The sequence below is a fragment of the Lactuca saligna genome, chromosome 6 (assembly GCF_052625555.1).
Source record: "Lactuca saligna cultivar CGN05327 chromosome 6, ASM5262555v1, whole genome shotgun sequence".
NCBI classification, from domain to species: domain Eukaryota; kingdom Viridiplantae; phylum Streptophyta; class Magnoliopsida; order Asterales; family Asteraceae; genus Lactuca; species Lactuca saligna.
Genome location: NC_136422.1, coordinates 104,111,107 through 104,255,285, shown reverse-complemented (window position 1 = coordinate 104,255,285; position 144,179 = coordinate 104,111,107).

The window sequence follows — 144,179 nt, the reverse complement described above, 5'->3', positions numbered from 1 at the left end:
ACCATGCTCAATCGGGTCAAGTACTTACCAAATATAGTTGCAACCTTAGACACTATTCCAACATCTTTAACATCGGATGTGGCTCATTTTCACATAGAAGTAGAATCATCCATAGCAGCAGTACATTTTTTGATGGATTCTGTATATTGGTGCAGGGATGTATCCATGAATGCTTTGAGAACAAAATCATTATACTTCTTTGTTGAATTGATCAGTGTATCAAGCTTTTCATGAACACTATCGATTTGCTGCTTGATTGCAGGAGCAAATTCATCTTCGTCACTGGGGATTCGGTAGGGACTGTAGTAAGTAGAATCAAACTCAAATTCAGCTCCTCCAAGAACTGGATTAAAATCACCAGAAGGAGTTGGGGAAATTGGCTCGGTTGTGACTTTAGGAGGTTCTTCAGTCTTCGCCCCCACATCAGATGTGTTGATGTTGACAGAATAATCTGTGGTAGAGGTGATGATAGGTGTAGTGGTGAAGGTTGCTTTGGAGAAAATAGGAGGTGGTAATTGAGTAGTGGTGACGTGAGTAGAACTGACAGGCTGTGGTGGAACAATTGTAAAAGTAGGGGGTGATGAGGATGGGGGTGGAGGAGCAACGGTAACCTAAACTGTTGTCTTAGGTGGAGATGAAGAGGGTGTAGGAACAGAATCATCGACAATATCCACTGGAGTTGGAGGCCGAAGAGGTGTATTACCCCTAGGTGAACCTTCATGTTGCTCATCCTTGTCCTCACCTGCAGACTGCTCATGTTTCTGTTCTGAATAGGAAGGTGAAGGAGTTTGTTTTCTGCGAGCCATTTTCTTGACTTTCTTTGGTGCATATGAATCACCTTTGTCAGCTTTTCGTTTCTTTGACTTAGTGGGTTTGGAAGAGGGCTCTTTGGTTGCTTCTTTCTTAACAACAACTTTCTTCCCTCGTTTAGCAGGTTTCTCCACCTCGTCTAATGCAACTTGCATCTCTGGGGATAATTTTTGTGGACTCTTGGGAGTAAGCAGTTTGTAATTCGAGATAATCCTACTCTCTTGTGAAATAAACTGGTACATTTTCTTCGGAATGGAACCATTGTGGGAAACCTTGTTGGATCAACTACAATGATCTTTTTTGGTATGGAAGGAGGAGGAGACAGAGGAGAGCAGAGAGTCCTTCATGACCAGAACCTTGAGGGAGGTTATTGCTGTTTGAGCAATGATGGTCCAAAAATGACCACAGGAAATTTCAGAATGATTGGTCAAGGAGGACAGACTATGTACCAGTTGGGGACCAGATCAATGACTCGTAGTCCAGGTTGATTCCATTGTAGATACCGTAGAGGATCATCATGAAGCATTTGTTTAATCCATCAGATACACCAACACGCTCAGCCAACCCCTAGTGAAGAAGGGTGAGCAACCCATTCCATTGAGGAGGTAAGCAAGATTTCTTGAACTTGGTGAAGGTAGTAAGGACGTCAGTGTATCCCATCTCATAGAACATCAAGAACAATTGAGTTGTGGTGATGAAGTCTGGTGCGATGACAGAGGCGTCTACTGTAAGCCCTACAAGAGAGCAAAATCGTCCTTTTGAAATAGAAGCTTGGTGAGAATGAATCTGAAAGTAGATGTGCTCTTTGAGTTTATCGTAAGTTGATGTGGAGTATACTTGAGACAGTAGTGACATTGGAACGGATTCCACTTAAGTTAGAGCGATTACGAGAGAGGAATACTTGAGACATTCTACTACATGAAGCATGTAAGGATCATACAAGAATGGAGTCATTTGAATGATCATATTCAGATTGGTCTTGATCAAAAGTAGGGATGACGATGCAATTTGATCCTAAAGAGATAAAGAATCCGCCATTGTTGAGCTTTGTGAAGAAGATGAATAGTTGTTAAAAAACATCGGGTGTTTGAGAGAAGTGGAGTGTGGTAAAAGGTACATTAGAGCGAGAACTCCTTTATATATGATTTCCATGAGAGAGAAAGAATCTGCCATAATGATGAAACGATCTATGAAAAGGCGCCTATAAAAGCGGGATTTGACCGCTTGGTTTTCCACAGATACACGTCATACAATGAAGGTTTAGGATCCGTTTCAAGTTCACGCGCCCATTTTTGAACTTATCCAAAGACACGTTGTAACATCGCATCCATTCAACTTCTTCAATCCAGTACTCATTCAGGATACAAAGTACCTTATTACTTCCAAGAGTCTGTTTAATTTTTAGATCCGAAAGTAAAAACCACTCACAAGTGTCACAAACCAGAGTTTTGGAAAAACAGAAAGATTTTTGTGCATTAGTGTGCCAACAGATAAGAAATAAAGAAAACAAGTGTATGGGATGTGAGTGATGTCAAATATGACATAAAGCTGAGGATCCCTGGCACGAATCTCTTTCTTCAAAGTCAAGAGAGACTTGAAGTGCTTGTGTGGTTTCCCGTGAGAATGCGATCAAATGTTTGTTAAGAAACATTGAAAGGCTACTTTTTAATCATAGGCTTTAGTGTGTGGCTAAGCTTCAACCGAACCTCGATGCTTAACATAAGACCGAACGTTGGAAGAAGTACTTGTGAGACCAATGTGGTCTGTTGAACAAGTAGGTTGGATAGATTGGAAGTAACAGAATTTAGAATAGAAATCTCAAAACAAAAACTAAACTGAATCTTTTGGGAAGAAATGTCTTGGTGTTAGACAATTTCATAAAGATCACGCAAGAAAAATAAAAGAGACTTCCTTTGGGTAACAAGTCAGTTCTTGAATATAAATATTCATCGTCAATTCAGTATTGGTGTTGGATTTTGGGTCTCAATTAGTACGTGGTGTACGCATCTAAGATCATAAACACAGAGTTTGTGTAACCATAAACCTCAGTGGTAATTCTTGAGAGTCTCAAGGGTTACATTGATGAACCGAAAGTAGATGGAGAATATAGATGATGTGGTTAAAGAGCTGAATGTACCCCTACTTTTAAAAGAGTGGCATAGCAGAAAACTCTTGACTCATTTGAGAAGAGTAGGGTAGCTCAGGACTTCAGTGAATGGTACAGCCTAGTTGGGAAGAAACGATAGGTACAAATCGAATCATTAAGGCCTCACTCAAAGTTTTAAGAGGCTTTAGTCTACATGCGGCAACATGCTTGTAGGGACACCTAGCTAGTTTATAGTTAAAATTAACATACCTGCCCCTCCACGAGTTCATAAGATGTCTTGGTACTTGATACCTAGTAAGGAAGAAGAGAGAAACAAACCACACACAAAAAATAATAAAACAAAATCTTTTTGAAATTTTGTATTTTTTGACAAATGATGAATATAATAAAAATAGAAAAAAAAAACTTTAAAACATCTTAGAAATAAAGAAAAAATAATAACGGACAAAAAAATAGAGTATAAACAGAGACAGCCGAACCTACACCTTAAATAATTGAAGCTAAATAAACCGAGCGATCAATTCATTTCAGTTCCCAAAAATTAAGGAGCCGAAATAAGCAGAGCGTTCGGTTCATTTCGGTTCCCTAAAATTCCGGAGCCGAAATAGACCGAACGATCGGCTTATTTTGGTTCCCAATAATTAAGGAGCTGGAATAAGCAGAGCGTTTGCTTCATTTCAATTCCCTAAAATTAAGGAGCCAAAATAGACCGAGCGATCAGTTAATTTCGCTTGCCTAATTTTTCAGAAAGAGGTTTAAGGATTCGGTACCGACTCTGCTTCCATCATTCCCAAGCCTTGCAAATCTATTGAAGCTTTCTTCTGGTAATGCTTTAGTAAAAATATCTACAAGTTTATCTGAGGACCTTACGAAGTGGACTTCCACGTTACCATCTTCAACATGGTCCTTGATGAAGTGGTACCTGAGTGCAATATGCTTGGTCTTTGAGTGCTGCACCGGATTGTGACACATTATTATCGCACTTTCAGAGTCACAATAAAGAGGAATCATCTTCATAATCAGTACATAGTCTCTAAGTTGACTTTGTATCCAGACTACTTGTGAAGTACACGAAGCAGCAACTATGTATTCTGCTTCGGATGTTGAGAGAGACACACATGTTTGTTTCTTGGACTGCCAGCTAACTAGTTTTCCATCAAGGAACTAGCATCCTCTAGTTGTGCTCTTTCTATCTAGACCACATTCACCCATATCAGCATCAGAAAAGGCTTGAACAAAAAATCTGGATTTTGCTAGATACCAGAGACCGAGCGACGAGGTTCTCTTCAAATACCGAAAAATATTCTTCACTGCCACCATGTGAGGTTCTCTAGGATTAGCTTGAAACCTGGCACACTAACAGACAGAAAATATAATGTCCGGTCTACTAGCAGTTAGATAAATGAGAGATCCTATCATTTGACGATAGAGAGTCATATCTACAATAGGCTTTTCCAGAGATGGTGTTAACTTAGTGCCAAATGCCATAGGAACCTTCACCTTCGAGTCTCCGTCATACCAAATTTTGCAAAAAAATTCTTCGTGTAAGCCTCCTGATTAATAAAAATACCTTCTGGTCCGTGTCTTATATTCAACCTAAGAAAAAAGTTAATCGGACCCATTGCGCCCATATCAAATTTTGTCTCCATCAGCTTCCTGAATTCAACTGTTAAGCTGGGATTCGTGGAGCCGAAGATGATATCATCGACATAAATTTGAACTATCATTAGATGTTCGCCTTCTTTCTTGCAAAAGAAGGTTGGATCAACTGAACCTTGCTTGAATTTAGACATTTTTAGAAAGCGAGTTAGTGTTTCATACCAGGCCCTTGGTGCTTGTTTCAGTCCATACATAACCTTATCTAGCACATAGCAATGATCAAGGTATTTCTCATTCACGAACCCAGGTGGTTGCTCAACATACACCGTTTCTTCTAGTTCTCCATTTAGGAAGGCTCATTTCACACCAATTTGAAAAACTTCGAAGTTTTTAAGAGCATCATATGCTAGAAAGATTCGAACCGATTCCAATCTGGCTATAGGAGCAAAGGTCTCCTCATAGTCTACTCCTTCTTCTTGGCAATATCCCTTTACCACTAGCCGAGCCTTATTCCTAATGAAATTGCCTTCTTTATCCATCTTGTTCCTGAAGACCCACTTCAATCCGACCACATAAGCATCCTTTGGTGTGGGTATTAGTCTCCAAACTCAATTGCATTCAAACTTATGAAGTTCATCTTGCATTGCCTGTACCCAATCAACATGATCAAGTGCAGTGTTGACTGTCTTTGGTTCGATTTTAGAGACAAACGGATTAAACTTGCAAAATTCTACTTGAGAGAATAATGCAGTTTGTTTCGCTTTCTGTGAACTCGCTTAGATGATTCTCCTATTATTTGTGTTTTGGGATGATCTTTAGTCCACTTTGTTAGAGGAGGGTAGTTCGGGTCATAGATAGGAACTAACTATGCATTTACCTCTTCTTCAAATTCTGATCGATCATCTTCGTCATTTGAATTCTCATTCTCCCACTCAAATGGCGGAGTGTGTTCCTTGTCAGGTTCAGGATCCTCCCCCTCGGTTGGAGTTGGTTTCTCTTGCTCGGTTGGAGTTGGATTCTCTTGTTCGGTTGGAGTTGGATTCTCTTGTTCGGATGGAGTTGGATTCTTTCCTTCGGTTGTATGAGACACGGATGAGCTCTCCACCTCTAATACTGCGCTTTTATTTGGAGGTTCATTTTAGGGTTGATCATCAATTTGTTTTGAAGGATCCTTTGCCATGTCTTTCGCAGCATCTTCAATGATCTTTTTCAGATGGCCAATTTTTTTGTCTGCTGCATTTGCCTCTGAGTGTATAGTTTTTTCTGGTTCATCAAATAACCTCATATATTCTTCAAACAAATTTGAAATAGGAACTAATACTTGTCCTGATTCAGGAAATATTTCGCCCATGGGACTGATGGGTTTTGGTTATAAGAACATCCTATGTGCTCATACAAACCCTAATGCTTGGATCTAGGTTTCTCTATTGTACATGCAATTTATCCAAGACTATAAATCCTAATTCTAGCATTCAAGTAATCATATTAACATGAGAATAGGTTTAAGATCATACCTTGATTGTTATGTATCAATAAGAATCTCAATTCCTACTTGTATTGACTTTAGAAAGCTTAGAGTCACAAATGTCACTCCTCTAAAGGTTCACAAACACCAAGAGCAAGAGGATGAAGAGGAGAGAGGATGGAGGCTGCCCAAAAACCTGTGAAACCCTAGAAGGATGCTTAGCCACGTTTTTGGGTCATAAGGGATGTATATATAGTTAGGCTACTAGGGTTATCTAACAAGGAAACCCTAATTTGGATGCTTAAGCCCTAAGCAACCCATAGATTCCATTTCTTAAGGCCTTGGATGATTTCCTCATGGGCTTTCCCATAGAATTCGTCCACTCCTTAATATAAGGCAATCCATCGCCCAAATTTCAATTATCTTATAATTACAATTTCAGTCCCTTAATTTTAATTAATCTTTTTTAGTCACAAAACTAATAACCAATTAATTCTTGACTAATATTAATTTAAAAAATATGATTTCTCCTTTAATATATTATTCTCATAATATATTAATAAATCATATTTAATCCTTTCTCTCCATAATTTATCCTATCAAGTTGCTTTGGTGAAGGAAACCCAAAAGGACCATGCACCATCGGGTCAAGTACATACCAAAATAGTTATGGACTTAGACACTAATCCAACAGTCTCCCATTTGGATAAGTCTAATAACTATTCTGCGTATGACTTCAGATCCTGATCTGCAATCCTAGCTTTCCAAAGCCGCTGTCAACTCTGATCCGATCAGATACGTGTGTCCTTTAGATAAGGGATCATATATTCCTCCATTCTAGATATCGTATTAGACATGATTTCAAATCATTCTCTTTGTACTATTTCTCGATTCCCGATTTATGACGACTGACTAATTGAACAAATCAAATTAGCCCTAGCCCGACCGAGCATTTACGTTTGTCATCACAAAAATCATTGAGGGGCCCAAAGATATTACTTTTATCATACTTTGGATAAAAGGAACGAATAAACATTGATACAATGCTCGCTTGCACTCACTCACCGAGTCACACACAACAATATGTTTTATGACACCAAGTTACTGGTGCGTTTACATATTATCAATGTGCAAACGATTTGCAAGATACAACTCACACATCTCGGTTTCAAGAATATAAGATGTTATCGTCTCACCAATCACTCGTGATACAATTCATGGAGTGATCCAAGTGAACGTGGGTTTAATCCAATGCTCAAATCTTATTAATAAGCACTCATGAACGTTGCAACAAACATTTGCTTATGTCTAATACCCTTTTAGACAATCCACACACCAATTCACGACAATCTTTATTCATACCTACCTCCAACATATGAACGACTGTGGCTCGTTCGAATAATATGACTATTCTTAACCAATTAAATTATTCGGGAAATCAAAACATGCAAAGTGAAACACAAGAATAATACTAATCCCATATGGCCCCAAACCCTTGAGTATAAATAAAACACCTTTTATTTATCACCATATCGATTACTCATTATTTGTCATTTTGGGTAATCAACTTCTTACTTGAATTACAACACTTGTCCCATGCTCTTAGCATGCACACAATGTTTACCTATGGTTCTTACTTTGTGAAATAGATCAAACGAACATATTTCCAATCATACTCATTTCACAACTCCAAATCCTTTTCCATAAGTGAAAGAATATCAAATTCTTGCTACTTATAGAATATGCTAGATTCTAACATTTTATGCAATGATCGTTTCGTAATGTCACTGCACCAAAGTCACAAAGACTATTGCCAATGATATTACAAAGTCCTCTATTGGAGACTGTTACAAGACAATTAGATATGATGTCTCTCACTCAAAGTACATTTCTTTGAACATCCTTTTGCATAAATGTTTCTAATCTAGACATAGATTTTCAATATTCAATTCCCAATATGGACACGTTTCCATATTTTCCATATGACAACTTATTCTTAATAGAATCTTATCTATTCATAACAATGTCGATATGGTCCATCCAATATGGAAACATTTCCATATTTTCCATATGACAACTCATTCTTAATAGAATCTTTTCTATTTATAATAATGTCGATATGGTCCATCCAAGACCATGCTTCCAACTACTCACAAGCAACCAATCCTCGTCGAACTTTGGATTGTCCTTTGATAGTTGTTTAATTATTTTAGTCAAAACCGATTCAAGTCCCGTTTCCCTCTAAATGCGCTAGACATTTGGAAAATTTTAGAATGGTCAAATATTAAAGCATTTGCAATCGACACTATACCCGAAGTGTATGGGACACGATGCATAATGTTTTATTTGCTATGTTCTCAAAATTCGAATTGTGAAGAGGAATGCCGTAATCATAATCGAAATTTTAAGAACACACTATGTACCTTTGACTAAATTTATTAACATTTCTCAACCTAAGCCTTTAGATTTGAAATGAAGCATAATATTCTCTCCCTTAATTATAGCAAAACAACTTTACAACCCCTTACGACTTTGCAAGGTATAACTCTTGTTTTCTATAATTAATATTCCCAACTTGCAATACGTGCCTTAATAATCATACAATCATAACATTTATGCTCCCACTATCATGATGATTATTATAAAACATAACACTTATGCTCCCACTAGCTTTGATAATCTTTTATCAATGCTTCTTGAACTTATACACCTTTGTTTTAGATAGTTCATATGTGTGTCTAAACAATTAAGACTAATTTCCAAACCTCACAATTCAAATCATGGAAAGGGATACCGTAACCATAATCGAATTCGAGAATGCCAACTCCAAAAGTATGGAGTGTTGGAGTCATTTGACCTAAAGTCAGATGATAGTGCGAATCATGCTTACTTGGAAAAATGACAAAGTCACCCTTCACAGGTTTGTGTGAGAGGGGTGAAGGTTTGTTGTATCTTGTACACACGGATGTGTGTGGACCCTTCAAACATGCCACAAGGGATGCTAATCATTATTATTTTACTTTGACTGATGATTACAGTAGATATGGATATGTCTACTTAATCAAGCATAAATCAGAGACTTTCGAAAGGTTTAAAGAGTTTAAACTGGAAGTCGAGAATCAATTGGGCAGGAACATTAAGATGATTCGATCCGATCGAGGTGGTGAGTATCTTAGTTCAAAGTTCCTCGACTATCTCAGAGAATGTGGGATTTTCTCACAATTGGCACCTCCCAGGACACGACAGTTGAATGGTGTGGCTGAGAGGCGTAATCGAACCTTGTTGGACATGGTTCGTTCCATGATGAGTCGAGCTTCACTACCAATCTCATTTTTGGGGTATGTGTTAGAGTCTGCTGCCCATATCCTTAATCTGGTCCCTACAAAGAAAGTTGCCAAAACTCCTCATGAGATGTGGACTGGTAAAGTACCCAAACTAGACCACATGAAGAGTCTAATTAGTGGTTTGGTCTAGGCTTTCTATGTAATAGGTCCTTTTGGTTATTTGATAGCATTGTTAACATTATTTTTGAAGTTTATGGTTGTAAAGGAGTTTACGGTCGTGAACCCAAGGTCGGCCCAATCTTGTATAAATACAGTTTGCTAGGTCTTTTGTGGTTGTTGATGCCTCGGTATTCTCAGCTCTTGTAATTTTAAGTTGTACTAGACGTGATTCTAATAGAAAAGCATATACAAGCTTGTTTGCCCTTTATTCTACTCATTCTTGATTGTTTTACTGATTGTGTTTGCTATTTGATCATTGGTAAGATCCGTTTTTGGACCTTACAATTGGTATCAAAGCAAAACCAGCGTCAAAGGCACTCTATAATCGATTTTGGACCGGTTTCTCATGTGTTTGCGACTGGGGTTGGAATTTGCTGGAAGAAGGTATTAGATTTCGTCAAATCTGCAAGTTTTCGAAGCTTACGGCCTTAGCCTATGGCTGCAAGCTCCTCAAAGTTCGTATACCGTAAAGTGTGTTCCTGAGCTGTAAATAAGGAATATTCATTAACCGGAAACACTTGTTCTTGGACTGTAAACCTCAAAACTGTAAACTATTTATGATCGTAAACTCAGAGTTTACGGCCGCAAACTCACACTTGACTGTAAACCATATTAGCGGCCGCAAACTGTGATTTGACTGTGTTTGACCAGAAACTTAATTTAATTTTAATTAATTTAATTTCTATTTCACATTAATTTAATAATAATAATGGATTCTCAAAGTTAAACACACCACCACGAGTTGGATTCTGTAATGGGCACAACCACCCGAATTCCTCGACTTCTGTCTGCTGAAGGCCTCCCAGAATGGAAGTATAGAATTGAAAAGTACATCAAGATGAAAGACTTTAAAATCTGGAGAAGCATAATAAAAGATCCTGTTAGAATAACCACTGCTATCAGAGGTTAATTGGTTAACAAGAAAACTGAAAATTATATAGATGAAGACTTCAAGAAGTTTAAAGAGCAAGAAAAGGCTTTGGCCACCTTGACCATGGCCCTATCTACAGACGTTGCTCAAGGTTTTAGGGAATACACTGCAGCTAAGGCTTTGTGGGAAGCCCTAATTGAAGTCTATGAAGGGAATGAAGATATCAAGGAGAGTCGCCAACATATGCTGCAACAAAATTTTAACATGTTCAATTACATTCTTGGAGAGACTCTTGAAGCTCAGCTGCAACGGTTCACTTCTCTCATCACCGAAATAACTGTAGCCAGAATTTTCTACACAAAGTCTAGAATAAAGAAGAAGCTGCTAAATGCTCTCCCAAAGTCTTGGGACATGAATGTAGCTGTCATAAAGAAGACTAAGGATCTTAGCCGGCTTTCTCTTACTGAAGTAATGGCTGTCAACAAGGCTTGTGATTTTAATGACAAGCAGCAAGAGATAAATCATGTGAACTCATACTCAGCTGCGAACCTTGGGATCTCCTCTAACAATTCTCTTTCATCTCTCACTTTTTCTTCTGCATGTCAGACATTTACTCCTCAACAAGCTCAGGTTCAGTCCTTCTCCACTCCATTAGCATCTTCTCTTTTTGCTACATCATCCGTGCCTCTCTCTCAGAATCAATCGTTCATGGGTGCTCAAGCTGCTTCTGCCTCCTTCAATATAGCTTCTTCTTCAAGAGGAAAGGAGGGTGATGAAAATCTTGCTCTTGATATAGGGCTTGTCAACTGCTACAATGCACTTGTGGCTAAAGATCTTCCACCCCAACTATCATTTTTCGATCTCAATCAGATTCACCCTGAAGACGTAGAAGAGATGGAGATCACATGGAAAATCGTCATGGCAGTCTTTAGGGCAAAACAATTTGCCAAGAAGACCAGAAAGTAGGGAATGAGTGCTGATAAGAAGGTTGGGTTTAACAAGGGGAAGCTGCGATGTTTCAACTGCCACGAGCCGAGGCTTTTTGCTCGTGACTGTCCACAGCCAGATAGAAGATTAAGTAATGACAGAACTATGGTTGTGGTTGGAAGCAATAGAAGTGGTGCTCAGGTCAACAACGAGAAGGCTATGGTTGCACAATATTTTGACTAGGAGGATCAGATGCAGGCATTGAATATATCTAGACCCGAAAATACCCACTTGGAACAGGTTAGTGATGATGCTCTAGAAAAGGTTGTGGTAGCAGAAGATCAAATGATGAAGCTGCAGTTTGCACTGATGGTATCTTCTTCTCATGAACCTAATAAAAACAAGGTAAGTATACCCTCATGCTCTCAAGCTTGTATTGATTATGTTAAAATGTTGCAAGAGAAAATTAAGACATTAGGTAGAGATGTAAAAAACCTTGAAACCCTTCGTGAACATAATGACTTACTAAAAAGGGAAGTAGAGGATCTTAGATATGAAGGTTACAAACTCAGAAAAGGTCAAAAACCTCTTAAAGCCCAATTGGAATCTAAAATAAAGGACTTTAGGAGACTTCAAGAGGACTACAGTAATAAATGCGAGAATTATGATTATATAATGAAACAGAACACTAAACTAGTGGCTGAAATTGAATCTTTCAAGTGCAAATTTGAAACTGCTGATTTTAATTTTAGAAAATTTGATGTATCAAGTGAGGTAGTTGAAAATATGATAGACCACTACATGCAATTTAAAGGAAATCAGTCTAAGGGTCTACGGTATAATCAAGTGCCTCCTCCATTCAATAATACATATAAGTTTCAACCTTTGTCCAAAGAAGAGATTTCCAATGAATCATTCATGGTTTATGGCAAGCCATCTAGTTTTGTTTCGGGAGGATTTATTAATGTTGAAAATACTAACATTTATACTTCTCCTGTAGACCAATCCTTGAATCAGTCAAAGCATGAAGTTGAAGGATCTGTTTCTGAAAATAAAACTGAGTCCGAACCTGAAGTTTTAGTTTTTAATAAAGATAATATTTTTTCTGATGTTTTAAGTGACAATGGTTTTTGTGGTGTTTCTGTCTCTTCTTATAATATTTTGAATGGTTTTCAAGTGTCTGATACTGTTTTAAATGACGTGGTTGAAAATTTTGATGTTTGTGATGAAAATATTGAAACACCACCAGTCTCACAAGTTTCTCCATCTAATGTACCCTCATTTATCTCACAGCCTAATAATAATTCTTGTTCTTCTGAGAGAAGCAAGGGTGTTGGTATGGAAAACAAATCTGATCAATGTAGTACAAGTTATAACAATAATAAACCGATTTGTTTCAATTGTGGTACTAGTGGTCATATAGCTAGAAATTGTCAAAATCATATGTTTATACACTTTGAGTCCTCAAGAGGAAAGAACGAATTCAGAGGAAGGTATTTAACTAGAAATTCCTCTAGAAATCGTTCCTAGAATGATGATTGGAAAGATGATCGGAGTAGAAAACGGGCCATTTTTCAAAAGCATAAAAAGGTTTTTCATCACAAAGTCCCAAGCAGTTTGCCAAGACCGAGCATAGCCAAGCCAGGTTCGGTTTCGTCAAGAAGCAGCAGTGGATCTTCAACCAACTCTGGTAGAAACCCCACATGCTTCAAGCAAACTGATAATAATTCAATTTCAAATTCACCCGGGACTATTAGAAAACCTAATTATCAATGGTTGTCCAAACTAGCTTCCAAATTATCATCCGTGTCCTCTAAAAAATCTTTAAATGATAATAAATCTGAGAAGGCATCGGGACCACGCAGGAAAATTATGACTTGGGTTCTCAAATCTAATTAAACCCGCACATTTTGCAGGGACAGTTGCGGGGGAATGTCGTCATACCTTGGTTCGTCGACAGCGGTTGCTCCCGACATATGACAAGAGATATCACCCAACTGCACAACATTCAATCATTTAATGGGGAATATATCTCCTTTGCGGGTGGAGACGAAGGCAAGATCATGCAAAAAGGAACGGTTACAAATGGGGTGTTGAGTTTTGAAAATGTCAACTTTGCTCCCGAGTTGAAGCATAATTTATTGAGTGTATCTCAGATATGTGATCGAGGCTATTCTACGCATTTCACTGATAAGGAATGCATGATTCTCAAGCCAGGATTTTTCATTCCAGAAGAGGGGATTCTTGTAAAATATGAAAGGGATGGGAATGCCTATATCATTGATATGAATAGCAATCTTCCAGAGCAAGTTACGTGCCTTTTCTCCAAGATCTCCGAACAAACTGCAATGCTGTGGCACAGAAGACTTGGTCATGCTAACACCAAGAACTTGAATCATCTCGCGAAAAATGAGATGGTCCGTGGATTGCCTGTCAAAGACTTCATCACGTTCAAAAAGAGTGTGTCATGTGCCCAGGGAAAGCATCATAGAAAACCACACTTGCCAAAACAGGTCAACTCAATTAGCAAGGTGCTTCAGTTGCTACATATGGATTTGTTTAGTCCAGTAAACATTCTCATCATCAATGGAAATTCTTATTGTCTGGTTGTGATTGATGATTTCTCTCGGTTTACGTGGGTTTTCTTTCTATCCAACAAAGCTGGAGTTGCTGATTTGATTAAGAAATTCATTGTATTAATTGAGAACCAAACTAACAATCGGGTGAAGGTGCTTCGTACCGACAACAGAATAGAGTTCAAGAATTCTGTACTTGATCATTTTTGTGCAGAAAAGGGTATCATGCGTCAATACATCTCTGCTCACACACCCTAACAAAACGGTGTTGTTGAAAGGAGAAACAAAATGTTAAAAGACGCCGCAATGACGATGCTGTGTGATTCAAAACTGCCAGTTTTCTTTTGGGCCGAGGTGATAAACATTGCCTGCTACGTTCATAATCATGTGTTGATCAACAAAGCTCAGATGAAGACACCGTATGAGATTTTATATGGTCAAAAGCTACCAGTCAGTCATTTTCGTGTATTTGGATGCCCTTGCACCCTTCTTCACTTAGACACCAACCCGAAGTTTAATGCCAAAGCCGATGACTGTTACTTCGTAGGGTATGCTGCTCGCACCGCCTATAGGGTCTACAATAAGAAGACAAAACAAATTGTGGAATCTTATGACGTGTTTTGGTTGGAAGAAAACGAGACGGATGCTAGAGTGGGTCCGGATTGGTTGTATAATTACACATCGCTGTTCAAATCAATAAATGTGTCTTCAAGTGGCTCATCTGCATCTGTTTCTAGTTTGAAGAATATTTCTGAAGATGAAGATGAAGAAGTTTTCTACTGACCTCCATCTACATCCTCTTCATCATCTAAGGGGGAGTCCTCTGCTATGCCTGAGGGGGAGTCATCTGTGCAACATGATAGTCCTAAATCTCCAGTCCAAAATGATATTCCTGATGCTGATTCTATGCCACTTACATGTATAGAAAAAGAGTTCATGCCTAAAGATGCTTCCACTATCTATTCCACTTTTATGGAACTACTCTTTCCTGAACTTATCTCAAATGAGTTTGTAGCAGAGCCATCTGGAGCGGCTCAATCAACAAATGAAGGAGGTATCAACATTCACACTCTTCCTGTCTCTCTCAATGATATCAGCCATGAGATACCTTCAAGGATTCAACAGGATCATCCGATTGATAACATCATTGGTCATCTGGGCGACAGTGTTAAAACCAGAAGTCAGAGTGGAGATGTTAATGCTTGTCTTTATTCTTGCTTTATCTCTCAAATAGAGCCCAAGAATGTTGAAATGGCTCTGAATGAGCCCAGCTGGGTAGATGCAATGCATGAGGAACTGCATCAATTTGAAAAACTTGGTGTTTGGAAGTTAGTTGAGTTACTAAAGGGCAAGAAGTCTCTTGACAAACAATGGGTTTATCACAATAAGCAGGACGATTCAGGGGTTATTGTGCGAAATAAAGCTCGATTGGTGGTTCTTGGGTTTCGACAAGTCGAGGGTCTTGATTACGCCGAAGTTTATGCTCTAGTAGCTCGCCTGGAGGCTATTCATATCTTCCTAGCATTTGCTTCTTACATGAGCTTTACCATTTTTCAAATGGACGTCAAGACCGCCTTCTTGTATGGCAAGGTGAAGAAAGAAATCTACGTTGATCAACCTCCTGGTTTCGTTGATTCAAAATTTCTTAATCATGTCTACATGTTGGACAAGGCATTGTATGCGTTACATCAAGATCCTCGATCGTGGTATGCAACTCTAACAAAGCATTTTCTCGAGCATGGTTACTCTCGTGGCACTATTGATCAGACTTTGTTTATCAAGCATGTCGGCAATGATCAGATACTTGTGCAAATCAATGTTGACGATATTATCTTTGGGTCGACCAGTCCGCAACTCTGCAAAGAATTTGAAGGTGTAATGAAGAAGCGGTTCGAAATGAGTTCGTTGGGAGAAATGACCATGTTTTGGGGGCTTCAGGTTAAAAAGAATTCAACCGGAATCCTACTTCATCAAGCCAAGTATGTGGAGGATATTCTTGAGAAGTTCGGGTTTCACGATGCTAAATCTGCTTCAACACCAATGGCTGAAAGATCTCTTCTGACTCTAGATCCTGATGGCGAATTCGTAGATCAGACTCATTATCGATTGATGATCGGTTCACTGATGTATCTTACTATAAGCCGACCTGACATCATGTTTGCAGTTTGTCAATGCGCACACTATCAGGCTAATCCTAAACTTTCTCATTTTATTGGTGTCAAAAGAATTTTTCGGTATATCAAAGGCAGCCCAAAATCCAATCTTTGGTATCCGTAGAATTCTGAATTTGATCTATATGCTTTTGCTGATAGTAATTATGGAGGTTGTGAGCTTGACATGAAATCAACCTCAGGAGGGTGTCAATACCTAGGTGACAGACTAGTCTCATGGCAATGCAAGAAGCAACACACAGTCTGAACTTCCACAGTGGAGGCGAAATACGTTACTGAATCGGCCTGCTATTCTCAAGTTATCTGGATCCAACATCAGTTGTTGGATTACGGTTTGAATTATTTAGAAACCCCCATTTACTGTGATAATGAGGCTGCCATTCAAATTGCCAAAAATCTGGTCCAACATTCCAAAACCAAGCACATCGACATTAAAAGTCACTTTATCAGAGACTGTTATGAGTGTTCACTAATCCGGCTGGAACAGGTCCCTACTGCTAATAATGTGGCAGATTTGTTCACAAAGCCATTTAACAAAGCTCGTTTTGATGTGCTTGTGGGTTTTCTAAAATTTATTCGTTTTGAGGATGAAGTTTTTTATTTTATTTTTTGTTTCTTTTCTCAATTCTTCAAATTCTTAAGTTTTTTTAGGTAGGATAGATTAAATTTGCGTATTTTATTTTCTTTTATTTTTATTTATTTTATTCCCACCCATGTACAAATTTAGGGGAAGAAATAATCAAAAATTCCAAAAACAATAAAATTTTAAAAAAAATCCAAAAACATTAAAAAATCAGAAAATTATATATATATATATATATATATATATATATATATATATATATATATATATATATTGCTGATAGTTATGTTTGCATGTGTTGTGATGGGAAATGAAATTAAATCTGAATCTACGTAACGTACCTAAGTTGAATCGTCTACGCTCTGTGCTCGATGTGCTGGTAGGCACGAAAGATGTTAAATGGACTTGACTAGGAAAGTTGAACCTAATGAATTTAAGGACTTGACAAACTTTGACCTAGTTAGATCCGTTTAGCCTGACATCACGATGCTCAGATAGGTTGAGCAGGGAGATATACATGGGAATCTATCGGTCACACTAAATAACCCGGATCTAGAACTATGGATTCACTTTTCTTCGATGTGCGGATTTTGTCCTTAATTCCGGTTGGATGGGGTGACTGGAGAATTCCGATAAACTAGGTCTGTAGAAGGTTATTTTCTTTCTTTCTGTCTGTTATTCATATGTTACCTCCTTTGCGTGATTGGAAGAAATCTGACCTGGACTGTAGCATATGCAAATCTATCTCTCTGCATCTTCTATCTATGCAATTCTTTCCATCTGTTAGCCATATACTGTCTCCTCCGCGTGACTCAAATCCGACCTGGTACTTATTATATGCAACGTTCTCTTCTCAATCCCTCTGAAACTTCAGTTAGTCATATGTTTCATCCTTTGCGTGATTGGAAGAGATCCGACCTGGATGTACAACATATGCATTCTAAATATATCTTCTCTCTTAATAATTGTATGCTCACCCGGTTTAAGGAGTATTCTGGAAGTCCTTGATTGCCGGGGCATGCCAGGAAGCGGGAAACACGTTCTAGTACACTTAAAACAGGTTGTCTGTACATCTCGCTGCTCAATTTAGATGCACAACAATATCCCTGGTCGTAGTCGGTTAAATGGTCATAAGAGAATTTTATTTAAAAAGTAGGGCCAATCATGATGATAAAATTATAATAATCTATACGAGTGTGTATCATGTCATTGGTAAATTGTCCAAATATTGTCACAAATTTTCGTGTTTAAGTGGACCACAATACTGACGATCGATCAGACGAAGATGTGAAGATAAGGGTACCGACAAGTGCAATAAGGCTGTCCAACAACTTTGATCCCATCATCACAAATTCATTCTCAGTAATTAAACTTTAAGTTGTATATTTTAGTTGGAGTTAATTTAACTTTATTTTTATTTTATTTTTAATTTTAATTTTAATTTTAATTTTATTTTATTAACTGTTAAAAATTTAACAATTTTTTAATTTTAAATTTTGCAAAATTAATTTAATTTAATTTTATTTTTAATTTTAGTTTTAATATTAATCTTCAAAAAGAATTGTTTTTAAAATTTTTGAAAAATATTGGACTGTGTTGGACCTTGCCTTATACTGTGCGGTTATCATGTAAATGAAAAAGGTGGTATATAAAGGGGTTTACAGCCGGAATCTCCATCACTTTCTTGATTCTGGCCGCAAACTCTCCCATACTCTCTCTCTCTTCTCGAAAAAAATTCATCAAATTTCGCAAGATTAATCCGATAGCCTTGAAGGTACTGTGTTTTCGACCAGGGAAATGCATTTCGTTATGTGTTTAACCGAGTTTTAAAGCTAAAATCGGCAAAAAATGGGTTTCAAAGTTTACGGTCGAAGCATACGGTCGTAAGGTGTTTGCGGCCGTAAACTCCCCAAATGACCATTAGCATGCGGCCGAGGGTTTACGACCCGTAAACCCTCTTTGACCGCAAACTTGGACTTTGACTAGAGTTTTCTTTTTTAAATAAAAAAATCTATTAATTAATTATTGGGTTTAAAATTAATTTATTTAAAATACTATTTGCCTTATTTGGTATGTTTCAGTGCAGATAAGATGACAACTTTAAAATTTGCAGATATGCACAATCTAGCTATAGTTCTCGCTGATCCTCCGCCATCTCATGGGGACTTCAAGTCGATGATTCACGGGCTACGGGTGTGCTGTCTAGCTTCTGCTATCACAATGAACATAGTTGTGTATCAGAAGATTATTCGAGAATTCTGGGATACTGACAAGATGATTAGGGACGATAATGGAGCTGTAACTGTAGATGCGATCGTTCAAGGATGCAAGATTGTTATTGACGAGACCTTTGTGAGAGAGACTTTACTGATAAATGACCTTCCGAACTTTACCACTTAAATTGGGATTAGTGATGCTCAGATAATTCTACGAAAGATGGGATACGAGGGCGATTCTCCACCAACTATGAAGAAACTTCTGCCGCCTTATTGGAGATTTCTAGCTCACGTGTTCGTGAGCTGTATCTCTGGTAGAAGATCAGGTGCCGACGAGATTTCCCTGAGAAACATTGGCGCGATTGTTTCTCTTGCTGCAAGGATAGTTTTTAACTTTTCTAGATTTATTCTGGATGAGTTTACGGTGAATATCAATGCTACTACTCGGGATACTTTTCTAATGTATCCGCGATTTATTAAGCTGTTCTCAATAGGCAGTTTCCTAATATGGTAAAAGAGGAAGAAACATTGGATATGAAGTCTTTGGGTCCTCACACCATTAGACTCATGAAGCAAAATAGAAAGGGGAAGGTGGTATTTCATGGGTTACATCCTTTGGTCAAGTTTGGATAATTTGCATAACCAAACGAAGCAGCCGAATCTCATGAATCGTCAGATACTATTTCGTCAGATCATACTTCATCAGAAAAGGTTATCTTATAGGGTGATGTAGTAACGATATCGGATGATGAAGAAGAAGAAACTGTTGCTCATGATGTATCAGTTGCAGAAGAGCATAATCTACAAAATATTCAAGTTGAGGGAGATTATAACGAAGGGTCATCTAAGAATATTACCATGCCCAATCAATTTGAAGATCTTGATCTCACCGGCTTTGATTAAGATGATATTCCAGAGACCTTTGGAAGACATGATGGTTTTTTTATCAAGTGTAGATCTCAATACCTTGCTAGACAGTGTTAGTGATGTTGCTATCCCGGAAACGGAGACAAGGGAACAGGAAGACGCTTTTGATTCAGCCCCCGTTTCTCAAGCTCAAGTGGTTAGTTCCTCAATTCCAACAGCGACGGTGTCAGGGTTTCCTCTCCTTGACAGTGCATTGCCTACATTTGAACTACTTGAAGATGATCAACAAACAGACCTGACAGTGCAACCCCCAACAAAAAGAAGAAGAAGAGATCCAAGGGTTGGTTTTTTGGACTCTGGCCTTTCTTAAGGGATGTCTACTCCCCCAATTTGACACCCCGAAACCCAGGGTGGAAACGTTTCGCGGCGGAGGTGACTTCATGTGAATATCATAACCAATGTACATAGTAAGCAAAGTAAACACAAAACATTACATTACATAGATTTCATTACATCTGTATAAAAGTAAAGTAATATAAGTTTCATAGATACATAAATTTAAACAAAAGAAAGACGTGACTTCCATTCGCTCCGTCTTCTGCAAAAGAACGCGGGGTACCTGTCTAAGGATAACCTGAGAATACAAGCATTTAAAAATCAACATAAAGCTGGTGAGTTCATAAGTAGTTTGTTTTTATGAAAATGTATAAGATTCCTTTTGGTTTCTAAAAATGTTACGACCCAAGAAAATCCCATATTTTCTTAAAATTAAAGTTTAGTTGTTCTGTTATGTTACACTATTCTGGTTACGAATTGTGATTACCCTAAGAAAATCCTATATTTTCCTAATGTGAAAGATGTGTACTGAAAACCTGATTAACCTTGTTAAGTGTGTGTTAGTTTACCAACCCAAAAATGTAATGTAAAATATGTATATTGAAAACCTGATTATTATAGTAAACTAATTCTTATGGTTATTAATTTACTATATCCATTACTACTAAAAAATAAATCTCTGTTATCCAAATTGTGAGTCCTATAACCATACTACAGACTAGATATGACTCGAGACGAGGCCAATATCTTTTATGACTTTTGTCACCCTTAAACCTTTCGGTTCGGCTGTAGCTAGCAGCCAGGTGCAGGATAGTTAGTCCCATATAGATCTATGCACTCAAGTCACGCTCCCTATCTAAGAGATTCTGGTTACAGAGGCGGTCCTCCACTCGCGTATCTCTGTGGAGTGTTCTCCGAGGATGCGTCTCCAATTTATAGGAATAACAAATCTACAAGTAATAATGCGGAAAGTCCTGTTTAAGTTTTACCTACAAAGTCGATCCTCCACTCGCGTATCTCTGTGGAGTGTTACCGAGGACAAAACGTTATACTAAGTTTCTTCTTCAAAGTTCAAAGATTATGTTTTTAACTATTATAATGTGGAAAACCATTTGTGAAAATATAAAATACAACGGTTTATAACATTTTTCACAAATACTATGATAATGTGATCTGCAAGTTCAAACGGCTATCTGTTATGATTATCAGTGTTAAAAACATATGTAATATGAAACACAACACATATAAAATAAGTTTTGAGTACAAGTATTACTTGTACTTTGCTTGTATTCCCCCTGAAAACAGTGAAAAACATTGAAAAAGGGTAGGGGTATGAACTCACCGGACGAGGAATGTGTCGACTGGGATGCTAAACGTCGGATCAAGGCTTGAAAACGTGAGAGGTTCCTATGTAATGTTAAATGATACGCAAATCTATCTAATTAGACTTTAAAAAACTAATCAGATATGATTATACACTCCAAGATGCGAAAACACTTCAAAATAAGTGTTTGGAGTGACCCGGGTGACATTTATGGACATGAATGGCTAGGATATGGAGTTTACTCTTCAAGAGTAAACTCTTAGAAGAGTTCACGGCCATAATGACTCACTCCCCATGAGTTTACGGCCGTAAACTCATGGTGGGGTGTTCTAGAGAGCTTAATGTCCTTATATCATTTTAGGGGTGATGCTAGGTTTGGTTCTAGGGCATTATAAAGGAATTAAATCAACCATGTGGACTAATTGATGATTTTACGGAAGTAAACTAAGTGTTTACAGCCATAAACTCTCACCCACATCATTCTTAAGTGCTTTGAAGGTCATAGATTAATCGTAAGTGATTCTACTCATTTTTACAAGCCTAGGGGTGAGTTTAGGGCATCATACAACCCATTTATAGGAGTTTACGGCCCAGTAACCCATTCTTGGGGGTTTTACGGCCATGAACTCCTTATGGAGTTGTTTTCATCAAGTTTATGGTCCCTAACTTGTTTGTGGTTGGTTCTAGACTTTGTTCCAGGGCTTATGAGGTGTGTAAGTGGCATTTTAACACCCAAAAACGAGTTTACTACCCATGAAAGGGTGTTTACGGCCCAAGCATGTTCTTGGGCAGTAAACTCATGTTTACTTCCCAAATGTTGAGTTTAAGGTGTTCTAAGTCCAATCCAATAAGTCCTTATGCCATATCTAAGCTCCAATGGTGATTTGGAAGGGTTTTGATGCTCAAAAACACCATTTATATGTGTTCACGGCCCAATAGTGTTCTAGGGCCGTAAACACATATTTGAGGTCCTAAATCATGAATTGAACTCGAAATTGAAAGCTAAGGATGTTGTACAAGAAGCTAGGATGGTTACCTTGGTGTTTTGAAGCTTGAAATGAGTGATTTTTGGATCAAATTCTTGGATTGAGGAGAAAGGTTAGAGAGAGTGAAAATGATTCAAATGAGTCTTAATTCACTTTAAATATGGTTTGGATTTGATACACGGTGGAATTCTACCCAATACTGATGTTAACCGTGGCTTTGGTCGCACCTGATTAAGTTGTCGTCACCCGATATGGTCGAAACTAAATTTTTTCTAATTACTAGTTTGGGATGTTTTCACATGTTTCTAACATGTTTGGATACTTACAAGGTCAAAATAAAAGTATTAACTTAATTGACCTAATCCAAAAATGAAATTGGAATAATTCGATTAAAACGAGTTTTACGGACGAAACGGGTTGCGGCAATGGAACAACTTCAGGTTGTCACATTATCCCCCTGTTAGAGGGAATTTCGTCCCAAAATTCAAAAATTAAGATACAAGTTAAGGAAAAGGATGCGAATGTTTCTGCTGTATTGGGTCTTCGCGCTCCCAAGTGAATTCAGGTTCTTGCTTGGAATTCCAGCGAACCTTCACTATCGGGAAGTGGCTTTGTTTCGTACATTTGATCTCTCGGTCTACGGTCTCGATTTGTTCAAGAGGGATTACTAAGGTTTCATCGGACAAGTACTTCTAAAGATTTGGGATGTGGGAGACAGGATGGATGTTTCTAAGTTCTGAAGTTACTCGGAGTTCGAAGGCTACGAGGTTGATCCTATTGAGGATCTCAAAGGGTCTAATGTACCACGAGTTAAGTTTTCCGTGCTTTCCATAGTGTATCCTGTCTTTCCAGGGCGAGACCATTAATAGGACACGATCTCTAGCTTGGAATTCCAGAGGTTTCCATTGTGTATTGGCTTAATTCTTATGTTGATCTAGTGAAGTTCTCAATTGTTCTCGGGTCTGGATGATCTTCTTGACGGTTCCGCGGATGATTTTTAGAACCAGTGTGGGTACTACCGGGGAATCGACTCTAGGCTAGCTGCGTGTCTCTTATCTTGACCTAACATAAGGGAATCTGTACTTTTTACTGTAAAGGGTTCCAATCGGTATTGTACTCACTCGGGAAAACTGGGTAACTTGATGGTTAAATCCATGTTGGCTATTTACCATTCCCATTCGGGTATCTAGGCTGCTGGAACAGTCTCGAGGGTTTCTGACTAGGCTTCTCAGGTTTGAGCGAGTAAATGGGGACATATTGTCAATGTCTTAGCCTTGCTGTCTAAGCTTTCCTTTCGGCTAAGGGCACCTCATGTTCGTGTCTTTCTGATCGAAGCTATGTTGTAGTCTCTTAAGATCAGTGAAATTCACGTACTTAGTTCCATTGAGATCATGTCTCTCATTCTTCAGTGCAGGGACTGCTGCTCCAAGTTTCAAGTCATAAGTTGTGTAGTCAACTTCGTGTGCCTCTATTTTGTCTTTAAGCATGAACGAAAACTTTTCCTTCCTGCCTAAGCACATGATCTAAACTCTGATTGGACGTACTACAAATGACAATGAAATCCTCTGTTTTTTCTGGCAGGGACATGTTAGGTGTGCTGCATAAGTCTTACTTCAATGCTTGGAATGATGTATCTCAGTTTATACTCCAACAAAAAGGGTACACCTTTCTGTGTCGAAGTGGTTAACGATTTGATGATTTTTGGAAGAAATTTCTTAATGGGTCTGCGATAACAGCCGACGAAACCCAAGAATTGACAGGTTTTCTATGGGTGTCTTCGGTGCCAACCAATTCTCTATTGCTTCGACCTTATGAGGATCCACGCGTATGTCTTCATTGCTCACTATATGATCAAGGGAAACTGGTTTGACCAAAGGGTATCAATATGAACTCCTAGTGATCATATCGAATCCTGAATACTGTCTTGGAAACGTTATCCTCGTGAACTCGTAGCTGATGGTTTCTTGCCCTAAGGTCTGTCTTCGAAGAGTAGCTAGCTCCCTGAATTTTATCGAAGAAGTCATCTAATTAAGGAAAGAGGATATCGGTTTTGATGGTCAACTCATTAAGCCGACTGGAGAACTCCTGCATTTCTGCTGGAGCAAAGCGATATAGAACTTTGGCTACGGGGGTAGTTCCAGGGATTAAGTCAATACGAGACTTGACTTGACATTCAGAAGGAATTCTCGGGAGCTCTTCGGGAAGATATCAGGAATACTACAGTTTTCAGGGACGCTCTAGAGGTCTTTAACTTCTTGTTTCTCACTGATTGCATGGACTAGGAATACCTGACACTCCTTTTTCAGAAGTTTTCGAGCTTTGATATAGGAAATGATGCGAAGATTTGGGCTAAGCTTGACACCAAATTTCATTAGGGTTCGGTCAGAGGGGAGATTGAGACGAATAGCTATTTCATAACAAAGTATATCAGTATTATCAGGACTCAACTGATACATGCCAAAGATAACATCAAAGCTCTTTATTGAAACTGACATCAGGTCAATGAGGAAAGAATGATTACTCGAGGTAAGGATATAGTTTAGAGATAAGTCGTTAGTGCACTCATTCTCACTGGTAAACATATTGACGGCAAATGTTTCGGTTATTAGACGAGGGCTATGTTTACGAAGATATTTGAATGAATGACTAATAAAACTTTCTTGACACTAGATTCGAAAAGGATGCGAGCATAAGAATTGTCGAGAAGAAATATACCCGCGACAATGGTGGGATCAACGACTGCCTCCTTTTGTTTCATAACTAAAACCATCTCGGCGTTGTTGACGTTTTTGGTGGTTGCTGCCTTTGGGCAGTTTTGCTTGAAATGCCCGATTTCTCCACAACTAAACCAGGCTCGATCAATACTCGATCCGGAAGCTTGATTGATTAGTGGAGCTGGTTTTCTGCAGTCTCGAGTAAGGTGGCCCTTCTTGCCACAGTTGTTACAGAGTTTTTCACGACATGGTCCTGAAGTATAATGATGGTAGCTGCACTTGTCACACCAAGGGAGATTACCCGCATACCTAGTGGTAGGAGCTTGAACTGTAGACACAACAACAGGATTAGTGGCAGCTTGAACTGCCATAGTTTCATGCCTCTTGGAGGGTCCTTGTGAACTATGACCCTTTCGCTTTTTCCATAAAACTTTCTTACTCTTATTACGCTCGTTCTGATGCTCTTAAACATTTTCATGGTTTTGGGGGTTGGTGTTACTTCTTGGTACACCGAACCTGTCAGGGTACAAATATACCACTGCGGCAGTCACTGCGGCAGAAACAGCCAACTGGGTCGAATCGAGAAGGAGGTGGCGATGGAGGGCTGTTGTTACTTGAACTGGATCCTTTCTTCGAAGACATTTCTATCTAAAGTGATTAGGAAAAAGAGGATGGTAAGTCCTCTGCATCGAATCAAGAGATTTAAACAAGGGATATCTCTTTATGATAGACATATAACTCTATTAAGCGATAAAGCAGGAATGAATTATCAAGGCAGACAAACTATCACTAAAGGAATGATCGAGGGGCAACGCTTGAATAAGAATTTTGTACAACAAGGTTGGATCTAGAAATACTCCCATAGTATTTCATAATTTGCTGCGACGATGGCTCGTTGTTTGGGATATTTGGGTAAGCTTTGGGCATGCTGAACACCACTGTCACTCCCAGGCACATGTTGGCCATGTCTCGAATGAATATAGTTGATCAGGCTATATTGACCCTAGACATGACTACATAACTGCCCAGGTTTAACCGCAACATACAACACCCATTTACTTATGTTTTGTTCTACTTGTAGTTACGGATCTCAACGGTTAGATATACCTGTATGCATTTGAAAATACTTATATTTTGAAGTATACTTTTAGTTCAGAGCACTTAGGCCCCTTGATGTTTATAGTCTTATACCATGTAAGGTTTGGTATACTCAGTTCACTATAAACAAGGGCTCTGATACCAATCTATCACACCCCAAAACCTAGGGCGGAAACGTTCCGGGGCGGAGGTGACTTCATGTGAATATCATAACCAATGTACAAAGTAAGCGAAGTAAACACAAAACATTAGATTACATAGATTTCATTACATCTGTTTAAAACTAAAGTAATACAAGTATCATAGATACATAAGTTTAAAGAAAAGAAAGATGTGACTTCCATTCGCTCCGTGTTTTGTAAAAGAACGTGGGGTACCTATCTAAGGAGAACCTAAGAATACAAGCATTTAAAAATCAGCATAAAGTTGGTGAGTTCATAAGCGGTTTTTTTTATGAAAATGTATAAGATTCCTTTTGGTTTCTTAAAATGTTACGACCCAAGAAAATCCCATATTTTCTTAAAAGTAAAGTTTAGTTGTTCTGTTATGTTACACTGTTCTGGTTACGAATTGTGATTACCCCAGGAAAATCCTATGTTTTCCTAATGTGAAAGATGTGTACTGAAAACCTGATTAACCTTGTGAAGTGTGTGTTAGTTTACCAACCCAAAAATGTAATGTAAAAGATGTATACTGAAAACCTGATTATCATAGTAAACTAATTCTCATGGTTATTAATTTACTATATCCATTATTACTAAAAAGTAAATCTCTGTTATCCAAATTGCGAGTCCTATAACCATACTATAGACTAGATATGACTCGAGACGAGGCCAATATCTTTTATTACTTTTGTGACCCTTGAACCTTTCGGTTCGGCTGTAGCTAGTAGCCAGGTGCGGGATAGTCAGTCCCGTATAGATCTATACCATCAAGTCACGCTCCCTATCTAAGAGATTCTGGTTACAGAGGCGGTCCTCCACTCGCGTATCTTTGTGGAGTGTTCTCCGAAGATGCATCTCCAATTTATAGGAATAACAAATCTGCAAGTAATAATGCGGAAAGTTCTGTTTAAGTTTTACCTACAAAGACGATCCTCCACTCGCGTATCTCTGTTGAGTGTTACCGAGGACAAAACGTTATACTAAGTTTCTTGTTCAAAGTTCAAAGATGTTGTTTCTAACTATTATAATGTGGAAAACCATTTGTGAAAATATAAAATACAACGGTTTATAACATTTTTCACAAATACTATGATAATGTGATCTGCAAGTTCAAACGGTTATTTCTTATGATTATCAGTGTTAAAAACATATGTAATATGAAACAAAACACATATAAAATAAGTTTTGAGTACAAGTATTACTTGTACTTTGCTTGTATTCCCCCTGAAAACAATGAAAAACATTGAAAAAGGGTAGGGGTATGAACTCACCGGACGAGGAATGTGTCGACTGGGATGCTAAACGTCGGATCAAGGCTTGAAAATGTGCGAGGTTCCTATGTAATGTTAAATGATATGCTAATGTATCTAATTAGACTTTAAAACACTAATGAGATATGATTATACACTCCAAGACGCGAAAACACTTCAAAATAAATGTTTGGAGTGACCCGCGTGACATTTATGGACATGAATGGCTAGGACATGGAGTTTACTCTTCAAGAGTAAACTCTTAGAAGAGTTCATGGCCATAATGACTCACTTCCCATGAGTTTACGGCCGTAAACTCATGGTGGGGTGTTCTAGAGAGCTTAATGGCCTTATATCATTTTAGGGGTGATGCTAGGTTTGGTTCTAGGGCATTATAAAGGAATTAAATCAACCATGCGGACTAATTGATGAGTTTACGGAAGTAAACTAAGTGTTTACGGCCATAAACTCTCACCCACATCATTCTTAAGTGCTTTGAAGGTCATAGATTAATCATAAGTGATTCTACTCATTTTTACAAGCGTAGGGGTGAGTTTAGGGCATCATATAACCCATTTATAGGAGTTTACAACCCAGGAACCCATTCTTGGGGGCTTTTACGGCCATGAAATCCTTATGGAGTTGTTTTCATCAAGTTTATGGTCCCTAACTTGTTTGTGGTTGGTTCTAGACTTTATTCCAGGGCTTATGAGGTGTGTAAGTGGCATTTTAACACCCAAAAACGAGTTTACTACCCATGAAAGGGTGTTTACGGCCCAAGCATGTTCTTGGGTAGTAAAATCATGTTTAATCCCCAAATGTTGAGTTTAAGGTGTTCTAAGTCCAATCCAATAATTTCTTATGCCATATCTAAGCTCCAATGGTGATTTGGAAGGGTTTTGAGGCTCAAAAACACCATTTATATGTGTTCACGGCCCAATAGTGTTCTAGGGCCGTAAACACATATTTGAGGTCCTAAATCATGAATTGAACTCGAAATTGAAAGCTAAGGATGTTGTACAAGAAGCTAGGATGGTTACCTTGGTGTTTTGAAGCTTGAAATAAGTGATTTTTGGATCAAATTCTTGGATTGAGGAGAAAGGTTAGAGAGAGAGTGAAAAGGCTTCAAATGAGTCTTAATTCACTTTAAATATGGTTTGGATTTGATACACAGTGGAATTCTACCCGATACTGATGTTAACCAAAGCTTTTGGTCGCAGCCGATTAAGTTGTCATCACCCGATATGGTCGAAACTAAAATTTTTCTAATTACTAGTTTGGGACGTTTTCACATGTTTCTAACATGTTTGGTTACTTAAAAGGTCAAAATAAAATTCTTAACTTAATTGACCTAATCCAAAAACGAAATCGGAATAATTCGATTAAAACGAGTTTTACGGACGAAACGAGTTGAAGCGATGGAACAACTTTGGGTTGTCACATCCAACTATCATAACCATAGAACCATTCAGTGAAGGTCCCAATATCGTATTTGAAACTGGTGGCTCCTATGTACCACTAGGGTTCTCTCCCCCAGGGGCAAATCTTAAAGAAGCTTCAATTCGTTTGGCTTAGTTTTTGGCTTAGGAGCAAACCACTGCTACTACCTCTAAAGAAAAAGGGATAGTTTTTAATGACGGTTAGTCTAGAGATGAAGATTATGTAATCAACGAACTTCAGAAAAAGGGTCAGTGTGCTTGATCAAAATAACATTGAACTTAGCATCCAGGTTGAAGATCTTCTGAGTGAAAATACAAATATAAAGATTCAAGTCTCTGATCTTAAAGAAGATGGAGTTATCAAGACCAAATAGATTTCTGAGCTGCAAGCTCACTTCAATCTTTTGACTTCCAGCTACTTTTATCTGAAGAAGAAACTAGAAGAAGATTTTGCTTTTAAGTACAAGACTACTGTTGATGAACATAAAATTAATCTTCACTCTGAAGCTCACCCCATTGTTGTGCCGATTGTTGATACTTCAAGGGTTGTGAATCACTTTGAAGATGAACCTGCTCATGCTCCCCACAATGCAAAGATAATCAAAGACAGACAAGCTGAAGTAGCCGAGAAGGGGAAACTCTTATTCAAGAGGAGTTCCGATACAAATGCACCTGGGAACAAATCCACAATCACCATAACTGATCTCAAGACCGCAAGGTTTAGAGTCACATACGATGATAGGTCAGGAAGTATTTCTTGTGGTAATCATGATCCCTTGAAAATGTGGATCGTAAGGAGGAAGAGTGGGAATATAGAACTCTACAAGGACATTCATGATTTCAATTCTTGCACCAGAGTAGATCTTTCAGAGCTATCTCAATCTCCCTTTTCAAATCCAGCAAACAATTAACAAGCAACCAACTTCAAACACTTCCTTGAAGACTAAGTGAAGAAAGGATTCCCATTGATGAAAACTGTGAATCTGTGATAAAATATTATCCAGATGTCATTGACCCTAAAACTGGTCATCCCCTTCAAGCGGTGATGTGGCCTGCTACAAAGCAGGTCAAACAAATTCCAGTACTTCAGAGCTATCCGAATGGATCCTTGAGATTCAATGATTTACTAGGTATTTGTTGAGACAACAGCAAATGTTGTCATCAAACTTAAAGAAGGATGTATTCGTCTATACGATAGAATGGATTTGTTCCAGTTCAGAAAATGGGACACTCATCACTTGAGCAATTTTCAAATTCAGGTTGCGAAGGAGTACACTGAGATGGTTGCCGAGATCATTAATAAGAGAATGTGGAATGGTTCCATGGGACTAGATGATGTAATGCTAGTGGACAAAGATTGTCCTAAAGCTAGCACCAAACCAAGGGGGAGATTGAAGAGTCTAATTAGTGGTTTGGTCTAGGCTTTCTATGTAATAGGTCCTTTTAGTTATTTGATAGCATTGTTAACATTGTTTTTGGAGTTTACGGTTGTAAAGGAGTTTACGGTTGTAAGCTGTTTACAGCCATAAACCCAAGGCCAGTCCAGTCTTGTATAAATAGGGGTTTCCTAGGTCTTTTGTGGTTGTTGATGCCTTGGTATTCTCAGCGCTTCGAATCGCAAGTTGTACCAGATGTGATTCTAATAGAAAAGCGTGTCCAAGCTTGTTTGCTCTTTATTATACTCATTCTTGATCACTGGTAAGATCCATTTTAGGACCTTACACCACATCAAGATTTGGGGTTGCGAGGCTTTCGTGAGACGCGAGACTCATGATAAGCTCGAACCCCAAAGCGAGAGGCATATTTTCATCGGCTACCCACAGCACTCCTTTGGTCACCTCTTCTACAGACCTAGTGAAAATGTGGTATTTGTAGCAAGGAGGGCTATCTTTTGAAAAGAGGGTTCATAAGCCAAGGAAATAGTGGGAGGCAAGTTGACCTTGAAGAAATTCAAGAGTCAAGTGGTGAAGGAACTTCAAACCCTAGCACTCAACTTGAGGAGGAAACTCCTGTTGAGCCAATTGACATGTCTGTACCTCTGAGGCGTTCCACAAGGGTTAGGAATGCACCTGAGCATTACTATGGATTCCATATTACTGCGGAAGGTGATACACTTATCAGTGATGAGACACTGATAGGTCTGGATGGACCTAACAGTTATGTTGAAGCCATGGCAGGCCTTGAGTCAGCCAAATGGAAAGAGGCAATGGACAACGAGATACAGTCCATGTATGACAATAGAGTTTGGAACTTGGTTGAGAATGTGCCAGGTCATAAGACTGTAGGGTGCAAATGGATCTTCAAGAAGAAGACTAACATGGATGGTATTGTACACACTTATAAGGCACGACTAGTTGCAAAGGGTTTCTCACAAATTCCGGGAGTTGATTATGATGAGACCTTTTCTCCAGTGGCCAAGATTAAGTCTATTAGGGTTCTGTTAGCCATAGCCACATTTCATGACTATGAAATATGGCAAATGGATGCCAAAACCGCTTTCGTTAATGGAAAGTTGGCTAAGGATGTTTACATGAGTCAGCCAGAGGGTTTTTTCAACATAGAGTACCCTAATAGAGTGTGTAAGCTTGAGAAATCCATTTATGGATTAAAATAAGCACCTCGCAGATGGAATCTTTTCTTTGATGAGAAAGTCAAAGAATTTGGCTTTTCTAGGAGTGAAGATGAATCATGTGTATATGTCAAGGCTAGTGGGAGTATAGTTAGCTTTTGGTATTGTATGTGGATGACATACTACTCATTGGAAATGACATCCCAACTCTGCAGGAAGTTAAGTCCTGGCTTTGGGAAGTGTTTCTCTATGAAGGACCTAGGAGAAGCTGCCTATATTCTAGGGATAAGGATCTTGAGAGATCGGAGTAAAAGACTAATTGGACCGTGTCAGATTACCTACTTGGATAAGGTGCTGAAGAGATTCGACATGTAGGACTCCAAGAAAGGAGAGTTACCCATCCAGAGTAATGCCAGATTGAGTAAGACACAAAGCCCTAGTACTGAGGCTGAGATAGCAGAAATGAGTCGACTACCTTATGCTTCGGCTGTAGGATCGATCACATATGCTATGACGTGTACTCGACTTGATGTAGCCTTTTCCTTGAGCATGGTTAGCAGGTATCAAGGGATCCCTGGCAAGGCACACTGGATTGCGGTAAAGAACATCCTCAAGTACCTACGTAGGACTAAGGACTAGGTTCTTACCCTCGGTGGGAGTGATGACTTGAGAGTTATAGGGTATAGTGATGATAGCTTCCAGACTGATAGGGATAATTTCTGTTCTCACTCAGACTGGGTCTTTACCTTAAACGGAGGAGAAATTTCTTGGAAGAATTCCATGCAAGAGACAGTGGCTGATTCAACTTGCGAATCAGAGTATATAGCAGCTAGCGAGGCATCAAAGGAGGCGATATGGCTGAGGAACTTCATTGGAGACCTTGGAGTTGTACCAGCTATTAAAGAGCCAATGGAAATTTTCTGTGATAGTGAAAGTGTTGTTGCCTTAGCCAAGGAACCAAGGGATCACGGGAGATCCAGACACATCGACAGAAAATTCCATTTCATCAGACATCGGATCGAAGAAGGACTCCTCGTGGCAAAGAGGGTATCATCAGATGAGAATCCGGCAGATCCCCTCACGAAGGGACTGACTCGGGTTAAGCATCTCCAGCATGCTCGGAGCATAGGGCTGAAGGATGATATTAGATTTAGTAGTTAGATAACCTCGAAATTTGTAAAGTGTAATTGACATCTGATGATGAATAAAAGTGTTTTATTTATGAGTAAAGTGTTGCTATCTCTTGTCGATCATTTACTATATTTCTTTTGCATGTTTTGACTTCCAGAATAATTTTTGTTTGGTATAACATATTATTCAAACCTCCACAGTCGGTCATATGTCGGAAGTAGGTATGAATCAAGACTGTCATGTTTGGTTGCAGAGGTCTAAGGTGTTGGACATGGCTACAATAATCATGAGTGCTCATAAGTTATGAGCATTGGACTCAACCCACGCTCACTGGAATCACTTCATGGAATTTATCTCGAGTGATCATGAGACGGTAATATCATATAGGTCATCAAACCTAGAGATATGATTCGTTACTTATGAGTTGGTTATGCATTGATTGTACGAAAACGCATTGGTAACTCGATGTTATAAAACGTGATCTTGTGTATAATTCAATGAGTGGTAGAACAAACATATGAGTCGAAGTTTATATGTTCCTTCTTGAATTAGAAGCTGATATCTGGGCCCCTCGATGATTTTGTTTTGACCCATGTACCGGTCACGGTCAGAACTAAGTTGATGTGTTCAATTAAGTTCTTTGTCAAACAAATCGGAAATCGGGAAACAAACTGCTGGACAATAAGTAAGACATTGTTCCATGTAGTTGTCCGACTGATATCTAGAGCAGAGGATTATATGATCACTTATCTTAAATGGAGTATCATCATCTTCTCAGTTTCGAAAAAACTTGAAAGAGCTACGATTGCTGATCGGTTCCTGAAGTCATACTTGCAGTTATAGTTATTAGACTTGTCCAAGTGGGAGACTGTTGGATAAGGTTTCTAAGTCCATAACTATTTCTGGTATGTACTTGACCCGACCCGGCATGGTCCATTTGGATTGCATGACACCATGCAATTGGATAGACTAAATGAGAGAAATAACACTTGTGGTTTATTAATATATTATAAGTTCTAATATATTAAAAGTATTATTTAATTAGTTTGATCAAGAATTAATTTAGAATTAATTAAGTGATCAAAGATAACTAATTAAATATACGAATTGATTGTGTAAATCATCCATAACTTGTATAGTGGGCTAAGAGGCTCCATGGATTATCAAGTTGGGTTAAACCCATAGGATGCTCCATGGATGCTCCATGGGAGTTACAAACCCATGGGTCATGGAAATGAAGAGTCATGACACATTAGGGTTTACATGTTGTAACCCTAGATGTGTCACACTATATAAGGAACATACTATCCACCAAAAGCGGCTACACAAAAGAGAAGTGAGGGCTAGGCCGATTTTTAGAGTGTGTGTATTCTCTCAAAAGTCGTTCCAAAAGCATTTGGTGTGGTGTGAAACATTTGAGGCATCACACTTGGGGTGCTAGGCTCTCAAGGTTTCAAGGAATCAAAATCAACTACAAGGTATGTAATTCTAGCCATCCTTTTAAGATAAAAGTTCCCCATGTATGCTAGATAGGATTATGAACCTTGGAAACCAAATTTTGCATGTATTTAGAGAAACATAGATCCAAGGTTTATTAGGCTTCAATGTACACTTAGGAAGTGTTAGAATGCTCAAAACCTATCAACTTCTTCATCCTCAGAGTCTGTTGACCAGACTTCAACGCCTCCAAACTCATCATCGACCATATTCTCCTGCACAATCAAGAAATTCATAGAATTGTTAGTTGCCTTCCTTTTCTTTAGCTCTTCCAGCTTTCGCTCATGATAAGCATCATCATCTTCACCATCCATTTTCTCTGCCATCTTTCGTAACATGCAATCTTTGGCAAAGTGATTCTTGTCGTTACAATAATTGCAGTCGTATCCAAAATCTCCTACTAGCTTGCTTTCCTTCTTATCATCATCCTTTTGTGAGACGTTCTTCGATTCTTCTCTCACCTTCTCAGAGCTGTAACTTCCTTGCCAGTTTCGGTTTTTATTGGCAGGAAATTTCCTTCTTGCAAACTTCTTAGGATTGGAGACCATCATTGCATATTCTTCACCTGTCAGGTCACACTCAGACAGACCCGAGTCATCTTCTTCTTCCATCACATTCTTCCCTTTTGAGATAAGGGATAAAGAGCCCATGCCAGACACCACCTTTGCTTCTTTTGTTACTATGCTTTCATGGGATTTTAAAATTCCCATTACTTTTGCCAGCGAGTAAGATTTGAATTGTTCATGAGCCTTTACAGTTGAGACCACTGCCATCCACTTAGGTCTCAGGCCATTTATAAACGTGACTTTCTGCTTAATCTCCTTTCTTTCAATACCATGCTTCATCATCTTGCTGAGCAGATGATTGTAGCGATCAAATGTCTGAAGAAGTGTCTCATCAGGTTTTTGGGAAAACACACTGAACTTAGAGAGTAGCAAGGTTTGCATCAAGTGCTCCAGATCTTCATTAGTCAAATACAATTCTTCCATCCTATCCCATATTTCTTTTGCGGTAGTGCATGAACTCACCAGACGGAAGGTATTGGCTTGTAGGGCAAATCTGATCATCCTCAAGGCTTTAAGATTGCACTGCTGCTTTTCTTTTTCATCTTGTGGAATCTTCTCTACGTCCACTAAAAGCTGATTGTACTCCTTTTGAGTCTTCACTGTCCTACTTGTTCCAGCATGAACAAACGGACTGATTGTAATAGCTTCTCGGATGAGATACCTATTTTCTTCAGATCCGACCACGTAATCTTCAAAGTGATGCGCCCACACTTCATAGTCTTGAGTGTAAAGAATGGGAACTCTTGTGGATGATCCAATGCTATTCAAGATGTTGATGGGATTGCTTTGAGAGTCTTCGTGCGACATGATGATCTTGTGCTCTGGATCTGCTAGAATCAAACTTTTAAACTTGAGATTAGGGTTTTATCAAATACTAAAGTTACCATCAACAGGAAGAAGACGGTCTTTATATAATTAATAAAAGCAGAAACCCTAATGAATTCTTCACACATAAAGAATGTGTATGAGTAACACAGTATCCTGCTCTGATACCAATTGTTGGAATAATATTCCTTAATGATCGATAGCAAGCAGAAAATCAATAATTGAAACAATAAAGAACACAAGAAAAGTTTAAGCAATGTCGAATGATTAAACTTTAACACCCCAGAAGAGCTCGATGAAGAACTTCGACTGTAGAGTTACTTAGGGTTACAATTAAAAAAAATAATCAAATAACTAGTGTATTTTTAAGGCATACATGCATGCACTATATATAATACTACATAACCCTAATCACGGTTGGACAGGCCCAAACCGGATATACAAAAGACTGGCCCATGATGCAACACATAATACCTAACACTAGTGATTTCTGTAATTGAATAAATGACTGAATGTATACATTTGCTACCCAAAGGTACTAAACTTATTGATAGTACTTTTATATCTACATATGTATACATAATATATATCTAATATTTAGATGACCTTCGGACAAATAACGGATACCCTAAGTCCACATCCAAAAAAGGAAAAGAAAATAAAGCGAGTTAGCAGTCCTAAGTCCTTTAAACATTATTTATACAACTATACATATATATACATGTTTTTGTCAATATATAAGTTTAAAAGAGGCTTTGTAATACATTTAAAGAGTTTTGAACAATAAATAATAATGACTTGATGTCAGTTTATAAAACGATTTAAAAGTAGTTTGTTTGATAACACAGTTTAAAGTAAATGAAATCCTTTGGTTGAAACACAGTTATAAACACATGTGATTGATTATAGAAATAACATAACATGTTTTCTACTTGTATTCCCCCCCCCCCCCCCCCCCCAATAAAAGCATTTAAAATCATTTAAAAATGAGTTAAGGAGTATGAACTCAGCTGTAGTGAGTGGTTTGGATGAACAAGTGGTATAGAGTGCTAAGTGTCAAGTGAAGAATTGAGCACACACACGGATCCTATTCATCATATAATGATACATATATTTATTCAATTAGTGTTTAAACAACTAATCATACAAGTAAAGACAACCTAGGTCATAGAAAACACTTAGATTCAAGTGCTAGAAGTACAAAGGGTTGCATCTAATGGGTGTATGGCCACACATAGGAGTGTAAGGCCAGAATATTGTGTCTCATGGGTGTGTACGGCCAGAGTGTATGGCACAAGTGAGTGTACGGCCATACACTTATGGTGATACATGCCTTTTTATGTTTTAAAGTCCTCTTAAGCATCTAAGGGGTGTGTCTTGACCAATGCTTAACCTTATTGAAAGTTAAATGCCATTTTGGACCCTAAAAAGGGTGTGTACAGCCACACAAGGAGTGTATGGCCGTACACCCTTATTGATTATGTAAAAATGGTCAAAAGTGTATTCCAAAGTTCTATCTTTCATTCCGTAAGTGTTCTTGATCAAGTGCTATCCTAGACCATGAGTTTTAAGGCCTTTAAGCACCAACTGGAGGGGTGTACGACCACATGGGGTGTGTACAGCTGTACACTCCTCATTGATCATCTTTTGGATATTTTCTAAGGAGTAATTCAGTAAGTAACAAGTATGAGGAGGGGTAATTACGATATAGAAGCCTTTAGGGGTGTTTGTGGCCCAAAAACTTAGTAGGTGTTCTTGATGAAAACTTGAAGATCTAAACAAAATGAGTAGTTTCATGGATAAAATGGGAGATCTTTACTAGATAGAGTAATGAATCATCAAATAAGTGGAATAAAACACTTACAACTTGAAGATTTGAAGGCAAAATCGGATGATACTTGAGAGAGAAGAGATTTCCGGCCTTAAGAGTATGAAAAGAGATGAAAGCAGGCTAACACTCTCATTTATACATGAGAGGGTACGGAAAAAGGGGGTGTACGGCCATACACTCCATGTGTACGGCTGTACACTCCTTAAGGTGCTGTGTTTGGCCAATTTTTGAAGTGTTGCACTTGTGGGACTTCTTTCTAAACTCTAACTTTGAAAATACAAGGCTTAGAACACTCTAATGGACTCTAAAAGATGCTAGACTATTGAAAAACGAGTCTGAAATTGATTGATTTGAATGGTTGTACAAGCTAGAAATTTAAGGTTGTCACAGTTTACCAAGCGGGGAACGATGTCGGGCGGAGCCCGTAGCCGGGTGGGGCCTAATAACGGACGAGGTATGATGTCGGGTGGGGCCCGATGACGAGCGGGTCCAATTATGTGTATTATTTATGGTATATGGTATTTTGGGGAACTCACTAAGCTTTGTTCTTACGGTTTTCAGTTTATGTTTCAGGTACTTCCGGTTCCAAGGGGAAAAGCTCGAGTTAACTGCATCGCACACACCACATAGATTCCGCTTTTGAGATATCACTCTGATTGTAATGATGTTGAGATACTTATTCACTTTTGAGTTGTATGAATAATATTTTTGGAATACTGTTTGAGGGATTTGGGCACACTCTCATATGTGTCTGAACTCAAACTGAGGATTTGGTAAAGTTGCTCAAAAAGAAATATACTTTAAGAAAAGGGTTTTTCTAAAATAATAAAGGGTGTGGTGCATCCAATCAGCCGAGCTCAAGTATGTTTTCCCAAAATACTCATACATGTTATTTGATATCCTTTTATTTGCGAATATGTGAATCCAATGCTGGTTAGGGCTAAGGATCTACTCAGTTGTTTCAAGATAGAATGTGAGGAGAGATGCCTTTGTATGCATGTTGTATGAGCTTGTAGACTTGCATGTCAGTACTGATCAGTCAGTAATAGGAAGGTATGATTAGATTAGGCTTGGTTATGGTTACTTGATGCTCGAATGCTCCTTGATTTGTGCTTTTAGGAGTTCTAACTAGCTTTAGCTAACTAGTAAATGAATATGATAAGTTACATATCATGGGAACTAAATAATTTTAGAAGGTTAGGTTTTAACTTTGTTACTCGGCTCTTGTTTAAGTATAAGCGTTGTAGTGTGAGAATTCTCATTCGAAGATTTATATGGTTTTAGTAATATGTAATTGTATTCGTGAGCTAGTTATAGGAAGTTAGCGGGAGTTCTTTCTGCAAATGATGGGGGAGAGTGGTCTTGAGTTTTCCCTAGGAAAACCTAGGATGAGATCTAGTGTTGGGAGCCTTAGTTGAGAAGGATAATATTATGGATATAGAGTGACTTGGTGGAGTCAAGTCAATCCTTGAGGAAAATATGAATAGATGTGGAAGGTAGTATGGGCCTGTACTACTGAAAGTAAAGGATTCGTACTCGATTCAAGGAGGGCTGCGATGAAACCAGGAAACTTGTGGAGTTTGTGATTCCCTCGATATATATATATATATATATATATATATATATATATATATATATATATATATATATATATATTGTTGAATATTTTAGTGTTGCGTCTTGGGATATTTGTTTTGTAATTGGATTGGGCTTATCCATCCGTAGTTATCTAGAATAGTTTCCTTTATCTAGATAAGTTGTTAGGGTTTTGTTATAAATATATGCATGCATGTATGCGTATATAACAGAATAGTCGTTCACGTTGATTCTTGTACCCTAATATTTACCTCTACAGATTGATGTTCTTAATCGAGCTCTTCTGGGGTATTTTGCATTAATCATTCGAAATTTTCATTGCAATACTTGTGTTCTTATTTACGCTCTTATTAATATTCTGCTTAGAATCATACGATCCTGATAGAACTTTGTTCTAACAATTGGTATCAGAGCAGAAGATTGTGTTCGTCGATACACTTCTCTTCTGTATTCACAAATAGTTAGGGTTTCCGCTTTTATCGAAGCCATCGTCTTCTTGACGACGACTACTCAGCTTTTGATAAAACCTTAATCTTAAGTCTACAGGTAAGATTCTAGCAGCTCACCATGTCTCATGAAGATACACATACAAACCCTATTAACATCTCAAACAACATCGGTTCTACAACCAGAGTACCCATACTCTACACTCAAGACTATGAAGTATGGGCTCATCACTTTGAAGATTACGTGATTGGATCCGAAGATAATGGCTATCTCATCTGGGAAGCTATTTTTCTTGGACCGTTCGTGCACTCAGAAACAAACACCATCGTCAAGACATAGAAAGATTACAACAAGTTGGTCACAAATGTTCAAAAGATGTCGCAAGATGAGAAGGACAAGATTTTGTGTAATATCAAAGCCATGCGAATGTTAAGATTCGCCTTACAATCTGACACCTTTCGGCTTGTAGGCTCATGCAAAACTGCTAAGGAAATCTGGGATAGGTTGAAGGAACTCTACTCAACTGATGAGGATCTGGAACACTCCATTCAAACTCTGTTTCTGTCAGAATTTGGAGCATTTGAACAGAAACCTGAAGAGAAACTCATTTAGACCTTTGATTGGTTAAATCATCTTTTAAGTAAGATGATCAAGCATGGAATTGAAAGGAAGGTGATCGAACAGAAAGTTACATTCATGAACGGGCTCAGACCAGAATGGATGGCTGTGGTTTCCACTGCGAAGGCGCATAAACAGTTCAAATCCTACTCTCTGGCGAAACTAGTTGGGATAATGAAGTCACATGAAAGTGTTGTAACTAAGGAGGCGAAAGTGTTCTCTGGAATGGGATCGCTGGCTCTTGTCTCTAAAGGAAAAAGTGCTGTTGAGGAAGAAGAAGAGTCAGACATGTCAAATGTGATCTTACAAGTGAGGAGTATGCTCTAATGATAACAAATCCAAAGAAATTTTCAAGAAGAAGATTTCCTACCAATAAGAACCGAAATTGGCAAGGAAGTTACAGTTCCCAAAAAGTAAAAGAGGAACCGAAAGGCTCTTCTCAAAAGGTGGAAGAGAAAAAGGAAAACAAGCTTGCAGGAGACTCTGGATACGACTGCAATTACTGTCACGGCAAGAACCACTTTGCCAAAGATTGCATGTTAAGAAAGATGGCTAAGAAGAAAGAGGGTGAAGACGATGAAGCGTATTATATGCGAAAACTTGAAGAAGTCAAAAAGAAAATGGCTTCCAACAGCTCGATGAATGCTCTACTTGTACAAGAAAATGCAGGGGAAGACGAGTTTGGCGGCGTAGAAGTCTGGTCAACAGATTCTAAAGACGAAGAGGTTAGAAGACCCACGCACGGAAGGGCGTTTCTGGCAAAGAATGGAGGTTCTGGTGGAAAATGCTTGATCGTCACGGCTAGACCATCAACCAAAAGTGCAGACACATAACCAAACATGACTGAGAACAAGTGTTTTGCAGCCAAGCTAGTGAGTGAGAAGATCAACGATTGCGATCGATTGATCAAGAAGGTACATTCTCTCCTTGAATCTCTTAAAATTTCCAAAACTGAATATATAGAAGAATTAAATGAACTCAACTTTAAATTTAACAACCTAAGTAGCAGCCTCATGCAAACCTGCTTAGCAAACTCTAACCTAACTGACCAACTCGGCAGGGTGTCTTCAAAAAGTGAAGAGAGAAGGATCTGGATTGAGCAGAAGGAAGTTGAGTTAGTTAGGGCTAAGGATGAGAGTAATTATTTGCAAAGAGACAATTTGAAATTATTAAAACAAATAAATGTTTTCTGTTTAATTGCTAAGCGTCTTTATACTAATATTGCTCAATTACATCTTAATTGTGAAATTGGAAAGAAAATACATAAAATGATTTTGCCCTTTCTTGAATTTAAGGAAGATGATGTTATAGCAGAGTGTGAATTAGAAGTTTTCTCTAAAGAAACATCCATGTCATATAGGATAGGTTTAGATAAGATAGAAACTTTCATCGATTCTAAGGAACATAAAAGTATGTTAAGAGATATCTTAGATGAAAATGATAGGATGAATATTAAAACTGAAACTATACAAACATTCGATGAATCCAATGCCAAAATCGTCAAGGATAATAAAATTATCATAGATAATTCTTCTGAATTTTAAACAGAGAGTGAGATGAGTTAAATCTCAGTAGAGGATGTTGTTGATTGTTCTGAGTTTGTGAAAAATGAAGCTAAGAGTGAAAAACCTCTTATTTTAGAAAACTCAGTTGAGTTTGCTCGTCTGTCAAAGGAACAGAAACCGAAACTCAAAGAAAAGGCTATGGTTTACCAGAAGGTACAGACCGTACCAAACCAAGTTTATGCTGTGACTGCAGTCACTCACAGACAAACAAATGAATTAAGGACTATAGTTGAAGAGGATAATGCTGATGGATGTGAAGACTATTTCTGGTCTGCTCCCATTGACAATGCAAATGAGACTGTAGGTCTGTCTGAGAGAACCACATGGAGAGTCAAAGGACGACACATACCAGAACCCATCAATAAACCTTCCAGTTTCGATATTCCTAGCACAAGCGGAATGAAAGATGTTCCTGAAGAACCATCAATGCAACCTGATGCTCCAATCGAAAGAAAAGAACTGAAAGGTCCACTCAAGAGACAGGAAGCATCAGCAGTTCAAACTAAGGAACGCACCGAAACCAGATTGGAAGACAAGAGAATGAAGGAGAAATCAAAGTCAAGTTTCAATGTTCACAAATCTCAGAAGGAGCTAGCTGAATAGAAAAGACTCAGAAATCAGCGATATGCCTCGAATCTAAATGAACGGAAAAGGCATTGGAATTCTCAAAATTCTAACTATGAGCCTCCTAGGAAAGAATCCATGGATAAAGGAAAGCAAAAGTTAGAGGAAGATTTTGCTCCTAATTCCTATTATTCCAAATCCCAAAACCGAAAGTCAAGTCTTGGTTCTAAACCAAGTTTCGGTTCTCAACAGAGTTTCGGTTCTAAACCAAGTTTCGGTTCTCAACCGAGTTTCAGTTCTAAACCAAGTTACGGTTCTCAACCGAGTTTCGGTTCTAAACCAAGTTTTAGTCCTAGACCAGGTTTCCGTTATCAACCCAAGTTCAGTCCTTACACCAGATTCAGTTCTAACACTGGGTTCGGTCCCAATACTAGATATGGATCCTCCAGGTTCCAATATAAACATAAGCGATCCTCCCCTAAACCTAAGAATCAAACGAAAAACACTAAACCAACTAATGAAGATACATTAAAATTTAAAGAAGATAAAACAAAAATCAAGTTGTTTACTATCAAAAGAAAAGATCAAACAACTCTCGTCAAAATAACTTATTTTGTTGATGCTTCTATTGTAATTCCTTTCTCTGTGAAAAACTCACCAGGACCAAAGAAACTTTGGGTTCCTAAATCTGCTTGAAATTGCAGGTAATCAGTGACGAGCAGTTCGACGACGAATGGTATATAGACAGTGGCTGCTCGCGTCACATGACAGGAAGAAAGGAGGAATTAAGGGAGTTTCGGTCTCTAAAGGATGGCGGTTCTGTAAAATTTGGAAACAACTCCTATGGAACAATCAAAGGATACGGGATGATAACTAATGGAGACTTTTCCATCAGAATGGTGGCTTATGTGGAGGGATTGCAGCACAACCTCATAAGTGTCTCACAATTAGTTGTGGGTACAGGCTTGAAGGTATCACTCAATGATACAGGATCTGAGATTATCGAAAAACAAACCAAGAATGTTCTGCTAAAATCGGCATGAAAAGGAGAAATGTATCCTCTGAATCTTAATCCTATTCGAGGGACACCAGCTATCTGTCTTCTATCAAAGGCAAACACTGATGAAAGTTGGCTTTGGCATCGACGTCTATCTCACCTGAACTTCAAAGATATCAACAAATTGGTAATTGGTGATCACGTTCGAGGTCTTCCTTTTCTAAAGTTAGAAAATGAGCATTTGTGTGCAGCATGTGAAATGGGAAAGCAAAGCAGAAAAAGCTACCCAACACGCATTAATACCAAGATCGTGGAAGCACTTGAACTGTTACATATCGATTTGTGTGGAGCATCTGCTATAGAGAGTATCGGAGGAAGTAAGTATATTCTAGTAATTGTAGATGATTTTTCACGTTTCACGTGGGTTTTCTTTCTTAGATAGAAATCAGATGCAACTCCCAAGCTGAAGATGTTCATCAAGCAAGTGGAGTTCAATTAAAGAAGACGGTGAGAAACATCAGAAGTGACAATGGGCTGGAAGTCAAAAATAAGGATTTCGAAGACTTTCTGGCCGATAAGGGGATCACACACAACTTTTCGGCTCCTTATACTCCATAGCAAAACAGAATCGTTGAAAGACGAAACCGATCGTTGTGTGAAGCAGCTAGGACCATGCTCAGTTATGCCTCTCTACCTCTACAATTCTGGGCTGATGCCATTGCTGCGGCCTGTTATACTTAGAATCGGTCCCTCCTCAACAAGCGATTCTCATTAACTCCTTATGAGATTTTAAACAATCAGAAACCAAACGTCAAGTTTTTCCACATATTCGATTCCAGGTGCTTTATCCTTAACTCTAAAGAAAACCGAAATAAGTTTGACGTTAAAGTCGATGAGGGGATCTTTATGGGTTATTCTCTGTCATCAAAAGCATACCGAGTATTGAACAAGCGTTCCAAAATAATAGAAGAGACTTACTATGTCACCTTTGACGACAATTACATGAAGAAGGTTCAACAGACAGAAGATGCCTCTGGAGACATCTTTCCAGCATCTGGACAAGTCTCGGTTCCAATATCAAATCTGTTTGATGAATACATTCGGTTGTTCGATGAACCGGAAAAGGCAATCCATTCGGAGGTAACAGCAGCAGACAACAAGGTAGATAATCTAAAGAAAGTTATAGACGAAGCTGCCAAATCATTGGAAACCGAAACACCTACTCCTAAACCATCACCTAGTACTTCAAACTCCGATTCAACGTTCCAGGGGGAGAACGATAACACTTTCAAACCATCTGGAGTTTTTGTCGAGGGGGAGAATTACCATTCCGCCACATCTGATACTCAAACAACTGAACAAAAATTAACAAGCTAAACTCCAATCGAGGGGGAGACCCCTACTGCTGACTCTGTTGAAGACATAGGCTACACTTCGCCAGTCGAGGGTGAGAAGGTGAGACCAAGTGATTGTTCAACTAACGAAGGTAAAGGGGATAAGTCAGATGTTGAAATTGAAGTTGAAGCAGAATTAAATCCACAATATGATCCAAGCTATCATCCGCTAGTAAAATGGACAAAAGACCATCCCAAAGAGCAAATTATTGGTGAATCGTTTGAAAGTGTTCTTACTAGATCTCAACTGAAGGCAAAACAAACAACATTATTCTCCAAAGTGGAATTTTGTATGTTTAACTCTTTTATCTCCAAAATATAGCCGAAAACAGTAAATGCTACACTCGATCATTCTGATTGGGTTCAAGCAATGTAGGATGAGCTCAATGAGTTTGAAAGAAACAGAGTTTGGAGATTGATTCCTACACCGAAAGATGCCTCTGTTGGTGGCTTGAAATGGGTATTTAGAAATAAGCTGGATAAAGAAGGAAATGTCATTCGTAACAAGGCTCAGTTGGTTGTAAAAGCCTACTGTCAAGAACAAGGGATTGATTATGAAGAAACGTTTGCTCCTGTGGCACGCTTAGAGTCTGTTCGAATTTTCCTAGCATATGTCGCTCACAAGAACTTCGAAGTTTTCCAAATGGATGTCAAATGTGCATTCTTGAATGGAGAATTAGAAGAAACTGTCTATGTTGAGCAACCACCCGGTTTTGTGAATGAAAGGTACCCGGATCATTGCTACGTACTGGATAAAGCTGTCTATGGGCTAAAGCAAGCACCAAGAGCCTGGTATGAAACTCTTACTCGCTTTCTAAAAGTGTCAAAGTTTAAACAAGGTTCGGTTGACCCAACCTTCTTTCAAAAGAAGGAAGGCGAACATCTAATGATTGTTCAGATTTATGTCGATGATATCATCTTCGGCTCTACGAATCCTAGCTTAACCGCTGAATTCAGAAAGTTGATGGAGACTAAATTTGAAATGAGCACAATGGGTCTGATTAACTTTTTCCTTGGTTTGAATATTAGACAGGGACCAGAGGGCATCGTTATAAACTAGGAAGCATACACCAAAAATCTGCTGACTAAGTTTGGAATGAAGGGTGATTCAAAAGTAATAGTTCCAATGGCATTCGTTACCAAGATGACCCCATCTCTGGAGAAACCGGCTGTAGACATAACTCTTTATCGACAAATGATAGGATCCCTTATGTATCTAAGAGATAGTAGACCAGATATCATGTTCTCTATCTGTTATTGTGCCAGGTTTCAAGCTAATCCAAGAGAACCCCACATGACTGCTGTAAAGAATATTTTTCGATATCTGAAGAAGACATCAACTCTCGGTCTCTAGTATCCTGCAAGATCCGGATTCTTCATACAAGCTTTTTTAGATGCTGAACTTGGAGGATGTGGATTGGACAGGAAAAGCACTACCAGAGGATGTCAATTCCTTGACGGAAAACTTGTCAGTTGGCAATCAAAGAAGCAAACATGTGTTTCCTTGTCCACAACAGAAGCAGAATACATCGCTGCCGCATCCTGTACCTCTCAGGTTGTTTGGATTCAAAGTCAGTTGAGAGATTATGGGCTGAGTATGAAAAAGATCCCTCTCTACTGTGACTCTGAAAGTGCAATCAGGATTTGTCATAATCCGGTGCAACATTCGAAAACCAAGCACATAGCACTAAGGTATCATTTCATCAAGGATCACGTAGAAGACACGAACGTAGAAGTACATTTTGTTCGTTCTGCTGATCAACTGGCCGACATCTTTACTAAAGCCTTACCAGAAACAACCTTCAATAAAATTTTACAAGGCTTGGGTATGATGGAAGGAGAGTCGGTACCGAATCTTCAATTTTCTCCTTAAAATAAAGACGACAGAGATAGACAAAGCGCTCGGTCTATCTCTGCTTTAGATTTTTCGAAATAAACAGACCGCTCTGTATATCTCGGCTTCGCTCTGTCTACTCTCATTAATAAGACAAGGTTTCGGTTATATATATTTATTATCTTTCTGTTTTTATTTTTTTTCAGAACATATCCAAAAATCCAAAAATATTTTATCTTTCTGTTTTTAATTTTTTTAGAAAATATCCAAAAATCCAAAAATATTTTGTCTTTCTGTTTTTAATTTTTTTTAGAAAATATCCAAAAATCCAAAAATATTTTTTTTTTGTTTTGTTTGTTGCTTGTGTGTTTTGTTATTAATAGGTAAAACACAAGAATAACCGTTGAAAATTCTCAAAGCAGGTATGATTTAACTTTTATACAATCTAGTTAAGTGTACCTAGAAGCATGATGTTGTATGTTGTCATAAAGCCTCTATGATCTCGAGTAAGCCTTAATGATTCGATCGATACCCATCGTTTCTTCCAAATCAGGATATTTTAACTAACTCGGTCTGGAGCTACCTTACTCTTCTCATTTATGTAAAGAGTTTCTCTGATCTACCACGCTTATCTAGCAGAAGGTACATTCGGTTCCTTAACCACCTACTTATATTCTCCATCTACCTTCGGTTCACTAATGTAACCCTTGAGACTCTCGATCTTTACGACTGAGGTTTATGGTTACACAAATCTGTGTTAATGATCTTAGATACGATTACCACATTCTAAGTGAAACACAAAATTCAACACCAAAAATGAATTGACGGTGAGTGAAATACTCAAGCTTTAACTGGTTACCTAAGGAAATCTCGTTTTATTTTGCGTGATATTTTACGAAATCGTCTACAGCTAAGACATTTCTTCCCAAAGAGGTCCAGTTTTTTTTTTTTTTTTTTTTTTTTTTTTTTTTTTTTTTTTTTTTTTTTGAGATTTCTGCTTCCTATAAGTCATAAACATAATATATCCCACCTACCTGTTCAATAGATCACATCGGTCTCACAGGTACCTCTACCAACGATCGGTTTTATGTTAAAACTTGCTGTTCGGTTGGAGGAAAGCCACCCAATGCATATGACCAAAAGAAGCCTTTCATTGTTTATTGACAAATAGTTGATCGTATTTTTGGGAAACCGCACAAGCACTTCAAGTCTCTCTTGACTTTGAAGGAAGTGATTCTTGCCTGGAATCATCTGCTTTCTGTCCTCTAAAAGGACATCACTCACATCCAATACATACTTGTTTTATTTCTTTATCTTTCACACTCTTATGCACGAAAATTAATATTTTCCAACATTCTAATTACTGATTGGTATAAGTTTTGGTTATCCGTTGTAACCAAACACGGGGTAACAGGGAATTTCAAACGGTTTGAAGATAAGATTTGGGCGCGTGAATTTGATCCGTTTCAAACCCACGCGTGCTTACGTTTTCCTGGGATTAACCACCCTGTCAAATCACGCTTTTTCAGGCAATGTTTTAGCAACCTCATCATCATGATTTCTCTCTCCAGGCAACCGTATAAATAGGGGTGATCGTTTTATTTTTCATTTACCGAGTCTCAGATTATCTCTCTCATACAAAGATTAAACTGTTCATCTTCTTCTTCGTTCATCAATGGCGACCTCATCCTCCGCGCATGATCAAACCGCTACATCCTCCTTGCTTACAATCCGACCCAACCAAAATCTGATAATCGAAATGAGTCCATTCACATATGACTCATATATGTTGCATGTGGTGGAGTGTCTGAAGTATTCACCTCTGGTAATGGCCCTAACCCTAGTCGAAGCAGCTCCAATGTCGCTACTATCTCAAGTGTACTTATCAGCGACGTATGACAAGAATAAGGATCGCATCTACTTCAGTATTCACGATAAGAAATCCTCGATTTCAAAGACGAAGTTTTGTTCCCTTTTAGGGCTTGCAGTTGATTCCTCCATCATCTCTCCAGACTTCATCACAATAACCCAAATATTCACAATGTTATACGAGATGGGGTATACCGACGTACTTACATCGATGGCGAAGGTCAAGAAGTCCTACTTACCATCGCAGTGGAATGGGTTGCTAACCCTGCTCATCAAGGGTTTGGCGGAAAGAAGTGGTGGTTCTGATACCACAAGCAAAGGCTTTCTCACCAATCTCTATGGTATATATAACGGGATCAATCTAGATTATGGCACGATAATCTGGTCCCAAGTGGTGCAGAGCTTGAATACCACACCCCGTCACTCAGAGATTTCATGTGGCCGATTCTGGACTGTGATTACAAGGAAAGCTATGGAATCTTTGGAGATTCTGGTTATGAAAGACGCTCTTCTTGCCTCTATCGCTACATATCACACCACGAAGATTATTCTATCTGATCCACATAAGTTTCCTCATTATGGATCAATTCCTGAATCGATGTACAGGTGTGTCACAGCACAGAGCATGGTGATGGACGATTACCGAAAATTGTCTCCAGTTGGTCCGAGGATCTTGTCTGCAGAACAACAAGCTGCACTAGATGCTTTGGAACAACATGCTCCCAGAGGCAAACGGGTGGTGAAAACAGAAAAAGAAGAAGCAAAGGAGAAAAATCCAAAAATTTCTAAGCAAAAGGTTGGTGAGGAAGCTTCTTCTCAAAGAAAGCCGAAGAAGATTAAAAAGATGGCTAAAAGGCCCAAGAGAAATTTGTCTCCTGAACCTGACACCCTTGAAGACCAAGAAGCAGGAACTGAGAATCCTCCAGTGTTCACTAGAGAGCCTACACCACCGAGATCTCCAACCCCACCTACATCTCCTAAAGATACTCACATTCCTACTCCACCAGTCTCTCCTAAAACTACTAGATTTCCATCTCCTCAACCCACAAAAATTTCCACTCCAACCCAATCACCAAAACAGAAAGCTCCACTTTCCGTTCCCACAGATATACCAACCCTTCTTATTGAAACTTCTTCTCTACCAACTTTAACTACCTATACCTCTGTTCCTATCTCCACTACACCTATCTCAACTCCTCTTGCAACAGAATCCATAACCACCACCATTCCCCAGATCCCAGTAGAAGTCAATGTATCTGATACAGGGGCTACTACTGTGATTGATCCACCTGTTTCTAAACCACCATCTCCCACTCCATCTTCTTATTTTGGTGCCACTTTGGGAGGAGATGACGAAGAGTATGATTCATTATACTTTAGTCCTTATCGGCTTCCAACTGATACAGATGCTGATGCTCCTGCCAATAATCAACAGCTTCAATACATTAATGAAAAGCTTGACTGACTGCTTGCAGATAGCAAAGCTTATAGCGGGGTTGTCATGAAAGCTTTTGTGGAAATTGATGTTCAGCAATATACTGAAGCCATTGACCAATCTACTGCTGCAGTTAACAAGTTCACAGCTTCATGTTCCTAGGCCACAAAGAAGGTTACTGAGGTTGTTCATACAACTCAGATTTTCCTTGATTCACTCAAAGCTCATGTTGATACTAATGCAGCAAAACACCAAGCTTCTGTGGACTCCTTTTCCCACACTCTTCAAGAAGAAACTACTAAGTTTGATGCCCTTCGTGCTGATCTCAAAACAGAATCCACATCTTTTCTTCAATCCTTGGATTCTCGTTTTGCTACTTTAACTGCAGAAAGCACATTGAAGGAAGACTTGATCAAACACCAGGCAAATATTGAACTACAGAAAGTACAACTGGCCCATAATGAAAAGGAGATCTCTCAACTCAAGACTCAAAGGGCTGTCTTTCAAAGTTGTGTTGGTGATGTGAAGAATATGTTGACTGCTCTTCTCGAAGCCCATGATCCGATTCTGACTTTAACTATTCGGAAGCATCTCCAAACTAAACTTCTTCCTGCCATTTCTCTTCTTAGTGAAATGAAAGGTGTCTCGGAGAAAATCTTTCTTCCGACACAAGGGGGAGAGGAGAATAAAGTTAAAACAGAACCGAATGTTAATGTAGCTTCGGTTTCTGGAAAGAAAATTCTAGACGACAGTGACTCTGATCCTGAAGAGACTATTATCGAAGCTCTCAAGAGAAAGAAACGAGACAGAGAGCTTGATGAGACTATGAAGGTGGCAAAAGAGGCTAAAGAGAAGGAGAAAAAGAATAAAGAAGCAGAGGAGATCTTACAGTGCAAAAAGACTCTGTTTCCCGAGTGGGATAGAGATACTCTTATCACCCAAGCGATTGAGTTTCCTTCCATGTATTGGTTGGAACCAATTGCTTCTTTTGAATGTGAAAACTCAAAGGACTTGCAGTTTGACATGCCAATCACTAAAAGAGCATTTACTTATCATTGCTTTGAGGTCACTACTGAGGTTCCTTTTCCCAATTTGAAGGTTGACAAGGAGGTAGTCGATTTTTATTTGAAGAACGGTCAAACGCAGTACTTGACTTGGAGTGCACAGAAGATTACAAGAGTCAAGGTACTGAAATCATCACTTGCTGGGAGATTTATGAATGTACACTTCAAGATTAACCGTGGTACTGCAAACACAAAATATGTCATCTCTCTGGCAGATCTTCCCAATCTTAATCCTCATGATTGGATCTTGCTATACAACATTTTGCTCTCAAATCAACGAGAGTATGAGCCGATTTTGAAACATCTTAAAAGGATGTTGGCCTCCTATATCCATGAGCTTGCCACAATGGATCAGGAGATAGCAAGAGTGATGAATAAGAAGCCGACAGTCAAGCCAACATCTAAACCCAGTGATGTAAATAAAATGAAGTTGGGGCAGATTGATTCAACCAACTTGACTGTCATGTTCACTAAGGGTGACAGACTTAAGTTTCTGTTTGCATTGGTTGACAATCATCTGTTTTCAACAGATTGTTTGGAGCATATTATCAACATCATTCATCAATGCAAGCATAACTCACCATCAGACACGAAGAATTTTACAGATATGCTTCGGTGGTATATAACATTTAGACAACATGTTCTGGCCATTATACCGAGGATATTTGAAACAGTGAAGAAGCCCACTAGTGTGAAAAGAGAATAGAGTTTCTGCTCCAAGGACGCAAAGGGGGAGATTGTTGAATATTTTAGTGGTGCGTCTTGGGATATTTGTTTTGTAATCGGATTGGACTTATCCATCCGTAGTTATCTAGAATAGTTTCCTTTATCTAGATAAGTTGTTAGGGTTTTGTTATAAATATATGCATGCATGTATGCGTATATAACAGAATAGTCGTTCACGTTGATTCTTGTAACCCTAATATTTACCTCTACAGATTGAAGTTCTTAATCGAGCTCTTCTGGGGTATTTTGCATTAATCATTTGACATCTTCATTGCAATACTTGTGTTCTTATTTACGCTCTTATTAATATTTTGCTTAGAATCATACGATCCTGATAGAACTTTGTTCTAACATATATATATATATATATATGTGTGTGTGTGTGTATTGATGCATATTTTGATAGTTTATATGGTCTATTTTTAGTATGGTGACATTGAGAGGCAGACCTGTTGGCAGCTCTGGTGCTAGTGAGGGTTCGGGCTCAGGTTCTGGAGCTGGGCAAATTGATGACGAGTAGAGAGAGTTCATCTCGTCTGAGATTACGAGCAATATCCTTAAGCAGACTCATTTGATCTTTGGCACAATCAAGGAGGGTATACTGGAGATTATGGATGAGTGGTTGAGCGCATTTCATGCGGAGATTGTGGCTTGGGTTGGGAAGCGTTCATTGACCTTCAAGGAGTTCCAAGTATGTGGGGCTCTGGATTATCACAAGGGGAGGGACCCAAAAGTGAGTAGGAGGTGGTTAGCAGATGTTGCTAATGCCTACATCACCAGTCAGGGACAAGGTCAGAGTTTCTTCCTTCCTTTTGAAGGACAGGGCATGAGACTGGTAGGAGGAGGTAGGGCATGCAGTGAGTGATGATGCAATCTATGTGATGACATTGGATGATTTCTTGACCAGGTTCCAAGCTGATTTTGCACCAATGATAGAGCTGCATTAGTTGGCGTGAGAGTTTCAGGATCTCCACCAGACTACTGAGACAGTGGCTGAGATCACCGACTGCTATGTTTAGAGAGAGGGCGCTTATGGCTCTGCAATATGTGGCAGAAAAGGAGATGAAGAATGCCCGATATGATGAGATGTTGAGGAGTGACATTCAACAGTTTGTAAGTCGATCCGGCAGTAAGACGTTGGAGGATATGATAGCTCGAGCTAGGGAGAGGGATATTGACCTAAAAATGGAGAAGAAGAGGAAGCCTGAGTATGTGCCGAGTGCTGAGGGTTCGAGAAAGAGGCCCAGGGTATCTGATTTTAGACCGAGAGGCCATCTGGTCCATAGCCGTTGTGGCAAGTGCGACAAGGTGCACAAGGGGGCGTGCCAGGGGGATTGGTCATATTAGTAGGTATTGTACTGCTACCACCATCACCACCCTAGTATTTGATCTGATTTGCTTTCATTGCAATCAGAGGGACCAAAAGAAGGCCCATTGTCTGAGTTTATCTACAGTAGGACTGGTATCAGCACCCACTCCTGCAACTCTTCGGATTACTGACGGCCGCCAGGGTCGGGCAGACATGCCTGTGGCGAAGAGAAGAGCTTTCCAAATGACAACAGAGGAGGTGCGTGCAACTCCCGATGTGGTGATGGGTATGTATCTTCTCGCTATCTTTTTATTTATATTGAATTGTTACTTATATTTATGTGTTTTATTTTTGCATCGTTCCTTGTGAACGGTATTTCTGCTTCTGTATTGTTCGATTCGGGGGCTACCCGATCGTTTGCATCGCTTGTCCTGAGCAAGAGATTTGTTGGAGCTCCAGGGAGTTGGATTTTCCTCTAGATGTCGAGATTGATGATGATACATCACTTCGGGTTGCGAGGGTTCATAGGGGTTGTACTCTCCATATATTCAGCGAGCAGTATTTGGTGGATTTGGTACCCATTCCGTTACGTCGGAACAAGGTTATCATGGGCATGGATTGGTTGAGCCCTAATAGGGTGTGATTGATTGTGAGCAGCAGTTGGTTCAGGTTCGGACCCCAAGTGGGGGAGAGTTGGTGATTCATGGGGAGAGACCGTAGAGTGGGCTGGTTTTTTGTTTTGCAGCCAGGGCCAGACGCTATCTTCAGCAGGGTTGCTTCGGTTATGTTGTCTATGTCATGGACACCCGGGATTAGGGTAAGGTGACTGTGGATGATGTGTCAATTGAGTGGGATTAGCCAGATGTATTCCCGGAGGACTTGACTAGCCTCCGGAGAGGCAGGTTTAGCTCAAGATTGATTTGGATTCAAGTGCGACTCCGATAGCCAAAGCACCGTATCAGTTGGCTCCTCCTGAGATGCAGAAGTTGTCTACACAGCTGTAGGAGCTGTTAGAAAATGGATTTATTCGACCAAGCAGTTCTCCTTAGAACGCACCGATTTTGTTTGTGAAGAAGAAGGGTGCGTCTCATCGTATGTGTATCGACAACCGGGAGTTGAATAAGGTAACGGGGTAGAATCGTTGTCCCCTCCCGAGTATTGATGATCTTTTTGACAAGATTTAGGGTGCATCTTGGTTTTCCAAGATTTATTTGCGACCGAGTTATCATAGAATAAGGGTTAGGCATTAGGATTTGTAGAGGACAACTTTTTGAACTCGTTATGGTCATTACAAGTTCGTGGTGATGCCTTTTGGCTCACCAATGCTCCAGTCGCTTTCATGGATCTCATGAACCGCGTGTGTAGGTGGATGCTCGATCAGTCTGTGATAGTATTTATTGATGATAACTTGGTTTATTCTAAGACTTAGGAACAACACGAGGAGCACTTGAGGGAAGTGTTGGAGACATTGAGGAGAGACAGACTTTTGTAGAGTTCTCCTAGTTTGAGTTCTGGTTTCATGAGGTGCAGTTTCTGGGGAACCTTGTCAACCAGGATGGTATTCTGGTCGATTCGGCCAAGGTTGAGGTTGTGATGCAGTGGGAGGTTCTAAGGTCTCCATCCGAGATTCAAAGTTTTCTTGGTTTGGTGGGTTACTATCGGAGATTCATCCAGGATCTCTCTAATATAGTTGTTTCTTTGACCTGATTGACAAAAAAGACGGTTACATTTCGATGGGGGCGTGAGCAGAGGATAACTTTTGAGACTCTTAGACAGCGGTTGTGTGAGATGCCGATTTTGAAGCTGGCGGAGGGTGTAATAATTTTGTGTGTGATTGGTATGTTTCCTTTATCCCCTTAATGAAAAAAAAATCATTAAATTCTAGTCCTAGCCAGTACGCGAGGCATACTCTGAGTACGCTTAGCGTACTAGCTCATTCCAGATTGTGGGTTTCATCCACGTATGCGGTGCGTACGTGAAGTATGCATGTGATGAAGGGAAAACCATAATTTTTAGGGTTTTCACCCCCATTTAAATAACTTATCTCACTCTTGGACACTCTATTGATTAGCCTGATTCACCATATGCCTTAATATCAAAACCATAAGTGTATTTTGTGAGATTTGAGCTTTAAATTGAGATTGTTGGTGTTTGTGGTGAAGAAGAAGAAGAACACTTGGAGGTTTCTTGGGAGAAGCTTGAGCTTGTAGATCTAGAATTAACTTCACCTTAGCAAGCCATTTGAGGTAAAAAGATCTCATCTTGATAATTCTATATGCTAGATCCAACTTAGGGTGTTGTTATGTATTTTTGGGTCCTTTTAGTTATTTGAGCTTTTGACCTACTCCAGAAGCCAAAGATGTTAGATCTTAGTTCCATTGAGGTCTCTTTTCCATAAAAATGCAATATTTATGTAAGATTTTGGTCCATGCAAGTGTTAAGGTTCTTATTAAGATTCCTTTTGAGTATTGGGCCCCATTAAGCCATGTATGGGTGTAAAGTTGCCAAATTTACGTATTAAGTCACCACTTAGAACCAGATTTGGGAGTTTAGCATGATTTCTTAACCAATTAAGTGCTTAATGGGTTGCATTGGTAATCAGGGGAGTACGTTGGCATGCCCAACTTGTATATTGTGTGTACTAACCCTGAAAGATGTACACTAAGTGTATGAGCTGAGTATACCCCGCTTACTCAGTAGAATGACTTTTGGATTGACTTTCTCAGTTTGGGTCCATGATGATTTTGGGGCCCCATGAAAGTTGGGTCTACTTAGGCTTCGGGATGTCATTTAGGAACTTGGGCCTTTTGAGAAATGGGTTGGGCCTTGGTTTTGGGACAAGTAAGAAAATGGGTAAAATGGTCTTTTACCCTAGATATTGGACAATAACTTAGATTCTTGTTTATGGGTCGTGATCCAATTTTTAATTGGATAATTATCTAATGATGTTAGCGTAGGGATTTTCCGGACCAGCAGACTGATATTTTATCCAAGTGATTTCTGCAGCTTGAGGTGAGTTTACTTATTATGTTTAGCAGGTTGAAGGCACCAATGCGGCCCATGGTTTGTTATGTTTAGGATGCTAGTTGTTTGCACGACTCTTGCATGTGATATGTGTTTATATGTTTACCGGTCTGGGCCCGATGACTATCCTTTATGCTATTTATCTTTGTGATTGTTGCATGTGCTTGTATGGTTATATGTTTATTTGTTTATATGTATACCGGGCGGGGCCTGACGACTGACATATCTGTTTACCAAGCAGGGATCGATGTCGGGTGGGGCCCATTATATGTTCGATATGTATGGTATGTGGTATTTTGGGGAACTCACAAATCTTTGTGCTTATGGTTTTAGTTCTTTTCAGGTACTTCTAATTCGAAGGGGAAGAGCCCAAGATGATTACAGTGCACACACCACGTGGTTCGGCATTTTTATATCACTCTGATGTACTTGGTTGTTATTGATACATTTTGATTCACCATGGTTTCTATGATGTTGTTTGGATAATGGTTTTAATTAATTTAAAAATCAAAATTTTTAGTCTTAATTTTTGGGACGTTACGCCCAGATTACTGTTGGATTAATGTCTAAGTCCATAACTATAATTGGTAAGACTTGACCCGACCCGACATGGTCCATTTGGGTTGCATACCATCATGCACTTGGATAGACTAAATGAGAGAAATAAAACACTTATGGTTATTAATATATTATAAGTTCTAGTATATTAATAATAAGAATAATGAGATTATTTAATTAGTATTGATCAAGAATTAATCTAGCATTAATTGAGTGATCAAAAGAAGACTAATTAAATATGTGGGTTGATTGTGTAAATCATCTATACTTGTATAGTGGGCTAATGCTCCATGGATTATCTAGTTGGGCCAAAACCCATATGATGCTCCATGGTGTATTTGAACCCATGGATCCAAGGAAATGGAAAGTCATGACAATGAGGGTTTGCCCTAATTGTAACACCATATAAAGATCTTATTCTTGACAAAATCGGCCACTAGATTATTCTAGAGAGGGCTAGCCGATTTTCATGAAGTGTAGAACTCTCTCAAGTTATTCTAAGTGTTTTGATTATTGTGAACCATTTGAGGTGTCACACTTGGGGCACTAGGCACTCAAGCTTCATGAAGACATTCTACATCAAAGAGGTATGTATTCTATCTTGTTATATTGATAGTTTTGTATGCTAGATTAGGATAATACCTTGGATGTTCATATTTGCATGTATAATAGAGAAAACATAGATCCAAGGTATTTAGGGTTGCATGTACACTTAGGAGTGTTAGAATGCTCATAACCCAACAGTGGTATCAGAGCCTAGGCTTGTTTTCTTGTTATACCTGCAATACACTTAGGAGTGTTAGAAGCTGAAAAATCGAAATTGGTGCTGTCAGCCCAGCAGACTCGCCGAGTCCATGAAGGGACTCGACGAGTCCAAGGCAAAATGCATCCAACTCGCCGAGTTATGTTCATGCACTCGACGAGTTGGACCGCATACAACATATTTTCGAGGTTTTTGGCTAGAAATGGACTAGGAACATTACCCTAAGTTGTTTTTGAACTTATAAACTTGTTTTTGTTGTGGTAATGTTCATGCTAATCCAATTTCAAAGATACTTGTCAATAGATTCATGTTTTGTATTAGTTTAAAGGTTAGACTAATTACATGAAAAAGTTTGATTTGAATTATCTTGTTCTTATGAGTTGCTTAGATTAATAGAAAAATTAATTGAAATAGTTGTTTTCAATCCATTTTAATCTAAGAGTTGAATATAAAATGTGTTTGTGTAACTTGTCCTCAAGTTACATGAAGAGTCACATTAAAGACTCATAAAACTCATAAAATTGGCGAAGGTTACAAAAAATGAAGAGTCTAGTTCTAATTAATTGGAGTTATGACTCCATAATTTTTCCTCAAGTTATGGAGGACCAACAGTCTCTTCATTAAATAAATATAAAAAAATAATAATAATAATGTAACCTTAATTAATTCCATAAGTTATAAAATAAAGAAAAAGTTAATTCTTTATTGGTTTAAAGTCTTCCATAATTTGTCCTCAAGTTATGGAACTTGAAGAGTTTTTGGATTAAAACTACTTTAAATACATAAGTTATGGAATTAATTAGTTTTGAATAGTTTCAAAACTTGCCCTCAAGTTTTGGAATTTGTAAAGTTTTCTCTTATGAATACTTTAATTCCAAGTTAGCCCTTAGAATTTTAAAAAGTTAAAATTCAACCCTTATACTTTATAATATTATAAGTTAATAATATATACATGTATAAGAGTAAAGTCGGTTTTACCGCTAGTACGCCTCATTCACGAAGCCGGTCTATAAGGTGGGTATAAGGTTGTTGCCTATAAAATGGCAACTTAATGGGTGTCCACTCTCACCCACCGCTTGCTTGACCGGTGGAGGGTCGTTAGCCGAACGGGTTTGACAGGACTATAATTCTCCCTTCATTAAAAGTATTAATGATAAATACTAAGTAACTAAACTCTTATAAATACCCAATCTTAGTTACTTAGGAAAATGTGAAGAAGGTGCTAATCCATGAAATTACACTTTCCACTTTGTTTAAGTCGGTTAGTGGAGCGTGTGTGGTTAACCGGCACACTAACTCGTATTTAACAAGGTAGGCAAAGGGTAACTTAATGTTTATCATAGTATCGATGGAGCGTGTGTGGTTAACCGGCACATTGATTGAGGGGTAAACACTTAAGGGTACCAAGTAATTTGCATGGTTACTTCACACCTTGTTTTGTGATCCTCGGCATCCCAGTCACAAAACCTGAAGGGCACACTCGAGATTGAAACATGCCATTGAACAGTTCAATGAATCTCAAAAGATCTAGGAGTTTCAAAACCAATTAAAACCTAATAATACATTTCGTTTATCTTGGTGGAAATTGGTGAATCGTCATTCACCTACCTTCAAATTGTTTTATAGCTTGGATTATGGCATACCTCTTCTAAGTTATAAAATAGTTTGTTGGGTCCTAGCCTTAATATTTCATATTGGGTGTCATATTAAGGACTTTAAAATCAACTATCTTGAATATCTCCCAAAACATGTCTGTTTTAGACATTTATGATCTTCCCAAATCTCTTGAAACAAGCTTTCCTAAATGAAGATGATGTCCCATGGAAATCATACTTCTGTCACCTCCTCCAATTATTCTCCCTACCCCACAAGTTCTTTAAAAGTTTAAAGTCACTCGAGCCCTATTGGCAAGTAAAGGTCTTGGTGTGGTCACATCTTGGAGATGTAGTCACATATTGACAAGCCGGGAGAGTTGGGTGTCAAAGTCTTGAGAAAGTTAGTGGCTCAACTACTTTCTAAGTCACATAGTGAGTTCTTTTGGAACACCTATGAAACAGACTATGACAAGACCTTAATGATCTTATCTATTTGCTAAGATCAACTTCCTGAAACTTTATGGACATTGACAATGGTGACACTGGAAATACAGAAAAAACATTCTCTTCCCAAGGAAAGGGATTGACCATAGTCAACTAGGTTGACCAAATGGTAAAGAGAAAAAGGCTAAGTCTGTAATAGTCCTGTGTACCATTATCAAAGGGTCCATATGTTTATATTGCCAAAGTAAGGGTTATTAGTTGCGAAGCTGCCAAATTTACCTAAGGATGTTAAAGTCAATAAGTTTGACTCTACTTCAGGTAAAATCCACTATCTAACTCTGTTAAGTTTCTATTATGAGATTCCTGATACATGATGTGACTGGGTCACATGGTAATGTTTTAAGAATCAAAGAAAAGTAAAGGAACTTAAAGAAAGAATATGTTGAATCTGATCGCGTAGATGGATTTCTATCGCGTAGTTTGAAGATCGGATTCTTGAGCTACTTCTTAGGAGTTATGAGATATTGCTTAGGAATATATAACAACAAGTTTTCATATGGATTTTAAGGATAAGTTTTCCGCAAAGTTTTAAAATAAAGGAAAATTTTGATTTTATTTATTTTAAAAATATCCTTACAATGGCATTTGAGGAAAAATTGTTGCTTATATGATTCCATTAATAGCAAGAGTGGAAATATGAAATTGATTCCTTCATTTGTGGTAATGTCTAAATTTACCAAATAAGGAAAGATTCTCATCACCAAGTCTCAATTGGACCAAAACTTGGAATCATGCAAGTTGTATAGCATGATGAATGAGAACTTTCAAGTATTGGAAAAAATAAGACTAATTACTTGTTCACATGGATGTGTGAGTCAAGTAATGGACTAAGGGATCGAGTACATAGTCATGTGCACTGATTAAGTCCACCACAAAAGATGTAAGGCTATTCATCATAGTCTACTAAAGCTCAGTAAATATGATTATACTTACAAGCTTAAGTGTAACTCTGAGACATTGGAAAAGGTTTCAATGCATAGCAGGGCGGATAAGAAGAATCAAATTAGGTAAAAGGATAAAAGTTTCTCAAATCTGAAAAGATGGGAGAGTACTTTAGTATCAGCTTTGTGATCATCTTAATGATTAAGAAACCATATCAAAATTTGTTCTCGAAGGAAGTCTTAGTGCATTCTTATGACTAAGAAGAAGGGATCTTGAAATTGTTGAAATGGTTAAATCAAGAAGATGAGTCATACTTCGTTCCAATACAAGTCTTAGAGTCATACTCCAAGATTGTAATATGAGTGACATGTCTTAAAGAAGGTTTAAAAACACTTATCAAATGTAAGAGTAAAAGTTTCTACTCTTGTACATTTGAAATTGGTAAGTTGTGATGTTTTGGATAAAACAAAGACCAACTTAGGCCAACTATGTGAAGTGTTTGTCTTGATAAAGAATCTGCACTATCCCTCGAATATCTGACAAGAGAGTCTTATATGTCAAGAGGACAGTAGGAGTCTTAAAGGTCTTGAAAGTCTCAAGAACTAATCAAGAATAAAACCTGAAGTTCTTCACTAGCACACGCCTTGAGGTTTATAACCTATCATGTTGACATATTCTGTGCCCATTCCAATCAAAGTTGGCTTTGCGTATGAGTTCTTAGAGTTCTTAATTGGTTGCACAACAACTTGGAAGCAATGGCAGGCCCTTGAGCTGCCAGGTGGTAAGAAATTAAGATTGAGTTCAATCCATATGGTTTTGGATTTGTCATTATCTTTGTCTTGTGATTATGGTTTTGACAAATTCATATGGATAGGAACTCATACACCATATAAATCTAAGTGTCATAAGGTTTCTCTCCGATTCACGAAAATGATGGTGAGGAAACACTTTCACTAAGTAGATTTTAGTTAGATAGCAATTGTGATATTTGCATTCTCAAAGTCGTTAGTGGAGCGTGTGTGGTTTACCGGCACACTAACTTGGACTTGTGAGAAGTGGAAAAAAGGTCTAACCATTATGATTACGGCATCCCTCTTCATAATTGTTTAGACACACAAGTGTGCTATCTAAGGGAAGGTGTATGATTTTGATAAAGTTCTATCAAAACAATCCAGTATCAGAAATCTGAACTTTGGTAAGAAAGTCAATAAAGTATTGATTTCTAGAAGTCCAGCTGATTTCTGAGTACATGTCAAAGCTAGTGGGAGCATAAGTGTTATGCTAATAATCATCATGTTAGTGGGAGCATGATAATTATGATATAGATTGCAAGTTAGCAATGTTAATTATAGAAAACAAAAGGTTTCAATTGGGAAAAAGTTGTTTTGCTATAATTAAGGGAGAGGAAATTATACTTCATCTCAAATCTATAAGCTTAGATCGTGAGGCTTTAATCATTTAGTCAAGGAGATATATATGAATTTTATGTTGGAATGGTTCAACATAAGGAAATTTTGTATATGGGTCCATTATTTGCGTTCTAAAATTCGATTATGATTACGGCATCCCTTTTCATAATCTGAATTATGAGAACTTGGCAAATAGAAATGGAAATGTTATAGCAAAAGACTGGTTTAGTCTTTATGTGAGACATCATGAATCGTGTCCCATATGCTTCGGATATAGGACCGATTACATGTGCTATATTCATCCTTTCTAAAATTTTCCAAATGCCTAGGGCATTAAGAAGGGAAAAGGTTTAGAACTGGATATGACTAAAAGGATTAAACAATTGTCGAGGAAAATCTAAGGTTTACCAAAGATTGGTTGCTCAAGGACAGTTGGAAGTATAGTGATAATTCTGGAAGGACCATATTGACATAATCTGTAAGGAGGCAACTCTTGTTCAGAAGTGATAGTCAAAATGAATCTGGAAATGTTTCAAAGTCAGAAATTTCAATCTGTGTAAGATTAAGGAAACTTAATGCAAGAAGGATGTTTCCAAGGAATTGATCTCCTTTGGAATACTCTGTAATGATTGTTGCCAAGTCTTTCTGACTTTGTGCATAATCATTACAAGAGGATCAATGCATATAAGTTTAGAATCTAACAGATTTCAGTAAATGGCATGAATTTGGAATTCTTGCATTTGCAGTAAGGATTTGGGAGTGTGAAAAGAGAATCATTGAAGTTATGTTCAATTGATCTAGTTCACAAAGTAAAGATCATAGACAAACATAGTATGCATACTTGGTGTATGGCATGACTAGTGTTTAGAAAACATAGTGTACATGCTTGGAGCATGGGACAACTATTGTTTTAAATTCAAGAATAAAGTTGATAGCTGAAATAGTATACAATAAATATTTTGTAATCATATGGTGATAAATAAAAGGTGTTTTATTTATGTTCATAGGTTTTGATACCATATTGGATTCAATTATTATTGTGTTTCACTTTGTATGTTTTGACTTCCAAAATAAACTAGGTTATTCTACCGGAATGACTAAGTTATTCAAACCATCCACAGTCGGTCATATGTTGGAAGTAGATATGAATTAAGACTGTCATGGGTTGGGTTGTAGAGGTCTAAGGTGTTGGACAAATGGCTACAACACTCATGAGTGCTCATAAGTTCTGAGTATTGGATTCAACCCGCGCTCATTGGAATCACTTCATGGATTTTATCACGAGTGGTCATGAGACGATAATATCTTATATTCTTCAAACCTAGAGATATGAGTTGTTACTATGAGTTGGTTGTACATTGATTGCACGAAACCGCATTTGGTAACTCGGTGCTATAAAAATGTGTCTTTGTGTATGATTCAACAAGTAGTAGAACAAGCCATATGAGTCGAAGTTTATCCATTTCTTTTACCTTCAGGATAAAAACGATATCTTTGGGCCCCTCGATGATTTGATGATGACAAATGGAATTGCTCGGCCGGGCCAGGACTAATTTGATTTGTTCAATTAGTCAGTCATCATAAATCGGAAATCGGGAAACAACAAATGGACAGAGAGAATGATTATAATCCATGTCTCAGTCCATATGATATCTAGAATGGAGGAATATATCATCCCTTATCTAATGGACAAGTCATTGACAAGATCAGAGTTCATTTACAAGGTTAGAGTTCGACAGAAGCTTTTGAGAGCTACGATTGCCAGTTGGTTCCTGAAGTCATACGCAATAATAGTTTTAGACTTATCCAAGTGGGAGACTGTTTGATTAATGTCTAAGTCCATAACTATAATTGGTAAGACTTAACCCGACCCGGCATGGTCCATTTGGGTTGCATACCATCATGCACTTGGATAGACTAAATGAGAGAAATAAAACACTTATGGTTATTAATATATTATAAGTTCTAGTATATTAATAATAAGAATAATGAGATTATTTAATTAGTATTGATCAAGAATTAATCTAGCATTAATTGAGTGATCAAAAGAAGACTAATTAAATATGTGGGTTGATTGTGTAAATCATCCATACTTGTATAGTGGGCTAATGCTCCATGGATTATCTAGTTGGGCCAAAACCCATATGATGCTCCATGGTGTATTTGAACCCATGGATCCAAGGAAATGGAAAGTCATGACAATGAGGGTTTTCCCTAATTGTAACACCATATAAAGATCTTATTCTTGACAAAATCGGCCACTAGATTATTCTAGAGAGGGCTAGCCGATTTTCATGAAGTGTAGAGCTCTCTCAAGTTATTCTAAGTGTTTTGATGATTGTGAACCATTTGAGGTGTCACACTTGGGGCACTAGGCACTCAAGCTTCATGAAGACATTCTACATCAAAGAGGTATGTATTCTATCTTGTTATATTGATAGTTTTGTATGCTAGATTAGGATAATACCTTGGATGTTCATATTTGCATGTATAATAGAGAAAACATAGATCCAAGGTCTTTAGGGTTGCATGTACGCTTAGGAGTGTTAGAATGCTCATAACCCAACAATTACTTGGTCGAAAACCAAGCGAAGTAATCATCGTAGAAAATTTCTCAAACCAAGCACGAGGGGTTTGTTTGAGACTGTATAGTGCCTTTTGAAGCAGATAAACTTCAATTGTTTGGTGAGAAATACTTGGAGGATGAGACATGTATACATCGTCATGAAGATCACCATTTAAGAACACATTCTTGACATCCATCTGATAAATTTTCCATTAGCGAATAGAAGAAACTGCAATCAAGGAGCGAATAGTCGTCATTTTTGCAACATGAGCAAAAGTTTCCTCATAATACATACCATACTAAAATCAAGAAATTGCATTCTTAACATCCCTTAGATTTTGTTTTGATTTTATATACCCAAAAACAACTAATCATGTGCTTTTCGGATGGAAGCAAAAGCAAATATCATGTATGGGTATAATAAAGAGCTGCAAGTTCCTCAGCCATAGCGGTCTGCCGAAAGGGATTAGAGATGGCCTCTTTGTAGGATAGTGGCTCAGAAAGACGATGTAAATTAGCAATAAAGGAGGCAAACACTGGTGAGTAAGAGGAACAGAAAATTTTAGAAAGCATTGTGGACTTATCATTATGATAAGGCCTCGATGGTGGGTGGGGGGTCCTGTTGAGCTGCAGGTAGAGGATCAACGACATGTAGTGGATTGGCAACGGTGGTGAATCAGCAGCAGGTGGTGAATCATCAATGTCAATGCTAAACGGATCATTAGTACGAAACACCTATTAAGTTGCATCATGTGATTGAACATGAATGTTATAGAATGGAATGTACTAAAAAAATGTGACATTGTGAACAATATCGTATCCAAAAAATACACAAAGGACTAATTTTGAAGACAACTTATCTCTCTATACATGAGCCCTCAAGACAAAAACAGGTACACCCAAACACTTGTAACGAAGAATAATCTAGAAGTTGTCGAACAACATTTCATAAGGAGACTTTCCTGAAGTGTGCACAGTAGGAATCTAATTAATAACGTAAGTGGCAGTAAGAACAGCTTCTCCCTAAAACATATTGGGAACTTGAGTAGAGAGTAGCAAGGATCTTGCAGTTTCTAGGAGATGTCGATGTTTTCTTTCTGCAACATCGTTCTGATGAGGGGTGTCTGTATATGATGACTAGTGCACAGTACCATCAGATGCCAATAACTGCTTAAAATTATTAAAGGTAAATTCCCATCCCAAATTATACTAAAAACATTTTATGACAACAGAGTGTTGAGTCTTGACAAGGGATCTGAAGTCACTATATATGGTGGAAAATTTAGACATGCACTTCATAAAATAAACCCACATATAACGAGTGTAATCATCAATCAATGAAATGTAATAGTTAGATCCTGATTTACATGTGATCGGGGATGGGCCTACATATCAGAGTGCACAATATCAAAGGGAGCAATATAATGAGTGACTAATTTATTAAAAGCTAAAGCATAAAATGTTCCCAATTTACAACAACAGTAATAAAAAATATAATCAGTTTTCAAAGAACCTAACACACCAATGGAAACCAAAAATTGTAAATGTGAAAATGACACATGTCCTAAATGAGAATGCCAAAGATAACAAAAACACGATGAAGGAATTAAACGAAAAGACAACAAATCGACACTAGAGGTAGCAACATGTAGCTGCTCCAAAACATAAATTTCCATAAGTCTACAACCTATCCCAATCACCCTCCAAGAGCGAATTTCCTATACACAACATAATGAATCAGAAAAGAAGACCCAATAACTAGACTTACACAATTGACTAACTGGAGCAAGATTCAAATCAAGTGTGGGAATATAATAAACATTTGTTAAAGATATATTATGAGTGATAATAGAACCAACACCCTCTACTGACATAGGTGTAGCACTAGCAGACATAATAGAGACAAGTGTATGAGGTGATAACGAAGCAAAAGATGACAAATGTGACGAGATACACCAGAATCCAATATCTACAAGGATGAAGGAATACCTGAAGTGTTGGATGATGATAGACCTGAATGGGACATGGAATCTGACATGGCAGTTGGATTGACAATAATGAATTGTCTGAAGCGCTCAAAAATCTAGGGATCGAAGGCTAGCAGTGTTGTAAAATATATCTCATTCTCAACTGAAGGTGCAACACCAGTATATTATGGTGGCCTAAATGGTGGAAATGAGGGACATGAATGAGACTGCCCATAAGACTTGTTCTGTTGTGAAGTTTGAGACTGTGCAGGTGATCTGGTTTGTTGTTGTTGTTGATTTCCCTTGCTTAACAACAAATGACAACTTGCCTTCCAGTGGTTCTTTTGTAACATCCGAAAAATCATAGTAAAAATTTTCATTTTTGAAACCAATCCAAAACCATAAGTGTTTACAAATCAATGTTTCCAAAAGTCATAAACATGAATCAGAGTATCCCAAAATCATAATCTCATAAAAATCCAAGATGATGTGCATGGTTAAACCTTTTACTTGCCCCGATCATCTGAAGTACCTAAACCATAAAACTGAAATTGTAAGCTAAAGCTTAGTGAGCTTCCCCAAAGTGCTACTATATAATATATAACATATATAATCATGCATGTTGGGTCCAATCAATCATCAGACAAAAATACGCTTGGTTCCACAACCATCAAGATGGATTATGCCCGACCCAATAAGTCATCGGACTGGAATGCCTCGACCCAGTCAATCGTCAGATAGGAATGACAATATGTAATAGGTCCAATCAGTCATCGGACTGGTATACCCTTGGGTCCAAAACCATCAAGCTGGAATACCCCCAATGTCTTGGCTTAAGCACATAATAGTAAAGCCACAACCCAAAACCGTACTATGTCGACATATGCAACAGATAAACATTTAACCAGTTAACAGTCAAACAAGCAGATTTGTATAGATCACTACCGCATAGCAACATCCTATATACCAGGATACAGATCTAACAGATCACTACAACACAACAACATCCTATATACACGAATACATAACCTAGTGGACAGACATTGGTGTCTTCGACCCACAAGTATAATGAGGAAAACCTACATCATAGTCTGACAAAATAGTTGAACAACACGTTCCTCCGAATACTAACTCTACAGGTCACCTATGCAACAAACAGGGACCTAAATCTCAAACCACAACTTAAAACACCCAAAATTCCCTTAAGTCAAACTTGGTCATATGTCAAAGTCAAAAATTCAAAACATCAAACTGATTGAGTAGTGCATCATTGACCAAAACACGGACCTTGACCAGGTACGTGCAATGTACCCTTTGATACCCCCAGCGTACTATGTATGGACACCCTCCTTCTCGTTAAGTGTTTATTCTTTAAGGCCTTTCCATCCAAACTTAGTTCTAGACTCAAAACATCGACTAAAGTCATAAAGTTTCCACCTTTATGAATTTCCATGGCTGTAAAAGATCCAAAATCTGAAACCCTAACTTATTAATCCTTTAAGACATCATAACTCTTGCATGGAAGGGACTAAAGGACCAAGATCACATTTTTATGGTTCCTACTAGCTCCATAATGGATAAGTTTCCAACCTTATCCATTAGGATGGTCCAAACAACCAAGAGAGCCTTTAAGTATCAAAGGGACCAAAAATGCATCTTTCTCAACTTCATTTATTAAGTCTAAGTCTCCAACCTTTAGATTTGAATCAATATGATGTTTAGATGGATAAAGTTTCCAAATTTATCCATAACAAGGTCACAAGCCTTCAAGATCTAAACTTTATGCACTAAAGTGAACAAAAAACTCACAACACCCAAAATTAGCTAGATCTAACTAATGCATCATTAAGATTCAAGCTTTGTACCTTCTGGAGTTGAGAAAAGCAATGTAGGCTCCAGATCCATGTAGAGTACGAAAATGTTGTAAGGTGTTGAAATATGTCTTAGTTAGTTTTTGTGTCGAAGCGTTTTTGCAATATTGTTTATTATAAGAGCATTAGGTTTCGAAACTTAAGTGTTTTTAGTCCCTTATATTTTTTGAATACTTTCTTGATCCCTATATATATATGGGATGAGTACTAGAGTTAGAGAGTAACTTCGTAATTAACATTGTATTCTATCAAACATTCTCTGTACTTTAGAAAGCTTAATTGACCCAAACAAACATTATTTAGATCTTGTGTTCATCATTCTTTCATCACTGTGATCTTGTAATTCCTACTCCACTAAATCACAACTACATTCGGTATCAGAGCAGGAATCAAATAGTTTACAATCTGATTTTCTTTTTTTTTCAAAAGTATTTTGAGTCTCATTCCAGATTTAGAATTTTCCACTCTTTTGAATCTGAAAATCTTTGTAGATTATCTATTTTGATTCGATTCTACGTTTTGTTGTTTGAATCGAGTAAATGGTGTCAATTTCTGATAGTTTTCATTGTTAGATCTCAATTTTTTGAAGCTTTCTTCAAAAACCTTCCATACAACAATGGAAAACTTTAACATGAACATTGTGACATCTTATTCTCATCTTCTTGGTTCTTCAAGTAAGATTCATATGTTTATTCCTGAGTTCTACGATCAGTGGGTTGATCGTATGGAGGACTTTCTAAATGGGATTGATGAGGAGCTCTTGAAATTTCTATTCAGTGATGTTATTCCTCCTCCTACTGTTCAAAATATTGGAACGTCTTCTAATAATCAAATTATCCAAGAACAGGCTGAGAAGTTATTGAAAACTGAAAAGAAATGTATGTGAGAATTTCGTGGTGATTTTCCACCAATCGTATACAATTATGTGTGTAGCTGTAAAACTTCAAAGGATATTTGGGATAAACTAAAGGAGAAATATCAAGGAAGCGAGAAAACTAAGATTTTTTCAGTCATGCAATGTCTGTTGGAGTTGGGAGAGTAAACGCAGAAGGAAGGAGAATCAAGTGAGTGTTATTATGATCGTCTTAATGAGCTCATCCTCAAGTGTATCGTATATGGTGTAATAAGGTCAACAATGGATTTTAATCTCACTTTTATCATAGGTATTCGAAAATAATGGAGAAATTCCAGCCTTATGATAAGGACACAAAAAAGTTTCAATTATTTCTCTTTGAATGATCTTTACAATGTGTTAAAAAGCACATGAATTTGAAGTTAACGAAATTGGTGAGGAATCGAAGATTAGTCTTGGTGGTCCACTTGCTCTTGTTTCGAAAGTTGCTGGAAGGGATGTTGAAAAAGAAACAACTGAGAAGGAGAATGTGGAAGATGAAGGCTTGATCGTCAACTCAGATGACAAAGCTGTAGATTTTTACTCAAACAATCGAGTAAAGAAGTTTTTCAAAAAGCCTTTTAATGCGAAGACTCGAGTAAGTGATGCAAAAGGAAGTTTTGTTAGATGTATGGAAGTGAATAGAAGAAAGGTGACAAGAAGAAGATCAAGTCAGAAGATACAAAAATAGACAAAAAGCTTAAAGGTGACTCTGGATTCGACTACCATTACTATAATGGATCAAATCATATGGCCAAGGATTGGATGTTGCAAAAGAGGAATGAAAAGAAGAACAAAGTCAAAGATGAAGCTTATTATGTGGAAATATTAGAGGAGATAAGAGCAAAAGTGAAAGGGATATCACTTGTGGCTAGGGGTATGGATGAAGAAGAAGGGACCTACCAAATTTGGTCGCAGGTTCTGATGATGAAGAAATATGAAACCTGAGACATGGGGTCATGTTCGCAAAGTATGAAGAAGAAGAGGATAAGAAATTCACTGGGAAGTGCTTTGTTTCGACATCTACTCACAAGTCACCCATGACATCAAAGGTACGCTCTCTTTTACAATCTTTCAATATACCCTTTAGTGCTTATGATTCTATTTTATCTGAATTTGATTAAGCAATTACTTACGTTAATGGTTTTCTTATATTTGCTAGTAATGATGCTAAAAAGTACAGTTCTCAACTTCAAGAAACTCAAAGTATTTTGAAATCAAAGAAGATTAAGATAGAATACTTAGATTTCCAAACTACAAATATTATGTATGATAGGGATAGCTTGAGTTCTGGAGTTAACATTTTACTGAAACAACGAAATATCTATTGTAATTATGCGAAACGACTATATGGAAAATTGACTAATTTGCATCATTCTTTTAAGATTAGTAAAGAACAACATAGGAAACTTCTTCCCTTTTTTGCTTTCGAAAGTGAGAAGATTGTTCAACTTCCTATGATTGTGAAATGCACATTTTTGAGTTTGACAAGGTTCCTGATAACAGATATGCATATGGTATTGTTAAAATTGATGAATGTTTAGATGCAAATGATCTTGTTGATATAGTAAAAGAGACCTTAACCCAAAACAAAAAAGTCAAAATTTTGAAAAAAACTGAGAATTCGACACTTGACTCTCAAAACTATTTTGCTGATATCAAAGACGATTATGATGATATGAGTGAAATTGAGACAGAGGAAATCGTTGATTGTTCTCAGTTATCTGTTATTAATGACACTTTTCTAGAGAAGGATAAAGAAAAATGTAATGATTCTTTGGTTAAAATTAGCACTGACCAACCCTCGACTTCGAAAGTTCATGATCTTGACCATGTGATAGTCAAAGATAGTCAAATAGACGGTGATGATGATGATGATGATATTTCAAAAGAAACAACAATACCACGAGTTGTTGTTGATCAAGTGTATGAGGATACCGAGAAATTCGACAAAATCATGAAGGAAAAGGGTTATCATTTTCTTGAATCAAATACGGTTCATTATATGAATTTGATTGTTCATATGAATAATTGTAAGAAGAACAATGATGGAGACAAGGCTGAGATCAAGAAGATTATCAATTGGTATGCCAAGATCAGGAAGGTGATTCATCTAACAGGCCAGATGCTTTTGACTTTGATTCGACAATTCTCACAAAGGGGGAGAATGTAGAGTTCGAAAATGTTGTGAGGTGTCGAAACGAGTCTTAGTCAGTTTTTATGTTGAAGCATGTTTGTAAGATTGTTTATTATAAGGGCATTATGTTTCGAAACTTAAGTGTTTTTAGTCCCTTATATTTTTTGTATACTTTCCTGACCCACATATATATATATATATATATATATATATATATATATATATATATATATATATATATATATATATATATATATATATATATATATATATATATATATATATATATATATATATATATATATATATATATGGGCTGAGTACTAGAGTTAGACAGCAACTTAGTAATTCACATTGTATTCCCTGAAACATTCTCTGTACTTCAAAAAGCTTAATCGAGCCAATCAGACGTAATTTAGATCTTGTTTTCATCATTCTTTCATAACTCTGATCTCATAATTATTACTTCACTAAATCACAAATACAATCCACAAGCTTGAACTTCTCTTTCATCAAAAATGCATTCAAAACACATACAAAGGATCATGATTTGATCTAGGGGCTAGGGTTTCGTGTTCGAGGCTTAAGGGGGTGGAGGCTGATGTTAGGAAGGACCCCAAGGAGTTAGAGTTCTTAAATAGTGCTTAAAACCATGAAAATAGGGTGTTTACTCTGTGGCGGTACACCCAACGTACCTAAAATTACACCTAATGTAATGCCCTAAACACGAAACTTCCTCAGCCAGTACGCCCATCGTACTGCTTGACCCTCTTATTCTAACTTAACTTCAAACAATCATAACTTATTCGTTCCAACTCCACTTTAGACGATCTTTATATCCACAGAAAGGTATTAACGAACTCTTCAATCATATCTTGATACTTGTGACTTAAAGTATCCTAATATAAAATACTTAATTTATGCAAGAAGCCTGAAACATAACCCTTCCCATTTTACCCCTCAGCATCCATCGAACAATCCAAAGTTTAAATCACGTATCCAACATCATACACCTCCAAAAGAGTCTAAACTCCATTCCCTTGAAACCCAAGGCTTTACATGGTAGAATCACTGTCCACAAAACCTGAAATAAGAAATGTCCCAAGACAAGATGTTACAACTCTCCCCCACTTAAACTGGAGTTCATCCTCGAAATCACTCCTTACTACTCTCCATACATACCCGACAACTTGGATAATTCTTCTCGTTAGGTTGGAAAACCCAAAAAGTGATAGGGGTATGATATACTCCAAAAGAACACAACTATATTGCACTAAAAGATAGTACAAGGCAAGCAGGGTCGAACCACAGAGACATGGGACAATCAATATATACCTCTTTGCGCAAGGTACTTTGGTCACCAAAAGTAGAGGGGGTAGGGGGAAGGGTTTGTAAATGATAATTCAAGTAAAAGATTAAAGAAACAAGAAAGAGGTTAACTATTGACATAAATTCAGAATTTATGAAAGACTCCAACTCTATGTATGAAAATCTAGCAATGTGATTCAAAGATGACATGAAATGCATTCAATTCAACCTAAGTTGGTACATGATAGTGTTAACAAGCTCTAACACTTCCCATTCACCTAGTTGTCAAATTCAAAATAAGCTCTTTGAAAATAACCTAACCTTCTAATTTAAGTCTAGACAAGCTCTTAGATAAAAATAAAAAGGTTGCAATAAGATTTATGTGAATGTTCCCAACAACACTCGATACTCCTCACAAGCTCGGGAGTGTATGGGTGTTTGAATAAGATTCACACTAAATTCATTCAATAGAAATCAATTTAGCATTTGTTACTTGGTCCAATTATAAAACAATTACGGATGTTGAATTTAGATAACTAGAATGACCTAAGCCTAATTCAAATGGCCAATAGAATTAAAATTACAATCAAACATTCGATTAAGACAAAATCAAATTCACTAGATATAAATTGAAAGAAAAAATTAAGTCATATGTAACATCCCGAAAATCAAGGGTAAAAATTTCATTTTTAATATATAAATTCCAACATCCATTTACATCTATCCAAACATTAAGATATTCCAAATTAAACAATTATTAGAGTAATTCCTAAAATCATGAATTCCAGAAAAACATAGGTGTGTGCGTTGTGATTAAGTCGGGCCCTTCCCTTCGAATCGAAAGTACCTGAAACCATAAACCACAAATTGCAAGCACAAAGCTTAGTGAGTTCCTCAAATACCACATACCATACGTATCATATGTGTCATACATGACATACATATCCAATCAATCAATAAAAGTGTTATGTTCCAACCATAGTCTTGATATTATGCCACGAACCACCTTGTGGTCTTCTCGAGCTATCAACACCAAAATAACATCCAATTAGCAGTTGGGTTCCAAACTATGATCCATAATCCATACTTAGGGTAAAATGACCATTTTACCCCCGACCCAACATGCACCAAAACTGAGGCCCTAGCCCAAAACCAAAAAGGCCAAAAATTACAAGATCCATAAAAGCCCACTAATGGACAAATTTTCCAAATTGGGCCCAACCACATATGGGCATTATGCTAAAGCCCAATAATTCCATAGCCAATAATAAATCCCAAATAGCCCAAAAGGTCCAAAGCAGCTAAATGGCCCATGGATACGAAGCCCAAAATGAAACAAGCCCAAAACCCATTTGGCGACGAACGTAGGGCGCATGCTCAGCTACTCTAGGCGTACTCGATGAAATCTGGATCGCGACCAAATGAAGGTACGCTGGGCATACCATAAGTTACACGAGGAGTAACCAAAACTTCTCCAAAATTCAAAATACGTCTTAATCCTTTAAGCCCTCACTTCAAAACCTCAGAAGACCTTCCAACTAAGCTCTTAATGCATAAAGTCGGCACCTTTATGCATTTACTTGACTCGTGGGGACTCAACAACCAACTTAATCCATTATGACCCAACATAAACCAACTAGAACATGCATGGACCCTTCTGACATCAAGCAAGCATTTTTATGAACTAGAAACATCATAGGAGGCAAGATCTATCACTCTAAGCTCCTAGAGTTTCTCAAAATCACAAGGAGAACTTAATACACCATAAAAATGTTGGGTTTTGAGCAATCTAACACTTCCTAAGTGTGCATGCAACCCTAATAAACCTTGGATCTATGTTTGTCTAAATACATGCAAAATAATAATTTTCCAAGGTTTATAACCTATCTAACATGGCATGGGGAACATTTCAACATAAAAGAGTTAGAAGAGATTACATACCTTTTGATGAGTTGGGTTCTTAGGAGTTTGAGGGCCAAGCACCAATAGTGTGAATGCCTCAAATGGAATCACAAACACCACAAACTCTTGGAAAACTTTGAGAGAGTATACACACTCTTGTATTTTCGGCCACACACATGCACACACACACTAGATCACTAGTTTTCTCTCTTAGGCTCCATTTCATGCTCCATAAGCATGCTTATATAGTGTGCATGGTTAGGGTGAAACCCTAATAACCCATGTCTTTTCCTTTTCCAAGGATCCATGGGTTAAAAGCTCCATGGATCATCCATGGACTTCCACATAAGCCTAGCCCATTAACAAATGAGTATTAGCCCACACTATATAAAACAAATAGCCCATAATTTAATTAGTATTCCTTTTAATCTCTAAATTAATTCATAATTAATTTAAGACTAAAACTAATTAAATAACGTAACTTCATATTAATATATTATAACTCATAATATATTAATAAACATATGTGTATAACTCTCATAAAATTATCCATAATAGTTTGGATGAGATGCAACCCAAATGGACCATGCCGGTCGGGTCAAGTATATACCAAATAAGTTATGGACTTAGATACCTTATCCAACAAAAAACCCATAATCATGCCCTAAACTAAAACTTGCACAATGAAGTCAAGATGAGAACTTTATACCTTGGATGAGCTGGAAACGAAGCCAAAAGCCTAGATCTAAACGTCCTCCTTTGAACCACAATCTAGCACTAAACACCCTTTTCTTGGAAATAAGCAAAAAGACACCAAAAAGCATACTTACATCTCTCAAACACTCAAAATGAGATTAGTGCTTCCGAAATGAAGCTAGAAGACAATGGAGGCTGAGAATGAAAGAGCCTTGAGCTCATAAAGATTCTTAAATAGTGGCCAAATCCTAATTAGGGTTTGAAACTCTGATCATTACGTTGGGCGTACTCACCCAGGCACGCGCATTCCATCCTTGCATGCATGGGACCGATTTTCCTACTATTTCCATTAGGGGCCATTTCTGCTAAAATATTCAAAATGCCATAACTTCCTCATCTTAGGTCCGTTTCCAATGAACCTTATATCCACGGAAAGGTGGCGAGATCCCTACACCTCTAACAACACACCCAAGCCTTAAAACCTCCCAAACAAAACCCAAAATCCATAAAAGACAGAGTTATCAAATTAAGATTATACCCTTGGCCTCCAAAGACACAATCGAACACTTGGATCACTTAAACCATAACACCCACACCCGAGAAGGGCCAAATTATTTTTACTTTCCCAAGGCCGTAAGCCTCATGATGACTGAAGATTGGGTCACAACCCCGAATAAAGAAGCAAATCTGAAATCGAGTGTTACAACTCTCCCCGACTTAAATTATATTTTGTCCTTGAAATCCTTACTAATACTCGTATAAAAAACAACTTGAGGAACGCAACCGAATACTTTGCGCATGAAACGACCTTCCCATGACAACCGAACCCAAACCTAAACTTCCAACCTGGAGAAAATCAAACCCTTAGCCCCCGAATATACCATTTCTACCTTTTCGAAACCTGGAATCTACATTGGCCATACTCCCCAAAAGACCGTCCACACTGAAACAACTCCATGCCAAGTCCTCATCGAATAACAGACCAAACATAACACTTCCAACCCTGATCATCTCGATGTTACCAACAGAACAAATTCACTAACCATAACCAGATGTAGAACTCCCATACTTAACTAATGGCTCATATAATCCTTCGAGTAGAGGATCCATCCCTACATTGCTTAGACTCAAACGAGAGTTGCGTAAGAAGGTCAAATCAACTACTCTTAGATTATTCAATCCCATTACAACTGACTTAGTATTTCCCGATCAACAAGCTACCCTACACACAAGAATCCCAAAGCATTACTACTTCTCAAAGCATCACACTGCCTCCTAACTACTTTCTAAAAGTAGTCGAGACATCCCTGGTCCCAACTTGTCTGCCAACTATCTGAAATACTGGAATCCTGCCCAGTTCCTTAGCCAAAAGACACTCACACAGTCACCCCATGCAACTTCTGAAAGAAAACCTCGAATAACAATAATTACCTGAACCATCAGGACACCAAACCCGATGCTAAATTGAAAGCTATAGGACCAACTGTAGTCTTACCTTATACCCGGTCTCCCACAACCTAACAATTTCTAATTCCAAACATGATGTAGCCCTTCAACAGCCTTGAGAACAAACCCACCTTGACCGATTAATGCTACGGGCCACCCTACAATTTTACAATACTTCCCACACTAACTAACCGCTAGTGAATACTACGGGCCACCCCGCAGTCTTACAACACTTATATACAAACTTTTAACTAGTGAATGCTATGGGCTACCCCCACAGTCTTACATCACTCCCACATTGCCATAACTATCACCCAAGGCTTTATTGCTAATCTTATCAATTCGAACACATCCAGAGTCAAGCACGCACTTGACCAAAAACCCAAGTTGAACTCGAGTCATGACTAGAACCCCAACCTAGGTCCCCAAAAGCATACTATCAAACACCACGATGACGCACACCAAATGTTAGGGAGTTTCCTGAACTCCCAAATCCTACAATCCTCAATCTAGATAGTTTTTAGGGCCAGGATCCTCAAAGCATTCAAGATCCTCAAGCCTCATATGATATTCAGTATCCTCAACTATCTCAGAATCCCAACTATTACCGTTATTATTATCTACTAACATTTATAATGGTTGTATTTCATTTTTAATTAACACATGTGCAGAAATAGTCAAGAGAAGACTTATTCTCACCAAAGAACTGTCTCCACTATGTTGAAGACCCGGAATACCAAGTCTAACAATGTTCACAAAGCTGATCATAGAGGCTCCTACGAATATCGAACATCTTGTTAGCTAGTTTAGACTATAAATTGATACATGTATCTCACACATGACACACTCTAATTACACTAAGATTACTTTATGAACTTTTCACTTGTTCTTACTGAAATACTCTCTGTAATCATCATTTCATATTAATAAAATCATCATGGCAGGTGATCATTATCACCTTACAAGGTTTTTTGTCAGAGATCCTAGCAAGGATCAAGGGATTTTCTTGTAAACAATAGTATCATTCTCTTTACTTCCTATTATCTCTCCATGGCCATTCATTAAATGGGGAATGGATGTAGTGGTAGAATTACCAATGGCTCCAAGAGGAAAAGTCTTCATGTTGTTGATGACTGATTACTTCTTGAAGTGGATCGAAGCCCAAGCCTTCACTCAGGTTAGATAAAAATAGGTAGTCTCATTTATTAAACGTAATATCTTGACCATGTTCGGGATCCCCGCTGAAATCATATGCGATAATAAATCCTAATTCATAAGCAAAAGGACAAGAGACTTTTGCACGAGTTGGGGGATCAAAATGATAATGTCTACTCTTGTTCATCTCAAAGCTAATGGTCATGCAGAATCTAGAAACAAAATCAAAGTAAACAGCCTGAAGAAAAGGCTAGATAAAAAGAAAGGAAGATGGGTAGAAAAACTTCATTTCGTCCTATGGGCAGATAGGACTACTTCCAAAGTAGTCACAGTTCAGACCCCCTACTCATTGGTGTTTGGGACAGAATCAATGATCCCTACCAAAGTAGATATCCCAGCAGCAAGATACTTGCTCCAAAATCAAGAAAACATTGATAGGATCATGGCCTAGGAGCTTGACACTGTTGACGAACATAGAGATCTTGCGAAGATACGCATTGCTGATCATCAACAAAGGATCACCAAGGCTTACAACAAGAACATAAAACTCAGAAGATTCCAAATACAAGACTTGGTATTAAGGAAAACATTCCAAAACACCAAGGATCCTAGTTCCGATAAATTAGCTCTTAAGTGGGAAGGACCATATCTCATAGTGCTGAAGCAGGAAAAGGAGCATATTGGCTAGCAACACATGAAGCAGACATTTTGCCAAGATCCTAGATTGTTGTACATCTCAAAGCATACTATGTGTAAACAAGATCGATTGATCTTCAACAAAATAAAGGTGCACATTTTCTTTACCTTAAACTTTTCATCATTACTTATTTTCTCCTCGAATACATTACTAACTTAAGCATTAGAGGGGCGTTAGCTATACGAACGCCCACCCCTAGCTAATGTTTACTATGCAGAACAATGTATGGATCTCCATAAGCAATGATCCTGAAATATAAGGATCCTCAAAGTTCATGATCATGAAATATAAGGATCCTTAAGGTTGAAGATCCTGAAACATAAGGATCTTGACACACGAAGATCTCAGCATCTTAACACTTGAACAATTCTATTATATGAACGGTATGATCTTTAAACTATCATATACACAAGCTAGAGACTGGTCATCTCTCATATTCTTAAGGGTAGTTAATCCCCTCTAAGGTTTAAAGAGATAATTACCTCTTTCACACGGACTAAGGCTTATACACCTCACTTGAACGCACAATATCTAACTATGGGATACGAATAAGGGGATCACATCATGATGTAGTGGCTTGGAAACCCTCTTATCTTTGAACATAAGTCAATATCGTTCAGGTTTATAAAAATTTTATGTTATCTAAAATTGGGATCTTACCCTAGAAATTACATAAGGATTATAACATTTTCATGTTATCTAAAATTGGTATCTTGCCCCATAAATTAAATAAGGTTTATAACATCTTAATGTTATCACACGTTGGGATTTGTCCCTAGAAAATACACACAAATCATAAAATTCTCATGTTATCATAAGTAGGGATCTTTCCCATGAATTATGTCACAAGTTGGGATCCTCCCTAATACATTAACATGTTGAACTTAAGATGTTACCCAAGAATTTTGTCAAGGTTTATAACCTAAACAGGTTATCCTAAGGAGGGAATTCCCAAGTATGATCCCATTATTAATGATCCTCATCGGTATGGAACCTCATCAATAAGAACCTAATCATCAGAAGTCAACAGCGATCCTAAGTTCTTTCCTAAGCTGGGATTTATCCTTAGTAAATTCTAAGATTAAAAAGTTTTTGAAGCTTAAGAAAAACTTGAAGACAATCAGGTTCCATCTACCCTTATTCTTGTGAAACTCTAAGTACAGTTTAAGGATCCTTAAATTTCTAGGATCCTAAGTAAAAATCATTTGGTTATCAAAATTCAAGTATACTTTGCTAAAAGAATTTTGTCTTAGGATTGTTTGCAGAAACCTAGTTTCCGAAATCTTGATTATTTAAGGATCCTAGTATGGTAGCAATCATGCAGAGAAATCAAGAGAGATATATAAAAGAAAACACAACCATTGCATTCAAAAGAGGTTGCACACCAAACCAACCAAAAGATTAATTTTATTACATTACTGATAAAAACAAAAACTACCTAAACTAATTTCTTGCAAGTCTAGACCTTAGCCTGGTCATCATTGTCTGCACCCTTCTCCTCCCCTCCTTCGGTCTGCCATGGTACAAAATCTTGATTGGTAGTAGCAGGCCTGCCAATCAACTTAGCCAGTGCCTCGCGCCAACCGTCCACATCCTAGGAACCTGCATTCTCTAGATTCTACGCAAGATGAATATTAGCCTCCCAAATAGCCACCATAGCCCAAAGTCCTCATGGTATGCACACCATTTGGACATATCTTTCCATGTGGTAGAATTTTCCCCCTTTCTTGGCCATCTCACTTTGTCGCCAAGATCCTACATGGCAAATATCAAACCTGAAACAACTACAGAAAAATAGTAGTTAGTGACCTAAGGGAATTCTTCTTCCTCCCCTTCATCCTCAAGGGTATTAATCCTATGATGATCGGGTCTGGAATAAGGTTTAGATTTATGGGATCTTTAGGCCGAGGATTCAGCCTTCCTATTAGGGTTATCATATGAGCTTGGAGGTTTGCTCCTCTACTTTATCTCCTTGTATTCTTCGAGCCTTGTTAACCTTAGTGTGTCGCTCCTTAATTCATCCATTCTTTTGCATGGAGTCATTACGAGGTCTTCGTAGAGTCTTTATGTAGGCCCATTTTGAAGCCTTCGACGGTAGTTTCCATGTAGATGTTGGGGGTACTTAGAGCTTCCCTACAAAACCTATTCATAAAATCCCCGGTGAATTCCTTAGGATCCTGAACCACCCAATAGAGATCACTAGTGATCTTCTCGAATATTCTGCTACAAGAAAATTGGTTGTTAAAAATATTAATTAAATGTGAAAACGAAGTAATAGAGTAACAAGGAACATTTAGTAGCCATTTCAAGGTTGATCCTGTGAGGTTGGAACCAAAACCCTTACTCAGGCAAGCTTCCTTTAAGTGAGTGGGAATAGGATGATCTCCATTTTTTCCCTGTATTGTGCCATATGTTCTTCAGGATTTGTGGTCTCGTTATAAGGCTTCATGCTGGGAGTTTGGAAGCGTTTTGGGACCTCGATTTCAGCGACTACAAAAGCAAATATCGAGATCCTATGGCTTGTTGGGAAGACTTCCGTTATAGGTTGGACTACTCCAGGTACAGTTAAGATCATCTTTCGTAGCTGTTGAAGTTCTTTGTACATGAGCGGGCTCATTCCATCATCAACATCCATAGAGTTAGTAGTAAAGATATTATTATTGACAAAGTTACCAGGATCCTTGTTATTGGGAGTAATGAAGGTTTCGTTGGGATCCTAAGTCATATGGACTTTCTCTCCTGGAGTTGCGCCCCAAGCGGGAACAGAGGCTGGTATTGAGGATCCTATCTTGCGGTAGTTCTCTCCACTTCCTTTAGTATTGTCCTGTTATCCTCCTATTGTTGAGTGAATTGTCGTTCCAGTCTCTTCATCATAGCGAAGATTTTATTATTGGAAATCAGCACAGGAGGATCCTAAAATCCTTGGGTAGCGGCCAGAGAGGTGTTTTTCTTCATTACCTTAGAGACTTTCTTGGGAGTTCAACCATACGAGATCTTTCTCAATCAAAAACCTGACTATGATTACATGAGAGGTTTTAGTTTCTTAGCTTACTATAGAAGCACAAAATGAAGGGAGATAAATTTGAAGTTAGTGGGAGGCTAGGAGTGTTCCTTGGATATCCCTAAGGCAAAAAGGGCTATAAATTTTATGACCTTGATCATAAGAAGGCTGTGATATCAAGAGACTTAAATTTCTTGAATGTTTCTTTCCATTCTCCACAATCCATAAAGATGATGATCATGAGACTATAGTTCTTGAATATCCAGAAAATAGAACTTTTGATGATCCTTGTAAATGCAACAATGACACAATTCCTATAAAAATACATGAATCACATGATCAAGAAGAAGGTATATTGAGTCTCGATTATAACCATTCAAGCTTTAATGATGAGAGTGTACATCATGAGGATGAAAACATTAAGAATTTTGATACATATACTTTTGGTACTACTAATTTCGACAATAGCACTAGAAAGAAAAGGGTTAGATTTCAACCAAAACATCTCAAGGACTTTGAAGTTAACTTCCCACCTTCGGTTTACCACGCACTGTCCACATCTAATCAAACTTCTTCAATGGTATACCTTTAGCTAATTTTATTTCTTATAAAAACTTTTCAGATTCTCATAAAGCTTTCTTAGCGACCATTAGAACAAATGATGAGCCAAAGAATTTTGTTGAAGCAGAACACGATGATAAATTGAAGGAAGCAATGTTAAAGAAATTCAAAGCTCTAGAAGATAATTGAACATATACTATTAAAGAACTTCCCAAAGGAAAATGTGTCGTTGATTCAAAATGGGTCTATAAAATAAAATGAAAACCTAACAGAAAAGTTGAAAGATACAACGCAAGACTCGTTGTGAAGAGCTTCACACAAATGGAAAGAATCGATTTTCATGACACTTTTGTGTCTGTCACTAAGTGGGTTACTATTCGTTATCAAGTTGTTGTAGCTGTCAACAAGGATTCGATCGTGCACTATTTAGAAGTCAACAATGCTTTCTTACATGGTGATCCAGATGAAGATTTTTTTATGAAAATTCCTCAAGGTTTTTTGAGAAAAGAGGAGACAATAGTTTTCCGGTTAAGAAAAATACTTTATGGGACCAAACAAACCTCTAGAAACTCGTATCAAAAACTTACTTAAGCGTTACTAAGCATTGGTTATAAGCAATCTCATGCTGATCACTCTTTGTTTACTTATAAACGTGAAAATGCATACGTAGCAGCCCTTATCTATGTCAACGATGTAATTATTGTTGGTAACAATACCGATAAGATACATGAAACCAAAGATTATATTAATGAAAAATTTAGCATCAAAGACATTGGAGTTCTAAAATATTTTTTGGGCATTGAGGTTGCTCACACTTCTGATGGTATGATCTTAAGTCAATGAAAGTATACACTGACATCATTGAAGATAGCGGGTTACAAGGGTGTCATCCAAGTTCTTTTCCTATGGAACAAAACTTAAAACTTGACCAATTGAACGGTCCCACAATTGATGCAAGTAGGTATCGGCGTCTTATTGGAAGACTTCTCTATCTACAAGTCATCAGATCGAACATTTCCTATGTTGTCAATATTCTTAACCAATTTGTTGTCGATCCTTGTCAACATCACATGGATGCAACAATATATGTTATTCATTATCTAAAGGGGACAACTAGGCAAGGGATTTTCTTTCCCAAAGCATGAGGCTTAAATCTTGTTACTTTTTGTGATGTTGATTGGCTTGGATGTCCATGTTGGATTAGTGTATAAGCATGTAACTATATTTGGTAAGTATTTGACCAGGCTATGCATGGTCCTTTTTGGTTGCCGTCACCAAAAAAAACATGATAGGATGATTTATGAATAAAGAGGTTATTATGATTTATTAATATGTTATACGAATAATATATTAAAGGAGAAATCATGTAGTTTAATTAATATCAGACAAGAATTAATTAAGAATTAATTCTGTGATTAAAAGAGATTAATTAAATAATGGGGACTGGAACTGTCAATTGTATCAATTTTGAAATATATACACTAGATCTAGGATTTGTAAGTCTTTGATGAATTCCATGTACAATAGCGAAACCTAGATCCAAGCATTAGGGTTTGTATGAGCACATAGGATGGTCTTTTGGCTCAAACCCATCAGTGGTATTAGAGCTTTGTTTGGTTTCTATTGTATTTGATGCTTTGTGTTTCATTCTTGCTTGAAAATCGAGTTTATGGGTCTTCTGCCTGGCAGACTTGGCGAGTCCTAATGTGGGCTCGATGATTAGGATGAACTTGATGAGTCCATATGGGGATTCGACGAGTCGGGACGTCAGACAGAGGGTTTTTCAGGATTTCTTGCTGTTTTGCTGAAGGATAATTACCAAAATCATTTTTGACTAATAAAATCTTATTTTTATTACTGTTATATGTTTATCCTTACCAAAACAAAAGATAATTACCATTTATTTGAATAATAAACTCCTTATGTGATAATATTTGATTATTTAAATAATTTGATGAATTATCTTGTAAATAAAATTGATTAGGTCAAATTTAGATAATCATTAAATTAAATGTTTAATTTTAAAGTATTTTCTATTTGATCCTATGTGTTTTGAAAAGTTCAAAACTTGCCCTCAAGTTTTGAAATTTAAATTTTCTAATAAAAGTTTAATTTGAACTATTTAAATTTCAAACCCTAAAATTTTACAAGTTTAAAATTCAGTCTTATACTTTATAATATTATATATATATATATATATATATATATATATATATATATATATATATATATATATATATATATATATATATATATATAACTTAAATGTTAGTTTTACCGTTAGTAGGTCTCATTCACAAAGTCGATCTATAAGGGGGTATAAGGTTATGACCTATAAAATGGCCATTTAATGGGTTTCCGCTCTCACCCACCGCTTCCTTTATTAGTGGAGGGTCGTTAGCCGAACGGGTAGGATAGGGCAACCTTTTCTTCATTAAAAGTATAATGAATTTGTAAAAAGTAACTAAATGTTTATCAAAATTCCCAATCTTAGTTACTTTAGGCAAAAGTGAATTGATGCAATTCCATGAAATTACACTTGGTACCCTTGCTAAGATGTTAGTAGAGCGTGTGTGGTTAACTGGCACACTAATTGGGTTCTAAGAAAAGGTGGAAAAGGGTGACTCATTGTTTGTCATAGTTAGATGGAGCGTGTGTGGTTAGCCGGCACATCGAATATGTGAATGTAACAATGAGGGCACTATGTACATTTACATGGTTATTCACACCCGCTTCCAATCACAAACTTGAGGGGCATATCGAGATTTAAACATGTCATTGAAAAGTTCAATGAATCTCAAAAGATCTAGGTACATTTAAAATTTAATTTATTTTTCGTTTTTCATGGTGGGGAATTAGTGAATTGTCATTCACTTACCTTCAATTTATTTACTTGTTAGATTACGGAATCCCTCGCCTAATTTGTAAATAATGTTGTTGGATCCTAGCCGTAATTTATCATTTGGGTGTTTAATTGGGGAGTCATTTCTAATGAAACTTTGTTCTTTTTCCTTGTGTGGGAGAGTGATCTTTAACGGGTCCAATTTCAATGATTGGATCCGCAAAATCCAAATGGTCACTCGTTACAAGGACAGAGAGTGTGTCCTCGATGAGAAGCTGAAGGAAATCAACATCAACACTACCTCCGTTGAAGAGACCGTGGCCTTTGAGGTCTATGAGCGTGATGCTACGAAAGTACATTGCATCATGCTGGCGACTATGACTGCAGAACTCTAGAAGTCCTATGAGGACATGTATCCATATGAGATACATCAAGATCTGTTGGACCGGTACCACCAGAGCGCTAGGAAAGAAAGGTATGAGATCATCACTTCGATGATCACTACCAAAATGGGTAATAGAGAGTCCCTTACTGCTCATATGCAAAAGATGCAGAGATATTTCGATCGCCTGCTAAATTTGAATGCTAACTTTGATGAAGAGCTGGAAATTGACATCATCCTTCACTCCTTGCCTCCCTGTGTCACACCCCCAAACCAAGGATGGCGGAAACGTCCGGGGGTGGAGGACTTCATGTATAGCATCATAACCACAATTTTAATAGTAATTTAAGCAAACACAACCAACATATATATAATTGAAAAAGTTACATCACTTGTATGAATTACATGTTTCAAAATCAATTACAATATGTTGTCAAAATGTGAAAAGTTTGACGCCTTAACGTCCCATCCTCAAAAGCACTTGATAACCTGATTAGTGTCTTCCTGTGAATACAAGTTGTTTGAAAAGTGTCAACACAAAGGTTGGTGAGTTCATAAGCTTTTATTAATAAACTTAGTAGAAGTATTTCACATGTAAATGTCGCGTTTGTTTCAGAAAAAAAATATCCGATATTTCCCTTGAAATCCGAGATATGTAGCCTTATAATCAAAGACTAGAGTGTATGAGAAATCATCGATTTTTAGTAAAAATGTTGTGAGTTTCAAATGTTATGGAAAATAAATTTCTTTTATCATCCTAAACCTACTTTGGTTTTATGAAACCCCGTAAACTTCATGAATTGTTATCCCCCTAAGTGAGTCGCTATAATCATACTGTGACTATGTGAACCTGCCACAACGTTTCTCAGGCGTTGCGAAAATGAAATGACATTTGTCACCCGTAGACCTGCAGGTCCCACTGTAGCTAGCAGCAAGGTGTGGGGTGTCAAACCCAATATAGATCTATATACAAGTATCACGTTCTCCCTCAAGGAGATTCTGAGTATAACTACCAGGAATTATATCCCGCACTCGGACGTACGGGGAGAGAGAGAGAGTCTCACAACATAGGTTAACAGGTTTACGTGAAATGTGTGTGAATATAAATCTTTCTTGTATGGATGTACCCTTTTTGGTACGAGTGCGTTGAGTGATGTATCATAAACTATACCTATTATAGTTTATCTAAAATGTATGTAATATGTATGAATCCTCTTATGGAAATGTATTAGTATTGTGAATTTATCAAACTATACTTTTTATAGTCTAATGATACGTGTTCCAAAATGAATGAATAATATTTAATATTTAGTATGAATTTCATAGTTTCAGTTCATAATGGTACACTAACAAGGAAACACATACAAATACTAAAACTTATGATTATACACTTTGCTCAACATAATACAAAGTGTTATGATATTTACATGCTGTTGGCAAAATTTAGCGATTCTGCCCTGTTTTGGAAAAATCATAGAAAAATCATACGAAGTCGAAATCTAGATCCGTAAACTCTGAGAGTTCACAAAATGTGTCTAGTTTGTTCATAATTTTTATCACAAATTAATATGACCTCTAACTTGGGTGAAAAAGTCCAAAATCACAGACTGGTCCGGATTGTTGTTTGAAATGATAGGCAGTTTTGTAAAAATCACCATAAATTGTAGAAAAATCGTATGGAGATGTGCAAGTAGTCATTTTAAAGCTAGAAACATGAACTATTTGCACCATGTACAGTTTTGAAAGCAAAAATGTTTAAGGTGCCCAAAACAGTCCGTGAATGGAGTTGAACTTTTCTGATGAAGGCTGTTAGAAAAATCTAGTTATGTTCTTAGTGTTTTAACTTGTATTTCCCCCCTTGAAAACTTGAGAAAACATGAAAAGGTAGGGGCATGAACTCACCTTGAGTGATTTCAGTAGATGATTGTTGAAGAATGGAAGTGTTTAATTCAAGAACACTTGGAGATGCCTTGAAGGTTTTCGAGAATCTAACATCATAGTTAGGGAGTTTGTGTAAGCAACCAAAGATTTGAGTAGAATGAAGTGAAATAATAATAGGGAGGATGAATTTTTACTTACTAAGTGTGGAAGAACACTTGAAATCAGCCTTGGATCTCGAAAATTTGTGTAGAAGAGTTTGAGAGAAAAAGTGGTGTTTGTTACTTAGTGGAATGAGAGAAATGAGAGAAAATGAGGAGTGTGGTTGTTTGTTCCAGCTCAAAAACGTGGGAGTGGGTGAAATTTGAGTGTAAGGGAACATTGAAGTGACCTAGGTAAGGTGGAGAGGTGTGGTTAGTCAAAGAGTGGGTGTGGGGTGGTTGCTTGTGTCATAAGTTAAGGCAAAGTCAACACTCTACCTTAAATAAATCCCCCATTAAATCTTTATTATTTAATTAATGATTTTTATAAAAATATGTTTAAATTATGAATATTTAGGGTTTATTATGTTAAAATAAAATTTCTGGAGAAAATCCCGCTTTAAAATCATGAAAAACGGGCTTAAAATGTCAAAAATATCAAAAATGGGCTGAAAATGACAAATGCGAGACCTGGCCGAGGTTCGGCCCTCTTATGCTGAACCGAGAGAGAGAGGGAGGCGGAACCGAGAGAAGAAGAAGAGAGAAGGGAAGGAGCCGAGAGGAGAGGAGAAGGAGGGAAGAAACCGAGAGGTGGGAGGGGACAGAGGAGCGCGCGAGGCAGAGAGTGAGAAGAGAGCAGAGAGTGAGAGGCGGAGCAGAGAGTGAGAAGAGAGCAGAGAGTGAGAAGCGGAGCAGAGAGGCGGAGTCGGACCGAGAGGGAGGATAGCGGACAGAGAGTGAGAAGCGAACAGGGAGCGAACAGAGAGGCGGAGGCGGACCGAGAGGGACCGACCGCTCGGTTGTGAACAGTACTCTCGGTTTCGGTTCCTCCTGGGCGAGTTCGGTCTCGGTTCTCTTAGCCACCAGAGGCTCGGCCTCTGGTCCTAAGAAGCCTCTCATTCCGGTTTCGGTTCCTAAAGCCTATTTTTCTCGTTTTCGCCCCGTTTTAAGCCGTTTTTGACCCGGTTAAGGGCCGGAATGACCCGAATGATTCCAAAAAGTTACGGGAAACTTTTGAGAGAGATTTGGGAGAGATTTCTCACACTTGGAGAGATTTGGGAGAGATTTGACATTCTTGGAGAGATTTCTCATACAAAGAGATATTTGTGAGAGTTTTCACATACTTGGAGGGATTTGGGAGAGATTTGACATTTTTGGAGAGATTTCTCATACAGAGAGATATTTGAGAGAGATTTCACATACGTGGAGAGATTTGGGAGAGATTTAACATTCTTGGAGAGATTTCTCATATAGAGAGATATTTGAGAGAGTTTTCACATACTTGGAGGGATTTGGGAGAGATTTAACATTCTTGGAGAGATTTCTCATATAGAGAGATATTTGAGAGAGATTTCACCTACTTAGAGAGATTTGGGAGAGATTTGACATTCTTGGAGAGATTTCTCATACAGAGAGATATTTGAGAGAGATTTCACATACTTGGAGAGATTTGGGAGAGATTTGACATTCTTGGAGAGATTTCTCATACAGAGAGATATTTGAGAGAGATTTCACATACTTGGAGAGATTTAGGAGAGATTTGACATAGACAGAGATAGAGTGAAAATGATTGAGAGAGGATCCATGTGGGACAGTTGTGAGTGTCCGGCACCGCAATGCATGGTTCGTAAACCCTGTTAAGCCTTGTTTAAGGATCTTACACATTCCCGATGAGTATGCAACATGGTTTTCATCAGTTTAATTCACTGATTAGTACTAAGGCTTAGGAAATTTTTAACACAAAGCTTTTCTCTAGTGATGTTTTCCCATTAATATAGCAAGTTATACAATACGAACATAACACCAACCCTAATACACAAGGTTTAATAGAGTTGACCGGCTTGACTTGATGACTTGACTTGACTCAAGATTGACGATTGTCACACCCTGCTACAACCAATTCCACATGACCAACCACATGAATAAGGAAGAGGTCACCTTGAGCAATCTTCAAGGCTTACTAAGGACTGCTTAGAGCAATCTCAAAGATAAATATATTGCATCAACTCCTACTCCTACTGTTGCCCCAGTCTTGGCAACTGGGCAAGGGAAGGGAAAGAAGAGGAAGGCTCCCGCACAGAACCACCACAAGGGAAATTCCCAAGATGGTACCTCTTCTAGTGGAACTAAAGTTGGTTCAGCTAAACCCAACTCCAACCCCAATGAGGCAGAGTGCCACCACTGCCACAAGATAGGGCAATGGAAACAAAGCTGCCCAGAGTATCTACAAGCAATCAAGGATGGGAAAATCAAGCCATCCTACATAGGTATTTACACTATTAAATCTAATGATTCATCACATGCCATTTCTTGGGTACTTGATACAAAATATGGTTTTCACATTTGTTCTGATTTGTAGGGCCTAAGAAGAGATGGGGATGTGGAGCATGGGAAGATAAATTTGATCATAGGGAATAGAAGATCTTCACCTGTCACCAAGATCGGAGTTTAGTCGTTAATGCTCAGTAGTGGATTAGGATTAGATTTAAATAATTGTTGATATTCGCCAGATATTGAAAAATATCATTTCATTTCATAGTTAATATAGATAAGGTTTTAGATATTCATTTGATAATGAAAAAGGTTATATTAATGCTTATCTTAATGGTGTTTTCTATTTTAAAGCATTGCCTTGTAATGGAATATATCAAATTGTGATGATTGTAGATAACTTAGGAAATGATGTGTTGGGTATTGATTCATCCAATGGTTTGGATAAAGCATGCTTGTGGCATTGTCTTCTTGGACATATCAACAAGAAACGCATAGCCCAACTCCAAAAGGATGGAGTGCTGGAGTCATTTGACCTTAGGGACGATGATGTGTACGAGTCTTGTTTACTTGAAAAGATTACCAAGTCACCTTCACCGGCCCTTGTGCGAGGGGTGAGGGTTTATTGGATCTCATACACATCGATGTGTGTGGGGCCTTTAGATCCACCACACAAGGGATGCGATCCGCTTCTATGTGACTTTTACCGATGATTATAGCAGATATGGGTATATCTACTTAATCAGGCACAAGTCAGAAACCTTTGAAAAGTTCAAAGAGTTTAAAAAAGATGTAATGACCCAATTTTCACGTCCAGAAATTTCGTTTTTAAAAATTTACTTAGAAAACACTAATAATTTAAAACAATGTTTAATTAAACTATTTCACATTGAAACCCCAAATTGAAATCCACAACATGTAAACAACCAAAATATCAGAGTATCAATCCCAGAATAAACTCATAACTGCGGAAACAAAAGTGTGTGTGATATGCTGCTACCGCACCGACTCCTTCCCCTTAGCTGAAGAGGTACCTGAGACCAAAACTGAAAACCGTAAGCACGAAGCTTAGTGAGTTCCCCCACTGTACCACATACCATATAATCACATAACATACATAAATTGTCAGGCATTTCTGGGTGCCTGACCTACCCCTTCGATCCTCTTGACCGGATGCTGGCTAGCATATCTGGGTGCTGGCCTCCCCTTCGGTCCTCTCAACCGGATACTGCCTAGCATATTTGGGTGTTGGCCTCCCCTTCGGTCTTCTCGACCGGATACTGCCTAGCATATCTGGGTGCTGGCCTCCCCTTCGGTCCTCTCGACCGGATACTGGGGACTATTCCACCCCCTACTACTACCACATAACACATTTATCACATTGTCTATCTAGCATGGCTGGGCATGACCGCCCCTTCTGCCCTATCGACCAGTATTCTGGGGGACTGTCTCCCCTTACTGTCACTAACACATAAACATAACAAATGTAGTAGCAACCCTAGATGAATACCACATATACAATCATCTAATCATACATCTCCTACTGGTGGGTCGGCATTGTGGCCTTAGACCCACCGCTACTGGAAGGTAACTCACCTCGAAGTAGCTGCTGAACTGATCGGAAACTGACTGTCTACTGCTGCTGCTGCTCCGGACGTCCTCCGACTATAAATCCCACAAAACGATCAATCAAACACTGCTAGATGTTCTTAGGGTAAAATGAACCTTCTACCCTCGACCAGGTCGCAATCCAAGTCAAAGTAAACTTCCAGTTAACTCGACTCGCCGAGTCCTCCCCTTACTAATCCAGTCCCACTCGCCAAGTCCCTCTCCCCACTCACTGAGTCACCCTTGACTCACCACTCGAGACTATGGGGCCAACTCGAGTATCGACTCACCGAGTTTGAAGAACAACTCGGCGAGCTCCAAGCAATCTTCATAGGACTCGCCGAGTTGTTCATCCAACTCGCCGAGTCTAAGACCATCTTCATAGAACTCGCCGAGTTCCACTTTGGGACTCGCCGAGTTCCTCAACCCATTTCCCAAGTAGGCCAGATCTAAGACATGCAATGCTTCAAAACCACATATCTAAGGTCCTAGAGCATGTTTACCACGTAAAGTTGCAAACTTTACGTGCATGCACGGCCCAATAAGCTCAAACATGCAATTCCAAGCTCTTTAAGAGGTCCTACACTCAATAGGGACCTCAATCACCTCAACCACAGAGACTTTATGCTACTAGGATGTCCTAAAGGTCCAAATCCGAAGTCCTTGCAGAACATTAACCATAAACACATAGAGATTTACGTTCTAAGGGCTTAAAACCTCTTTTTAGGGACAAGAAAGGGGGTTCAATGAACTAAAGATCAAGGTAAGAACTTTTCTACCTGAATAGAATCCCTTCACAGAGTATATTCCGGATCTTCTTCCCTTCTTGCACTCTTCAACCTTCTCCTTCTTCTCCCAAGCTCCAAACCACCTTCAAAAATCCTAAAAATCACCCACAAGGACACAAAGGGGGCTAGGGTTTCGTTCTACAGATCTCTGGGAGCGCTAGGGGTAGTGGAGGCTGGGTTAGATCGTTTAAATAGGGTGCAAACACCCGAGTTAGGGTTTCAGTCCAAAAAGGGTCTACTCGCCGAGTCCACGAGCCTACTCGCCGAGTAGACAGAACTGATCCCATGTCTAGACCTGCTCCTATTCGGCGAGTTAGTCCTTCAACTCGCCGAGTCCAAGTTTAAAATGCAATACATAAGGAGAGTTAATAATCAAGAATACATACCAGGAATCAGGTGCTACAAAAGAAGTGGAAAATCAATTGGGCAGGAAAATCAAGATGCTTCGATCTGATCAAGGAGGAGAGTACCTAAGTCTTGAATTCCATGACTACCTCAAGGAATGCGGAATCATTTCACAAATAATGCCACCTAGGACACCGCAGTTGAACGGTATTGCTGAGAGGCATAATCGAACCTTACTAGACATGTTTCGTTCCATGATGATTTGTGCTTCGCTACCTATCTCATTCTGGGGGTATGCCTTGGAGACTACCGCTCATATCCTTAACTTAGTCCCTAAGAAGAAGGTTGCCAAAACACCTCACAAGATGTGGACGGGGAAAGCTCCCTCGTTATCACATATCATGGTTTGGGGTTCCGAGGATTTCGTAAGACGAGAGACTCACGAAAAGCTCGAACCTCATAGTAAGTGATGTATTTTCATCGGCTACCCGCATAAGTCCTTTGGATATCTCTTCTATAGACCGAGTGACAACGTTGTCTTCTTCGCGAGGAGAGGGGTAATCTGTAAGTGAGAACTAATAAGCCAAGGGGACAGTGAGAGGCAAATCGATCTTGAAGAAATCCAAGAGTCGATCGATGAAGGAACCTCTAACGCTGGCACTCAACCCAAGGATGAAACTCCGGTTGAACCGATTGACGAGTCCTTACCTCTTAGACGTTCCGAAAGAGTTAGGGTTCAAGCCCAGTTTTATGGTTTTCATATTACTAGAGAAGGGGATACATTCATTAGTGATAGTTCACTATTGAATTTGGACAAACCCAACAGCTATAAGGAAGCCATGACAGGCCCAGAGTCTGCTAAGTGGAAAGAGGCGATAGACAGCGAGATTCAGTCCATGTATGACAACCAATTTTGGAATTGGGTTAACAATGTACCAGTTTTGTCACACCCCGCTAAAGCGGAAACGCAAGATATGACAGCGATAACGGTTTCATTGCAAAAGATAAAGATACATCACCATAACAATATTTAAAAGTTTACAACCCATAGCTTAAAAAGAAACACAGTACAAGTTTTCCAAAATAACATTGTTCATAATATAACTTCATAATAGCTTCAACACGATGCAGCATGCTCTATGATGATGAATCTTTATATCTACTTACTAATTATTTCCTGAAAAAGCATGTAAAACAAGCGTCAACTATGAAAATAGTTGGTGAGTTCACAAGTTTATAAAATCGAGCTTGAAATAAGGCTTTTCGTAAATACAAGTACATTGCTTTAATGAGAAACAAAGTTGATTGCTATAATTGATAAACGAGTTCATTGCCATAATAAATAACAAGTTTATTGCTATAATGAGTAACAAGTTTCGTTGCTAAAATAAGTATTCAAGTTTCATTGCTAAAATAAGTATACAAGTGTCGTTGCTAACATGGGAATACAAGTTTCGTATGTGCATAAAGAATAGTATGTGCATCAAGTTTCCATTCATGAGTTCACAACCCAAGCCTAATGACCGAATCGTGCCCTATTGACTACTATGTGTATCGCAAACATAGTGTATAAAATGGTAAAATGCACTCAAGCGAATCGTGCGAGTGAGGAGTTGTCTACCTCCTGATAGCGCTATCCATAATAACCATAGGCTCAAAAGAGTTAATGAGTTGTGTCTAGAGATTCCAGCGACTTAACTGCAATACTGTCCTCATGAATTAAAGTAACATACACATACATATGAAATATAGCAACCAAGTTTCATACAAGTCAAAATAAATACAACGAACATAAAAATAGTTTAGGACATGCTTTTCCACCCCAAAACATAAAAACTGAAAATAGGGAAGTGCGTGAATACTCACAATGTTTCGTGTAGGCACAAGTGATACTTCGGAATGCACCAACGTCTTACTACCGGGATCCTACGACATCAAACACACACTAGTGAGTTTCCATGTCGAAATCTAATGCTAATATACTAAACTCTACATATAGTGAAATGCCAATTTATGTTTTAGTATTGGATTTTATATTAATTGGTTACACTTTTTCTGAAATAATAAAGTTCTACAAGTCGTGCGATTAATTACAAATTTGGAATATTAATTTTCCAGATTTAGTAATATAAATTAAAGGTATTTCTACATATTTAAAAGTGTTTTATATTTCTAAAAATGTAAAATATTATCACACAGTTTCCAAAAATTGTCAAACCTTGTATTTTCATTGTAAATACAGTAGAGGTTTTCCAGAAAATTTTCCTTGAATTTTTAATATGGTTAACTATTTTTCAAAATTTTAAGTCTTTTTAACAACATAAATTCACGAAAAATAGCATTCAAAGGATAAAAATTCTCAAACTTTTCATTTTACTGTTATTACACAATACTAAGCTGGGAAAAATATAAAAATGGATTTCCAAGCTGTTTAATTATATTTTATGATTTTTGAGCATTTATTCCAATAAAAATTGAAATAAATAGAAAACAGTTTCCAAAATTACCCAAACTTTTTATTTACCTGTTATTATACATAACTAGGCTGCGAAAAATATAAAAGATATTTTTCAGTTGGTATTTCTATTTTTTCTTGTTTTATTCCTCTAAATAATCATTAATTGAAGAATAAATATTAAACAGTTAAAATAAATTACCAAAACTTTTTGTAACATCATTTACAGTGTAATTAATCTGGGAAAAATACAAAAAGTGGTTTTTATATTGTATAATCTGGTTTTGGGTATTTATGTGTATTTAGGTGTATTTAAGTGTATTTAACTTTAGAAAATAAGAGAAAAATAGTTTACAGTAGATAAAAATCACCAAAATTTTTATGTGACCTTCTACTGTAAAACAAGATGTTCTGGTAAATTTTCATGAATTTTGGATAATCAGAACTATTTTTCCTATTTTTAGGCCATTATAATTACCAAAATTTGGGAAAAATAGTAAGGCATGATGAAAAATTCAGAAATTATTTTTCTGAGTTCCCCACCACAGGTAAGGGATGCAACAATTTTTAGATAAAATTTTCACATTCTCTAAAGTGGTTTTGTGATTTATTATGCCCAAACGAAAAGAAAATCGAAAATCATACCAAACAGCAACAAAAATTGATGAACTTTAGTGAGGGGTCATTATTCTCCATAAGGGCCATCCATGAATTTATTCCGGATTTATAGACCTCTAGAAGTGTTTTTGTGATTTATGCCCTTGGTTTCTAACAATAATTTTAATAAATCAAAGAAATAATAAAAGCTCTTGGTATTTTACAGATTATCACATGCATGTGAGGGCTTTCAAAAGGAAAAATGTTCAAAATTTATTCAGAAGGGAAATAGGGGTATTGAACCTAAACAAGTTAAGAAATGTTGCATGCAATGGTGCATGAGATGTAAATGTGGCTGAAGTTCATGAATTTGTGTAGCCCATTCAGTGGGGTTTTAAGCCACGAAATTTCAGCCATCATTCACTGGATATGTTGAGTTTCTAAAGTATTTTCCCCCAGATTTATGGGTGGGTTTAAGGCCATTGATCATGCAAGGCAAAAATGGTGATCACAGAAAAAGAGCTGTTTGCACAACCAAGTTGTAAAAATTGCCAAAAATCTGATATTTAATATTTTACAGTGAGACCAGTTGGGTTTGAAAGTTAACTCGTGAAACTATCCGATACAAAAAGAATATCATGATTTGGTTAAGTAATGACCGCGTTATGGTCATTCAAAGTTGAACAAAGTAATCTGGCAGATTGCATGTTTGCTTTGAGTGCATTCTTAGGATATTTTGACAAGAACATCATGCATGCCTTTGTTAACGTCCGATTTCTAGCACATGCATGGAGTGAATGAGCATCCAAGATGTACTACAAATGGTTTAAATGCTTTTGGCAATGCAAGAACACAAAAGAAATGGAGAAGAAGATGTAATACTGGGTTTTGAAGTCACATGAACACATGTGCATCTTTTTCACTCCTTGCATGGGTTTGATCCCGGATTTTCACCATCTCAAACACATGCATTGTGTTATGGTGAGAATCTACAAACCTCAAGGGAAAAATAAGGATTTCTAGCCATGAAAAGGCATAGAATCCGAAAAGAAGAGAAAACTATGAAGAAGAGGAAGTAAAATCATGAAACTATAATAGAGGATTGTGTTGTTTACCTTGGTTTTGATCTTGAGAGAAGCAAGAACACCTCAAGGATTCCTTAATCTCGAAATTATGGCAGAGAATGGAGGATTTTTTGATGTGTAGGAGTGGTCTTGGAAGTGGGAGAGTTTTCTTGGAGAAGGAGTGTGAGATGGAGTGTGTAGGTGGTTCAAATGAGGTGTAATGATGGGTTTCCAGGCATGGGGAGAGGGAAAAGCCTAATGGACGAAAATTTAAGAGGGATATGGTATTTGTATTGGCATTTGATCAAATAATAATAGCCTCCCTTGAATTTTTATAAATCTAGATTTTAAATTTTATAAAACTCAAACATTTTCATAATCTCCTAAGGTTTTAATTATTGGGTTTTGTTGAGGTATTTACACTTGGTAATGACTTCCAAAAATTATATTTGTTGAACTAATTTATATAATGATAACCTATCATTTAATTTTTTTTTTATAGAAGAATCAATTTATCATAATTCAACAATTTTAACAAGGATTCAAAATATGTGCTTGTAAGAATTTGATATTCAAGGATTTTACTTTTGGTTCACATTTCGAATCATGAAGTGTATGAATTTGCCATCAACTTTATAGTTGGTTCATATTATGATCTAATTTTTGTTCATATTAGCTTGTGATACTTAACCTTGTTAAGCATCAATTTGTTCCAATATGAAATTTTTAGGGTTTTTGGAATATTGTTTGATATTCACCATCACATTGAAGCATAAGTAGAATACTTTAATTTATTTTTAGGGTTTTATACCCTTTTTCAATTGTAACAAAGTTTGAAGTTTCATTCTAACTATAGCATTGGCATTTCCTATTGTAGTTAAGCAACTTACTAGAATCGTAAGTGTCAAGTATATTAGTCCTAGATCTTAGTTGGATCCTAGTTTATGCAAGGTTTTGACCTAATCTATACTACTAGGCCATGGCATGTGGTGTATGAATGGTTTTTATAAAGATGCATGAGTCCGAGAATGACCTGAATTGATAGTTGTCACAAGTTCGTAAGACGGTCAGGTGCAAATTGATCTTCAAGAAAAAGACCGACATGGATGGGAATGTGCACACTTATAAGGTGTGATTGGTCACGAAGGGTTTCACTCACACTCCCAGAGTTGACTATGATGAAACCTTCCCACCGGTTGCGAAGATAAAGTCTATTAGGGTGATGCTGGTCATTGTTGCATTTCATGACTATGAAATATGGTAGATGGATGTCAAAACTGTGAAAGTCGGTCGAGGATGTTTACATGGCTCAACCAGAGGGTTTTGTCAATGAGAAGCATCGTGATAAAGTGTGAAATCTTGAGAAATCCATTTATGGACTGAAACAAGCGTCTCACAGATGGAATCTTTGTTTCGATGAGAAAGTCAAAGAGTTTGGTTTTCTACAAAGCGAGGATGAATCATGTGTATATTTCAAAGCCAGTGAGAGTATAGTAAGCTTCCTCGTATTGTATGTCAATAACATACTACTCATAGGAAACGACATCCCAATGCTGCAGGAAGTCAGGTCCTGGCTCAGGAAGTGCTTCGCTATGAAGGACCTCGGAGAGGCTGCCAATATTTTGGGAATAAGGATAGTGAGAAATAGAAGTAAAAGACTAATAGGATTTAGTTAGAATACTTACTTGGACAAGGAACTAAAACAATTTAGTATGGAGAATTCAAAGAAGGGAGAATTACCAATCCAAAGTAATGCCAATTTGAGTAAGACTCAAAGCTTGAGTACCAAAGTCGAGATAGCAGATATGAGTTGAGTACCATATGCTTCCAAAGTTGGATTGATTATGTATGCTATGATTGTAGTCACCCTGATGTGGCCTTCTCTTTGAGCATGGTCAGTAGATATCAAGGGAACCCTGGCAAAGCACATTGGACCATAGTCAAGAATATTCTTAAGTACCTTCGAAGGACCAAGGAATGGTTTCAAGTCCTTGGTGGGAGTGATGACTTAAGGGTGTGAGGGTATAGTGATGCCAGTTTTCATACCGATAGGGACAACTACCATTTGCAGTCGGGCTAGGTCTTTACCCTTAATCGAGGAACAGTGACTTGGAAAAGTTCCAAGCAGGAGACCGTAGCTGATTCAACATGCAAATCAGACTGCATTGCAGCGAGCGAAGCGTCAAAGGAGGCAATATGGTTAAAGACTTCATTGGAGACCTTGGAGTTGTGTCGACCATACAGGAGGCTTTGGAAATTTTCTATGATAATGAAGGAGTGGTTTCCTTGACCAAGGAACTGAGAGATCATGGCAGATCTTCACATATCGACATAAACTATCACTTTATTCGACATAGGGTGGAAGAAGGACTCCTCTTAGTGAAGAGGGTATCGTCGGAGGACAACCCTACAAATCTGCTTACGAAGGGACTGAGTAGGGTTAAGTACTTGCAACACGCTAGGAGCATTGGGCTGAAGGATGTCACATTCCCAAACTGGAACGACGAAAACGTTCGGGGGAGGAGGACATCATGTACAGTATCACAAAAATTGAATAATAGTAATAAAAGCAACAACCACCATCGTATTAATAGTATAATCTTTACATTAAATTTGATTCATATAATATTAACTTCAAAAGTAAGTACAAGTAAAGACTCGAAGCTACTATGCTCCATCTTCTTGAACCCGGTGCGTGTACCTGTCTACTAATGTCCTGAGAATACAAGTAGGTTTTGAAAGAGTATCAACATTAAGTTGGTGAGTTCATAAGCGTTTTTTTTTAGAAAACTATTTTGTGTTATTTCGAAAAGTGTGTTGTGTTTCTCCAGAAAACCTTATGTTTTCTTATGTAATGAATGTTAAATAAAAATAGATGATTCTTACTAGTTCCTTCTACGAGTTTTTAGTGTATACAAATTATATACAATCCACATCGGACAAACAATAGATTGTGTGGTTCTGCCTCAAGCCTATAACCAAACAAGGAACATGAAATGAGGCGGAGTCACACATCCCACTGCAAGTTGGATCTTGAAGTATATAACCCTGAAGTATTCACTAGATACTTATAGATTTAATTGTATTGGTCTTTGATGTTTGTTGATATTGTTCCTCAAGAAAATCCAACATTTGCTTATGAAAAGCTTGATTAAACCCATTCCTTCTATAACTTCTTAGTTCATACTAGTTATGTATAAACCAATATCGAATAGACAGTTAATTGAGTGGATCTTCCCTAAACCCACAACCAAACAAGGAACAGGGAATGAGGTGGAAACCACACATTCCACAACCTATCAGATATTCTCCATACGTAACTCGGCTGTATAGACTAAGGATTTATAGAATTAATAATGAGTATTCGTCAATTGAATAATAAACCCATTGTTAGTAAAGTACTGATGTTTATCCTAGAAAATCCTATATTTTCCCTAAGTGTAAGTTATTGAATTATCTGATCCAAATAGAAGAGTACAAGTATCTACCATACTTATGTTGTTGAAGCGTTGTTCTGTTCGAAAACCCTGGCTACCACAAGTAATGTAGAGAAGTTTTATTACATAAATAAAACTAGTTGAAAATTTTTTGTTCTGTATACTGAAAGTGTTGTTAATACGTTCCTGTGATCACTTGGTACATACGAGTTATAGAAATCAAGAACAGACAATCAATTGGGAGAATCTGCCCTAAACCCACAACCAGACAAGGAATGGGGAATGAGGCGGAAACCACACATCCCACTGCATGTTAGAAGTAAATTTCATATCACCCTGATGTACGAACTAAGTAATTCCTCCTAGTTATTAACCGTGACAACTGATTGTTAAGTACATTATTACGTGAACGAGTCGCTGTTTCCCCAATGAGTTCTTATAACCATACTATGGATGATAAACATTACGAGTACTTCTGACGTCGTGAACTGAATGATGCTTGTCAACCTATGTTAACTGTAGCTAATAGTCAGAGTGCGAGATTGTCACTCCCGTATAGATCTATACATAAACTCACGCTCTCCCTCCAGGAGATTCTGGTTACAAGGGGTAGACTTCCCAGAAGACGTCTCTCACATTGTAATTCTCTCAACGAATCCATGAATAATACTATGAAAACCCCTTTTTGTTATAAATATCAATTCTTATAAAATAGTACCTTTTATTTCATAATTCATAAGTTTGTTTCCCTGTTTGAAAATTGTACTTGTAACATTAGTATCTTAACATGTTTTGTAAAACTGATTTCAAGTCTAGTAATAACGATGTTTATCATGTTTAGTAAGTTCTACGTTCAATGTGTGCTAATGATAGGAAAATATAACAAACCAAATTATATTTTTAAATTCAAGATTCCTTGTGCTTTTACTTGTATTCCACCCCCCCCCCCCCTTAAATACATTAAAAAGCTTGTAAAATATGGGGGTATGAACTCACCTGATTGTGAATGATTTGAATGAATGATCAATTTAGGATGCTTCGTATGCTAAGTGAAGCCCCGACCACAGTACGGTCCTATTAAGCACATATTAACATGTTTAGGCCTAAAATTAGTGTCTAAGACCACTAATGACCATAGGAAACACCCTTAGAATGTAGGAAACACTTGCAATGAAGTGTTAGAACAAAGAATGAAGGATGAAATGGAGATCACGGTCAAACCACCGTGGGTTTACGGCCTAAGATGTGTTCACGACCCATGAACACATGAAGGGTTCATAGTCCAAGATGTGTTCACGACCCAAGAACACATGAACATTTGATGGGTTTACGGCCCATCTATGAAGGGTTCACGGCCGTGAACTCTTCAAGACCATGAAGATGGTGATGAAAAAGTGATGAATCAAGGTTAGAATCAAGGGGTTTCTAAACATGAACAAGTAAGGAATGAAATACTTACGTTTTGAGGCCTTTAAGAGTGTTCACAGTTGAAGATAGTTAAGAGAGAATGGGGATGTTCATGGCTAGAGCTTGAAGAAATGAGGAGAAAAATGTGTGAATCATATATATATATATATATATATATATATATATATATATATATATATATATATATATATATATGTATATATATATATATGTATATATATATAGAGAGAGGGGGGGGGGGGGTTCATTGCCCAAGCATGGGTTCACGGCCGTGAACCTAGTTTGCGATCATGAAATCCTTTTGAGGGTGTTCTAGGTTTGAGTGCAAACTATTGATTCTCAGATAACACTTCCGAACATTCAACCCTTGAGTGCACTAGGCTTTAAGACCCTCAAACTGAATCTAAACACAGCAACAGATAGCGGAAACAAGTCTGGCTTACAGATAGAGATTTTGGGCTGTCACATCATCCCCCGATAGAGGGAATTTTGTCCCGAAATTCAGATTCTGAGTGGTTGGTTAAGGATAAGTAAAAGAGGTGGGTACCTTGGTTCTAATTAATCCTTGTGACCTTCAATGAATTTAGATCCATGCTAGGTTCTTTAGCGGATCATCATTGTTGGATCTATTGTTCTGATTTGTGGAGAGTATGGGTTTGACTTGCTTGTCTATGTTCATCCAACTTGGTAGGATGTCCATTCGTAATCCTGAGTAGCTTTTGCCCTAAAGTTCATGGTAGGAGTCATACATGGTTTATCTATCATCGCCTTGTGTATACAAATCGTATAAAATTAAGATTGATAAGACGGTCGGATGGGTGGCTCTACCCCAAGTCCACAACCAGATAAGGAACATGAGATAGGGCGGAAACACGCATCCTAAGTCCATAGAATCTTAATTATATACCACCCTCGTGTATACACTAACCTTTGATAGGATAACCGTATCTGTCCCTAGCCTCTGAGCTTGAACTTGACTTGTTGCGTGAGTGGTATTTCCAAAATAGTCTGCTGGGAATAATTAGGGAAGGTTACGGGAGGATATCATACTCCTCGCATGATTACTTCGGGGGTTCGCATCTAGTTTGTCGTTAAGAATGATGATAGTTTTTTTATTCAGTCGGTTTAAGGCGAAGGGTCTCCTCGGTGACACACAGGTTTGGGTAATCACGTGGACTTAGTTAGACTAGACGGGATGTCATCGTTGGATCACGTGTTAAGTTAGTTCGGAAAGAGTGTTTTTTTTAGAACATTGGTGCATCTGGTGCATGTTTTTGGTGCTTTATGTTTTAATCCTTATATTACTACTACGATAGTCTTGTATTGCCTTATGTGTGTATTAGCTGAAAGATTGTTCTAGTGAATGATAGTTGATATTATGATCCCTATCTCGTCCCTCTATAATCGCTTGGTGTCTACAAGTCATATATAATTAAGATTGATAAGACATCCGACTGAGTGACTCTGCCCTAAATCCACAACCAGACAAGGAATAGGAAATAAGGCGGAATCACGCACTCTAAGTCTATTGGTTCTTAATTATATATGGACCTAATGTTCACACCAAATCATTATATATTACCAAAAAGAGTATTTAGTTTCTACATATACTATGTGCTTTGTTTAGACGAGGAAGAAGTTATTATAGTTAGGACTTAGTTGGGAAATGTATCGTTGTTCTTAGGTGGTTCTAGGGTAGACTCTCCTACAGTGATCATTAGCACTCTTCCTTCTTCACCAGGGTTTTTGACCAATGGAAAATCTCTCCTGTAGTGCCCCGTTTGACCACACTCGTAGCAGGTCTGACTCGCTTCCTCAAATGGGACCTGAGAGATTGGTCATGTTGGCGCCCTATAGAAACGGATGGTGTGTCCCATTTTGAGGAACTTCTTGCAATACAGCTTGTGATACCTTCTGGTATGATGAAAGTTACACTTATTACATTTAGGGAGGGTTCCAGCATAACAAATGTCGGGTGATGAGGTGGTTGGGGTCGTGGCGGCATAGGCTACACCCTTCTGTTGTCCCTCAGAGGGTTCTTGTGTTGATTGTCTCTTCTTCCTTCTCTCGGACCTTTTTTATCATCACCTTTTTAGGTTGACTCCTGAATGGGATCCATTATGCCTTGGCGAATCCCATAGTCCACCAATGTTCGAGCCAGGCGTTTGGCACTGTCAAACGTAAGAGGTTTCACTGCTAATATGTTTCCTTGGATTGGAGAAGGTAGTCCCCAAATGTATCTATCTACCTTCTTGCTCTCTGGGTAACCATCCTCGGGCATAGTGCAGCCAAATCGCTGAATCTATCGGTGTATGCAACAATGTCTGAGCCTGCCATGGTTAGATTCCACAGCTCACGCTCTAGTTTCTGTACTTCGCCCTTCAAGCAATACTCTTCCAACATCATCTCCTTTAGATTTTCCCAACCCATTGCGTTCGCTACTGGAAGAGTTAATGACTTGACATGGCTATTCCACCATGTAAGGGCTCTGTTAACGAAGGTGCAGGCAGATGACTTTAATTTTCTCCCTTCTGGGCATGCACATAACTCAAAAATCGACTATGTCTTCTCGAACCATCGCATCAGGGTGATGACTCCCCCACTCCCATTAAAGGATTTGGGTCCGCAAGTCATCAAGTCTTTGTATGTGCACTCCCTTGTGTGTCCGTGGTTAGAGTTGTTGGTAACACTACCTGATCCACCGGTACCACTTATATTGATTTGAGTCATGACAGCTGTCACTACGGCTGTTACTGTCACATGAAAGACAATCGGGTCATACTGATGAGGTGGCAGCAGTGGTGCGTTGTTTTTGTTTTTGCTCGACTTCTTCGGTGGCATTTTTCTTCCATAAGGTTTAAAAGATGAGACGAGGGTAAGTCCTTAGTGGTTATAAGTCGAGTGTTATCTGAATCGATGTTATCTTAGTTCTGAGTGTATCATGTTCTAACTCTTGAAGCAATTCATAACAAAGGTCTATGCAAAATTAGACTTACGAATTTTTGATAATGACTACCCTCTTAGTGAAGCTCTATGATCTGCTTTACTGTTACTAGCTGATATTATAAAGGCGATAAGCCTGACACATAGTGTGAGCAGTGTAATCACTAGATCACTAGTTTGTATTAGTTAGTTAATTATTATTTAGACGTATAGGGTGCTCTATCACCTAACATGCCTCGTGAGTGGTTTCTTGTGTTTTCTGATTTCAGTTGTAGGGACTTGTGGTCTCTGGACTCTCATACAATCTCTTGTTCTTGATAGTTCATGATTCGATTTCTATCACTGATCTCCACCACTTTTTGATGGAAGATTGTCTCCTAAAAATATCCTTCCTCGGAATCCACTTTATAAACCTCTCTTATTCCTCATCGACTTCTCTGTTGGTGGTTGTAGTGGAGTGGCTTTCTATATCTAGGTTGTTCATGTGAGAAAGGGGAATGTCTAAATAATCTTATGAGATTAAGTAGATCATTTCTTCTGAAGTTATTAATGATCCAAACTGAGTCTTCCTATAGTCAAGCAGTGCATGCAAGTTGTATATAACCAAGATCAAATAGACCTTCAAATAGGTGATCCTAATCCAAATCCACAACCAAACAAGGAACAGATGATAGAGAGAAGATCACCATTTCTAAGTCTATAAAATCCTAATTATATATAACCCTGGAAGCATACACTTCACAACTATAGACCTACCAGTAAAGGTCTTTTAGCATTCATATAAGTTTGTTATAGTGCCTAAAATACTCATATAGTATTTATCTTTATGATTGTTCTAGAGATCCTTTGTATATAGAGTTAGGTAAGTTTTAGAGTCGTTGCGACACCACTATCACTCCCAAACACATGTTGGTCATATCTCAAATAAATATAGTTGATCAGGTTATATTTATTCCAAATATGACTACATAACTGCTCAGGTTTGACTATAGTGTCCAACATCCAAATACTTTTGTTTGTTTTGTTCTTATTTGTGTTGGATTAGTGTCTAAGGCTGTAACTATATTTGGTAAGTACTTGACCCGATTATGCATGGTCCTTTCGGGTTGCCTTCACCATAGCAACTTGACAGGATGATTTGTTAAGAGAGAAGAAATATTATTGTTAATATATTATGAGAATAAATAATAAAGGAATAATATTATTAGTTTGATTAATATAAGCCATAAATTAATTAGGAATTAATTTGGTGACCTAAGGAGATTAATTAAAGTAAGGGGTATAAACTATCAAATGTGTGATAATTGTATTTTGAGCTAAGAATCCTTATGGATAATGGGTTGGATGGTTTTAGGGATGTGGATCACCTAGAAATCGTCCATGGCCTTACCTAGAAGAGGATTTGGATTGCTTTGAGGCTAAGTTATCCAATTAGTGTTTTAGGGTGAAACCCTAGGAGCTCATAGTATAAATTGACCCATAGGGTTGAGGTAATCGGCCATTCTTGTGATTGGAGTAACCCTAGAGCCGATTTCCCTCTTCCTCATCTCTCTCAAATCATTTTCTTGCTAGTTGGTGTTTGTAAGCCATTAGAGGAGTGACATGTGTGACTCTAAGCTCCAAGAAGAAGAAGGTTTCAAGTAACTCAAGGTATTATTCTAGATCTGTTTTCATATGTTTTTTGATTGTTAGTTTACATTAGATCTAGCCATGAAAGTCTTGGATATGTTGCATGTTCAGTTAGTGAAACCGAGATCCAAGCTATAGGGTTGTATGTGCACATAGGGAAAGTTCTTACGCCCACAACCCATCAGTGGTATCAGAGCATGATTGGTTTCAATTGAATGTGATGCTTAACTGTTTTGCTTGCTGGAAATCGTTTTTCTTCACCTCTGTTCGACCCAACTTGGCGAGTCAATATTTGGACTTGGCGAGTTGGCCCTACTCGGCGAGTCCAAAGCTTGACTCGGCGAGTCTGAGCGTCAGACAGAGGATAATTCGGGATTTTATTGTTGTTTTGTCTTGGATTGACACCTAAATCGTTTTATTAAGTATAAATCCGAATTTTAACCTAATTTAATGATTATCCTTAACATAATAATAGATAATTTCATATCTTATGAATATCAAGTATTTATATGATAAATATGGACCATTTAAGATTATTTGGTAATTATCTAATAACTAAAATTGAATTAGGTCAAATATAGATAATTATGAAATTAATTGTTTAATTTGAATTATTTGTTATTTGATCCCTATTGTTTTGAAAAGTTCAATATTTATCCCGAAGTTTTGAAATTTGAATTTTGTGATTAATAGTTTAATTTAGAAGAATTTAAATTTCAAACCCTAGAGTTTTACAAGTTTAAAATTCAACCCTATACAATTATATTATTAAAGCTTAATAAATATATAAGTAAAATTAAAATGCTAGTCTTATCGTTAGTAGGCCTCATTAACGAAGCCGGTCTATAAGGTGGGTATAAGGTTGCTGCCTATAAAATGGCGCTTAATGGGTGTACACTCACACCCACCGCTTGCTTGACCGGTGGAGGGTCGTTAGCCGAACGGGTAGGATAGGGCAACTCTCTCTCTTCATTAATAAGTATAATGAATCTATAAAGTAACTAAACTATTTTTATAAAATTCCCAATCTTAGTTACTTTAGGAAAAGTGAATTGATGCAATCTCATGAAATTGCACTTTGCACCCTTGCTAAGAAGTTAGTGGAGCATGTGTGGTTTACCGGCACACTAATTGTTTCTAAGCAAAAGTGGAAAAGGGTGATTCATTGTTTATCATAGTTCCATGGAGCTTGTGTGGTTTACCGGCACACGGAATAGATGATTGTAAAAATGAAGGCACCATGTAGATTTGCATGGTAATTCATACCCGCTTTGTGATCATCGGTATCCCAATCACAAACTAGAGGGGCATATCGAGATTTAAACATTCCATTGAAAGGTTCAATGAATCTCAAAAAAATCTAGGAATTCTCAATAAAACATAAGGTTATGTTTTCAGGGTGAAGAATTAGTGAATCGTCATTCACTTACCTCCAAATTGTTTGCATGTTGGATTACGGCATCCCTTTTCTAATATGTGAATAATGTTGTTGGGTCCTAGCCCTAATTTTTCAATTTGGGTGTTTAATTAGGGATCCAAATTCTAATCAAACTTTGTCCTTTCTATTTGTAGATGTCGAACGCAAACAACGCTGCTGCTAACTCATTCACGTTAATGAGTCTTTGCCAAAAGGTGACCTTCGATGGTACGAACTTTAGCAAATGGATAAGATACATTCGCACCAGTGCACGCTACGAGGACAAAGAGTATGTCCTCGATGAAAAACTCGAGAAGTTCAACCTAGAAATCGCTACTCCCGTAGAGATGGTTATCTTTGAGACACACGAACGTGATGCAATGAAAGTCCACTGCATCATGATAGCCACTATGAACCAAGAATTCCAAAAATCCTATGAGGACATGTATCCTTATGAAATGCATCAAGACTTAATGGAGAGGTACCACCAAAGCGCGAGGCAAGAGCGCTACGAGATCATCACTAACATGATCACCGCTAAGATAGGAAATGGAGATTCGTTGACTGTGCACTTGCAAAAGATGCAACGATATGTTGATCGTCTTCGCAAGTTAAATGTTAACTTTGGGGAAGATTTGGCCATCGACATTGTTCTTCATTCCTTGCCTTCATGCTACAACCAATTTAGGATGACCTACCACATGAATAAGGAAGAAGTCACCCTAAGCAAACTCCAAGGACTCCTAAGGACTGCTGAGAGCAACCTAAAGGACAAGTCTGTTGCACCAACTCCCGCACCAACCGCTGCTCCTGTTTTGTCTATAGGGCAGGGAAAGGGAAAGAAGAGGAAGGCTTCATCAAAGAGCCACCGCAAGGGAAAGTCCCAAGATGGTTCATCTTCTAGTGGGACCAAAGTTGATCCCGCTAAGCCCAACCCTAACCCGAAGGAGTCAAAGTGCCATCATTACCACAAAATAGGGCATTGGAAGAGAAGTTGTCCGGAATATCTGCAAGTCATCAAGGATGGAAAGATCAAGCCATCTTTTGCAGGTATATACACAATTAAATCTAGTAATTCATCTCACACTATTTCTTGGGTTCTTGATACAGGATGTGGTTACCACATTTGTTCTGATTTGCAGGGACTAAGAAGAGATAGAGATGTGGAGCAAGGAAGAATAAATCTAATCATGGGAAACAAAAGATCGTCGCATGTCACCAAGATTGGAGTGTATTCTTTAGTGCTTAGTAATGGATTAAGTCTAGATTTAAATAATTGTTGCTACTCGCCAGATATGGAAAGAAACATCATTTCAAGTCATGGTTTGTTTAGACAATGATTTATATATTCGTTTAATAATATGAATGGTTCTATTTATGCTTATCTAAATGGTGTTTTACACTTTGAAGCAATGCCTTGTAATGGAATTTATGAAACTGCTATGGTTGTAGATAACCTAGGAAATGATGTTTTGTGTATAGATTCTTCCAATAGTATGGATAAAGCATCTTTGTGGCATTGTCATCTTGGACATGTCAGTAAGAAACGCATAGCCCAACTCCAAAAGGATGGAGTGTTGGAGTCATTCAACCTTAGGGAAGATGACACATGTGAATCTTGTTTACTTTGAAAGATGACCAAGTCACCTTCGCTGTCACTTTTGAGAGGGGTGAGGGTTTATTAAATCTCATATATACCGATGTATGTGAACCCTTTAGATCCACCACAAAGGATGGAAACCGCTTCTACGTGAATTTCACCGATGATTATAGTAGATATTGGTATATTTACTTAATCAAGCACAAATCTGAAACGTTTGAAAAGTTCAAAGAGTTCAAGAATGAAGTGGAGAATCAGTTGGGTAGGAAAATCAAGACACTTCAATCCGATCGAGGAGGAGAGTACCTAAGTCTTGAATTCCACAACTATCTCAAGGAATGTGGAATAGTTTCACAATTGACGCCACCTAGGACACCACAGTTAAATGGTGTGGCAGAAAGGCGCAATCGAACCCTATTGGACATGGTCCATTCTATGATGAGTCGTGCTTCACTACCTATCTCATTTTGGGGGTATGCCTTAGAGACTGCCACCCATATCCTTAAACGAGTCCCTACTAAGAAGGTTGCCAAAACACCTCACGAGATGTGGACAGGGAAGGCTCCCTCGTTGGCACATATCAAGGTTTGGGGTTGCGAGGCTTTCGTAAGACGCGATACTCACAACAAGCTCGAACCTCGTAGTGAGCGATGTATTTTCATCAGCTACCCGCAAAAATCCTTTGGATATCTCTTCTATAAACCGAGTGACAATGTTTTCTTCGTTGCGAGGAGAGGGGTTTTTCGAGAACGAGAACTCATAAACCAAGGAGACAGTGGGAGGCAGATCGATCCTGAAGAGATTCAAGAGTCGACCGATGAAGGAACCTCTACCGCTGGTGCTCAACCCGAGGAGGAAACTCCAGTTTAACCGATTGACCAATCCTTACCTCTTAAACGTTCCGAAAGAGTTAGAGTTCAACCCCAGTTATATGGCTTTCATATTACTACCGAAGGGGATACGTATATTAGTGATAGTACACTAGTAAACCTAGATGAACCTAACAGCTATAAGGAATCCATGGTAGGCTAGGAGTCTGCTAAATGGAAAGAGGCAATGGATAGCGAGATTCAGTCCATGTATGACAACCAAGTTTGGAATTTGGTTGACAATGTGCCCGGACGTAATATGGTTGGGTGCAAATGGATCTTCAAGAAGAAGACCTATGTGGATAGGAATGTGCACACGTATAAGGCACGACTAGTGGCGAAGGGCTTTACTCAAACTCCCGGAGTTGACTATGATGAGACCTTCTAACCAGTTGCTAAGATAAAATCTATTAGGGTGATGTCGGCCATTGCCGCATTTTATGATTATGAGATATGGCAAATGGATGTCAAAACCTCTTTCCTTAATGGGAAGTTGGTTAAGGATGTTTACATGGCTCAGCCAGAGGGTTTTGTCGATCCGAAGCATCCAAATAGAGTGTGCAAGCTTGAGAAGTCCATTTATGGACTTAAGCAAGTGTCTCGCAGATGGAATCTTTGCTTTGATGAGAAAGTCAAAGAGTTTGGATTGATACGAAGCGAAGATGAATCATGTGTATATGTCAAAGCCAGTGGGAGCATAGTTAGCTTTCTCGTTTTGTATGTCGATGACATACTGCTCATAGGAAACGACATTCCGACTCTACAGGAGGTCAAGTCCTGGCTCGGGAAGTGCTTCACTATGAAGGACCTTGGAGAGGCTTCCTATATATTGGGAATAAGGATAGTGAGAGAAAGAAGTAAGAGACTAATAGGACTTTGTCAGAATACTTACTTAGATAAAGTACTGAAACGTTTTAGTATGTAAAACTCGAAGAAGAGAGAGCTACCGATACAAAGTAATACAAAGTTGAGTAAGACTCAAAGTCCGAGTACCGAAGCCTATATAACTGAGATGAGCCGACTACCTTACGCTTCTGCAGTTGGCTCAATCATGTATGCTATGACTTGTACTAGCCCTGATGTGGCCTTTGCTTTGAGCATGGTCAGTAGATATCAAGGGAATCCTAGAAGAGCGCATTGGATTACAGTCAAGAACATCCTTAAGTACCTTCGGAGGACCAAGGAATGGTTTCTAGTCCTCGGAGGGAGTGATGACTTAAAGGTGCGAGGATATAGTGACGCCAGTTTCCAAACCGACAGGGACAACTACCGTTCGCAGTCGGGATGGGTATTTACCCTTAATGGAGGAGCGATAACTTGGAAAAGTTACAAACAGGAAACTGCAGCTGATTCAACGTGCGAATCAGAGTACATTGTAGTGAGCGAATCGTCGAAAGAGGCAATATGGCTGAAGAACTTCATTAGCGATCTTGGAGTTGTGCCTGCTATAAAGGAGCCCATGGAAATTTTCTGTGAAAATGAAGGAGTGGTTGCCTTGACCAAGGAACCGAGGGATCATGGTAGATCCCAGCATATCGACATAAAATACCACTTTATTAGACATCAAGTAGAAAAAGAACACCTCGTAGTTAAGAGGATAGCATCAGAAGATAACCCAGCATATCCGCTTACGAAGGGACTGAGCAGGGTTAAGCACTTGCAGCATGCTAGGAGTATTGGGATGAAGGATGATATTAGTTTAGATTAGATAGTTTTAGAAACATGTAATAGATAAATGTAATTGACATTTGAAGATTAAATAAATGAGTATTGTTTATAAGTAAAGGTACTATCTTATGTTAATTGTTTAGCTATTGTTTCACTTTGCATGTTTTGACTTCCTAAATAATTAAGTTATTAAGAATAATCGAGTTATTCGAATGATCCACAATCGTTCATATGTTGGAAGTAGGTATGAATGAAGATTTTCATGAATTGGTGTGTAGATTGTCTACATGGTATTAGACATAGCAAAGGTTTGTTGCAACGTTCATGAATGCTTATGAACAAGTTTTGAGCATTGGAATAAACCGGCACTTGTTGGGATCACTTTGGGGTACTCGCAAGACGATAACATCATATGGTCTTAGGACCTAGATATATGGTTTATTATTTACTAATTGGTTGTACATTGATAATGCGAAACCGCATCAGTAAATTGATGCATAAAACGCATTGTTGTGTATAGTTGATTAGTCGATAAGTAGATGCATATAAGTCGAAGTTTATCTGTTACTTTTATCCTGAGAGGTTAAAAACGATATCACGGCCGCTCGATGATTTGATTTGACTTATGTGTCGGGCCCGGTCAGGACTGAATTGATGTGTTCAATTAAGTTCTATGTGAATAAATCTGAGATCGAGAAAATAGTTGCTGGATAATAAGTATGACTGTGTCTCATGAAATCGTCTGCACGATATCAAAACAGAGGACTGTATGATCCCTTATCTAAAGGACAGGTTACTGATAAGATCAGAGTTGACGGCGTCTTTGAGAGCTACGATTGCTTATCGGATTGTGTTTGCGTTTATAGTTACTAAACTTATCCAAGTGGGAGACTGTTGTATTAATGTCTAAAGCTGTAACTATATTTGGTAAGTACTTGACCCGATTATGCATCGTCCTTTTGGGTTGCCTTCACCATAGCAACTTGACAGGATGATTTGTTAAGAGAGAAGAAATATTATTGTTAATATATTATGAGAATAACATATTAAAGGAATAATAATATTAATTTGATTAATATGTGACTTAAGGAGATTAATTAAAGTAAGCGGTATAAACTGTCAAATGTGTGATAGTTCTATTTTGAGCTAAGAATCCTTATGGATAATGGGTTGGACGATTTTAGGGTTGTGGATCACCTAGAAATCGTCCAAGGCCTTATCTAGAAGAGGATTTGGATTGCTTTGAGGCTAAGTTATCCAATTAGTGTTTTAGGGTGAAACCCTAGGAGCTCACAGTATAAATTGACCCACAGGGTTGAGGAAATCGTCCATCCTTGTGATTGGAGTAACCCTAGAGCCGATTTCCCTCTTCCTCGTCTCTCTCAAATCATCTTCTTGCTAGTTGGTGTTTGTAAGCCATTAGAGGAGTGACATTTGTGACTCTAAGCTCCAAGAAGAAGAAGGTTTCAAGCAAGTAACTCAAGGTATTATTCTAGATCTGTTTTCCTATGTTTTTTTGATTGTTAGTTTACATTAGATCTAGCCATGAAAGTCTTGGATATGTTGCATGTTCAATTAGTGAAACCTAGATCCAAGCTATAGGGTTGTATGTGCTCATAGGGAAAGTTCTTATGCCCAAAACCCATCAATTTGATCTTATTATAACACTTGTTCTTAAAATGTATGCTTTTAGTATACTTCTCGTAAAATACTTATATTTTAAAAGTATACTTTTAGTCAGAGCACTTCATCCGCATTGTATTTATAGTTGTATATCTTTTACTGGTTAATATATTGAGTTCACAGTACACAATGCTCTGATACCAATCTGTCACACCCCCAAACCGGAACGGCGGAAATGTTCAGGGATGGAGGACGTCATGTACAGTATCACAACTATTGAATAATAGTAATCAAAGCAACAACCACCATTGTATTAATAGCATAATGTTTACATTACATTTGATTCATATAATATTGACTTCAAAAGTAAGTACAAGTAAAGACTCAAAGCTACTAGGCTCCATCTTCTTGAACCCAGTACGTGTACCTATCTATTAATATCCTGAGAATATAAGTAGGTCTTGAAAGAGTAACAACATTAAGCTGGTGAGTTCATAAGCGTTTTGTTTTATAAAACTGTTATGTGTTCTTTCGAAAAGTGCGTTGAGTTTCTCCAGAAAACCTAATGTTTTCTTATGTAATGAATATTAAATGAAAATAGATGATTCTTACTATTTCCTTATGCGATTTAGTGTATACAAATCATATACAATCCACATCGGACAAAAAATCGATTGTGTGGTTCTGCCTCAAGCCCATAACCAAACAAGGAACAGGATATGAGGCGGAGTCACATATCCCACTGCAAGTCGGATCTTCAAGTATATAACCTTGAAGTATCCACTAGAGACTTAAAGATTTAACTGTATTGGTCCTTTGATATCTGTTGATATTGTTCCTCAAGAAAATCCAATAGTTTCTTATGAAAAGCTTGATTAAACCCATTCCTTCTATAACTTCTTAGTTCATACTAGTTATGTATAAACCAATATCGAATAGACAGTTAATTGAGTGGATCATCCCTAAACCCACAACCAAACAAGGAACAGGGAATGAGGCGGATACCACACATTCCACAGCCTATCGGATATTCTTCATACGTAACTCGGATGTATAGACTAAGGATATATAGAATTAATAATGAATATTCATTAATTGAATAATAAACCCATTGTTTGTAAAGTACTCATATTTATCCTGGAAAATCCTATATTTTCCCTAAGTGTAAGTTATTGAATTATCTTATATAAATTGAAAAGTACAAGTATCTACCATACTTATGTTGTTGAAGCATTGTTCTATTCAAAAACCTGGCTACCACCAGTAATGCATAGAAGTTTTATTACATAAATAAAACTAGTTGAATACTTGTTGATCTGTAGACTGAAAGTGTTGTTAATACCCTCTGGTGATCACTTAGTATATACAAGTTATAGAAATCAAGATCGAACAGATAGTCGATTGGGTGAATCTACCCTAAACCCACAACCAAACAAGGAACAGGGAATGAGGTAGAAACCACACATCCCACTGCATGTCGGAGGTTAATTTCATATCACCCTGATGTACGTACTAAGTAATTCCCCCTAGTTATTAACCTTTATGACTGATTGTTAAGTACATTATTACATGAACGAGTCGTTGTTTCCCCAATGAGTTATTATAACCATACTATGGATGATAAACATTACGATGTACTTCAGACGTCATGAATAGAATGTTGTTTGTCACCCTATGTTGGCTGTAGCTAATAGTCAGGGTGCGGGATTTTTCACTCCCGTATAGATCTATACACAAACTCACGCTCTCCCTCCATGAGACTCTGGTTACAAGGGGTAGACTTCCCGGAAGACGTCTCTCATATTGTAGTTCTCTCAACGAATCCACGAATAATACTATGAAAGCCCCCTTTTATTATAAATATGAATTCTTATACAATAGTACCTTTTATTTCATAATTCATAAGTTTGTTTCCTTGTTTGAAAACTGTACTTCTAACGTTTGTATCTTAACATGTTTTGTAAAACTGATTTCAAGTCTAGTAATAATGATGTTTATCATGTTTAGTAAGTTCTACATTCGATGCGTGCTAATGATAGGAAAATATAATAAACCAAATTATATTTTTAAACACAAGATTCCTTGTGCTTTTACCTTGTATCCCCCACCCCATCCCCTAGAAACATTAAAAAGCTAGTAAACTATGGGGGTATGAACTCACCTAATTGTGAATGATTTGAATGAATGATCAAGATAGGATGCTTGGTATGCTAAGTGAAACCCCGAGCACAGTACGGTCCTGTTAAACACATATTAACATGTATAGGCCTAAAATCAGTTTCTAAGACCTCTAATAACCATGGGAAACACCCTTAGAATGTAGAAAACACTTGCAATGAAGTGTTAGAATCAAGAATGAGGGATGAAATGGAGTTCACGGTCAAGCCACCATAGGTTTAAGGCCCAAGATGTGTTCACGGCCCATGAACACATGAAGGGTTCACGACCCAAGATGTGTTCACGACCCAAGAACGCATGAACATTTGATGGGTTTACGGCCCATCTATGAAGGGTTCACGAACCTATGAAGGGTTCACGGTGGTGAACTCTTCAAGACCATGAAGATGGTGATGAAAAAGTGATGAATCAAGACTAGAATCAAGGGGTTTCTAAACATGAACAAGGAAGGAATGAAATACTTACGTTTTGAGGCCTTTAAGAGTGTTCACATTTGAAGATAGTTGAGAGAGAGTGGGGATGTTCACGGATGGAGCGTGAAGAAATGAGGAGAAAATTTGTGAATCTCACACACACACACACGCATACACACACACACACACACACACACATATATATATATATATATATAGAGAGAGAGAGAGAGAGGGTGGTTCACGGCCGTGAACCTAGTTTGCGGCCGTGAACTCCCTTTAAGGGTGTTCTAGGTTCGAGTGCAAACTATTGATTCTCAGATAATGCTTCCCAACATTCAACCCTTGAGTGCACTAGGCTTTGAGACCCTCAAATTGACTCTAAACGCAGTAACAGATAGAGGAAGCAATTCTGACTTACAGAGAGAGATTTTGGGTTGTCACAAAGGACGATATTAGTTTAGATTAGATAGTTTAGAAACGTGTAATAGATAAATTTTAATTAACATTCGATGATTAAATAAATGGGTATTATTTATGAGTAAATTTATTGTCTTATGTTAACTATTTACCTATTGTTTCATTTTGCTTGTTTTGACTTCCTGAATAATAAAATTATTCGAACGGTCCACAGTCGTTCATATGTTGGAAGTCGGTGTGAATGAAGACTGTCATGAACTGGTGTGTAGATTGTCTAAAGTGTATTAGACATAGTAAAAGTTTTCTACAACGTTCATGAGTGCTTATGAACTTGATTTGAGCATAAACCCACGCTTGCTGGAATCACTTCATGGAATTTATCACGAGTGATCGCAAGACGATAATATCGTATGGTCATAAAATCTAGATATATGGTTTATTGTTTGCTAATTGGTTGTGCATTGATAATGCGTAAATGCATCAATAATTTGATGTTATAAAATGCATTGTTGTGTATGATTTGATTAGTAGATAGTAAATGCATATAAGTCGAAGTTTATATGTTCCTTTTATCCTAATATGGTAAAAGCGATATCAGGGCCCCTCGATGATTTGGTTTGACTTATGTGCCGAGTCCAGTCAGGACTGAATTGAAGTGTTCAATTAAGTTCTATGTAAAACGAATCTGAGATCGAGAAAAAAATTGTTGGACAATAAGTATGACTATGTTCCATGTAATTGTCTGCACGATATCTAGAATGGAGGGCTATACGATCCTTTATCTAAATGATAGGTTATTGATGAGATCAGAGTTCGACAGCGTCTTTGAGAGCTACGATTGCTAATCGGATTATATTTACATTTGTAGTTACTAGACTTATCCAAGTAGGAGACTGTTGGATTAGTGTCTAAGCCCGTAACTATATTTGGTAAGTATTTGACCCGGTTGTGCATGGTCCTTTTGGGTTGCCTTCACCAAAGCAACATGATAGGATGATTAATGAATAAAGAGGTTATTATGATTTATTAATATGTTATATGAATACTATATTAAAGGAGAAATCATATAGTTTAATTAATATTAGACAAGAATTAATTAAGAATTAATTTTGTGGTTAAAAGAGATTAATTAAATAAAGGGGACCGGAACTGTCAATTATGTGATAGTTGATTTGGTCTGAGAATCCTTTTGGATGTAAGGGGTGGACGAAAATTAAAGTGGAAACCCATCTAATTTCGTCCAAAGCCTTTGTTTTGGAAGATTCTTTGGACTGCTTAAGGCCTAAGTTATCCAATTAGGGTTTTGAGTGAAACCCTAACATCAAAAGTAAAAATAGACCCCTATGGCTTTAGAAATCGGCTAACCCTACTTCTAAGAGTACCAGAGCTGACATCAAGAGCTTCCATCCTCTCTCCAAGATCATCCTCTTGCTTGTGGTGTTTGTAAGCCATTAGAGGAGTGACATTTATGACTCTAAGCTCCAAGGACAAGAAGATTCAAGCTTTGAAGAAGAGGTAGTCATCTAGATCTGATTTCTTGTATCAATTTTGAAATATATACACTGGATCTAGGGTTTGTAAGTCTTTAATGAATTGCATGTATAATAGCGAAACCTAGATCCAAGCATTAGGGTTTTGCATTAGCACATAGGATGTTCTTTTGGCTCAAACCCATCAGTCCATACACTAGATAGTCTAGAATTGGGTATTTACTTCTATTAGGAGGCGCCCTACTTATTGAATGAATTAAGTTATTCCCAGTACCAAAATATTTATGTTCCCCACTACCACCGTGGCAAACTATAGTGGAGACCGCACCCCCTCCCCTTAGTCTTATGTTAGCTTAGCATTGTTTCCAACATACCACATACATGGAAATTATCTTCAAAAATTTTATGAACATTAAATAATAGTATTTAAAAATAGTTAAACTAATACAATATTCAACCATATCCATTTTGATAAGTAATACAATGTACGTACCCACTAGCGTATAAGAATCCAGGTTTTTATTTATTGTGTTGGTCTGAAGAAGTTCTATAATAACTCTGTTAAACGTTGTTTATTGACATTTGACAGTGGTCCTCATCATCCTATCCAAAACCTGCGTTTGACATGTCAATACCACAAATCGTAAACCAAAAAGAAAATGAAAAAGTAACTTTTACATAAACTAATAAGTCAATAAGTTTATATCGTCATAAAACATAAAGAATTTCAAAAAAAACAAAAACTAAATTTTTTAACTTAACAAAGAAAAATAATCATTAGTTTTGTAAAATAAAAGAAAATTTTAACACTAAAAAAATACTATTTTAATCATGATCTTGTTCCATGACATTTAGGAAAAATATTTCACAAAGATCTGTAGCAAAAAAAAAATCATTAATACTAAGCAAAACTCCATAAAAATCTAAATGTTTTGGTCTCATAATTTAGTCTTTATATGTTTATTTTTTCTATTCATTTAAGTGTTAAAACGATGAATTGCATTTCATTTGACCATTTTACCCGGTCACATGTCATCCCATTTTCAAAAATTACACTTTTGATTTAAATTTTAAATTTTATTATAAATATGGTTGAAATTTTAAACTTTTGTTGCTATTTCATCCTAAATTTAGTTTTTTACCTTTTTTACATAATTATTTTTCGAATATGTTTTCTTTGTTTTATAAAATCCTATTTACACACAAAAAAAAAACATATTTTTTACATAAAAACCTTTTTTTTTTCTATATAACTTTTGCTAAAAAAATTACTTAATATAAAAAATACCTAATAAAAAAGCTTTTTTTTTAACAATTTTTAATGCAATATACACATTTATAAAAACATTATTTTATTTCAAATACATATTTATAAAAAGTTAGTTATGTGAAAATGTATGAATACACTTATGTAAAATACTTTATTATACACATACATACCTTAAGTTTTTTTAATAAAATAGGTATTTATTAACTAAAAAAAATGTGTACAAAGACCTATTTTATAGTAAACATATTTGTATATATTTATGTATACTAACACGTTTTTTATAGAAAAAAAAAAAGGTATACCAGCATGTATTTATACAAACACGTTTTTATACATAAATATATACAAATGCTTTAGTATGAAATATATGTTAGTATACAATTTTTTTTTAAAATGTGTTTGTATATGTTTTTATAATATAAGTGTTTGTATAAAATTGAATTTATTATAAATACGTGTTTATATATATATATATATATATATATATATATATATATATATATATATATATATATATATATATATATATATATATATATATATATATTATAAAATACGTTTTTGTATATATATTTTTATAAAAATTGATTTATATATATTTATGTATTTATATGCAGTTATGCGCACAAAATGTTTTTTATATACTTAATAAATACCTATTTTATAAAAAAAAAAATTTAAGGTATATATAGGTGTAATAACGTATTTTATATAAATGTATTTCATGCATTTTCACATAACTATATTTTTATAAATAGGTATTTAAAATAAAATAATGTTTTTTATAAATACGTATTTTGCATATAAAAATGTTTTTTTAAAAGGTTTTTACACAGGTATTTTGCATATACAAATATATTTTTTTAAATTATATAGAAAAAAAAAAGAAGGTTATATGAAAAATATGTTTTTATATAAATATGAATTTCTACAACTAACAAAACATATTTTAAAAAATGAAAAAAAAAATGTAAAAAGGTAAATTTAGGATGAAATCATAACAATATTTTGAAATATGGGAGGAAAGTATAAATTTGGTACCAAATTTGTAATAAAATTTAAAATCTATGCCAAAAATATAATTTTTGAAAGTGTGATGACCTGTTGACCGGATAAAAGGGTCAAATTGAATTCAATTCCCGGTTTTTTGGACTTAATTGAATAAACAAAACATATAAAGACTAAAATGATTATGAGGCTAAGTTTTACATAAGTTACCCTAATACCTAAGACCCACAGAACCTTACAAAAACATTTAACAAAACAAGTAAAGCTAAATCAAAACAAATTTCAAACAAAAAGACTGAATGGTTAATGGTATTTCTATACTTAAAAAGACTCAAGTGACAAAGAACAAATGATAGATTGGCAAATTCAAGAAGCCAAACTCTTAAAAGGAATAATCCTCTCAACAAAAAAATCAGATCCCTTTCCCTAATTATTCCCAGTACTTGTAGGCTAACATTCTAACATAAATTATATCTAAAGTACCCAGAAAAGCCCTTCGACTATAGGATTGATTTAGTGAATTATGCTGATTTCCCATCTTATCCCTTTCAAGAAAGGGTTGATTTAGTGAATGCATATCAATACCCAGTGTGAAAGAACCACTTGTCCTCATGGTGGATAGAATTGGTGTATAGTATAGCAACCATGAAAGAATTCCATATCTTAAGGAGTAGTTTAGCCTCACTTTTAACTCCACGCTACACACTCACTCCTTTGTCTGTTTGCTAATAATTAGACTTACGTCACTCATTTTCCCATTACAGCAACCAAGGCATTAAAGTAGCATCAAATTCTGCATCAGGCATCACAATGCCAAGATTTTTAGTTCCCATATAAGACTGAATACGATTCCCTTTGGTTGATTCTCTTGAGTATATATACATGTCGATAGTGTTCAATCCATCAGATGGTTTAGTCTTAATCTCTTTATCATCTCAAAAAGCATTCACAATTAATGTAATTAGTGTTGGGAAAACCGGCTTCCATTGCCACTTCTGCAAGCAATATTATAGAATTCTCGTGATATTTTTCTGATGTCTTTAGAACAAAAGTGTTAACACAACTATCAGCAACTGATACAGTATGTATCTATTCCATGAAATACATTTGAATAAAATTTACCTATCTGCAAAGATACCATATCACTCCTATGTCCCACCAATTTCACATCTGAATTACTTGTTTTCTTCTCTTGATTACCTTCAGTCCTTCACATCAACATTCTTCTCATTTAACCCAACATTATTTTCAGATGAAACTTTAGTCAGAGCTTCATGGTGCTTCTTTACGAAATTGACTTAGGTGGTTAACCCGAAAGGATTCGACCAACTTAAGGGGCCAGGAGGGGCCATGGCCCCCCTGTTTTTCAGCTTAGAATGTTACAAAAAAATTGCAGATTCGTTAATTATTTTGGATAAATACTACTATCGGACCCCAAAAAATTTGGATAAAGCTAACAAGAGTTTAGATCTTTAAAAAAAATGTAATATGTAATTAAACAAATAGTAGAAGAAAAGATAATCGCAATGATGCTTCTAGCCTACCATTTGTGCAACTTCGCCGGACTTCGGTTTCCACTCGCCATCTCCGTTTGCTTCTATTTCTGCATTTATGTTATGTTTCAGAGTTACGAGGAAGACAGTAATAACTTCCAAGTTCCAATTAATTTACTTTTATTTTCTATCCTCTTTTTGTCTTTTATTTGTTTTTTTCTTAAAAAACCCCAGCAAATAGATTTAAAAAGTAGTGTATTAGATTTGCCCTTAAAAAAGTTAAATTGTATTTTGAGTTTTAGACGATAGCTTCTAGGATCTAAATTTATATCTTTTATTTGTTGTTTTTTAGTGTTGTCATGTATTTAATTTTAATTAATTACTTGACCTCTCTTATATTCTAGTCATATTGTTTGTTTGACTGCTTCATTCATTTTTTTATGGTATTGTACTCGGTGAATTTTTCTTTAGTGATATTTTTTTTGTGTTTTATCTAATTAGTTAGATCAGTAAAGAACCTATTAAGTATATAATGTGTTTACCTAAGTGGTAGAAAAAAAAAGCGTCTATGAATTAAGAGTGTTTTTTTTAGTTTATTTTTAACAAGGTCATTTGTTTCTGTTTATTTTCCAACTCATGAAACTTATTATGACATACACTAAGAAAATAATAAGCTGGAAAAAATAAGCTTGAAAAATAAGTCTTTAGGGTGTGTTTGGGATTGTTTTTTTAAGTGAAAAGTCCTTTTATAAAAAGAATTTTTTATAAAAGAACTTTTTCTAGAAGAAGGTATTTAAAATGTGTTTGGATGGATTTTTAAGACTTTTAAGAGATAAAAATCAAAAGTCACAAAAAGATGGGATTTCATGACTTTTTAAAAGGCTTCTTTTTAGGCATGACTAAAAGTTAGTTTAAAAGGATTTTTCTATTTTGACAAACATCTTTTGAACTTTTTTAACTTTTTAGAAAAGTTAAAAGTCCAAAAGTTGTTTTAAAAGCATAGCCAAACACCCTCTTAATAAGCCAAAAGCCTAAAACAAACACCCCATTAATTAGGCTTAATTCCTCTTTACTCCTAAATATGTGCTTAGACTATCCAGTATGGGTTACAAAATGCCGCTAAGGTGACACGCCAAGATTGTGTTATAACACCGAGAACAGGATCGATCCAGACGGTGGGCAACCCGGGCGACCGCCCAGGACCCACGACTCTCGAGGGCCCAAAATTTATGGGCTATATAGTGTATATATAAAAAAAAAATTATTAGCAATATGATTTTTAGGACCTAAAGTTGGTTCAAACTCAAACTAGCTCAAAAGATAAACAATTCGGTCTGCTTCTTATTGTTAATTGAATGTGTTTATAGTCAATAATAAATGATATTTTTTTGAATATTTTTTATATTTACCTATAAAGAGCCTTTTTTTTCTTTTCGCCCCGGACCCTATATACATTTGGACCGACCCTGACCGAGAACAGAACATTGTGCCCCATCTTATTATGGTAAGCCAAGTTATAAGGACAATGTAGTGCAACACCATTTTCAACCAATTTCTATTTTTCTTCACCTCAATTACATTAAATACATGAAACGTCACCCCCTAAAAAAGTGGTGGAGATTAAAAGGTTCATGCGCTTATTTGGCCTCACAAAGTTGTTGACTATACTAATTAATCTTAAAGGTGTCTGGGTTACTAATTTAAAATAATTTAGGAGAATTTTGTTTGTATCCTTATAAACTTTTATAATTACTAATTACGTTTATATCCTTATAAAACTTCAAATTACATGTATATCCTTATAAAACTTATAAACTTGCATATATACCAAAATACTTAATTTAATAATTATTAGTATATTTAAAAATTAAAAACATTATCTATAAACTAGATTGTAACTAAATTACTAAAATATTCATTTGCAATCCCTTTCATAACCGATATCCTTATTCACGATATGGTTACTCACAACTTGGTTCTTTACCGCTTCATATTTTGCATAATCGATTAGCAAAATATGATGATTACATATTTTTTAATCGATTGCTAAACAATATATTTCATCTCCTACAATCGATTTAAGAGACTTGTAATTATTCTCTTCTAAACAATTCTGTTTTTCCTTTGGTTTTCCAGTTACCGGTAAAATCACGGAAAAACTATTTTCAATGTATGTGCTAATATTCTGGAAGGATTCAAAAAGTAAATATGTCGAAACACCAATGCAGGAGATAATATTATAATGTTACAATTTAATTATTTTTTAATGTGAAAAATCAATTTAAATACAATTTTTTAATATATTAATTATGATTAAATTAAGTATTTGGGTATATATATGAGTTAATAAGTTTTATAAGGGTATATATATATATATATATATATATATATATATATATATATATATATATATATATATATATATATATATATAAATTTGAAGTTTTACAAGGATATAAACGTAATTATAAATATTTACAAGGATATAGATGAAATTTTCCCTACGTTTTTTTTATAAAAATATATGTCTACAAAAAAGTAGAATACTTCAAGTTCCATCTGGTAAGGACAATATAGGAGAACTGCACAGAGTTTGATTCAACATTTGGAACACAACCTCTTGCTTATTCGCCCAGACGAAAGTCACTACTTTTTTAGTCAAGGTGGTGAGCGGTTTTGCGATTTTGGAAAAGTTTTGAATGAATCTTTCGATTGCCTTGATCTTTGAAGGGTCGACATGAATTCCTTCCTTGCTGACTACATGTCCGAGGAAATTCACTTCTCGAATCCAGAACTCACACTTTGATAATATTACGTACAATTTCTCCGCCCTCAGTGTCTCCAGGACTTGACGTAAATAATAGTTGTGTTCTTCCTTACTTCAGGAGTAGACTAGTATATCATCGATGAAAACAATCACAGACTTGTCTAAGTAAGGTACACACACCCAATTCATTAGGTCCATAAACATCGCGGGTGCATTTGTTAGGCCGAAAGGCATCACCACAAACTCGTAGTGACCATAGCATGTTCTGAAGGTTGTCTTGGGAATATCCTCCTCTTGAACTCGTAGTTGATGGTACCCTGATCTAAGGTCAATCTTTGAGAAGAAACTTGCTCCTTGTAGCTGGTCAAAGAGGTCATTAATTCGATGCAAAGGGTATCAGTTTTTAATGGTGAGTTTGTTCAATTCATGGTAGTCAATGCACATACGGAACGATCCATCCTTTTTCTTAACGAACAAGACCGATGCTCCCCAAGGTGAGAAGTTTGGCCTTATGAAACCTTTGCTTAGTAGTTCATTCAATTGACTAGACAATTCGTGCATTTCGGCTGGGGCTAGACGGTATGGAGATTTGGCTACGAGGGTAGCTCCAAGAATTAGGTCGATTTAGAATTCGACTTGTATAGCAGGGGGCACTCTGGGCAGGTCTTCCGAGAATATGTCATGGAAATTACAAACCTCCAGAATGTCTTTGATGTTTTCACTTCTTGTTTCGTGTCTACGACGTGGGCTAGGAAGGCGTGGTACTCCTTGCGGAGGTACTTTTGAGCCTTGACACAAGAGATGATCTGGAAGTTTGAGTTGGGTTTGTCGCCATAGACGACGAGGGTTTCGCCATTTGGCAGATTAAGGCGAACGGACTTTTCATGACATAGGATTTCAGCATGGTGAAGGCATAACCAATCCATGCCAATTATGACATCAAAACTTTTTATGGTGACCGGCATAAGGTCGATTTGGAATGAGTGATTGTTTAAGGTGAGGGTACACCCGGTGTAAATGTCGTTAGTGTTCTCTATTTTTCCGTTATCCATTTCTATGGTGAATGTGTCTTTTAGTGTTTGTGGTTTTTGTTTAAGCAAGCGTTTAAATTGATGGCTCACGAAACTTTTCTCCGCGCCGCTATCGAAAAGAAGGCATGCGTATGTATTGTTGAGGAGAAACGTACCAGTGACCAAAATTGGGTCTGCAACTGCTTTCTCATGATGTATCGCCAGAACTCTGCCCACTTCACCAGAGTTGGGGTTCCTTGCCTTCGAGCAGTTCCGCTTGAAGTGTCCAGCCTCTCCACAACCATAGCAGGTTCGACTTGCTCCGGCGTTGGCAGCTTGTTCATTTTTGTGACAACCCAAAATTTCTATTATGTACAACATTTCAATTCAATAGAAGCCAAAACTGTTGCTGCTAATTTTCAAGCTTTTTGGAATAAGTTTGAGTATTTTAAGATTAGCACTTTAAGAGATATTGGGAGAGAGGATGCCCTAGGGTTTATTGTGCAACAATAAAGTCCCGACACATCAAAAGTTTAGAGTTTAAGGCCTAAACAAGGAGTTTACGGCCCTAAACCCTAAAGGAAAGAGGTATAAAGGTGACACTTAGTTATTTTTACCATTTTTCCAACTTTCAAGAACAAAAACTCAAACTCTCTCAAGTATCATCCAAAGAATTCTTCAAGATCTTCATCTAGTAAGTGTTTCTAGACCTTTTAAGTTAGTATATCACTTAACCTAGTGATTTAACACACTTCTATCCATGAAATCTTTCCAAAAGGTTGATTCTTCAAGTTTCACCAAGAACACACACTAGTGTTCTTGGACTTTTGGACCTTTTTCGAGCTTCTATATTGTACGTACTTATATCCTAGAGTATGTTAAGGCTTGATACACTTCTTTACATCAAGAAAACACTATTGAAACCCAAGATCAAAGGGACCGTAAACCCTAATTTAGGGGCCAAAGTGACCCTAGTCCCTTCACAAGCTTTGGAAACTAGTCTAGACTCGTTCCTTTATATGTTTAGGACTTGAAAACATCAAAATACCATAATACATAAGGGTTTACGGTAGTAAACCCAAAAGGAAATGGTCTTAGGGCCGTAAACTCCTCAAAGGAGGGAAATGGTGCCCTAATCTCTTCCAAAGGCTTAACCATCAAGTAGAAATGCTTCTAAGGACTTGTAGAACCTCAAAACAACTCATGGTCAAAGAGGAATGAGTTTACGACTATAAACTCATGAGTTTACGACCGTAAACTCATTGGGTGATGGTCACAAAACCGTAAACTCATATAAGGGGGTTACCTTGAACCCTAAACTCAATAGCAATGTCCTACAACACTTAGATGCAATCCTTGGGACTTATAACACTTATATAAGGTGTTTAGCATGTCCTAGGATGTCTTAACTTTGTTGATTAGCTGTTTAAAGACTAATTGGATACATATATGTGATATTATATGTCAACTAGGATCCTTATGTGTGTTCAAGATTTCACTTGACACCTAGCAATCCTATTTCATCAATTCATCCAAACCACTCACTACAGGTGAGTTCATACCCCTTAAAAACCTTTTAAATGCTCTTACATGCTTTTAAATACTTTTATGGGGGGAATACAAGTTGAGTATCATAGTTATTATATCAATCAAATGTGATTAATAGCTACAAAACATATGGATTTACTATACTTTCAAACCGTTTTATCAAACAAACTGCTTTTGAATAGCTTTACAAATTGACATCAAGTCATGATTATTTTCTCGTTTCAAACCCTTTAAATGAATTACAAAACCTCTTTTTCAATTATATATTCATAGAAACCATATCCATACACTTATGTAGTAAGTATATATATATATATATATATGTGTGTATGTATGTATGTATGTATGTATATATATATATATAGGGTAAAGTGAATATACCTAACAACCTTATATAAGCTTAGGTACCTAACCTCATCAAACTACGTCATTTTGCATTAAATTTTCATTGCAATCATCAAAGGTTCTTAAACTTCATCCCTAAACTTGATTTACTTCAAACAATTTTGGAAATTCATCATTACATTTCACCTACATTCTTTCATTTGTAGTGGTAGGATATGAAGCCCATCAGGTGGTATTCGATAGAAAGATGTGATGTAAAAGAAAGATATTGGTGAAAGTCCAAAGATTTAGGAAGTAATCAAGTTATGGGGTTGAAGTTTAAGAACCTTAGGCAATTACAATGTAAATATGATACAAACCGATGTAGTATTATGGAGTTAGGCACCTAAGCTTATATAAGGTTGTTAGGTATATTCACTTTACCCATATATATATATATATATATATATATATATATATATATATATATATATATATATATATATATATATATGAAATTGAATAGGATGGTTGTGTTTTCAACTCCAACACATTGTATAGAAAAGGTGTATAAACTTACATGGACACTTCAAACTACATTACTAGCAAACTATAATAGGTATAGCTTGGGGAAATACTACCTACTATTCCTAGTACAAATGGAACATACAAGAGTCAGTTCATTCATGAGTCTATACAATTGTATTACATACCATATGAAGAGAAACTATTACTTACTATAGGAAGAGATACGATTACATATTATATGATGAGTTAATATTACATATTATATGAGTAGATATTGTTATATAAGTACGGGACTAACCATTCTACACCCAGCTATTAGCTACAGAGGGAAAATGCACATCGACAGATGTCTACGGTTACTACTATTCGGCAAGTTACTCTGTCGTGTTTATCCTAGTACCAAAGGATAATACTTACATGTTTATATAATGTTTCCCAATTACTTTTACTTTGTGACACATTCACATCAATGATGAAGTAGACTATATTTTGATAATAATAGTTACAAATGAGAAAATTACATACTTTTATGAGAAACAAACATGCAAAACAGTCAGGTCTTGGAAGAAGACTACTTTTTATACTAGTAGGAAATATGGGATTTTCCAGGGTTTTCACACTTATACGAATTGTATCATCAATCATTTACAAGTTTTTTCTTACGGTTTTACAAATCAAAGACATTAAAATACTTATGAATTCACCAGCTTAAATGCTGATCTACGCTTTCAAAATAACTTGTATTCTCAGGTCAACAGTAGATAGGTACTGGTGTAAGCTTTTTGAGAAAACGGAGCACATACAAGACTCGTCTTTTATCATTCATTTTTGGTGTCTATTACTTTATACAGAACACACATGTATTAAAATTATATATTTAATGCAATGGATGATGTTTGTTTGCTTATTTACTATTATTGTGTTGTGATACTATAGATAACGTCCTCCGCCCCAGAACATTTCCGCCGTTCTCGGTTTTAGGGTGTGACAGATTGATATCAGATCATTGTTTATAGTGAATTGAGTATATCAACCCATAAAAGATATACTAACTATAAACACAATGGGATTAAAACACTCTGGAAAAGAGTTTATACTTTTAAATAATAAGATACTTAACTAAGTATACATACCTACATTCATACTAAAATCAGTGACATAATGACAAATACAAAATTATTACGATTGTTAAATATCACAAGTAAGCTTGGGGATGTATGGTCGGTACTGGGAGTGGCACCGCCTGATTAACTATGTTGGTCCGAAGAGTGATTAGCATATGCCCAAGAATGGTTGTGATGTGGCAATAAGTCTAAAAACTTACCAACACTACTACAATGAGAACCTTAGAACAAATCATAACTTAAAATACTATTGGAGTATTTCGTGTTACTAGAAATATCTTAGCTAGTTCGTCATTTAAACTAATTCTCTTACCCCTAATTCTCGCGTAGATAACATGGCTGGATTCCATCATCATGGCGACCCGTACTTTCCACCTCATGGCAATGCTGGATGGATTGAAGAAGAGCCCGAAGATGAGAATCCAATCCCCTTGGATGACCACCTCGCAGAAGGCTTCTCGGATGGATCTGACTCCAAGCCCGAAGTCAACAACCTACCTCAAGTAGTTCAAGCCCCGAATAACAGCCCTGACCCGCGTTTCAAGGTCCCACACCCTTGTGGGAAACAAACTTGAATCGTTGGAGCGATGAACAAGGTCAACCCTTACCCTACAATGGGGACCGAAACTTTTACAACATAAGCGAGGGTAGCTCGGCTGACCAAGCCCTACCAATCATGGTCTGCAGGATTGCTCGGAATGTTGAACAAGGTAGAGCAGCCATCGGCCGAGTAGCAGAGATTGATGCCAACTCTGGTGTCAATATGGTCCGCATTGGCCATCACAAAGAAGCAATGGAAAGAACCAGGAGGACCAATGAGACTTTGCAGCAACAACTAGCTGCCTCCCGAGCTGAAGTCATAGAACTTCGAGTTCGCTAGAGGGCTCATGAACGACACCTCCAAGAAGTGGTTCATCAGATGGAAGACCTTAGGGTTCGCTCGAGGAATTCTCATCGCTGTTAGAAGATGTCTAACACATCTTTTCTTTTATTATGGAATAGCCTTTCTTATCCATGCTCTATGAAGCATTTGTCTGTAAAATATTCCTGTCTTTCAAGTACTTTATTATACTACTAAACTGCCAATATTTTCCCCTATGGTATGATGTAAGACCTTCAGTTAGGTCATTTTCCTGAACTTACTTACATCATTAATACTAGAAATTTTGGTGTGTTATCTAGTTTATGCAGATTACTCATACTATCACATGTTGTTGAATTATGGCGATTTAGTTCAGGAGACACATTCATTTTCTATACTATTGAATTCTTAACATCGTTTTTATCTTTTCAACTTATAGTTGAAACATGCCGCCTCGTAGAAATCCCAGGCGTAACAATGGTGAGGAAGCACCAATACCACCACCATCGCATCCACCTTCTCAGTTTGACGACGCTATGTTCCAAGCGGCTGTCACTGCGGTAGTAGTGGCTGCCATGGCACAAATCAATACTCCTGTCCCTAGTGGGTCAGGAATTGGAACACCCCTTTCTAACCATGGCGAGAGTCATGGGCACCCCAAAGAGTGCAACTACAAGGATTTTTCAAATGCCAAACCCCAAAATTTCAATGGAACAGGCGGGGTGACGGTTTTGAGGCAGTGGATAGAAAAGACCGAAGCAGTATTTGAAATCTGCGCCTACCTGGAGAATAATAAAGTCAAGTTTGCTACTTGCACATTTTCTGACAGGGCCTTAACCTGGTGGAATGGTCACGTTAAGTCACTGACCCTGGTGGTGGCAAACTCAATTAGCTGGGAGAACCTGGAAGTCATGCTGATGAGAGAGTACTGTCCTTGAGGGGAAGTTTAAAAGCTCGAGCAGGAACTCTGGGGTCTTAAAATGGTTGATTCTAATGTATCAGCCTATCCTAATAGATTTTGTGATCTGGCAATTCTTTGCCCAGATATGGTTGCTCTTGAGAGAAAGAAGATAGAGTGATTTATTTGGGGTCTGTCGCCTCAGATACAAGCAAGTGTGCTAGCTTCAAGGCCTGTGACTTTTGACAGTGCCAAAGAACTGGCACAATTTATCATCGACCATGGGAACTACCATAACACAACAACTACTTCACCTGATCAACAAAAAGGAAGCAACACCAATAGGTGGAAAGGCTGGAACAAAAGGAAAGGGGGGTCTTCACAAGAATCCTCAAAGAAACAACAGGTAGTTACAGTGAATGTTGTTGTTGTCCATATTGTTGTTCCTACTAACCCCTACCCAACAAAACATTATGTGGGTAACTTTCTGAAGTGCAACAAATGCAACTTACACCACAATGGAACTTGCCGGGAAATGCATTGCTCCAACTGCAACAGAAAGGGGCATACTACCCGTTTCTGCAAAGCTCCCGCAAAACCAAGCACTTAAGCTCCAAATGTTGGGGCTAGCCAAACTTGCTACGGTTATGGCGAAGTTGGTCACTTCAAAAGGAACTGCCCGAAGGCAGCAAATACCAGCGGAGTGGGACGAGTTCTGGCTATGGGTCACGAGCAAGCCGTAGCTGATCCTACGATAGTTACCGGTAGGTTTCTCCTCGATAATTCATATGCTTGCATACTATTCGATAGCGGAGCAGAGAGAAGCTTTGTAAGCCAGAAATTTGTTCACTTGCTTAAACAAAAACCACGTACATTAGAAGAATTGTTCACTGTAGAAATGGAAAATGGGAAATCGGAAAGTACAAACTGCATATACGTAGGTTGTACTCTAACTTTAGATGGTCATTCTTTCCAAATAGACCTCATGCCAGTCTCAATTAAAAGTTCCGACGTCATAATTGGTATGGATTGGTTAAGTCCGCTTCGTGTCGACATCATGTGCTTTGAGAAAGCAGTTCGTCTTAACCTCCCTAACAACGAAACCTTAGTTATCTATGGTGACAAATCTAGTACGAACCTTCGCATCATTTCGAGTATTCAAGCTCGAAAGTGCTTACGAAAGGAAAATCATGCGTTCCTTGAACACATCATAGATACGAGTCAAGAAGTAAAGGAAATTCAGAACATTCCGGAAGTATGCGAATTTCCCGGCATCTTTCCAGAAGAACTACTGGGATTACCACCACAACGCCAAGTCGAGTTCAGAATCGACTTAGTGCCAGGGGCTACACCAGTAGCCAAATCTCCTCATCATCTGGCACCAGCGGAGATGCAGGAACTTTTCTGTCAGCTTAAGGAACTTCTCAAGAAGGGATTCATTAGGCCAAGCTTCTCACCATGGGGAGAACCGGTCTTGTTCGTCAAGAAGAAAGACGGATCGTTTTGTATGTGCATTGACTACAGGGAACTCAACAAACTTACCGTTAAATATCGTTATCCTCTACCCCGAATTGACGAATTATTTGATCAACTTCAAGGAGAAAATTACTTCTCGAAGATAGATCTACGATCCGGGTATCACCAATTGCGAGTACTAGATGAGGATGTCCCCAAGACAGCCTTCCGAAGTCGTTATGGGCACTAATAATTCATAGTGGTGCCATTCGGATTAACAAACACGCCCGCAGTATTCATGGACTTAATGAATAGGGTGTTTCATCCTTACTTGGATCAGTTCATCATCGTCTTCATCGATGACGTACTTATCTACTCTCATAGTAAAGAGGAGCATAGTCAACATCTTCGATAAGTCCAAGAAACATTACGTTCGGAGAAGCTCTACGAGAAGTTCTAGAAATGCGTACTTTGGATCCGACAAGTCGAATTCTTAGAGCACGTGCTTAGCGAAGAGGGAATACACGTGGACCCTTCCAAAATAAAAGCCATTGAGAACTGGTCAGCACCGAAGACGCCTACAAATATTCATCAATTTCTAGGGCTCGCTGGCTACTATTGCAGGTTCATTTAGAACTTCTCCCGCATTGTGAAACCTCTTACAGCACTGACCCAGAAGGGTGTGGCCTTTGATTGGGAAGAGAAACAGGAGAGAGCATTCCAAACGCTCAAACAAGCCTTGTGCACCGCACCAATACTATCCCTCCGTGAAGGGATAGAAGACTTCGTAGTCTATTGCGATGCATCGAATCAAGGGCTCGAATGTGTTCTGATGTAGCGAGGTAAGGTCATCGCCTATGCCTCGAGACAGCTGAAGACACATGAGGTTAACTACACCACCCACGATCTTGAACTAGGAACAGTTGTGTTTGCTCTGAAGATCTGGAGACACTACCTGTATGGTACAAAAAGCACGATCTTTACAGACCACAAAGGTCTTCAACACATTTTCGACCAGAAGGAGCTCAACATGAGACAACGACGGTGGGTCGAGCTACTTAGTGATTACAAGTGCGGAATTCGTTATCATCTTGGTAAAGCCAACGTAGTAGCTGATGCCCTAAGTCAGAAAGAATATTATGTTCGTAGAGTCAAATCATTGACTATGACTATCCATTCACACTTGTCCACACAAATTAAGGCGGCTCAGCTCGACGCTTTGAAACCTGAATATGTGGCGGGTGAATCCCTGAGAGGGATGGATAAGAACTTGGAGGTTAAGGGTGGCGAAGCTAATTATTTCATGGATCGGATCTGGACCCCGAAACTCAGTGGTTTCAGAGACTTGGTCATGAGCAAGGCGCACAACACTCGTTATTCCGTCCACCCAGATTCAGATAAGATGTATCTAGATCTTAAAAAGTTATACTGGAGGCCTAACATGAAGGCAGAGATTGCTACCTTCGTGAGTAAATGCCTTACTTGCGCCAAGGTCAAGGTCGAATACCAGAAACCCTCTGGTCTACTACAACAGCCTGAGATACCGGAATGGAATGGGAGCGGATCACTATGGATTTCATAACCAAGTTTCCCAAGACAATAGGTGGACTTGATACCATATGGGTCATCATCGATAGATTGACCAAGTCTGCACACTTCCTGCCTATCAAGGAAACAGACAAGATGAAGAAACTTACAAGAACTTATATTAGAGAGGTTGTACGACTACAAGGTGTTCCCTTATCCATTATCTCGGACAGAGATAGTAGATTCACTTTGAGGTTCTGGCAGTCGTTACCAAGTTCCCTAGGAACGAGGCTGGACATGAGTACAGCCTACCACCCATAGACCAACGGGCAAAGAGAGAGGACTATCGAAATCTTGGAAGATATATTGCGAGCCTGTGTGATCGACTTTGGGAAAGCATGGGATACTCATTTACCCCTTGTCGGATTTTCCTACAACAACAGTTATCACACGAGCATTAAGGCTGCTCCATTCGAGGCCTTATATGGCCAAAAGTGCAGATCCCCACTGTGTTGGGCTGAGGTGGGTGATACCCAGTTAGCTAAAGGACGAATTCCTAACAGCACTCTCACAGGTCCGGAGATCATACAGGAAACGACAGAGATGATCGTTCAGATTCGCGAACAATTGAAAGCCTCTAGAGACCGACAGAAAAGCTACGCTGATAAACGAAGGAAACCGTTGGAATTCCAGGTGGGTGACCGCGTCCTATTGAAGGTCTCACCCTGGAAGGGCTTGATATGCTTTGGAAAGCGTGGAAAGCTAAATCCAAGGTACATAGGTCCTTTTGAGATTCTCGCAAGAATCGGCCTTGTAGCTTACAAACATAACTTACCACGTGAACTCAGTAACGTACATTCTACCTTCCATGTCTCGAACTTGAAAAAGTGTTTGTCCGACGAGACTCTTGTTATCCCAATCGACGACGTTGAGATCAACGAGAGCCTCAACTTCGTGGAAGAACCAGTAGAGATCATGGACCAAGAGGTTAAGCAAATGAAGCAGAGTCGTAACCCGATAGTGAAGGTTCGCTGGAACACCAAGCGTGGACCTGAATTCACTTGGGAGCGAGAGGATTAGATGAAACTAAAATATCCTCTTCTTTTTACTTAGTTATTTGTAACTACTTATTTGCTTAAACTCTAATTTCAATATGAAATTCCTTCTAACGGGGGGATGATGTGACAACCCGAAATTTCTATTATGTACAACATTTCAATTCAATAGAAGCCAGAACTGTCGCTGCTAATTTTCAAGCTTTTTGGAATAAGTTTGAGTATTTTAAGATTAGCACTTTAAGAGATATCGGGAGAGAGGATTTCCTAGGTTTTATTGTGCACCAATAAAGTCCCGACACATCAAAAGTTTAGAGTTTAAGGCCTAAACAAGGAGTTTACGGCCCTAAACCCTAAAGGAAAGAGGTATAAAGGTGACACTAAGTTATTTTTACCATTTTTCCAACTTTCAAGAACAAAAACTCAAACTCTCTCAAGTATCATCCACAGAATTCTTCAAGATCCTCATCTAGTAAGTGTTTCTAGACCTTTTCAGTTAGTATATAACTTAACCTAGTGATTTAACACACTTCCATCCATGAAATCTTTCCAAAAGGTTGATTCTTCAAGTTTCACCAAGAACACACACTAGTGTTCTTGGACTTTTGGACCTTTTTGGAGCTTCTATATTGTACGTACTTATATCCTAGAGTATGTTAAGGCTTGATACACTTCTTTACATCAAGAAAACACTATTGAAACCCAAGATCAAAGGTGTTTACGGTCCAAGAATACCTTGGACCGTAAACCCTAATTTAGGGGCCAAAGTGACCCTAGTCCCTTCACAAGCTTTGGAAACTAGTCTAGACTCGTTCCTTTATATGTTTAGGACTTGAAAACTTCAAAATACCATAACCCATAAGGGTTTACGGTAGTAAACCCAAAAGGAAATGGTCTTAGGGCCGTAAACTCGTCAAAGGAGGGAAATGGTGCCCTAATCTCTTCCAAAGGCTTAACCATCAAGTAGAAATGCTTCTAAGGACTTGTAGAACCACAAAACAACTCATGGTCAAAGAGGAATGAGTTTACGATCATAAACTCATGAGTTTACGACTGTAAACTCATTGGGTGATGGTCACAAAATCGTAAACTCATATAAGGGGGTTTCCTTGAACCCTAAACTCAATAGCAATGACCTACAACACTTAGATGCAATCCTTGGGATTTATAACACTTATATAAGGTGTTTAGCATGTCCTAGGATGGATTAAATTTGTTGATTAGTTGTTTAAAGACTAATTGGATACATATCTGTGATATTATATGTCAACTAGGATCCTTGTGTTTGTTCAAGATTTCACTTGACACCTAGCAATCTTGTTTCATCAGTTCATCCATCCCTCTCACTACAGGTGAGTTCATACCCCTTAAAAAACCTTTTAAATGCCCATACATGCTTTTAAATACTTTTATGGGGGGGGGGGAGGAATACAAGTTGATTAGCATAGTTATTATATCAATCACATGTGATTAATAGCTACAAAACATATGGATTTACTATACTTTCAAACCGTTTTATCAAAAAAATTGCTTTTGTATAGCTTTACAAACTGACATCAACTCATCATTATTTTCTTGGTTCAAACCCTTTAAATGAATTACAAAACCTCTTTTTCACTTATATATTCATAGAAACCATATCCATACACTTATGTAGTAAGTATATATATATATATATATATATATATATATATCTATATATATATATATATATATATATATATATATATACGAAATTGAATAGGATGGTTGTGTTTTCAGCTCCAACACCTTGTATAGCAAAGGTGTATAAACTTACATGGACACTTCAAACTACATTACTAGCAAACTATAATAGGTATAGCTTGGGGAAATACTACCTACTATTCCTAGTACAAATGGAACATACAAGAGTCAGTTCATTCATGAGTCTATACAATTGTATTACATACTATATGAAGAGAAACTATTACTTACTATAGGAAGAGATACGATTACATACTATATGATGAGTTACTATTACATATTATATGAGTAGATACTATTATATAAGTACGGGACTAACCATTCTACACCCAGCTGTTAGCTACATAGGGAAAATGCACATCGACGGATGTCTACGGTTACTACTATTCGGCAAGTTACTCTGCCGTGTTTATCCTAGTACCAAAGGATAATACTTACTTGTTTATATAATGTTTCCCATTTACTTTTGCTTTGTAAAACATTCACATCAATGATGAAGTAGATTATATTTTGATAATAATAGTTACACATGGGAAAATTGCATACTTTTATGAGAAACAAACATGCAAAACAGTCAGGTCTTGGTAGAAGACTACTTTTTATACTAGTAGGAAATATGGGATTTTCTAGGGTTTTCACACTTATACGAATTGTATCATCAATCATTTACAAGTCTTTTCTTACTGTTTTACAAATCAAAGACATTAAAATACTTATGAATTCACCAGCTTAAATGCTGATCTATGCTTTCAAAATAACGTGTATACTCAGGTCAACAGTAGACAGGTACCGGTGACAGGTTTTTGAGAAGATGGAGCACATACAAGACTTGTCTTTTATCATTCATTTTTGGTGTCTATTACTTTATACATAACACACATGTATTAAAATCATATATTTAATGCAATGGATGATTTTTGTTTGCTTATTTACTATTACTGTGTTGTGATCCTATATGTGACATCCTCAGCCCCAGAACGTTTCCGCCGTTCTCGGTTTTGGGGTTTGACAATTTTGTTGGACTGGAGCTTTACAAAATCGAGCAGTGTGCCCCCTTTTTATTACAGTTGGTGCAATGCATTTCATGACATGCACTGTTGTGGTGAAAGTTGCACTTGGGTAGGTTCCCAACGTATTGCCTTATCGGAGTTAGGGTGACAGTGGTTGTGGCAGCGTGTACAGCAACCACTTTTTGATTTTTGGCAGGTTCTTGAGTGGGTTGACCCTGATTCTTGTTCCAAAACTTCCTCTTGTTGCTTCCCCTTTTTGCTTGTTTGGGGGTGTTTTTCATAGTGCCATGGCTGGCCTTATGGTCGATGAGTTGTTATGCTAGTTCTTTGGCACTGTCAAAGGTAGTTTGCTTTGAGGCCAATACGTTTCCTTGATGTTGGGGAGATAGTCCCCATATGTATCTTTCCACCTTTTGCTTTCCAAAGGAACCATCCCGGGACACATCATGGCTAGATCACTAAACCTTGAGGTATAAGATAGGATGTTAGAGCCTGTCATTTTCAGACCCCAAAGTTCTTCTTCAAACTTCCGTATCTCGCCCCTTGGGTAGTACTCCTTCATTAACATAATTTTCAGGTCTTCCAGTGTTATCGAATTAGCCACCGGAAGTGTCAATGCCTTGACATGGCCATTCCACCAGGTGAGGGCCCTTTCAGAGAATGTGCATGCTGCAAATTTGACCTTGCTTGCTTCAGGGCATGCGCATATTTCAAAGATGGATTCAGTTTTCTCGAACCATTGCAACAATGCTATGAAACCTATGCTTCCATTGAAGGTTTTGGGTTTGGCATTTGTAAAGTCTTTGTATGTACACTCTCTCGAGCATCCCTGACTGTCCTCGTGGTTAGAATTTGTGGCACCATTACCCGCACCATCCGCATTATTGGTGTTGATTTGGGACATTGCGGTTGCTACTGCAGCTATTACGGACACCTGGAACATAACTGGGTCGAATTGAGGGGGTGGTGGTAGTGGTGGCGCTGTCACATCTAGGATTTCTACGAGGTGGCATCTTCTACCATATCAAGAATGAAAAAACAATAAGTCTTTGAAAACACTCACAAGTCAAGAGTTAAAACTAAACATTATTAGTTCTTTATATGCATCATGATTCCGACTTGTAAAGATATTGTATGAATCCATTCATACTAGAGGTCTATAGATAATGAAACATAGACTTTATGAATGTTGATAGTTTTGATTCACATGAAATGTCTGTGATAGTATCCATACCGGGCCCATCCAATAATCGTTTGATGTACAATATTCATAAATAATTAAGATTAAATAACCTTTCGAATCTAACGGGTCTTCCCTGGGCCCACAACCAAACAAGGAACGGGATCCAAAGCGGAACCACCATTTCTAGGTCGACATGGTCTTTATTATACATAACTTTGATTTATACATCAAACAATCATAAATTAGCCACCAGTAATTTAATCTGAAAATAATCCCTGTTATGAACTTGATGTAATGTTCCCAATAAAACAAATAGAATGTATGTTTCATTGATATAACTTAGTATACAATATTTGGGAAAATTTGACCCTATAAGGGTCTATGCTACATCAATGTATGGAAAAAATTTGACCGCCTAACAGATCCCGGAAGTGTAAACACTTAAATTGCGAGATCGGACATAAAATACTAGAAAATAATAGTATTATTTATCCACAAAACTAGATTAAACTTAAGCGAGCAGTGCAAACACTACTTGCAGCGGTTGAAGCTCTGAGGATCACGAAGTGAAGACACGATGTTCCTTGTTTCCCTCATCTTAGCTCTGGATTCTGCCACTCGGCTCTCTGCTTCTGCTAGACATCCTTCAAACTTGGCTCGATGTTCTCGGAGTTCTTGCACTTCAGCTCGGGTTGCGGCCATTTCCCGTCAAAGAAGCTCGGTGCGGTCTAGAGTCCGATCGTGGTCATCATCCAACCAGCGCAGGCAAACGGATTTGACTTGGCTGGTGGCACCAACTTTCATGAGGAGGCGGGTGTTTATCGTGGTTTCCTCCTCGTGGCATGGGACACGGTGAACCATGATAGGAAGGGCTCTATCGGCTAACCCTCCTTGGTTGAGGTTGTAAAAACCTCGTTCCATGCCATAGGGAGGTCGTTGACCTTGCTCTCAGCTCCATCGATGTATAGTTTCGGCCCATTGGGGCGTTGGGCCTTGGAGGTGTTGCGGAGGGATATGTGCAGGGTGTGGGTTGTAAACTTCAGGTTTGACTCGGTTCCATCTGAGTGTTCTTCCTCTTCACCGTCTAGGGATTCTTCCACTTCCATGGGTTCTTCATCCTCCATGGGTTCCTCTTCAAAATCTTCCTCTGGGTCTTCCATAATCCAACTGGCATTCCATTGGTTGGGGAAGTAAGGATCACCCAGGAAGTGAAATCCTGCCATCGCACTTGTACGAGAATAGGGATAAGAAGTATATCGCGAGAAATTTTGGTATAAGAAATTATTTATCGCAATTTATAATGTCATTATTATGTTTTTTGTGTTAAAATACTCATATAGTATTTTTATGTTTGATTCTCAAGGTTGATGGTAAGTTGAAGACTTGTTGCTCATCATGATTCTTCTTTGGCATACATTGGTCATACCTAAATATAGTTGATCAGGCTATATTCATCCAAGATATGACTTCATACCCCGAAGTTGGATCATAGGGGCCAACTTGTCTCGATACTTATATGTTATTGCCATTATGATATTGAATTAATGGGTGCGATTGTACGAATACTTTTATAAAAATAATGATTTTTATTTTTAAAGTATTTTTGAAAAGCTACGTCAGAGAAATTTGGCCCCGTTGTATTTATAGTTTGTATATCTTACGTGGTTCAATATACTTAGTTCACTATAAACAAAGCTTTGATACCAATCTATCACACCCCCAAACCGTAACGGCGGAAACGTTCGGGGGCAGAGGACGTCATGCTCACTATCATAACCATAGTGAAGAAAGTAAACACAACCATCATAAATATAATTTAAAAGGTTACATAGTTGCAAAAATACATGTTTCCAAATAAATTACATATGATGTCAAAATAGTTCAAAAGAAATATGCGTCTTAGCGTCTTGCCTTCACAAATCTTGTGGTTACTTGTATAACTGAATACCTGAGAATACAAGTTGTTTTTGAAAGAGTATCAACATTAAAGCTAGTGAGTTCATAAGAAATTTATGAATGAAAAATGGATGTTGTTCCTTGAAGTTTGTTACAAGTTTGTTTCCAGGCAATCCAATATTTTCTAAAAGGTTTGTTGTAGTCTTAATTGAACGAAGACTTAGTATATGTAAGTAAATCGGCATACTTATGTGTGGTTTTATATTTAAATAAAACTCCTTTTTGTGAAATTCTTAAATCCCCGTGAACTATGTGTTTTGTTAATTCCCCATGTGAGTTGCTATAACCTTGCTAAAACTCGAAGACCTCGTACTCGGCGTTCTTCAGGCATCGAAATGTTATGACACTTGCCACCCTAGACCTGCCGGTCTAGCTGTTGCAAGCAACTTAGGTGCGGGTTTGTCAGACCCAATATAGATCTATACACAACTATCATGCTCTCCCTACAAGAGATTCTGATTATAACTACATGACTTTTCTGTTGTACTTAAGAGTACCCTGAAGGTGAATGTCTCACAAATCTATCCATTAACAAGTTCACATAGTTTGTAATGAAATACCCGATTTGTAAATCGATTGTATTATTGTTTCTTTATTAAACGAGGTGTTCAAAACTATACCTATTATAGTTTATCAAGAGTATTTTATGTTTTAATGAAAACTTGTTATTCATGACTTTTTATGTAAATAAAAATGAAATTGAATATACTAAGTGTAAATCTTACACACCTTGCTCAGCATGTTACAAGGTGTGAATAACTCTTAAACTAGTTTTGACATTTTTACCTTTAACGGTCGCTGTTTTAGAATATTTATATAAAAATCATCGTAAGTCGAAAATTGAATCCGTAAACTCTGAGAGTTTGGAAAAATAATCTACTATGCTCATAAATTTTCCGATAATTTTTGGTGGTCTCAAACCAGTGTGTTCATCTTCACAACCCTGTCCGATTTTGTTGCTGCAGTGATAGGCAGTTTTGTAAAAAATCACCATAAATTGCAGAAAAATCTTATGGGGATGTGAAAGTTGTCATTTTAAAGGTATAAACCTGAACTATTTGGATATTAAACAGCTCTGAAAAATATTAAGTTCAATTTGGGTAAAACAATTCGTAAATAGGTCACAACTTTTCTGTTGTAAGCTGTCAAGTTAAGTTTTAAATATGTTTTGGTGTTTTAACTTGTATTCCCCCCTGAAAACTAAAGAAAACTGGAAAATGTAGGGGTATGAATTCACCTTGAGTGATTTCTTGAAGAGTGGAAAGTCAAAGATGAGGAGTATCAAGTCAAGAACACTTGATGAACTCGCGAAATTTTGGATGATCCCAAGAATGATTTTTGGTGTTAAAATGCATGTAGATGATTCAAGGATGTTATAAAACATGGAATAAAACTTGAGTTTAGATGAAATACTTACCGAAAAGTGAAGTAATAGCTCAAGAACTCCTTCAAAAAGTGGCTGGAAGTAGAGAGAAAAAGAAGCTTTCTTGATGGGTAAGAGAAGTGTAAGTGTTTGATGGTGAAGGAAATGATCAAGGCCAAGATCCTCTAGAGATTCCTTTATATAGGAGGTTTATGGAGCAATTTGCAATATTGATAGGATGTTTGCCTTGGTTTGTGTGATGTGGATAGGGTTGGCTAATGAGGAGGTGACATATGGAAGGCAAGTGGACACACTTGACCGAGATCTTCGTAAATTCTGCCCTTTTTCTCAAACATACGAAGACTTGTACCAAAAATGCGAAGCCACAAACAATTTTCGAAGTTGGGTGAAAAATGTTAAACATACGAAACTTGCTTTAATTTTTGAAGTGACAAAAACTCGAAGGTTCAGGGGTTGTTTTCGAAAAATTTTCCTTTTCCATGCCAAAACACACGAAGACTCCTCCATTTATATGGAGACTTGAAAAAAATTGTTAAACATCCGAAGCTTCAGGGACTGAAGTTGAAATTTTGGTTTTCTTTTTCAATTCATACGAAGAACGAGGGATACGAAGGCTTGTTCATGAACAGTAATGAACAGTAAAAATCTTCGTATGTTCAATCAGTAAGCCTTCGTATATTCAGCCATACCCTTCGAATCAAAGTCATACCATTTTATCTCATTCATATGAATTTCCACAAAATCATCTACAACACAGGGACCATTCGTCCTTCGTTAACTCGTTTTCATACGAAGCTTTTAAATTGATATTAACCCTTCGAAACCGATTACACACAATACCCTTCGTTATCTTTACAGGGACTCTCGCTTTCAGTTCATAATCATCGATTATCAATAACCAGATTCCAAAAAAAAATATCGTGACTCAATATTCAATCCAAATCAAACGCACTTTCCAGTTCGTTATCATACCCAAACCAAATCTTTTGAAAACAGATAACAACATTTAAGATTTCATTAAATACTCATAACCATGAATCAATATCATTCCAGTTCATCGTTCTTCAAGAAAGCACGTAACACTAAAATTTCGATTCCAAGCTAATTTGTAAAATTGAACCTCAAATCACCCTTGATTTCGACATCCATATCATCAAAACAACTTATGTTATCTAATTTGGGCAAACTATTCACATAATCATCACTTGAACATCGACATTGACTTTTTCTCAGTTTGACTTTGCAAAGTCAAAGAATCAAAAACATGAAATTCATGATTCTATAAGCCATTTTCAGATCAAAAGGTGTTAAAACATCATTCCTAAACACGATCTTCACAACAATTCGGATTTTCTTGATCAATTGCATCAAAATCAAAAATATAAGATCCGACATTCATAGAAATGTCATTGATCATCATCGATTTTAAGTCACAACTCATAAAACAACTTCGATTCACAAGACATTGTTTATAAGAATCGATTATCAAAAAAAAATCGAATACATGTTCAAAAGGCAGTTAGATGTATAAGTTTTGATGTATTTCAGGGTGAATGAATAAACATCAAATAAAAATACGCCTCGTACCTGATTCAATGAAGTGTTGGGCTTATACTTTTAACATATTGAATCGATGTAATAGATTGGGCCACAAAAAAATATTGATGAACAGTAACTAAATAAACTCTTGGGCTTCAAAAAACGGACATGAACGGTAATATATCTTTGATTATTATTTTTGATTGGATTTGATCTTAAAAAAATATAGGATCAACAATGGGGTTTCTCAAGAAAAATTTGATCCAATGAGTCAAACGATCACAAATCAAAAACGCAACGCACGATTCAAAATATTACGAGAGATCATAGAGAGAGACTCACCAAAAATGCTTCAATTGCGACAAAACTTGCCAAACCGAGAATCGTTCTTCAAATATCACCTTGATCATGAAGACCCGCTCTGATACCAATTGTAGTGACAAAGAACATGGTTTGGCATGCGGAATCAAAGCTTGCACAATTGAACATGGTGATTTGGGTGTTTAAGATATATATTGAATGTATCTGGTGTTACAAAAAAGGACTAGATCTAGACTACATAATTAACACACACTTACACACTCACTTCTACAACTCTCAAGCACACCTCTACAAGTGGACAAACCCACTATTTATAGAGGTGTTTACATGTCTCTCTCTCACTCTCTAACAAATGGGTCTAAAGGCTAAAGCACCACATGCAAGTGGGTTTTACAAAAGTCAAACATTTACAAAGTCATGAATGAAGAACTTTGCACCCCAACATATTCTAAGCTATATTCTTTATTGTAACATAATGATTTATAATTAATAAATCCTTGAGATATGAATAAAATATGAGTTTAGGGAGATTAAAATGATAAAAATATGAATTTGGTGAAAAATCCCCGTCAAAAACGGGTTTAACAGGAAAATGTAGTAAAAAACCAGACAATAGGAGCGAACCTGCAAGGGTTCCGTTCTTGGGGATGAGGACCAAGACTGTGGAACTGGAACCAAAGGGAAGGCTCGGGCCCGAAGGTGATAAAAGCGAAAGTGGGTCTCGGTTCCGAAGGTGATAGGGAAGCGAAATGGACCGAAGGCTTGGTTCATTTCGGGTGTATTGAGTTTCGGTCCAAGGGGCTAAGTTCAGTTCTGAAAGGGGAACTACGGTCTAGAGAGGGTTCGGTTCTCCTAGTTTCAGCCCTATTT